The 141554-nt window shown below is 47.8% G+C and overlaps 4 protein-coding genes across 8 annotated transcripts in view; 1 reads left to right on the plus strand and 3 right to left on the minus strand.

Moving 5' to 3' along the window:
* Window positions 1–2215: 2215 nt before the first annotated feature.
* Window positions 2216–29532, minus strand: LOC117060375 (multidrug and toxin extrusion protein 2-like). The gene is made up of 17 exons (XM_033172591.1): window positions 29179–29532; window positions 23003–23104; window positions 22329–22397; window positions 20958–21106; window positions 19570–19612; window positions 18330–18374; window positions 17841–17938; window positions 16143–16240; window positions 15174–15287; window positions 13224–13291; window positions 11837–11945; window positions 11134–11209; window positions 9405–9474; window positions 7792–7924; window positions 5490–5584; window positions 3319–3400; window positions 2216–2556 (listed from the first exon to the last, which is right to left on the minus strand). The coding sequence occupies exons 1-17, from the start codon at window positions 29530–29532 to the stop codon at window positions 2324–2326; spliced, it is 1938 nt and encodes a 645-aa protein (XP_033028482.1). The 3' UTR covers window positions 2216–2323.
* Window positions 29533–35770: 6238 nt separating this feature from the next.
* On the plus strand, window positions 35771–58724 carry SLC47A1 (solute carrier family 47 member 1). Its single transcript, XM_033172334.1, has 17 exons — window positions 35771–36207; window positions 36699–36800; window positions 38233–38301; window positions 39698–39846; window positions 41806–41848; window positions 42293–42337; window positions 43615–43712; window positions 45336–45433; window positions 45941–46054; window positions 47965–48032; window positions 50895–51003; window positions 51773–51848; window positions 54350–54419; window positions 55622–55754; window positions 55981–56075; window positions 57048–57135; window positions 58211–58724. The coding sequence occupies exons 1-17, from the start codon at window positions 36046–36048 to the stop codon at window positions 58432–58434; spliced, it is 1743 nt and encodes a 580-aa protein (XP_033028225.1). The 5' UTR covers window positions 35771–36045; the 3' UTR covers window positions 58435–58724.
* Window positions 58725–61221: 2497 nt separating this feature from the next.
* Window positions 61222–87099, minus strand: LOC117059983 (aldehyde dehydrogenase family 3 member A2-like). 3 transcript variants are annotated; one of them, XM_033171974.1, is made up of 12 exons: window positions 87007–87099; window positions 82018–82195; window positions 80603–80834; window positions 79755–79840; window positions 77039–77247; window positions 72702–72819; window positions 71381–71522; window positions 69672–69838; window positions 67984–68083; window positions 66426–66661; window positions 63052–63163; window positions 61222–61380 (listed from the first exon to the last, which is right to left on the minus strand). In XM_033171974.1, the coding sequence occupies exons 2-11, from the start codon at window positions 82177–82179 to the stop codon at window positions 63083–63085; spliced, it is 1533 nt and encodes a 510-aa protein (XP_033027865.1). In that variant the 5' UTR covers window positions 82180–82195; window positions 87007–87099; the 3' UTR covers window positions 61222–61380; window positions 63052–63082. The 3 variants fall into 3 exon arrangements, with proteins under 3 accessions (XP_033027865.1, XP_033027864.1, XP_033027866.1); XM_033171973.1 differs by lacking the exon at window positions 87007–87099 and adding an exon at window positions 83012–83112; XM_033171975.1 differs by lacking the exons at window positions 63052–63163; window positions 87007–87099 and adding an exon at window positions 83012–83112.
* A 6394-nt stretch (window positions 87100–93493) lies between these two features.
* ULK2 (unc-51 like autophagy activating kinase 2) overlaps window positions 93494–141554 on the minus strand; it is a 63542-nt gene continuing 15481 nt past the window's right edge. For all 3 annotated transcript variants that reach the window (XM_033172455.1, XM_033172454.1, XM_033172456.1), the window contains 24 exons: window positions 131037–131069; window positions 128614–128650; window positions 127205–127378; window positions 126409–126482; window positions 123013–123114; window positions 122148–122206; window positions 121890–121972; window positions 118020–118070; window positions 116431–116519; window positions 114232–114400; window positions 112748–112808; window positions 107985–108122; window positions 107134–107279; window positions 105931–106011; window positions 103157–103449; window positions 102275–102483; window positions 100560–100669; window positions 99525–99677; window positions 98718–98926; window positions 97180–97358; window positions 96749–96867; window positions 96073–96230; window positions 94534–94669; window positions 93494–94368 (listed from right to left, as the gene is read on the minus strand). In XM_033172455.1, the coding sequence (XP_033028346.1) occupies window positions 94301–94368; window positions 94534–94669; window positions 96073–96230; window positions 96749–96867; window positions 97180–97358; window positions 98718–98926; window positions 99525–99677; window positions 100560–100669; window positions 102275–102483; window positions 103157–103449; window positions 105931–106011; window positions 107134–107279; window positions 107985–108122; window positions 112748–112808; window positions 114232–114400; window positions 116431–116519; window positions 118020–118070; window positions 121890–121972; window positions 122148–122206; window positions 123013–123114; window positions 126409–126482; window positions 127205–127378; window positions 128614–128650; window positions 131037–131069 (2931 nt within the window). In that variant the 3' untranslated portion in view covers window positions 93494–94300. The remainder of the gene's footprint in view (window positions 94369–94533; window positions 94670–96072; window positions 96231–96748; window positions 96868–97179; window positions 97359–98717; window positions 98927–99524; window positions 99678–100559; window positions 100670–102274; window positions 102484–103156; window positions 103450–105930; window positions 106012–107133; window positions 107280–107984; window positions 108123–112747; window positions 112809–114231; window positions 114401–116430; window positions 116520–118019; window positions 118071–121889; window positions 121973–122147; window positions 122207–123012; window positions 123115–126408; window positions 126483–127204; window positions 127379–128613; window positions 128651–131036; window positions 131070–141554) is intronic.

The raw sequence follows: 141554 nt of genomic DNA on the forward strand, positions 1-141554 counted from the left end.
TTTGCTAGGGTAAAGCAGGTGCGGGGCTAGAGGGAACGGTTATGCAGCCTAGAACTCCTTGTGGGTGGCTGGGAGCCAGAATAAAACTTTAAATTATTATTAACATAATATCCCTGGGATCTGCAACGCAATGTTGCAGCGCAGCCTCATCCCTAATGTGTTTCTGACCACTGACACCTCGATATGATTTAAGAGTTGTTGTTGTTTCCTTTGGGGCTTCAGGAGCAGACCCCAGCACCTCTCTGACTTGTGCATATACCTTTGTAAAACAAGAAAATCCTTAATAAAAATATTTTTTTTAATCAAATTGCCAAAAAGATAAACTGAGCAGTTAAATGGGGCTGAAGCGACACCTAGTGGCCGCAGGAATGGTTGCAGCTCTATCCAGTGACTTTTATCCCTTTCATTCAATCTCATTCATATTTATCCACCTGTCCTTTTATCTGGGTTTTACACCAGCTATTTCTGCGCTGTTATATTTCAAAACATTTCTGCTTTCCTATGACTTGGTGGTTCCGTGCTGGGGAAGGGCCTTAATTCAAAAGGGGAACCATGAGGACTGGAATCTTGTTTTTATTTCCAAGCTTAGGGTTGCAGCTCAGTGACAGAGCATGTTGGCTACGGCTGATGAGAGCTGAACAACACCTGAAGGTTCAAGGGCCCCCCCCCACAAACACACTTTATTTCTGCTGCATACTAATAGCAAACTCCCTTTGACTGCAGCCAAAAATGCTATCTATGCCAAAAGCAGGGAAGGTTTGGCCCCTACAGGTGTCGCTAAACTATAACTCCCACCAGCATCTATGGCCAGGGATGATGGGAGTTGTAGCTCGACAGCAACTGGAGGGCCAAAGGATCCAAAGGGAGCTGGATCCAAAGGATCCACTGGAGAGCCAGTGTGGTGTAGTGGTTAAGAGCGGTAGTCTCGTAATCTGGGGAACCGGGTTCGCGTCTCCGCTCCTCCACATGCAGCTGCTGGGTGACCTTGGGCTAGTCACACTTCTCTGAAGTCTCTCAGCCCCACTCACCTCACAGAGTGTTTGTTGTGGGGGAGGACGGGAAAGGAGAATGTTAGCCGCTTTGAGACTCCTTCGGGTAGTGAAAAGCGAGATATCAAAATCCAAGCTTGCACAGTTCCACGACAAGGATTTCCGGATTAATAGCCTTGTTCCCCCCCCCCCCCCGGCTTCATCAGTGGTATACGGTTCATATGATGTATATCAAGATTATGGATCTCACGACACAGTGGTCGCTTGCATCCACTATGTCATGAGATCCATAACCTTGATATACACCATATGTCCCGGACCTGGGCAAGCTCCCATTTGGATTCCTTTGACCTTATGAATACACAGAGGCATATGTGGATTAAAAACTAACTCATATGTGGGACTTTATGAACGAACTGGTTTATTGGGACTTCTATTTACGTTGTTGATCTTTGCACTGTTGTCGTTCTCTACGTGCTGATTATGTCTGAGAGAAACTTTTGATACTGTGAGAAATATATTGAAGAGTATTATTTACGTGCAGCCAGTTACGTTTTGTGTGTGTTTGCGAACTACAACTCCCAACAGCCTTGCTGCAGCGGAGGAGAGTTTTAGTTCAGCTCGGGCCGATGTTTCCCACACACCTGGGTCAGAACTTCTGGCAGTGTAATCAAAGAGGCACTAAACCTTGGCAATCTATTAAAATAACTCAGAAAAACTCGGTTTATTCATAAAAACCCTGAACCATACCAAAATGCAGAATTACTGGGGGGGAAAGGGCACAGAAAAGGTGCGTTTTCGGCTAGAGGTTGCCAGAGGAAACTTAACGAGCACCGAGCTCGCGACGCATAAAACCGGCAGGGTCCACATCTCAAGAAAATAAAACCTGTGGCATGAACGGAGTCCTTGATCTCGCTCCTCGGGGTCCAACAACCGCAGGCTGGTTATTGAAATATTTAAAAATGGGGTGTGGGGAGAGACTCGAAAAAGATTTGAGCTGCCTGGGGGAAAGTCTGGTCGAAAATAAACTTCCAGGAAAAGAAGAACTGAGTAACAGTGACCCATCGCTTGAACGTCCTCATAGCGGTATCCGATTATCCTTTTCTTGAGTTGGCCAAATCTTTCCAACAAAAGCAGAGCGACTCAGGGCAGCCCAGGAAATATCCCCCCATCCGTCATGCCAAGGGCGACTGGCTAAGTGGTTCTCTTTGAGCTGTGTGACACACACACACCCTGCTGAGCCCCAGGAGGGAAAGGGGTTCCTCCTGAACGGAAGAGAGAGTTCCCAGCCGTCTTCTGTCCTCAGTGGGGTCCGCCTGCCGCCCCTCGACGCCTTACCCGTTCTGTAACAGGAGGCGGATCAGGACGCCTGCGACCAAAACTGCGATGGCCAACGCCAGGGCCAGCCCCCGGTGCAAAAGGAGCTGCTTCCCGGACAAGACTTCCACGCGAGACGAAGTGAGCTCTTCCGGGGGAATCAGCTGGTCTTGCGGCGGGTGCTCGATCACGTGGTCCATGCCGCCGAGAGCGTCCCCGTTGGGGACCTCCGTTTCCATTGTGAGGTAGGCTGTGGGGTAGAAAACCTCACCGTTAGTTCATCTTAAAAAGCAGAGACATCGCCTTGCCGACAAAAGGTCCGTATAGTTAAAGCTATGTGATGTGTGGAAGTGAGAGCTGGACCGTAAAGAAGGCTGATCGCCGAAGAATTGGTGCTTTTGAATTCTGGTGCTGGAGGAGACTCTTGAGAGTCCCATGGACTGCAAGAAGATCAAACCTATCCATTCTGAAGGAAATCAGTGATCACTGGAAGGACAGATCCTGAAGTTGAGGCTCCAGTACTTTGGCCACCTCATGAGAAGAGAAGACTCCCTAGAAAAGACCCTGATGTTGGGAAAGATGTAGGGCACAAGGAGAAGGGGACGACAGAGGATGAGATGGTTGGACAGTGTTCTCGAAGTGACTGGCATGAGTTTTGCCAAACTGCGAGAGGCAGTGAAGGATAGGCGTGCCTGGCGTGCTCTGGTCCATGGGGTCACGAAGAGTCGGACACGACTGAACAACTGAAAAACAACAACCCTTGGAAACCTGCCACGTATAGAGCACTCACGGTGATCAAGCTGTCTTCCGAGGAACTGAGTTGGAAAAGCAACGCTTGGCAGGCTCAGTAATCCCTCCCAGCCCTATTCATCTCCCCCCCCTATATATATATATATATATATATATATATATATATATATATATATATATATATATATATATATATATATATATATATATATATATATCATACTCTCAACTCCATTCATTCCCACCCCCATTGAAAAATTACCTAAGGGCACTGGTTTATTAGCAGAAATGTCCTCGGAACTGCCGGTCTGTAGTCTCGCTGTCAGCCCTGCTCGGCTCTGAGCCTAGGAGATGAAAATTTGGGGGTGGGGGGGGGGAGATATCTCAGGGTTAACACCCAAAGCACACATTTCCCATGACGTCCCAATCAAGGCCCGCTAAGTCGCCCTTCGTCAGAGACCTGAATACTTTCACAACTGCACATCTCTCCGAAAAGTACTGGGTACCATCCAACTCTCATCTTACCTAGAGTAGACCCCTTGAAGTTAATAGGTGCGCCCAATTAGGGCCTTCTAACTTCAATACGTCTCCTCCGAGAGCTGTCTCCCATGCTAGTCCTGCTCAAAACAGTCCCGCTGGGAATAATGGGCACGGCTAGCTTAGGGGTCTCGATTTCCAACCTCTGAGCAAAGCTCAGGTCTGCCACAACCTGTTGCCTCTCAGCTGGAAGCCGGGAGCAGAATCCCGGGGCTCCTAACGTTTAATTTGGATCACCGGGTTTCTGGACCTCGCTGTTTTCGCAACGGCACTTTTCCCACCTCGACAACGCACCTTTGCCTTAAAACAACGAACTGAGGTGGGAAATTTCTGAAGCAAAGCAGAGCCCAAGAAACACTCACAAAAAAACCTTTTGCGTCTCTTTCAGGGATCTGAGGAAGGAACAGCTCTTCTTTTTAATATTTAGTTGGGAGCTGCTCAGAGTGGCTGGGGCAACCCAGTTAGATGGGCAGCATTTAAATAATAAAAATTACTATTCATGATGCTATTGTTATTACAGTCAAACCTCGGATCCCAAACGCCTCCGTTTTGGAACGTTTCGGCTCCCGAACGCCGAAAACCCGGAAGTAAACGCTCTGGTTTTCAGTTACAGGTAGGTAGCCGTGTTGGTCAGTCATAGTCAAAACAAAATAAAATAAAAAATTCCTTCCAGTAGCACCTTAGAGCAGTGTTTTTCAACCACTGTTCCGCGGCACACTAGTGTGCCGCGAGAAGTTGCCTGGTGTGCCATGGGAAAAATTGAAAAATTCAAGAGAATTACTTTGTATATAGTCAATATAGGCACAGAGTTAAATTTTTTAACATTTTCTAATGGTGGTGTGCCTCGTGATTTTTTTCATGAAACAAGTGTGCCTTTGCCCAAAAAAGGTTGAAAAACACTGCCTTAGAGACCAACTAAGTTTGTTCTTGCACACAAAAGCTCATACCAAGAACAAACTTAGTTGGTCTCTAAGGTGCTACTGGAAGGAATTTTTTTATTTTATTTTGTTTTGGCTCCGGTTTTCAAACGCTTTTCGGAATCCAAGCGTCCGACGCAGCTTCCGCTCGAGTGCAGGAAGCTCCTGCAACCAATCGGAAGCCACGCCTCGGTCGTCGGACGTTTCGGAAGCCGAATGTGCTTCCGGGAACGGATTACGTTCAACAACCTGGGTTTTGACCGCAGGATTATTCTGCTGCTCCGGACCAGTGCTGTCAAGTATCCCGTTTTCCCCGGGAATCTCCCTTATTTCAAGCAGTTTCCCGCTGCTATCCCTTATTTTTTAATATCCCTTTAATTTCCCGTTTTTTCAAAGGAAGCAGCTCCTCTCCCTCCCCCTGCTGGCCAGGGACTGGGAAGACCTCGCCTCCTTGCAGCCTCAAAGCAAGCGGGAGCCATTTCCCGCGCTTACAGGCGTCGTAGCCCACGGGCAGCGTTTCCAAAATACAGTAAGCCTACTGCGCGCGTTCACACCAGTGCCGCCCACTTGTGCTTCTGGCTCCGCCCACCACTGCCATGTGACTATCCCTGGGATAGGTGAGGCTGCTGGTCCCTTATTTTCAAATCCGAAACTTGACAGCTATGCTCCGGACGATAGGACTCGAAGCAACGGATTCAAGTTGCAAGAAAGGAGATTTTCACTAAACATCAGGAAGGACGATGAGATAGACGGGAACGGACAACGTCGGGAGCTGGCAGATGATCTCCTCTGGTTTTTAAGCAGAGGTTGGGTGGCCAGCTGTCAAGGATCCTTCCCCTGCGTTTCTTGCATTGTCCCTTGGGGGTCCCTTTCAAGGTCTACCGCTCTATGATTCCATGAGGCTGCCGCCTTCCTCCTTGGGGGTGCTGGAACCCACCCACTTACGGAAACCAAAGGAACCGGTGTTCTTGAGCCTCACCTCTTCCGAAGCCTTTGCCCAGTCCGCTCGCAGGACGAGGACCAAGAAAGAGGCGGCTTGGAGGGAGATACAGACAATCAGCCCCGTCCACAGGCCTGGAGGGAGAGAGAGAGAGAGAGAGAGAGAACAAGGGAAGATCCCTCACATGAACCATCCAGTAGAGTATTTATTTATTCCATGTACCCCAACAAAAGCAGAGCGGCAGATGAAGATGATGGACTTTGCAGAACGGGCGAAACTGACGGGGAGAACCCGGAACCGGAGAGACCAAGCGTTCCAAAAGGACGGGAACAAATTTACATTATGTTTGAAAGCCAACTGTAAGCAATGAACATCATTAGCAGGGCTACCTGAAGATTTGTAAGATGAAATCGCTACCTTTTCGGGTTGAGTGATTTAATAAATATTTCAGGTAACGATAAAAAAAAAGGATAGGAAACGAAGGGAAACGTAAAGAGGCAAAGTTTAATTCTGTAAACCAGGCATCCCCAACCTGCGGCCCTCCAGACGTTTTGGCCTACAACTCCCATGATCCCTAGCTAACAGGACCAGTGGTCAGGGATGATGGGAATTGTAGTCTCAAGGCATCTGGAGGGCCGAAGGTTGGGGATGCCTGTTGTAAACCATCCGACGGGAGGGAGGGAAGTCGGCAGGCTCAGTTGTGCCAAACAGATAAAATAAGAGCATCCGATGTTACATGATGTGATTATATGTAAAAACAATAAAAATCATTCAAAACTAAACCCGGTGCGCCCTGCCCCAGAGGCTTTTGAAACTACAACAAATGTTAAATCAGCAGTTCCCAAAGTGAGTGGTGCTCTGCCAGTCAGAGCAGTTACTATCAGTAGCAGATCCTTTACATGCGGTCATCATCTGCTTGATTTACTTCCATCTGGACGTCGCTACAGGACTTCATATACAAAATCAGCCAGGCACAAGAATAGTTTTTTTCCTTGTGCCATTAAATTGTTAAATTCGTAGTTGTATAGCTTAAGGGGAGGTAAAATATGGGTGGGGTTTCTTTACTTCTTTGTATTGTGAGAGGAACAGTGTCTGTATGTTTACATTGCAATGTAGCCGAAACAAATTCCAAGTATGTTGGAAAATGTACTTGGCCAATAATAAATTATTCCTTATTCCTTCCTTATAAGGCAGCAGCCTAATGAATGGGGGGGGGGGGACTTTGGCCCTCCAAACACTGCTGAGCCACAACTCCCATCATCAATGGCCATTAGCCATGCTCGCCAGGGATGATGGGAGTTGTAGTTCAGCAACATCTGGAGGAGCCACAGGTTCCCCCAACCTGGTCCGGCTAGATCTTGGAAACAGCCGAGCCAAGGGGCCTAGTGGCAGGTCCCAAACAAAGGCCTTGCTTTTTTCCATTCGTTGAAAGCATTTATATCCTAGAATCCTAGAGTTGGAAGAGACCACAAGGGCCATCCAGTCCAACCCCCTGCCAAGCAGGAAACCCCATCAAAGCATTCCTGACAGATGGCTGTCAAGCCTCCGCTTAAAGACCTCCAAAGAAGGAGACTCCACCACACTCCTTGGCAGCAAATTTCACTGTCGAACAGCTCTCACTGTCAGGAAGTTCTTCCTAATGTTTAGGTGGAATCTTCTTTCTTGTAGTTTGAATCCATTGCCCCGTGTCCGCTTCTCTGGAGCAGCAGAAAACAACCTTTCTCCCTCCTCTAGATGACATCCTTTGATATATTTGAACATGGCTATCATATCACCCCTTAACCTTCTCTTCTCCAGGCTAAACATACCCAGCTCCCTAAGCCGTTCCTCCTAAGGCATCGTTTCCAGGCCTTTGACCATTTTGGTTGCCCTCTTCTGGACACGTTCCAGCTTGTCAGTATCCTTCTTGAACTGTGGTGCCCAGAACTGGACACAGTACTCCAGGTGAGGTCTGACCAGAGCGGAATACAGTGGTACTATTACTTCCCTTGATCTAGATGCTATACTCCTCTTGATGCAGCCCAGAATTGCATTGGCTTTTTTAGCTGCTGCATCACACTGTTGACTCATGTCAAGTTGATGGTCTACCAAGACTCCTAGATCCTTTTCACATGTACTGCTCTTCGGTCGGTGAGTAAAGACACACACACATAGTCCCTGCCCTCAGGCTTAGAATAAAAAAAGGCACGACACAAAAGGAAAACAGGATGAGGAGGGAAGAGGTGAACAAGCACACACAATCCATGATGTCTCTTAGAAAAAAAATGACCAGCAGGTATTAAATTTCTTTTTTTTTTAAAGCAGACAACATCAGCTTGCTTTGGCCTGCTGAGATACGTACCCATGACTCCAAGCTTGTACCTAAACATAAGTGTGATGCCAATGGGAAGCCCGATGGTGTAGTAGCCGATGGCATTGGCGATGGCACCGATCTTCTGCTTTCCAGCTCCTCTCAGTATTCCGCCGCATGTGGCCTGGAGAGGGGATGAAAAGGAGAGCGGGCTAAAATTATACCAGTTCAGCAACAAAGTCAGCGTGGCAGAGCGTCAAGACCCCGGCCTACCTCAAAGGGTTGTTTTTTTTTCTTGAATAAATATTAAAGTTTGAAAAAATACAGAGATTAATATCCAACAACTTTTTATCAAAGATTAAAAAAAACTAATCCAAATAAAACACAAACCAAAATGAAGAAAAGAGAAGGAAAGAAAGAAAGAAAGAGAACTTCTGATTCTTCGTCTGTCAGCTATATATAGAAAATTATTTAATGCATCCACTCCAATATAACACCCAACGGTTCCACTTTCTCTAAACCAGTGTTCAGACCCAGATATCAACAGTTCATTTTCTTTTTCACATAGAGTCTATAAGGGGTTTCCAATCTTTCGTAAATATTGGAAAATATTTTTCTCTGATTAAACACGCCAACTTTGCCATCTCAGCTAAGCCCAATAATTTTAACAACCATTCCCCCATGGTAGGGAGGAATGATAAATCTTTCCATCTTAGTGCTTAGAAAAGTCTCACTGCTGCCTTAAAGGGCTGTTCTGAGTTTTTTTTAAAAAAAAAAAAATGGGGATGGGGTGGAGGAGACACTTTTGCTCCATGGAGAAGTAATTTCCAAAGGCGGCAAAAGAAAAATCTGGGCACGGTCAGCCAGCTATGAAGGAGGCTGCCTTACTGTGTCTCTGGATGATGCCCAGATCTGCCCTTCCTCCCAATCAACATGCACTGGGCAATAGTTTCTGCGTGTCAACAGTGCAACGGAGGCGTTCCAATAGATTCTGCTGCAGGAAGATTCACGCTCAGAGGACAGAGCTGCCTGTTGGCTCCCTGTATGAGTTCTCGCTTCTGCCCAAGAGGCAAGCTCAGAAGAGGCTTAAGAACGCGCCTCAAAGTCCCTCAAGCGGGGGAAACTCTAACGTAAATAAACCAGCAGATAGTAACATAAATTAAGACCCAGTCCTAGCCCCACTTAGCTGACACAGCAAATCCCACTGAATTCAGTAGGAATTACTTCTGAGTAGACAGGATTATGACTGCACTGTCAAAGTCACCGGAAAGGAAAGCTGCTTATATTAGGCAAGCTGAATCCATTTGCACAACTCCTCTCCATTTACATTCCATCCGAAAATTATTTGTGAGCTATTTTTGCTTGCTGGGGCTGGGGGGGTGGGGGGTGGCAATGTTGGGAGAATATCCACAGGGCAGGGAAAAAACTAGATCTCCAAACACTGGAAAGATTTATTTGGCAGCTGTCTTCAAAAATATGTTTATGAACATGAGGTCTAGAAGCTTGCTAAGTTTTAAATGTGAGGAAAGGAAAAGGAAGAACACAGAAGCTCTTCCTGTCCTTGGCACCACATTCTGTGCTTGTGCTGCCCCCTAGTGGAACTACGGGGTTTGCAGCCACACGGAGCCCTGGGTACCAATTCATGGTGTATGTATGGAACTCACCGCTATTGCATCCAGCAGATGGAAAGGGGCGAAAATCATCATCACTTTGGCAACCAGGGCGATGATCTCTCTGTCAGGGAGGAAAGACATGACTGAGAATGGGCAGAGAAAGAAGGTGGGCTTTTTTCCGGTAGAGTTTTTTTTTAAGCATTATTTCATTTTATAACGTATATAAAACAGAGATAACAATTATAACAACAGACAAAAATTAAAAGATGAAAAACGAAGCTACAAAATAGGCACGCAGGACGAATTGGGAAACAGCCATAGCTGTCAACTTTCCCTTTTTTTGGCGCTGGAATAGGCTCGCCTCTCTCACTCCTGCCCGACAGCAGCACGCATGAGGCTCCCAAGCTCGCTCTACCTGGCTGAGGTCGCTCCGCCGGACCAGCCCCGTCCGTGGGCCCGCCCTCCCGCCTCTATTTCACCACCTCCGCCCAGACGAGGGGCCGGCTCTGCCGGGCGGGAACGCCCACGGGCCCAGCCAGTGCGGCGGGCTGCGCCTCACGGGGGGGGGGCAGCGCATTGCTTGGCAGGCCTGCAAGGCGCATGGCCAGAGGGGAGCGAAACAAGCTGTTGAGCGGGGGGCATGTTTCTCGGGGCGCTGCCCCAAAGCACCCCATCCACTTTCTCACACAACCCGGGAATATACGGGTTTTTGAGTCATCCGGGAGAGCAGCGGGAAACGCGTTTAAAAACGGGGGAATCCCGGCCAATACGGGATACTTGACAGCTATGGTGGAATGCTCTCCCCAGGGAAGCTCGCCTGGCGCCTTCATTACACACCTTTAGGCGCCAGGCAAAAACGTTCCTCTTTAACTAGGCCTTTGCTTGATCTGTTCCACATCCTATACCCTTTTAAAATGTGGCTCTTTTCTTTGGGGGGGGGTGCTATTGGGTTGTTGTTTTTACTCTGATTCTATCTGTTGTGATCTTTTCTGTGAACCACCCTGAGACCTCCGGGTATTGGGCGGTATATAAACTCAAATAATAATAATAATAATAATAATAATAATAATAGTAATAATAATAATAATAATAATAATAGAAAACCAGGTTATCACCCAGCCCTAGCACTCAGTTTGGGCTGCATCTCTGTGCCAGGAGAGGATGCATGAGCCGGTCACATCCACTGGGGAGAGCAAAGATTACCCTCCTTCAGCAAAAACAGGAAGGCCGGAAGGAGGAAATCCTGCAGAGGCACACCAGGAAGGCCTCTCTCCAGTGGTGGGCATTCTGGCATCAGAGAAGCCGTTTTATGGTCGCTCGCCTTCTTCATCTTTGTCGATCACTTGTAGCTGAGTATAAGATTGTCTTCCATAAACACGGTCTTAACAGGGTGTCCGTAGGTGACTGTGGAGGCCAATTCTGGATCCACACATCCTTCCACAGTGGGGACATAGGTTTCCGGGCAGGAGTTGATCCGGGTGTGGATTTGCCAAGTGTGCCTTCCTCTTAGTGTGTTTCTCCCTTTTGTCCTGAGTTTGAGCATCTTCAAAGCCCATGACACCTTTGGTACAGGCTGTTCTCCAACTGGAGCGCTCGCAGGCCAGCGTTTCCCAGTTGTCGGTTCTTATACTTCATTCTTTTGAGAGTCTTTAAACCTCTTTTGTTGACCACCAGCATGACGTTTTCCGTTTTTAAGTTCTCTCGTGGACCGCTGAGCAGTCCGCCGATTTGCCCAGATCAATGCCTAAAGAATTTCCTGCTCCGGGTTCGAATGACCTACCTGTCGCTGGTAAAGACGTAGGCTACCACGTCCTTCACGGCTGCCAGGAGGCCAGCAAACACCATAGCAAACACACCTGGGACAGGAGAGAGAGAGAGGAGATCAGAAGCGTTGTCCAATGCGACAGTATTTAAAGAGCCCCTCTGGCAACGGGGGGGAGGATCCCTGCCCCAGAGGTAGCATGCCGGAGTGGGGGAACCTCAGGCCTGAATGTGGCCCTCCGTGGCTCTCTGTCCGGCCCCTGAGACACTCTCCAGGCCCCGCCTCCTCCCCAAGCCCCACCCAAGCCCTTTCCCAAGGTGGTTCCGCAGGACGGCAGGTAGGAATGGGTGCTTAGAAACCCCTTGCACCTGTTGTTTCACCCTCTCTCTCTCTATCTCTTTGTCTCTGGCCCTTCCCATCACTATCACACGGCCCCTAGAAGGTCGCTTGTGAGAATATGCAGCTTTCAGACAGAGGGGGGGGAAAGAGCTGTCAACCTTCCTTTTTTTTTGCATTGGGAAACAGCCATAGCTGTCAACTTTCCCTTTTTTGGGGTGCTGGAATAAGGGAATTTCCCGCAAAAAAAATGGAAAGTTGACAGCTATGGTTCTCTGCCCCTGAGCTTAGGGGACGCTGCCCCTTTAAGGATCAACCCTTCCTGGAAAAGAGAGCTCCGCCCACTACCAGAGTGACTGGGACAGCCTTAAAGAGACATACTCACCCGTGCAGAGGAGCCCCATGATGCAGGACAGTTTGGCTTGCTGGAGGTCACCGGCCCCCAGGGCGTTCCCCACTCTGACGCTGGAGGCAACGCTCATGCCTTGCGGAAGCTGGTGGGGGGACAGGAGAGGGGAGTAACCAAGGGGCAAAATACTCTGCAGTCCAAGGGAGCGAGGAGTGAAAGCAACAGCCCCTTTAAGGCTAAAAAAAAGGATTTGGAGAGTTTCTTTTTTTGAAGTTGTGTGTTGGGGGGGGGGGGGAGAAGATGGCCCCAACAGTGCAATTCTAGGGATGCTTACTCAAAAGTGTGTGGTGGTGCTTATTCAGTAACAAGCACATTTGTTTATTTTGTTTCATAAAATTTATATACCGCTTAATTGTAAAACGGAAAACAAAACCACATACCTACACGGCAAGGCAGTTTACAAAAATATTAAAGCAATGGAATTTTCAGCCCCCCGTTAAAAACAACTATTTAAAACCTTCAAAAATAATTAAAATCAACCAAAAAAAACCTTAAAAAGAAACCAGATTAAAACACATGTCAATATTTTACACGACTGGAGAAGCTACAGGGAACCAGGCAGAGGGCCTTCTCGGTGGTGGCACCCACCCTGTGGAATGCCCTCCCATCAGAGGTCAAAGAGATAAACAACTACCTGACATTTAGAAAATACCTGAAGGCAGCCCTGTTTAGGGAAGTTTTTAATCTGTGACATTTTAGTGTATTTTAGTATTTGTTGTAAGCCGCCCAGAGTGGCTGGGGAGACCCAGCCAGATGGGCGGGGTACAAATAATAAATTATTATTATTATTATTATTACCTAAAATAATGTTTGGAGGAGGCACCAAAACGTGTACGGTGAAATAACCTGTCTGGTGTCAATAGGCAGGGAGTTCCAAAGGGTAGGTGATGCCACACTAAAAGAGCAATCTCTCAAAAGTGTGAAATGAGTGTAGCTGTGCCAGTTCTACAGATCGAAGGGCGTTCCCACAAGTAAACTGGTGCCAAGCTGTTAAGGCTTTTATATACCAATAGTATTTGTTTTAATTTTTATCATGTATTTTGTGCTTTTTATATTATAATTTAATTAACAACAACAACTTGAATTTGGCCTAGCAATGAATCAGTGCAGATCTCAGATTAGGGTGATTCATGCCCCCCCAAAAAGGCCGCAAAATAGCGTCACAAAGTATAAAAGCCCAAGTTGCGCGTACCGCTAAGGTATAACAAATACCTGCAACGAGAATTCAAAATAAAAGGGCGTCACTGGAACGACAGCGGCAATTTTTATAAAAATGGGAGGCTCAAGTGAAGAGATAACAGCACGGCGAGTTCTAGCCGAAAATGGCTCACTCAGTACAGTACAAGGAAATTCAATTCCTCACCAGATATGCGACCGTAGCCAGTTCGTAGATGATGGACTGAGCACCCAATTCGACCACGCTGATCATGCCTTGGGGAGGACAGAAGAAGAAAAGGAGACAAGGAGGACTTGTGGAGAACTGAAAGCAGGTGACTCTGATGCCCAAAAGGAAGAGGCGAGAGATGCTGGTCTTTAGACTTACCGTATTTTTCGCTCCATAGGGCGCACCGGAACATAGGGCGCACCTCGTTTTTAGAGGAGGAAACAAGGGGGGGAAATATTTTCCTGGTTTTCCTCCTCTAAAAGCCCTGTTTTTTTGAGGATCAGCTCAAATTTGTGCAGCTCTTTTTGCAAAGGGAAAAGCCCTGTTTCTTTTACGATCAGCTCAAAGTTTTACAGCTTTTTTTGCAAAGGGAAAAGCCCTGGTTTTTTGAGGATCAGCTCAGATTTGTGCAGCTTTTTTGCAAAGGGGGAAAAGCAAAGAGGAAAAGCCCCGTTTTTATGGGGTTCAACTCACATTTCTACAGCTTCTTAAGGAAATGGAGCCGTTTCTACAGTTTCCAGACAGATAATCTAATCAGCCATTCACATGTCGCTGGGGAAACAAACAACCTCCCTCTGCAGCACATTCAACAATGGAGGCCTGGGCAAGGGGGCGGGGCTGAAAGGGAGCCGGGGACTCTTATCTCTCTCCCATCTCTTGCTGATCAGCTGCTGAGCGGGGTCCTTTCAACACCCCCTTTTCTCTTTGTAAAATAAAAGGCATGATCCTCTTTTGGCCCCTGGGCAATTCGGCTCCAGGGACCACTATTCGCGGCATAAGATGCACAGATATTTCCCCTTACTTTTTAGGAGGAAAAAAGTGCATCTTATGAAGCGAAAAATACGGTAATGGCAGACATGTGAATGGGTAGGAGGTGCTGGCCTGGTCCAATTGGACACATCTCACTCTCTGCACCAGCAAGAATGAATGAATGAAATCTTGATTTGCGTCAGTCATCGGCCATAGCAGTAAAACAACAATACGATATGAAAAGCATAGAAATAAAAAGTTAATTATATAAAATACATTTTAGGGTTTTGAATCAATAGTCAAATAGTGGATCCTATTCTGATTGCCCCTGCTAAAATCCTTGCAACCTTTGCTGTCACCCGCCCATCTTGATCCGCCAAGAGAAAGGACGCTGCGGCAGTGGCTGGGAGACCCGGAATGGACAGTAAAAGAGGGGTGATAATCTCATTCCTCAAGTCTCTATAAGGAGCGCAAGCCAGAAGGGCGTGCGCCACAGATTCGGTGCTGCCATCTCCACGGGGGCATAAGCGTTTTTCGTGTGGAATCTGTTGGAATCGTCCCTCGAGTCCAGCCGAGGGCAATACATTCAATCTTGCGAGAGTAAAAGCACGTCTATATTTTAGGATTGCTAGGTTATGCAGATAGGGTGCCAGACAGTCGAAACGGGAAGGTGGAAAACGGTCATGCCATGGGCAAAATTTCCTTATTGCGGCCAAGTTGTTCTGACGCTAGGTATCATTTAGGCGCTGACAAATTAGACTGTTTGCTTTACTAAAACCCAAAGTGAGTAGTAAGCTGTTGTGGTGATAAAACCACAAGAGTGAAGTTTCTGATAGACAATTTTAGACCAGGCGCACTCGCGACAATCTTGTAGCACTAGGGATATTAGACCAGGGGGATTTGAGTTTAGGCGAAGCCCACAGTTAAGTGTCCAGCGCCAGATCCGTAATTCTACCGAGGGGAGATTAGCCCCTATGCGCAATGATGCGTTTGGGGCACCGGCAAGGCTTGAGGGAACAGGCAGCCTAAATCTGCGCTGCTCTGCATTGCCGCCGTTGGTCGTGGCGAGAAAGGGGCACGACGGTTTGTTGGCGGGGTGGCTTGGAATGGTACGAAGCAGGGGAATGCAGGTGCGGGACAGGGAAGCAGACAGAGACACGGCCTTCTCGGAAGCCTCACCCGCCAGGAAGCTGCCGATCTCGAAGGTCCACCACTCGATGCAGATCATCAGCATGCTGGGGAGGGCCAGGCGGATAAAGGAGCCCCACTCCTGCAAGCAGTCGAGCGTCCAACCTGCAAGAACCAGCAGAAAGAGGCTTCCAAATTCCAGAAGCTTGGATTGGGTGCGCGTCACGTGACCCACCCTGAGCTATCGCTACAATGGGGCTCCCTTAAAAGGTTCCCCCCCACACCAAATTGCACAGGGCGTGGGGGTGCCAGGGGGGTTTCGCTCTCCCCTCTTTCCACGCCGCCTTCTCGAAGCCAAAAATTAAAAAAAAAAATCCCCCAGGTTTAACGCCTCACAGAGACCCCAGGGGTGGGTGTCACAGTTATAGTGATGGACTAGGGACCTCGGAGGCCACAGTTCAAAACCCCACTCGGCCCGACCGGGTGATCCTTGGGCTGGCTGCTGTTTCTTAGCCTAGCCTACCTCGCAGGGTTGTTGAGAGGAAATAAAACGGGGAATAAATAATAATAATAATTATTATTATTATTTATTTATTTATTTATTTATTTATTTATTTATACCCCGCCCATCTGGTTGGGTTTCCCCAGCCACTCTGGGCGGCTTCCAACAGAATATTAAAAATAGAATCAAACATTAAAAAACTTCCCTAAACAGGGCTGCCTTCAGATGTCTTCTAAAAGCCAAGTAGTTGTTTATTTCCTTGACATCTGATGGGAGGGTGTTCCACAGGGCGGGCGCCACCACCGAGAAGGCCCTCTGCCTGGTTCCCTGTAACTTGGCTTCTCGCAGCGAGGGAACTGCCAGAAGGCCCTCGGCGCTGGACCTCAGTGTCTGGGCAGAACGATGGGGGTGGAGACGCTCCTTCAGGTATACTGGGCCGAAGGCAGAATGGCACACGTCCCCTTGGAGGAATGGTGGTATATAAATTTTTAATAAAAGTCAATTAATAATAATAATACCTCCCCAGGTCTCCTTGTGTATCTTCTTCCACCACACATACAGGAAGAGGAGGATTGCCTGCAAATTCTGAGACAGCGTGTTGGCCCACGCAGAGCCCCTGTGAAACAGAAAGGAAAAATTGGAGCAAGTTAGGAAGAAGGAATAACTGAGGGAATGTCAGGTTCAGTTTTTCTTTAGGCTGGTGGCCCTATTAACACGTTGCCATGTAGTGGGTGGCGGGGCTGGCAGCGGATTTCTTTGCATCATGAGAACTAGAAACTTAGCTTTCATTTTTTTAAAAATGGGGAGGAGATGATAAATAATAATAATAATAGTAGTAATAATAATAGTAGTAATAATAATAATAATAATAATAATAATAATAATAATTTTATTTATACCCCACCCTCCCTGGCCAAAACCGGACTCAGAGCGGCTAACATCAAATATATAACATATTACCATAAAATCAAGCAATCAATTAAAATACACCCTAAAATCAAATCAGAATCAAAGTGAAATCCTATCAGATGGCAACCCGCAAATTAGGGATTGGGACCTTAAATGCACACAGATATATGTGCCCGGGCCGTAACCCAGCAGATAAAACACTCCCACTGCCCCCGGTTGCGTAGCACTGAAATAAGCCAGCGTGTCATAGAATTGTAGCGTGCGAAGGCACCCCAAAGGGCATCTAGTTCAACCCCGGCGTCCACACCAAAACGGCTCACAGACTGGGTATCAAAGAAGGAGGGTGCCAACAACCCTGTTGCAGTAGGGCGCGGGGTCACCACGAGCAAAATTTCCACGTGATCTTTTTTTAAAAAAATATTTTTTTTTATTTCTTTTGATACAAGCATCAACCACAAAAAAAAAACAATAACAATAACAACAATAATAACACAGTTTGACAATTCAAATTTAAATACACTGATATACCTCTGACTACACCTTTTTTTACAACACTGTTTCCCCACCTCTCTCGCCTCCCTCTACCTCCCACCACTGTCCGCCTTATCACTTAAATATTCATTCCAGATTTCTTCATGTTTATCCATTCTTAATTTTCGACGACATGCAATTCGTTCATATGTAGCTAATCTGTCCATATTATCAATCCAGTTGCTCAATTGAATCTTTTTACGGCTTTTCCAGTTCATCAAAACAAGTTTTTTTGCTTCTAATATAGCACGGTATATCCATTTATTTATTTTTGGACCCCCTGAAATCTCCCACGTTTCCGGAATATAATTTAGAATTAAATTCAGTTCCCCTAAAATAACAATTCCTTTTTATTACTCTTGCTATAAATATCCTCACCTCGCACCAAAATGATCTTATCATCGGGCAATTAATCAACATGTGTACTAAGTTCCCCTTTTTACTCCCACATCTCCAGCAGTTGTCTGCACTTGTTATTTTCTTCTGGTATAGTTTTGCTGGGGTCCAGTGGACTCTAAATATTATTTTCTGTTGAATAAGTCTTAAGTCTTAAATCCATAGAGGCTATTTCTGTTGATTTTATACTTGACTCCCATATATCATTTGTTATCTGTACCCCTAACTCTTCACTCCATTTTTGTCTATCATATTCTAGATCTTAGAAAATTCCCCCCAGGTCTACGCAGGAACAGGTTGGCCTTTTGGAAAACCGGGTTCCAAGCTGTCCAGGGATTTCTGTGTTAGCGACAAGACCGTAACCTGAACCCAGAACTTACACTACTCCCAGCCCAAAGGTGTAAAGGAAGACGGTGTTCATGATCACATTGAGGATATTGGCCACGACACCTGTGATCACCTGGGGCAGGAGGATAGCCTGGGATGGGGGGGAGAGAGAGAGAGAGAGAGAGAAACAGGGAAAATTAAGCACGCCTCCCCACCCAGTCAGCCCCTTCCCTCGCCCAGTTAAGGCTCCCAGTTTGCACCTCCCCACCTCCCTCAACCTCCAAACCCCAGGGGAATTGCCCTCAGCCATGGATCCCTTTGGGGGAAATGTTTGTAAAAGATCTGGAAAGTCTCCAGCATCTCTCTCTGCAGCAGTCTTTAACGGTTCAAAATGTGCTTGACTGTGTTAGGCTGCTAAGAGGAGCTGGAAAAGGGCCTCTGAGCAAACACGTTTCAAAGTGCCAAAGGAAATGTTTGCGCAACCCCCTTGGCACAGCAATGACCCCCCCAACCTCCCCCTAAGCAGGCGAACGGGTCCATACCTGGCTTTGCAAGTAGCGGGTTTGTAGCTGGTAGATGAAAGCTGCCTGGAAAGGGAGGGGGGAATAAACCACAGAACCGTTTCAGGTTAGATTTCTTTCGGCGGCAGCTTCCCTTGAGCAACTGGGCCCCGAAGAGTCCTTTGCCCTTGCCCCCAGATGATCCCCAGCATTCCCAGTTAATTCCCGGTTTGGACTGGGATGCCACAGAGCACGTATGTGGATTAGCAGGTGGTGAGAATGTTATAAAAATTAGGTTCAACCCCAGAAGGGAGTCCACGAACCCGGGGGAGAGCCTTAGTAGGGCTCCCCTCCTCTCAGGAGCACTTATGAATAAAATAGAGATGATACAGAATCTCCCAAAGCAAGGTGGTAGCCCTTTATTAGAAACTGCTGCAGCAGGGTGTCTTGCAAGCAAAAGACCCCGAACAAAGGCGCGCAAGCTCCTATACAGACTTTTGAAATTGCCCCCTTCCAGCTCAAGACCACCCCTCCATACATCAGAATTACATCAAAAATTGGGAGGGTCTGGAAGCAGTGATCTGAGCATCTTGGACCCTGCCCCCAAGTCTCCTCTTGCCCTCCAGCAAAAACCCATCAAGTGAAACAAAATATATTTTCATTTCCCTATATCCCAGCCAAGTTAATCACACCCTTTTGTCTGGCACTCAGGTATCAGGATGCCAGAGATTATCACTCAGGCAGAGGGCTGCTGAGTAGCTGGAGGGGCAAACCCCCCCCCCTTTGTTCCTGAGACAAAGAAATACTTGGTCAGTTGGGAGTCAAAATGGAGTGAGGCCTGTCTTCCTGTGCTGTTTTTCCAGACATGTGGCCTCATTTGTTTTGGTACCATTAATAACAATTATTATATATAAATAAAATACCTTAAAATTCTTACAACAAGATCATCAGAAGAGCTCAAGGGGGGGGGGCCCTCTCTCTCCTCCTGCCTCCTGTTCTCTCGGAGGCCAAACAGATGCCCCAATGGGAAGCCCGTAAGCAGGATCTGAACTCTTCCTCCTCTTGCAATTGCTGGCAGCGGAGCATAGCCATTGTGGCTAGTGGCCACTGACAGCATTGTCCTCCCTGCTCCCAAATAGCCACGTGACCTGCAAACCTCAAAATCCTGCCGTGCATTTCGACTTGGCTTTTGGAAGCTGTCCAGAATCTGGGGTGCCCCGGGGCGTGTAGAGAGCAGAGAGGAAAGAAGGGGAGGTTTTTTAAAAACAACAACAACACTTACTGGGAGCGCTGGAATAAATATCATCACGTAAACCTGAGTTAACCTGCAATGAAAGACATCAACAGAAACTTTATTCTTCTTCCCAGGCACAACGGATAGGAACTTAAAGGGCTGATTGGCTGCATCGGAAGCTCACAGGTATAGGATTCAACCCAACCCTGCAGGTGGTTAGCTAGAGGTAGACTGCTCCCAGATCTGGAGGCTCCAATTCACGCCATTATTCAAACCAGCTGCAAACTGGGGATCAGCACTTTTTAAGTTCCTAGTCCTTAAGGACGCAAATACCAAACTTGTGCAGAAGCGCCTGATTATTATTTTTTTTAAGATTCTGGGAAAGGTGAGTTTCTCAAATTGATGGGAGGCTGACCCCATCACTTCGCCCAGCTTCCTTCCAGATTCTGAGGACAGCTAGAAGAGGTTAAATCAAGCTCCTTAACAGTACAGGTGTGAGCATCCTTGCTCAAAAGTAGGTTGCTCTGAGTTCAAGAGGACTAGCGCCCTAGCAAGTGTTAAGGACTGCAGCCCTTGGGCCTTGCACAGCGGCACAGTTTTGCTTCAGAACCTGTGCTTAATAATAATAATAATAATAATAATAATTTATTACTTATACCCCGCCCATCTGGCTGGGTCTCCCCAGCCACTCTGGGTGGCTCCCAACAGAACATTAAAAACGCGATGAAACATCAAACGTTAAAACCTTCCCTAAACAGGTCTGCCTTCAGATGTCTTCTAAAAGTCAGATAGCTGTTTATTTCCTTGACATCTGATGGGAGGGCGTTCCACAGGGCGGGCGCCACCACCGAGAAGGCCCTCTGCTTGGTTCCCTGCAACCTCACTTCTCACAGGGAGGGAACTGCCAGAACCTCAGTGTCCGGGCCGAATGATGGGGGTGGAGACACTCCTTCAGGTATACTGGGCCATTTAGGGCTTGAAAGGTCAGCACCAACACTTTGAATTGTGCTCAGAAACGTACTGGGAGCCAATGTAGGTCTTTCAAGACCGGTGTTATATGGTCTCGGGGGCCGCTCCCAGTCACTGGTCTAGCTGCTGCATTCTGGATTAATTGAAGTTTCTGGGTCACCTTCAAATGTAGCCCCACGTAGAGTGCATTGCAGTAGTCCAAGCGGGAGATAACTAGGAGCCTCGGCAGAGGAGTTTTCCAGCTCTGCTCACCGCTCTGCGTAAAGGCTCCAAAACGTTAAGGACTAGGAGCTTGGAACCGATTTGGGAAACAGCATCAGGAGACGGGAAGAGGGGCCTGGTTTGAGGAAATGCTGCGAAGGATGGATCACAGCTCCCCTCCCCACCCTGAGATATTTGCTGTAAAGGTGTGTGTGCGTTTGCAGGCATGAAGAAAGAGCAACCATCTGCCTTGCACATGCCCTAACCTGGAGACTTCCGGGTCCTGCCTGCAGAGAAGCAGGATCTGCTCAGTGTTGATGAAGAAGGCCCAGCAGGGGAAGCAGAAGAGGAGCAGGATGAGGATCCCCCGTTGCAGGATGGTGCCCACACGCTTCACATTCTTGCTCCCGTACGTCTGATAAAAAAGAAGCAGGAAAGCGAAAATTAAATCGGCTGCAAAGCTTTGCCCAATTTTGGCTGTTATTCACTCAGGGGAAGGGGAGAAACTTGGGGATTAGGATGAAACCTTCCTGGCGTCCTTGATAAGAGGTGAAGTGGCCTCCTTGGGGACATATGTCACCCCCTCTGGGTGTGCCATGTGGCATAGTGGTTAGAGCCCTTGCTTTGCAAGCAGAAGTCCCCAGGTTCAATAATAATAATAATAATAATATTTTTTTATTTGTGCCCCACCCATCTGACTGGGTTGTCTCAGCCACTCTGGGTGGCTTCCGACAAAATATAAAAACACAGGAAGATATACACCCAATGTTTAAAACTTCCCTGTATAGAACCATAGAATCATAGAATCGAATCATAGAATCCTAGAGTTGGAAGAGACCACAAGGGCCATCCAGTCCAACCCCCTGCCAAGCAGGAAACGCCATCAAAGCATTCCTGACAGATGGCTGTCAAGCCTCCGCTTAAAGACCTCCAAAGAAGGAGACTCCACCACACTCCTTGGCAGCAAATTCCACTGCTGAACAGCTCTCACTGTCAGGAAGTTCTTCCTAATGTTTAGGTGGAATCTTCTTTCTTGTAGTTTGAATCCATTGCCCCGTGTCCGCTTCTCTGGAGCAGCAGAAAACAACCTTTCTCCCTCCTCTATATGACATCCTTTGATATATTGGAACATGGCTATCATATCACCCCTTAACCTTCTCTTCTCCAGGCTAAACATACCCAGCTCCCTAAGCCGTTCCTCATAAGGCATCGTTTCCAGGCCTTGGACCATTTTGGTTGCCCTCTTCTGGACACGTTCCAGCTTGTCAGTATCCTTCTTCAACTGTGGTGCCCAGAACTGGACACAGTATTCCAGGTGAGGTCTGACCAGAGCGGAATACAGTGGTACTATTACTTCCCTTGATCTAGATGCTATACTCCTATTGATGCAGCCCAGAATTGCATTGGCTTTTTTAGCTGCTGCATCACACTGTTGACTCATGTCAAGTTGATGGTCTACCAAGACTCCTAGATCCTTTTCCTGGCATCTCCAGGATTTTTTAAAGGACCAGCTAGCCAGGTGATGGGGGAAAGAGCCTGGGGAGCGGCTGCCAATCAGAGCAGGGAATACTGGGAGAGGTGGGCATAAGAAGTCAGACATGGCACTGAGGAGCTCCCTATGCAGTGTTCGGACATACCTGGGACATGAGAGTGTCACACACAGATGCCAATCCGGTGCCCACGGAAATGCCAATCACGTTGATGACCTGGGAGGCGGGAGTGACGAGAGAGAGAGAGAGAGAGAGAGAGAGAGAGAGAGAGAGGGAGGGAGAGAGGGAGGGTGTCAAGGTCAGTGGAAGAGCAACTGTTTGGCACGCAAAAAGTCCCAGGTTCGGACCCCAGCAGCATCTCCAGCTACAGCAGGGAACGTCCCCTGCCCCAAACTCTTGAGCTGCTGCCAATCAGTGCAGACAACACTAGATAGGCCATTGCCCCAGCTCAGTATATATGACAGCTTTCCTGCGTTCCTAACTAAATCAGCCCCCGTTATTCAGAACCACGAGGAGCTGCCACTTGACTCTTAAGGGAAAGATAATAGTTCCGTGTCCGGCATTTCTAGGTAGGGCTGAAACCTCAGCGAGCCGCTGCTGCCAGTCAGTGCAGGCAGTGCTGAGGCAGACGCACCCTTGTCCCGACTCGGTGGCAGCAGCAGCTTCCTACGTTCCTCGTGAAATCAGAACCATGAGGACCGGGATCTTGGCTCTGCTTCTAGCGAGAGGGGCTGCAGCTGGAGGGGGGAGCACTTGCGCCAGCTCTCAGGGAGCGGGGCAGCCCAGGGGTATGGCTGAGTGCGGGGCACGTCCTTACGTACCGATACAGCGAGGGTGACGGCATCCAGCTCGACTTTGCCCAGGTGGCCGCAGAAGATGGAGCTCACCACGCTGATCAGAAAGCCCAGAAGCTGCGCCACAAACTAAGGAGGAAGGGTAAGGGGTGAGCACATCCCATTGGCACGATCCCAAGCACACAATTAAACTGCAGAAATCACTCCTGAAGGAGGTGCTGACAGCAGTGGTGTAGCATGGGGTAGTTGCCCGGGGCACAAAATTCTTCTTTTTTTTTTAACATGATTTTTATTAAATTTTCTGTTTTACAATTTAAAATATTCATTTAAACAACCTTAAAATATCAGTCACTTCCCTTCTTCTCTTTCCGCGGTTCATTTCGCGTAACGTAAATCCCTGCGTATTCTCAGAGGCGCAAAATTTCAAAAGGCAAAAAAGAAGAAGTGGTAATAATGAATGAAAACATAGCTCGCCCTCCCCCTTGTTGCATAAATCTGTGCCACGGGACCCCCCCCCCCACACACACACACCTGTACCTGTAAATCCAATACTCTCGCTCAGAAAATCTCACAATGTTCACGTGAGATTAAGGAGTCAATTTGGGGGGTGGTTGGTTGCCAGGGTGTCCTCTGCAGGCTTTGGAAAGATTCCCACTCATGGGGCACCACGGTTGCCACTTGGTTAGATCACTGAGCTGTTGCCCCTTCGTCCCAGCCTATTGGCAGACAGCGCCAATGCTATTTGCCTTGCCCCGGGCACTGGCAACCCACGCTGCGCCACTGAGTGATAGCCACTAATTTAGACGGCTATAAAAGAGGCTTAGCCAAGTTCACGGAGGATAATTCCCTCTGTTGCCACTAGCCACGGTGGTCCTGCTCTGCTTCTGTGGTCGGAGGCACCACTGCTTCCAAATACAAGCCACAGGCTCTCGCACTCGCGTCCTGCTCGAGGGCTTCCTATTGGGGGACATCTGCTGGACATCATTATGAGAACGGGCCGTCTCCCCGCCTCCCGAATGCAAGGTCTCGGTACAGGGAACAACCCCGGCTGTTTTGTCACGCAGGAGCTAGCTTTCTACATGCAGGGAGCCTGCCATGTTCCTCAAAAAATGGTTCCAAAAATGTCAATTCCCCCCTCGCGGCTCGCAGAACCTCTCCCATGTGTCTTGGCCCTGCGGAGTTTGAACTGGCTTTGGTTCCAGGAACCGGGGCCCGATCCAAAGCGGTGTTTTCTTGTACTTGGGGAACAGCGCCAAGAGAAGCTGAACAGGTCCCAACAAGCACAGCTTACGTGAAGCTCAGCACTAGCCCAGGGCAGCAATCGTTCACCCTGACAAGGATCCGGGAGGGGAAGGAGAAAATAAGCATTTTGTTTCCTGCCCCTGCGATGGCGAGGAGAGGTTAATGACAGCAGCCCTCTAATTCTGGACGTGCCCTGACACAAATATGTGGATTTTTTGGAGGGTGGGGGAAGTAGAGAAGAGGCAATGTGCTGTTAGCTGAATGGCCCAATCCGGAACACGTCAATAGAGAGACCCAGCAGAGGACAAGAAAAACAATATTAAAAAGTCAGATCCTTGGCTCCTTTAGCCGAAGGATCAATGTTCCTGCTATTTCCAGAGTTCAGGCATTGTGTGCAGTTGCAAAACACTCCCCCCCCCCAATTTTAAGGGGGGGGGCTATAAGATGAGGGGGGAGAGGTAACCCAAAAACATCTCGGTGAAGACTGAATGTGCTTGGTGATCCTGGAATGCTGATAGACTGTTGGGAGAAGGGGAAAAGGGAGTGGAGCTCAGTGCTAGAGCATCTGTTTGAACTCAGTCCTGGGTTCAATCTCCGGCATCAACAGGTAGGACTGGGGAAAGACTCTGTGCCTAAAACCCTGGAGAGCTGCTACCCTGGAGAGCCGCTTTCCAGCACAGCGTGGACAGTACTGTGCTGGACGGACCAAAGGGTCGACTCAGCACAAGGCAGCTTTCTGTGGGGGGGGGCATAGGGGCTAGAATCTGGAAGAGCAGTACTTCACGCTGCAACATTTTAACGCAGCGCACATTTTTCCTGTTTCCCTCCCCCCCCCCCACAGCTAGGATTAAACCTGGGACCTTTTATGCAAAGCATGTGCTCAAGGAACAAGTCAGACAGGCAGACACACACACAAACCCTCAACCCCAGGGCATGAAAGTTTCAAGAGTTGCCATTATCTGGAAGCAAACAACTTCCGACTCAAAGTCAGATGTTTGCAAGATGGACAATGAACAAAAGGCTATTTGGGATTGAAGGAATTGATCTCTCTCCCCCTGCTCCAGAGGGACAGGACAGCTGATCCAAACATAAGATCACTCACACACACACAGCATGCAAAAGTCCCCAGGTTCTTTCATTCTTTCTTTTTAAGAGAAATGTTGTGATCTGCCGAGCAAATTCAAAATTTTGAAGTCTGCGTTTGTTGCATATCTTTTTAGCCGAGTTAATTTCATGCGGATATATTCGCCGTGCTGGACCACACGCAAACAAACAAATCTGAATCCACGGCCCAGAGCACTTTGCAAGGCTCCATTGCAAGATAACTAAAATTAGCAAGTTACAGGTGTTGGTCTGCCATAGTCAAAACAAAATAAAATAAAAAATTCCTTCCAGTAGCACCTTAGAGACCAACTAAGTTTGTTCTTGGTATGAGCTTTCGTGTGCATGCACACTTCTTCAGATACACTGAAGAACAAACTTAGTTGGTCTCTAAGGTGCTACTGGAAGGATTTTTTTTTATTTTTTTTTGTTTTTAAAATTAGCAAGGCTCCCAGGATCTGAGCAAGCTTCAGCTTCAGGGTCTTTTGCAAGCAGTTTTGGGGGGTAAGGAGAGAAGCACACAAGCCTTCCGGGATCTGAATAGACAGGCCAAACAAGCAGCTCCTTGCAAAACCTCAGCTCCTTGGCAAGCGATCCGAAGAAAAGCCGGTGGATAACTCAGTTCTAGGAGGTCCTCCTCCTTGTAAAAGTTGCAAGAGCTCTGCTGCTTTGCCAGCAGAGCCAAGGGGAGCAGAAATCAACCATCAGAACAGCCAACGCCAATATTAGATTAAGAAGCAACCGAGCAGAATAATAAAATATGGGAGTTTCAGTGTTTTTATTTTAGAAGAAAAGATAAGAAAAGGAAAAAGTGAGACATCACTGTGTGGCCCACCAAACATATTCTTAAAAGTGTTTTGGATTATTGTTGTTAGTTCTTTTTACTGATAACATTAGCATTTTAGCTCTTTTGTAAGCTGTTTTGGGGTGGGGTTTCCCAATCAAGCAGCGTATAAATTTCAGGAAGTAGTTCCTTGGGAAGAGGGATTTGATTGTTGAACCAATCTGGAATCGGAAGCTCCGTTAGGGAAACTGGGCTAACTCCTAATAATTCCCAGCCCCCTTAACAAACTACAGTTCCCAGGGTCCTTTGGGGGAAGCCATGACTGTTTAAAAGCTTAACATGAGTCAACCGTGTGATGCAGCAGCAAAAAAAGCTAATGCTATTCTTGCCTGCATCAACAGAAGAAGTCTAGTGTGCGGATCAAGGGAAGGAATAGCGCCATTCTATTCTGCCTTGGTCAGACCACACCTGGAATACTGTGTCCAGTTTTGGGCACCACAATTTAAGAAGGATGTTGAGAAGCTGGAAGGTGTACAGAGGAGGGCAACCAAGATGATCAAGGGTCTGGAAACCAAGCCTTATGAGGAGTGGTTGAAGGAGCTGGATATGTTTAGCCTGGAAAAGAGGAGAGTGAGAGGAGATGTGATTGTTGTTGTTCAGTCGTTCAGTCGTGTCCGACTCTTCGTGACCCCATGGACCAGAGCACGCCAGGCACGCCTATCCTTCACTGCCTCTCCCAGTTTGGCCAAACTCATGCCAGTCGCTTCGAGAACACTGTCCAACCATCTCATCCTCTGTCGTCCCCTTCTCCTTGTGCCCTCCATCTTTCCCAACATCAGGGTCTTTTCTAGGGAGTCTTCTCTTCTCATGAGGTGGCCAAAGTACTGGAGCCTCAACTTCAGGATCTGTCCTTCTAGTGAGCACTCAGGGCTGATTTCTTTAAGAATGGATAGGTTTGATCTTCTTGCAGTCCATGGGACTCTCAAGAGTCTCCTCCAGCACCATAATTCAAAAGCATCAATTCTTCGGCGATCAGCCTTCTTGATGGTCCAGCTCTCACTTCCGTACATTACTACTGGGAAAACCATAGCTTTAACTATACGGACCTTTGTCGGCAAGGTGATGCCTCTGCTTTTTAAGATGCTGTCTAGGTTTGTCATTGCTTTTCTCCCAAGAAGCAGGCATCTTCTAATTTCGTGACTGCTGTCACCATCTGCAGTGATCATGGAGCCCAAGAAAGTAAAATCTCTCACTGCCTCCATTTCTTCCCCTTCTATTTGCCAGGAGGTGATGGGACCAGTGGCCATGATCTTAGTTTTTTTGATGTTGAGCTTCAGACCATATTTTGCGCTCTCCTCTTTCACCCTCATTAAAAGGTTCTTTAGTTCCTCCTCACTTTCTGCCATCAAGGTTGTGTCATCAGCATATCTGGTTCTCTCTTTCTGGCCCTTCATGTTCTCCTCGGGTCACGCAGGAAGTATGGGGCGTGACCCGAGGAGAACATGAAGGGCCAGAAAGAGAGAACCAGAGGGCCACATCCAGACCCCAGGCCTGATGCCCCCCTGCCACTATTCTAGTCTAACCCTCCCCCCTCAATCCTGTGCAGGACCTATAATGCAGGATAAAACAATGTTTTCAGCTTTGCCTCATGGTTTTATCCGGGTGGGTCTTGTCTATATTGCATTGTTCTGGTGTGAGAGGGCCTTGCCCTGAAAGGCAGGCTAGAAAACCTCTAAAAGAAAAGCAAAAGCACTTCCGGTTCCATCATGTGCCAATTTCCATGCAAAAATAAAGGTTTTAAAAAACACCCATTCGCGTAAGGTTTCGTGCAAGAGGTCACAAGGCTGAGCCGGAAAATGAAATGTGTACTTTAGTTTTTAGCGGGTCGTAAAAAGGGCTGGGGTGGGGTCTCTGGGCCCCAATAAGCTCAGACTTTGACCCCCCCCCCACCTCCTTCCCTTATCAACTAGGGGTTAGTCCACCTTTGGGCAAGGACAAGATAGGGTGGGTCTCTTGAGACCACAGCTGTGAATGAGGAAGGGCTGCAGTTCGGGGTAGAGCACCTGCTTTGCATGCAGAAGGTCCCGGGTTCAACCCCCAGTGGCATCTCCTGGTAGGGAATGTCTCCTAGCCTGAGCTGCTGCCAGTCAGTGCAGACAACACTGGGTTAAATGGACCAATGAACTGACTCAGTTTAAGGCAGTTCAGCTGAAATCAGCCCTTCGTTCAGAACCATGAGGACTGGAACCTTGTTCTATTTTCAGAGGATGTAGTGTAGTTCTGCCTCTCAACTTCCTCCTTCCCCTCCTCTTCTTTCCTCTTCCCTTCCTCCTGCCTTTCCTCTATTCGCCTCTCATTTCATTATTTTCTTTTTCTCTGCCCTTCTCCCTCCGATCTTCTCATCCTTCATCCTTCTTTCATCCCGTCACGCCTCCCATTTCATCTCCTGCGGGTCGCATCCAATGCTAGCTCTACTCACTCAGAGTAGACCCATCAAAAATGAAGGGGCACGGCTAACTCATCCATTCTGATGGGGCAGCAAAACTTCTGGGTTAAGTTTGGTCGGAGACAACCCCATTATTTCGTTTTTCGTCTTTCAAATAAAAATTATACACTGCTTGATTGTGAGAGGGGGAAAACTCAGAGCAGCTTGCAAAAACAGCGGAACAGTGAGATTTATCAGTAAAAACAGTTAGAAACCATTATTTTTAAAACTAGAGTTGGCGGTAAACGGAACACTAGATTAAAACCCATTTCAGCTCTCCACATTTTTATTCCTCTCATTTCTCTCTCCTTCCCATCCCATTTTATTCTTCCTATCTTGTAATTCTCCCCAGATCTCTCCCTGGTCTCTCTTTCATTTCTCAGTCTCTCCGCCTCATTCATTCATTCATTCATTCATCCTGACGATCATTTCTCCTGGTGCTTCTCTCCCTCTGCCTGCCCATTCCTCCCGCACAACAACCCTGCGAGGCGGGCCGAGGGCGCTCTAACCACTGCACCACCGCTGCCCTCCCGCCGCGAGAGAGATCGCGGTCCCCTTCTCCTTCGGGTTCCCCTTCCCCTCCTTCCTCACCACCGGGCCGCCGATCTGGACCAGCTCGCGGGCCTCTCGCCAGGCGCCGGCGGGGACGAGGCGGCGGAGGCTCCGGCCGCAGCGCCCGCAGCAAGAGGGCGAGGGCGGCGGCGGCGGCGGAGGGCGGCCGGCGGAGCCTTCGGGCTCGTCCTCCTCCGCGCCTCGGTTCTCCTCCAGCCTCCGCATCGTCCTCTTCCCCGGCGGGGCGAGGGAGCAGCAGCAGCAGCAGCAGCAGCAACTCCGAGCGGCAGCGCCAACGGCCGCGCCGTCCAGCCCAGCCGAAGCATCGCTCCCCGGCGGCGGCCACGTGCAGCGCAGGCGGGCGGGCGCGCGGCGGGGAATCCCCTTCCCCATTGGGCGGAGCCGGCGGTGACGCGCGCGCCACGGGAGGGAAGGAGGGGAAACTCCCCCCGATCGCCTCCCCCCCCCCACGACCCCCAAGTCGGATGTGCGGGCGGGGTGGGGTGTGGTCTCTATCCGTCTTTTGATGATTAATTTCATTTTTGTTGTTGTTGTTTGTTTGTTTGTTTATTAATTAATTAATTACCCAGCCCTTCACCCACCCAGGGCAGGTCACAACCATTAAAACTAAATATTAAATAAACGATTAGTAAATAGAAAATTCTGATTAAAATTGATTTACTATATTATTAGAGTTACAGGTGGGTAGCCGTGTTGGTCTGCCATAGTCAAAACAAAATATAAAATAAAAAAAATCCTTCCAGTAGCACCTTAGAGACCAACTAAGTTTGTTCTTGGTATGAGCTTTCGTGTGCATGCACACTTCTTCAGATGTGTATTATATTCATAGCTGTCAACTTTCCCCCTTTTTAAAGGGAAATTCCCTTATTCTGAATAGGATTCCTCACAAGAAAAGGGAAAAGTTGACAGCTATGATTATATTATTAGAATTAATTACCTGCCCTTCACCCTAAGGCCCCAGGGCACACCGCAACAATTAAAATACGATATTTAAAAAATGATTATCAAAGGAATGAATGAAGTTTATTATAACTGGTTTTACTTTTATTATTATCAATAATATTAATTTACTGCTATTCACTATAAAGTCCCTGGGCACAATCAAAAATGCAATATTAAATATTGATTATTAAATGTATGAATAGAAACTATTATTAAATTAAATTAAATTTGTTATTCGTATTCATAATCCCTGTCCTTTCCTCCAAGGAGTTTGAGGCAGGATGAGTTACCCCACCGCCATTTTTTTAAACCTTCACAACAACCCTGTGAGGTAGGTTGAAGCTCAGAGAAAGGTGAGTGTTTCAATGTATGACTGGCCCAGGGGGGTCTGAACCCTGTCTAAGGTCAATACTTCCGCCCTTATGTCAAAATTGACTTCCATCTTTATATTTTTCTTATTACTGCTGAGCATAGTCCACACGCAGCAGTTTACATGCAAAGTGATGCAATGCAGAACCGCGAAAGCTGAACAGGTTATAAGGCAGTGATACAAAAGTGATTCTGGATTTTTATTTCAGAAACCTCATGGATTTACTCCAAAGGACATTCCACTCATTTGCATGAGGCCGACTCCCTAGTAAGCACCATCAGAGTCTCAGTCTGGAGCCAACCCTCTCTAGTCTATTTCATTGGATCACATCACATCACTGAATAATTTCTGGGTAAGAATCAGGCAAACTTCCTATGGAAACATTACTAAAAGGCTGGGAGTCAGATATCGGGACTAAAATCCAGGTTCAATAAATTGCGGGATGCTCGTCCATTAAAATCCATACCCAGTTCAATCCCTGATTGTTCAACCCAGTTCAATTTCTTCTGAAGTCATTTTGAGCTCTGTCGATTTCAATAGGTTTGACTCATTTAAAAGCAGCTCTTGATATGCTATATTGCACCCTAAAACAGTGTTTTTCAACCACTAGTGTGCCGCAAGATGTTGCCTGGTGTGCCGTGGGAAAAATTGTGTTTATTTGATTCCTATTCAAGAGAATTACTTTATTTATAGTCAATATAGGCACAGAGTTAAATTTTTTAACATTTTCTAATGGTGGTGTGCCTCGTGATTTTTTTCATGAAACAAGTGTGCCTTTGCCCAAAAAGGTTGAAAAACACTGCCCTAAAATATTGGCAGTGTAAACTCTCCCTCCCCCCCCCTCTCTCTCTCTTAAAGCAGACAAACAGTAATAGCTGCCTCTCTCTGTCCTCTCTTAAGACCTCTCCCCGTCAAACAACGCAAGACAACGGAAGGCAGATGCAATATGTCTGCGAAAACCTGCCCTGGAAAGGTCAGGGTTGTACGACTGGGGGATTTTTTTCTTTTCTTTTATCAATTTGCCGGTTGCAAATCTCTTGCAAATATTTGCCCTCATTATTCTGCAGCCGATTCATTAAAGAACGCAGATTCTTCCTCCTCTTTCCCCTGTTGAGACGGCTCCTCGCTCTTTGCTTTGCTGCTAACTTCAGTCCACAAAAACCACAGATAGGTTTTGGGAATCTTTAGAGCCAAAATATCAATTTCCAGACTTTATTTTCTCAGTTCTTGTTTAATATTAACTGATCGTTTGCTTACTTATATAGAGGATTTGTGGCTTGCTCCTTCAGCCAAGAAGGCTCCCGGAGTGCCTTGAAATCAATGAAAGCAAAGACAGTCCCCACAGGCTTATAATAATCATTGACAACAAAAATGGCACACAAGGAAAAGGGTACAGGGAGGGCAGAGGGGAAAAAAGCAAACCCAGGGATCAATTCTTAAGTAGTAGTTCTCATAATGTCCAGCCCAGACAGTTCAGGGTTGCCAGAGGCTTCTAATGGAGTTGATCTTTTTGACAAGAGTTCATGGAACAGATCCTGCTTCCCAGTTCTTCCACTGAGGCAGCCTGCTGGAAATAGGTCCATACAACGCACACTTTTTTTGTACAACAACCTGATGAGGCAGGACATGGTAGAGGGTTATAAGAATTGATGCAGAGCCCTTGCTGGATCAGGCCAAAGGCCCATCTAGTCCAGCATCCATTGAGATCCAGTATGGTATAGCAGTTACAGGGGTCAGCAAACTTTTTCAGCAGGGGGCCGGTCCACTGTCTCTCAGACCTTGTGGGGGGCTGGACTATATTTTGAAGGGGGGGGGGGAATGAACGAATTCCTATGGCCCACAAATAACCCAGAGATGCATTTAAAATAAAAGCACACATTCTACTCATGTAAAAACACACCGATTCCTGGACTGTCCGTGGGCCGGATTGAGAAGGCGATTGGGCTGGATCCGGCCCCCGAGCCTTAGTTTGCCTACCCATGAGTTAGAGCTTTGGACTGGGGCCTGGGAAACCAGGGGTCGAATCCCAACTCGGCCATTAAGCTGAGTGGGCTACTGCCTCTCAGCCTAACCTACCTCACAGGGTTGTTGTGAGGATTAAACCACCTTGAGCTCCTTGGAGGAAAAAGATGGGATGTAAACGCAGTAACTAAATAAAGGACCCAGATTCACACAAGTTCCAACGAAACAGCTCCAAGGAGCCAGCATGCTGCCTCCAGATACAGTTGAACTTCAACTCCCTTCAGCCCCAGCCAGGAGGGCCAATGGTCAAGCAGGGATGGGAGTTGTAGTACAACAACACCCAGAAGGCGTCCTGTTGGCGACCTCCAACTAAATCCTGGTGCCCTCTAGATGGTTTGAACTACAAATCCCATCCTCGTCCCTGACCATGCTGGTCCCTGGCCCTGGTGGGAGTTATAGTCCAACCCATCAGGAGGGCGCCAGGTCAGTAAAGGACGAATCGAATCGCCAGTCGCAGGAGGCATGAAACGGAGGATGCGCATTTTATAAATGACAAAAATGAGCCGGTCTTTGAGGCATCCACGGATGGCCGGCTAGCGCAGAGATTTTAAAAATAATTAACTGAGCGGGGGCGTTTGAAGCCGATTTATGAGGAGGGAATGCAAACCACCTCAAGGCTTTGGTATGGCAATTCCTACAGGCCTTGGAATCTGGATTCCCTTGCAAGACTTCAGATTGCGCACCGAACGGGGAGGCAAGGGGGGCTCTCGGGTGTCAAAATGCGGCCTTTGCCCTCCCTTAATCCAGTGAACTTGGCCATTCATTAACACATCCAGGTCAAAGAGCACATTAATGTGGATTGGCCCTTGCCGGCGTTTACACAGACGGCTTATGGACCAGCTCCAGTATCACGTCTTGGGTGTTAGCGTGCGAAAGGTCTCCGGTAGAAGACCCTTCTGGATCAGGCCCATGGCCCATGTGGTCGAGCATCCTGATCTCACAGAAGCCGACTAGACGCCCATGGGAAACCAGGAAATGGGATCTGAGGGAGCAAGTCCTCTCCTCTCCTGTGGTTTGCAGGAACTGGTATCCAGGTGCATTTCTGCCTCTGACTGTTGAGGGGGAGCACAGCCACCGGGGCTGGTAGTTGTCGAAATCCTTTTCCCCTGCGAATTTCTCTAATCCACTTTGAAAGCGATTCAAGTTGGTGGCTATCAGTGCTTCCAGTGGAAGCGAGTTCCATAGTTTAACTATGAGCTGCGTAAGATCTGCCCCGGATCTTATAACAAGAGTCAGGTTATTAAGAATAATAGTTTTATTATTTATACCCCGTCTGTCTGGCTTGGTTGCCCAGCATCTCCAGATAGGACTGGGGGGGAATTGTCTATCTAAAACCTTAGAGTAGTTGTTCCCAATGAACTAAGTACTGCAAGACCTTCTGTTTTTTTCCAAAGCCAAGCCATGGACTCCCTACTTTTGAAGATGCTGATACCATGAGGACTGGCGCCTTGCTATTACTTCTAAGGGGAAAGTTGGAACCAAGCAGCAGTGCACATGAGAAGTTCTCCTGCATCTCCAAACAGGGCTGGGAAAGGCTCCCTGCCTGGAAATACTGGAGAGCTGCTGCCAGTCCGTGTAGACAATACTGAGCCAGATGGAGCAATGGGTCTGGCTCAATCTAAGTCCATTTCCTCTGCTTGTCGCGCATGCGTATTAGATTAGGTAATGTACATGCGTACTAAACTAAAACGAGGTAATGAAATATGATTGCTTAATTTGAAATCCTTTGTCTGAAATGTTATAAATACCCCTGCCCAGACCTTTGGGCGGGGTTGCAGGCTTGGGAAAATGATTCGACTGTAACCTTTAATTGCTTTGCAATAAAGAAAACAAAATGGACTCCAAGCTCCTCTCAAGTCTCTGAGTTTTATTGGCGTAGCTCAGAAGATAGGCCTTTTCGGCCAATGCTGTCACAAAGCATTCCCAAGCCGACCAGCTCTTCTTGGTGGACCGCTGACTATTTTGACTCCTACAATGGCTTCTGGACTCCAACTCCCATCACATCTGACCTTTGATCTTCCTGGCTGGGGCTGATGGGAGTTGGAGTCCAGCAAGATCACAAGGGCCGCTCCTTCCCCATCTTTACATATTGAAAAAGTGAGCTCTTTCCCCCCCCCCTCCATACGTAGCTAAAACGGAGTCACATCCAGTGCCGGATTTCCATGCAGGCTGAGCAGGCCGCAGCCCAGGGCCTCCTAATCTAGGGAGGCCTTGGCCTCTTGCAAAAAAAACACAAACACACACACAAAAATTAAAAAACAGGCAGATTTTATGACCTAGGCCAAGTTGCTTTGTAACAGTAAAGAAGAGAATGTGGTTTTGTTTCTTGTGATCAGATGCTGCTAAGTTTGGGCCTCCCAAGGTCTCCCAGTCCAGGGCCTCCAGTTGCTTCAATCTGGGCCTGGTCACCTCCGTAGAAGGGTGCTGTCAGCAAGCCTGAGAGACCCACAAGGCACCCAGGAGTAGGAGAAAAATGGGTGTCAGGAGTGTTGGAGGATCCTAAGAGGGGAAGAACCCCAGAGCTGGCAGATGAACAAATTGAGCATCCTCTGTGGTCACAGAATCCGGTTTTGTGTGGGGAGGCTAAATGGAACGGAGCATCGGAAGAGAGGGCATGGCTGGCTGGCTGGCTGGCCCACTGAACAGAAGCATACCATGCTGCAATTTTTTGTTGCTGACCCTCTGTATGAGTCTCTCTCACAAACACACACAGTCTGCCTACACACACGCACACAGTGGATTGCATCCAACCATGTTTTACTTGGGAGTAGACCCACCGAAATCAATGGACCCGAGTTAGTCGTGTCCATTATTTCCAGCTGCACCTACTCCTCCGCAAACCTTGTTCCCAAGAGCTAAGCAGCTGTAATCGAACTCTGTTTGACAGCTCCCGTCTTAGGTCTGCTATCTATATATAAAAAAGCAAATATCTATATATTTGCTCCCAACCTTGTTAAATACCGAGAACGGCTCAGAGTCCTCATCTCCTCTTGGCTGGAGGTCCTCCTTGCCTCCTCCCCACCTGCCCGGCTTCTGACATTTCACTAAGCCTTGTCCCGATTCTTCTCAGCCATGAGGGCTAGCCACTTGCTCCGAATTAGGCTCCGAGTTCCAGCACTCGAGGGCAGTGCCGTCAGGGAGCCTGACTCGGCATTCAAGTCTTATATATATATGTATCCTGTTTCACTGGCTCTCCCTTGCGTGGAGGAAAACTTCTCAAATGTCTTGGTCTTGTGACGGTTACTTTGGACATGTCCCAGGTCCTTTGGAGCCAGCCTCCCGCAGATCTCTGCTCATGGCAGACCGCCCCAAACAGCCTACCCCTCCTTCATCTTTTATTGGCTCCGGAGAGACTTTAATCATCACCCTTTAGCCCAAAATCGTAGGGGCATGAGGACAAGGAGGTCGGAGTATCCGACTTCTGAGTGAAGTCCGTTCTGCAACTGTTAGACAAGTGCCCTCTTGGATCAGACAAATCAGGCATAATCACGGTCTGGTTTTTTAAATTTTATTTAAGGAACCCACCCGGGAGAGAGGGTCCCTTTCTGCTTATGGATCTCGGAGCATCGTCCATCCCTAAGAAGACATCCCTTGAGGATTCAGCCTCTGAGCCACAGGCTTCCGCCCCAAGTTGCTGCAGGGAATTATGCCGAATTATTCCTTCCAACTTCTGGCAAGAAGCAAAGAAAATTTTGGTGTTGGCAGGGCCGCTGGTAAGACCACCCAAACCTGTGGTTAATAGGCCAGTTCTCTGTGCTGGCAAGACGGCTTCCTTTCCCACTCTGAAGTTGGTATCTGCCAGCTTTTGTCTCCGCTCTGTTCAACCTGGGATAGCTCAGTCAGTAGAGCGTGAGACTCTTAATCTCGGGGTTGTGGGTTCAAGCCGCTCATGGTCCACGGTTAAATTGCCTGAGAGCTAAGTTGATGGAGACGAACTCTGCTGCATAGCTCCCATCTAAAGTCTGATTTCAAGACCTTAGATCTGAGCTATCTAGCTGCTCTGGTTTCCAAATGTAGGCCTGTTTGGCTGCCAAGCTGGAGGTGCCCATATTAAAAGGTGGTCAGCGGGATTTTAATTGCCGTTAAATTTACAACAATGTCATTCCATTTTCCACAATCCGCACCATAAATTCTTCCCAGCACAATATGACAGTTTCTAGGATTATATGTCTTCAAATTTCCTTTAATTGTTTTCCCCCAACAGACACTCATCCAGTTACTCGTATTTATGATCCATGTCGTCAGCACAATATTCTGTGGCCACCTTGGCAAGGTTGAGCTGGCTTCTGTCACCCTTGCCATTGCGGTGAGTGATTTTAAATTGTGTGTGTGTGTGTGTGTGTGTGTGTGTGTGTGTGTGTGTGTGTGTTTTAAAATGTCCCTGGACCTCTGCAGAGTTTCCTTGTTGCATCTCTGAATGAGTCAACGTCCAATCAGGATGTGTGCCCAGAACAGTGACTCATTCAGAGCCAGACAAGGGAGCAGAAGACTCCTTCCAGAGAGGGTCATTGTTGGCCTTTCACACACTTTGGCTGGATTAGTAAAGCATGCCTTGAATTTGGGAAAGGGCTGTAGCTCAATAGTAGAGCACCTGCTCTGCATGCAGAAGGACTGGGTTGAATCTCCAGCGTCTCCTGGAGAGCTGCTGTGAGTCAGTGTTGACAGTATTGAGCTCGATGGACATTAATCGATGGTCTGACTCAGTATAAGGCAGTTTCCTATGCTCCTGTTTAAATCATCCATTAGTTTGCTTTAGAACCATGAGGACTGGGATTCTGTCTTATTCTTATAGGATGAGTTCTAGCTCAGTGGTTGAATGTATGGTTGGAGTGCAGAAGGTTCCAGATTCAGAGCCCAGGTGTGTCTGGGAAACGCCCCCTGCCTGAAGCCCTGCAGAGCTGCTGCCGGTCAGTGTAGACAAACAAACCAGGCCAATGGTCTGATTCAGCATAGGGCAGATTCCCATGTTCCTATTTTATTTGGAGTTTTTTGGTTTATAAAACAGGTGGCTCAGCTCTAAGAAGCATGAGAAACCCCGAAAATAGTTTTGGCAGCCAAAAAGTTTAAGGGGTGGAGTGTCTTCCCTGTGAGGAAAGGCTGCAAGATTTGGCACTTATCAGTTTAGAGAAAAGGCGAGTGAAAGGAGGAACAGGGTAGAAGTTTGTAGAATTATTCACGGCATAGAGAAAAGTCTTTCTCCAGGCTCTCTCATAACTCTGGAAATTGTGCACACCCAATGAAGCTGAATGTTGGAAGATTCAGGAGAGATGAAAGGAAGGACTTTGTCGCGCAGCCCACAGTTAAACTACGGAACTCCCTGCCACAGGAGGCAGTGATGGCCACCCACTTGGATGGCTTTAAAAGAAGATTAGACAAATTAATGGAGGAAGAGAGGGCTATGGGCGGCAGTGATGCTTCTGAATTCCAGTGGCTGGGAACCACAGGAGGGGAGAGTTGCTCTTGTGCTCGGATCCTGCTCGCAGGTTTCCCACAGGCATCTTGGTGGCCCCTGTGAGAACAGGATGCTGGACTAGATGGGCCATTGGTCTGATCCAGCTGGCCCTCCTTATGTCCTTAATAGTCAATAGTAGGCTTGATGAACAAATAATTCATCCTGCTATAAGGCAGACAGCCTCCTAGACTCCAGCCCATAAGGTTGTGCCATTCTTTCCAGCATTCAACATTATATCCCCTTGATTTGTCTGTCTGTTAATTTCTCCCTCTCTGGTGGTCCCTAGGTTATAAATGTAACAGGCATCTCTGTTGGATTTGGGTTGTCTTCAGCTTGCGATACGTTAATATCACAGGTGAGTAATGGCTGGCTGGCTGGCGCTGTGTGTTCGAATTCTGGTGTATGAAACGTAGTCTGAGACAAGGCCAGCGTCAATGCGTGTCTCGCTTGAACATTTTGCTAGTCTGGTTGCTGGGAGGGAATCAGTTCTGGGTAAGACCAGCAGGGAAAGGAAGCTCTGAAGATGGGACTAGTTTCAGTTTTGTGTATAGTTTAGTAGCCGCAAACGGCTAAGTAATGTTTGTTCCTTATAATCCAGTCTCTGTAGATGATTTGTAACCTTGCAAAATGCTACAAGAACCTGTCACCCTTCAGATGTTGCTGGACTACAACTCCCATAATTCCCCTGACCATTGGCCTTGCTGGGACTCTAATCAATGCATGAAGGGGTTAAGACCATAGAGTAAGCTGTCCTCCTAGGCTTAACTAGGTCACTCCCCTTCACCTTAGGAGGAACTAGGTAATCAAGTCTTTGTTCCCTCCCCAGTCTAGCTCAGAAGCTCAGCAGGTGAAGAGGCTAAGCTGGAGCAACAGCTTAGCTGCATAGCTCTCACAAGCAGCCATTCCTGAGTTTCTATACCAATAATTTAGGAACTTTCAGCACTGTAACAAAGCCAAGTTTTACTGCCTGTGCATTTCCCCGCCCCCCCAAATGCTGTATGGAAAAAGCACATGAATTTGACCTTTGGAGGATTTGTAAGTAAAACATTTCAAAGTTACCAAACCTGTGGTCTTTTTCTATGCTAGGGGAAAATTTGGAAATCACAAGGGCATATTTTAAAGGTCGAACAGCCTATATTTCAATGTTTTAATTTACTGCATGTCTTGTGATGTTGTGCTGGGGTTCTCTCACCAAAGAGTACTCGCCCCAAAACTGGATCTTGGCATCTAGGGAATTATCCTTGGTACCTCGACTTATGAGCAACTTGACTTCCGTATTTTTCGACTTCCAAATGACCTCCGGAAGCGAAAAAATGGCCGCCGCTTCCGAAATTTTCGACTTACAAAGGGAAAGCGGCGGCACGATACCTCGACTTACGAAGTTTTGAATGCGGTTTTTTCGACATACAATTTTTTCCCCCATTCCGAGATGGCGACTTCGACTTACAAAGATTTCGACTTACGAGCGCGCCTTCGGAACGGATTAGTTTCGTAAGTCGAGGTACCACTGTATATCTATTCCCCCCCCCCCCCCCGGTGCACCAACACTGATGCGAGTCAGAATCTAGTAATATCTGGAGGGCCACAGGCTCCCCTCCTCTCCTCGCCTAGAGAAACAATGCCTTCTCTTCCTAGAACATTCCAGAGCAGTGAAATATTGTGAATAAAACTCCCGCTGTGAGTTACCTTTGTGTGCAAAGGCTGGAGAGTTTCAATGATGCTTTTTTTCCTTTTCACGCCCCGCTCCCCAGACGTATGGAGGGAAGAATATGAAGAGGGTGGGCACCATCCTGCAACGGGGGATCCTCATTCTGCTCCTCTGCTGCTTCCCCTGCTGGGCCGTCTTTGTCAACACAGAGCAGCTCCTCTTACTCATCCGACAGGACCCAGATGTTTCCAGGTGGGGAGAAAGAAAAGGGAAATCCTCCTGGAAGCGTGTCTCCACCCAGCAGTTTATTGGACTTGAGCAGGGGTCCCCAAACTAAGGCCTGGGGCCCCCGGATGCGGCCCAATCACCTTCTAAATCCGTCCTGCGGACGGTCCGGGAATCAGCGTGTTTTTACATGAGTAGAATGTGTCCTTTTATTTAAAATGCATCTCTGGGTTATTTGTGGGGCATAGGAATTCGTTCATTATTATTTTTTCCCAAAATACAGTCCGGCCCCCCACAAGGTCTCATCAAAATGCCACCCCATATTTCCATTTCCAAAGGTGGCTAGTGCCCACTGGGGCTGGTTGGGTGGAAGACAGGGAGCCGGACAGCAGGTGGCGCCAAAACCAATGATAAGATGAGACAGAAAGGCAGAGCCAACTAAGTCTTGCTCTCTTTTGAGTTATACAAGGGCGAAACTGAGGCCATATTTGGACCATACGTTCAAAACACCATGATGCTACTTTAAATGGTGGTGGTTGTTGTTAAATTTATTGTTAATCTATCTTGCTACGGGGAACTCAAAGTGACTTACAGAAATGAACAAGCACATCCACAAGTTGAAACCAGGAAGAAAAATAAATACATTAGAACATGCCACCCACTCTGAAAGGCCCTAGATCATCAGGGTTTCCCAAACATGGGCCTCCATCTGCTTTTTTTTTTTGGACTACAGCTCCCATCATCCCTAGCTAGCAGGACCAGTGGTCAGGGATGATGGGAATTGTAGTCCAAAATCAACCGGAGACCCAGGTTTGGGGAAACTCTACCCTAGATCATTAAAAGGCAAAGGTCTGGTTAAAAAAAGAATGTTTTTGACTGGTGTTTGAAGCTATATAGCGATGGTGCCAGGTGAGCTTTCTCCCAAAGGATTATGGGAGCTGTAGTGCATTAAGGATGCTGAAAGTTACTAGGGAGACTCCATTTCCCCCTCACAGAGCTACAATTCCCTGAATTCCCTGGGAAGAAGGATTGATCGTTTAAGGCGCCCTGGGAACTGCAGTTCCGAGGAGGAAACCGGGGTCTCCTAGCAACTCCCAGCACCCGTCAGAAACTACAGCTCCCAGGATTCTTTGGGGGGAAGGCCTGGTTCTTTAAAGTGGTGTCGTAGGGCTTTAAACGGGCCCTGAGATTGCAACCTCTGCCTCCCTTGCTTAACACAAGGGATTGCGGGACACCTACATTTGGAGAGGCAGGGCAGAAAGTTTCGGAATAGGATTCAACCACTTCAGCCCTCCTGGGGCACAAAAAGTTGGGGCTAGAGTGCCCTTTTCTGCAGTCACGGTGGCCTTGAAGCAAGGGATTCTGGGGTAGCTGCATGCATGCAATCGTTTTCTTGCTTTTCTTGACAAGGCTACACACACAAAACACATAACCGGCTGTATCAAAACAATACTCTTCAATATATTTCTCTCTGTGTCAAAAGTTCCTCTTGTCGTGGAACTGTGCAAGCTCTTGTTTGGATTACTTGGACCATACGAATACACAGAGACCTATGCGGATAAGTTCATATTTGGGACTTTGTGAACGATATCGTTTATTGGGACTTCTATTTACTTTGCTACTCTGTTACTTTGTCGATCTTTACATGTAGATTATGTCTGAGAGGAACATTTGATACAGAGAGAGAAATATATTGAAGAGAAATATTTTGATACAGCCGGTTACGTGTTCTGTGTGTGTTTGTGAATGTCTCTACGTAACATAGGTCTGGTGTTGATTTCCTTGACAAGGCTTCTCAGGGAAAATGCACCTCTCAGCAATGCCAGAAAACGAATGCATTGGCAGGGCATGGGGTGGGGTAGCTTCTGCGCCGCTGTTACGATGGGATGCCCTCCCAGAGATGGTAATGGGAACAAATATCAGCTGCAGGATAAACTGCTAATTTTGGGGTTTGGTTTGTTTCCTCGTTTGTTTCCATTGCTCCAGGCTCACACAGGTTTACGTCATGATCTTCATCCCAGCGCTTCCCGTAAGTCTCCTATCGCATCCTGCTTTCTTTCGTTTTTCTCAGTGGGGTCTTTTAAGTGGAACGGATGGCAGTTCAGTGCTGGGAATACCTGCTTTGCTCGCAGAAGGTCCCCCGGGTTCAGTCCTCTCCAGGTAGGTTTGGAAGTGGCCCCTGCCTGAAACCCTGGAGGGTCACTTCCAGGATCTCTTGTGCCTCTAGATAGCCTCGAGGCAGGTTGTGACCCAACTGGTCAAACTTTCCGCAGCCTCTGCTTCTACGAGGCAGCGCAGGTGCTACATTGGTTGGACTGCCACCTGTCGAAAGGCCCATTTGTTTTCCAAAAAGGGGCAACTCTGAGAAAAGGAGGTATAAAGAAGTAGACACGTCACTGGGGGAAGAGCATTAATTTGCTCACATGCCCCTGCTTCGGATCGCAGGTTGTATTCATGCCTCCTTGTTCCACAGGCGACGTTTATTTACCAGATCCAGATGAGGTACCTGCAGAATCAGGTAAGATTCTCTTTCTCTTGCTGGGGAAATAGAGGCAGGAAAGGCAGCTGAGCATGCAGAAGGTCCCAGTTTCAATCCCTAGCATCTCCAGTGAGGCCTGGGAATATCTCCGCCCCGACTGAAGCCTTTGAGGAGCCACTGCTGCCGGTCAGTGCAGACAATACCGAGCAGGATGGGCCGACTCAGTTTAAGCCGGTTCTTAAAATCAGCCCTTAATTCAGAACCGAGTGGGTCCAATGGTCAAGTTGGCGGTTTCTGCACATGCTGCAGAGGGAAGTGAGGGGCAGGTGGGGCTCGTTCACCTGGGAAGGGAGCCCATCTAGGAGAAGGAAAACTCTGATCCCAAACCTCCGCTGCCTTGTAGCCGGATATCTTCAGAAGAAGGCTCAGGAGTAAACACTCCGCATATCCAGGGTGCGGTCTCCTGGACCCTCACAAGTGTCCCTGATTTCCAGGGACAGTCCTGCATTTACAGAAGCCATCATGGTTTCTGCTTTGATCCCAGACTGTCCTGCTTTTCCTTAGGACATCCCTATTTATGCTACCCGAGTTAGGAGGAGAGCAGAGAGAATTGTAGCAGATCCTTTACATCCCGGTCATCATCTGCTTGATTTACTTCCATCTGGACGTCGCTACAGGACTTCATATACAAAATCGGCCAGGCACAAGAATAGTTTTTTCCCCCTTGTGCCATTAAATTGTTAAATTCGTAGTTGTATAGCTGAAGGGGAGGTAAATTATGGGTGGGGTTTCTTCGCTTCTTTGTATTGTGAGAGGAACAGTGTCTGTATGATTACATTGCAATGTAGCCGAAACAAATTCCAAGTATGTTGGAAAATGTACTTGGCCAATAATAAATTGTTCCTATTCCTAATAATAAATTATTCCTATTTTCATCAGAGAAATGTTGGAAGGGGTGGTCCCTGAGATAGTAGGATGGCACCTAGTCTGCCTCCTTCCAGCAACTCCTGCAGCTAAGCTGGTGCCAAACTTCTTGCTTTCCTTTGGACCACATCAGCGAGGCCGAGAAGGGGGGAGGGGTCTTGTCATCTGGGCAGCCCAACACCCCCAGACACACTGCCCAGTCTTGCTTGCCGGGGAGGCCACTTCGATGCTTTGACTTCACCCCTGAAGGCACACTCCATTGCCAACAATATCAGCAACCACTCAGAACCGTGAGGACTGACTGGAATCTTGTTTTAATTTTAGGGAAAGGTCGGTAGCTCAGTGACAGAGCACCGGGTTCATCTCATTGCTAAAATAATATCTTGTTTCAGAGGATCATCTGGCCTGAGGTTCTGTGCGGCATTGCTGGAAACATCATCAATCTGATTGCAAATTACGTCTTCCTCTACCAGCTTCACATGGGGGTTAGGTAAATGAGCAACGGGGGGCAGGACCAACCTGCCTTTTGAACGCACCGCCTACACAGCTTTTTCTTTCTTTCGTCGGTGGAACGCTAGGAATGTGTTGCAAAATCCCTTGTTTGTATATATCGAGTCAAGGGTTTTGGGTGGGGACATTCTTGGACGATCAAGGTCTCTGCAGGGTTGTTGTTTTAACAGCAAGCCCAGATCTACAACCAGAAAGAACCTCTCTTTAAAAGACAGTTTGGGGAGGACGGCAGCCTTACTTGCTCCTTAACTGCCTCCATCACGTCTGTGGAAGGAACGTCATTCCTCCTTGTCCCCGTTTCCTGCGTTTAACCACATTTTTAAATGCATTTCCCCTTCAATTTTCCTGGTTAGCTTTTTAAAAAAATTGAAGGAGATATACCGTATTTTTCCATGTATAAGGCGAGGGGTTTTTTTGCTTAAAAAAAATTCAGTAAAAAATTTGCAGATCATCTTATACCCAGGCGGTGGAAAGAAACACGACTCACCAGTAGTGTTGAAAGCTGCAGGGCGGTCTCCAAAAAACCTACACAACAATTTTCGGCAATCTGCTCCAAAAAAGTTCAACAAAGTTGTTCAGTTTGGTGTTTAAAATACTGATTTCTTAAGGGTTCTCAAAAAAAGAGGGGTTGCCTTATACATTGGGGCACGGAAAAATATGGCAATTGTTTCACTTTCAATACACCCATTGTGATCTTCGGTCCTTTAATGAAGGGTGTGCTGCTTTTGTTCATTCCCTCAGTTATTGCGATCTTAGGGAATGGACCCGAACAGTCCGATGGGGTTGGCACTTTCTGCCTGCAGAAAGAAAGGGGGGGTGAGCTCCCAAGGCCTGATTATGGGGGTTGCCACCAACCTTTGTAGGCATGTGGGGACATTTATTTGGATGTCTGTGTGAACGCTGTGGAAGGCATTCTCCTTTATTAAGAGAGCCAGTGTGGCGTAGTGGTTAAAAGCAGCAGACTCGTAATCTGGTGAACTGGGTTTGCGTCTCCACTCTTCCACATGCAGCTGCTGGGTGACCTTGGGCTAGTAGTCACACTTCTCTGAAGTCTCTCAGCCCTACTTACCTCACAGAGTGTTTGTTGTGGGGGAGGAAGAAGGGAAAGGAGAATGTTAGCCGCTTTGAGACTCCTTCGGGTAGTGATAAAGCGGGATATCCAAACTCTTCTTCTTCTTACTTCTCTTCCCTCCTTCCCCAGATCAACATACACACACACACATATGCCACCGAAAGAGAGGATTTGGGTCTAACTCAAATCCGGCTGAATTCACCTGAGCCTTGGAAAGCACCACAGAGCAGAAAGATGGAAAGAGCGTCTCTCTCTCAACTTCCTCCCTCAGCTCTACTCATTTTTCAAGCGAGGGGGGAAAGTCACCCCCTTTCCCTACTTCATGGCCAAGGGAGAAGTGGGCAGGCGGGCTCAGAGGGTTTGTGGGTGCCAGGGAAGGACCCCTGTCCTAGTATCATGGGAGAAAAATCGGTCTCTAGCGCCCCCCCCCCCCACTTCATACGTTGCCAACCATTTTACAAAGCTCTACCACGTAACGTTTCCAACGTGGCCCCCGCTCATTTGTTAATCCCCTCCCTTTCCTCATTCCAGGGGGTCTGCCTGGGCCAACACCATCGCACAGTATTCGCAAGCTGTTGCTCTCTTCCTGTACATCAAATGGAAAAAGCTCCACGCTGAAACCTGGGGAGGTAACCTGCTTGTTTTCCAATGCCCCCGTCGCTTCCGAGTTTCCTTTCCCAGTTACATGTTGGAAGTGCGACCGCAGGGATCATTCATTTTGTAACTCAAGGGTTAATTCTGTTAAAGGCAGCTAGCCCAGAGGGAGGATGGGGGGGATGTGTTGCTTAGCAACCATGCGAGGGGCATGATCCTCCCTGAGGTAACACACGCTCTGATTGGAGGTGTAGCTTTGAGGGTGTTTTCTCCCCTCTGTTTGGTTGAATGTCTCTCTGCTGTATACAAGACCCGCTTTAAAAAGACAAAACCTCTATGTTCGGTTCTCTTCAAATTTATATGCTGCTTTTGTCCAGTTCCCTCAGTGAAGCGTTATCAGGACTTTTCTCTTGGGACTCTGTAATTTAAGTGACTTTACCAGCTTTACGTACATAACAAACGTTGCCTCATCAGAAAATAGAATTGAAATCTGCCCTGTTTTTTTCCCCCTCCCTTTGTTCCCTGCTCTCTCCAAATCCTAGGATGGTCCACCGAGTGCCTCCAGGAATGGGACGTGTTTATGGCCTTAGCTGTTCCCAGCATGCTCATGACCTGCATTGAATGGTGGACCTTCGAAATCGGAAGTTTTATGATAGGTCAGTGGGAGGGGAGGTGTCATGGGCAGTGGGTGGGGCCAGAAGACCAAGCCAATCGCATTGGAGAGTGGCAATGACAATACAATGCCCATATCCAACAATCTGGTGGCATAATTGCACAGGCACCAATTGCAGCTCAGGAACTGAGGCAGAGACAACAACTAGTGCCCTGTTAACTTTTTATTCACACACTGTATTTATCTGAGGCTCGAAATGTGAAACCTGGCTAACGTTTTATATAATGAATTTTGCCATGCAAATAGTAAATAATACATACCACCTCCTGACAGAAAAAGTAATACATGCAGTGGAATCTCGGTTTCCGAGTGTCTTGGAAGCCGAACGTTTCGGTTTTCGAACGCCGAAAACCCGGAAGTAATTCCTCCCGTTTTTGAAAGCGCCTCAGAAGTCGAATAGTCTTCGAGAACAGATTACGTTCGACAACTGAGGTTCTACTGTACCAGGTACAGATTCTGAAAAATAAAAAATGACACCAACCTTACAACTAATCACCAACCTTTGCAACTAATCACCAAACTTAAAACCATGGAGAAACCTGGTCTGAACCAAGACATTGGATTCTTATCTCATTATACATGACAAAGCTATCATTAGCCATCTCACCCCTTGCCTTTCCCTGCAAGACTAATTGCAGCCATTAAGAGTCGTCAACAGGTTTTCCACACCTATCAGCTGATCACCCATTCCCACCACCCTTCTGAGTCATACCCCTCCCCACTCCCTCACTATATTTAAGGATCTGGTGACTTCTGTTTCAGTGTATCTGAAGAAGTGTGCATGCACACGGAAAGCTCATACCAAGAACAAACTCAGTTGGTCTCAAAGGTGCTACTGGAAAGAATTTTCTATTTTGTTTCGACTATGGCAGACCAACACGGCTACCCACCTGTAACTGGAACCAACCTTACAAACATTTAAAGCTATGGAACTACAGTGGACCCTCGAGTTACGTACCGCTCTGGATACATAACCTTAGGGTTGCGAACACGGCAAACCCAGAAGTGTGTACTTCCGGGTTTCGCCCCGCGCACATGCGGAGAAGCGCTCTATTGCGCCGTGCGCAGAAGCGGCGTCTCCAGTTACGGACTTTTCAGATTAAGTACGGACCCCTGGAACGAATTTAATTCGTATCTGGAGGGTCCACTGTATCAGATTGACAAATACTGTACTTTTCTGTGTATAAGACTAGGTTTTTCCCTTGAGAAATCATGCTAAAAAATGGCGGTTGTCTTATACATGGGTAGTGAATAGGGTGGACGTTTGATTGGTTGATGCTGCGGCCGTTTGTGGCTATTGTGTGTGTTATTGGTTGCCGCGTCAATGGGTGGTGTTGATTGGCTGATGCTGCAGCAATGGGGCGGGCGATCGGCAGCTTCTGCCGATGAAGGGACAGACGGGAGGCGGATTTAGTGATTTTTGGGAAATCTCCCCCCCAAAAAGCTCAACAACCCTGGGGAACCCTCCACAAAATAGCTCAACAATTCTGTGCCATCTCCCCCCATTTTCTGAAACTTGAGTCCCCAGAAATAGAGGGCATCTTATACATGGGAGCGTCTTATAGATGGAAAAGTACAGTAAATATCACCTCACATATCTAACAGCCTGTATACAGCATTAAACTACTTCCAAACAATAGGAGAACAAGAAAATAAAATTACTTTTTTACTTTTTAAACTTCCTGCTCCCTGGTTATAATGGTGTTTGTCTCAGTAACAGCTCACATTCTTGTGGATACTCCTGAGAGCTGGAGAGAGATGCCTTAAGGGCGGCAATGTTTTGAATGTCTGAATGCTTTGAATGTGTACATGTCTGAAGCCCAGCAGCACAGCCCTCTGCCAATGATTCCCATGTCCTGCCTCCCCTCCTCCCTCAATTGCCCCCCAACCCAGGTCTCCTCGGTGTCCTAGAGCTGTCGTGCCAATCCATCATTTACGAAGTGGCCACAATCGCCTACATGGTAAGACCTCCTCCTGTGCTGCATCACGTACAAATTATCATAGTGGGGTGGGTAGGTGGGGCAAGTCTGGACGATGCCCTGGGGTCGCTGTGATCCTGTACCCCAGTGCAGGTTAGGTCTGAGCAGAAGAGGACACTGAACTGGTCAGGCGAGTTTATTTGTAAGATAGTGGCCAGCAAAAGAGTGGGGCTGTGTTGCCATAGAGACAACTTGCAGGATCCTTTCCCCATGTCACCTGGCTAGAGATTAGGGCCCTGCAGGACTTGATCTCCTTCCGCAGGGCCTGTAAGACAGAGCTATTCCGCCTGGCCTTCCATTTGAATTAGCCTGATCCTCTATTCCCTTTTAGGGAATAGGGCTTGCTGATCAGAAGGTCGGCAGTTCGAATCCCGGGGTGAGCTCCCGTTGCTCGGTCCCTGCTCCTGCCCACCTAGCAGTTTGAAAGCACGTCAAAGTGCAAGTAGATAAATAGGTACCACTCCGGCGGGAAGGTAAACAGTGTTTCCGTGCGCTGCTCTGGTTCGCCAGAAGCGGCTTAGTCATAATGGCCACATGACCCAGAAGCTGTACGCCGGCTCCCTCAGCCAGTAACGTGAGATGAGCATCGCAACCCCAGAGTCGGACACGACTGGACCTAATGGTCAGGGGTCGCTTTACCTTTGTTGTTGTTGTTCAGTCGTTCAGTCGTGTCCGACTCTTCGTGACCCCATGGACCAGAGTACGCCAGGCACCCCTATCCTTCACTGCCTCTCGCAATTTGGCCAAACTCATGTTAGTAGCCTCAAGAACACTGTCCAACCATCTCATCCTCTGTCATCCCCTTCTCCTTGTGCCCTCCATCTTTCCCAACATCAGGGTCTTTTCTAGGGAGTCTTCTCTTCTCATGAGGTGGCCAAAGTATTGGAGCCTTAGCTTCAGGATCTGTCCTTCCAGTGAGCACTCTGGCCTGATTTCCTTCAGAATGGATAGGTTTGATCTTCTTGCAGTCCATGGGACTCTCAAGAGTCTCCTCCAGCACCATAATTCAAACGCATCAATTCTTCGGCGATCAGCCTTCTTTATGGTCCAGCTCTCACTTCCATACATTACTAATAATAATAATAATAATAATAATAATAATAATAATAATAATTTTATTTATACCCCGCCCTTCCCAGCCAGAAAACCGGGCTACTACTGGGAAAACCATAGCTTTAACTATACGGACCTTTGTCGGCAAGGTGATGTCTTTGCTTTTTAAGATGCTGTCTAGGTTTGTCATTGCTTTTCTCCCAAGAAGCAGGCGTCTTCTAATTTCGTGACTGCTGTCACCATCTGCAGTGATCATGGAGCCCAAGAAAGTGAAATCTCTCACTGCCTCCATTTCTTCCCCTTCTATTTGCCAGGAGGTGATGGGACCAGTGGCCATGATCTTAGTTTTTTTGATGTTGAGCTTCAGACCATATTTTGCACTCTCTTCTTTCACCCTCATTAAAAGGTTCTTTAATTCTTCCTCACTTTCTGCCATCAAGGTTGTGTCATCAGCATATCTGAGGTTGTTGATATTTTTTCCGGCAATCTTAATTCCGGCTCGGGATTCATCCAGTCCAGCCTTTCGCATGATGAATTCTGCATATAAGTTAAATAAGCAGGGAGACAATATACAGCCTTGTCGTACTCCTTTCCCAATTTTGAACCAATCAGTTGTTCCATATCCAGTTCTAACTGTAGCTTCTTGTCCCACATAGAGATTTCTCAGGAGACAAATGAGGTGATCCGGCACTCCCATTTCTTTAAGAACTTACCTATTCCCTTTCCTTTCCTATGAAGAAACCCTTTCTGGGACCCCACATTTAAATTCTTCCCTGGTCTCCTTGCTGGCCCTAGTAGGACCAACTTGGCCAGTTAGCCCTGGTGATCATTTGATGTCTACTGACTGGGGGTTCCCCCCCAAAAAAAATGACCCCTGAATTTTTGAATTTTATTGGTATTGATGCTGCATTTTATGTTGTATTTAATGCTGTTTTAAAGTCGCATTTTAAACAATGTTTTATATTGCTGTTAGCAGCCCTGAGCCAGGTTTTTAAAACAGGAAGGGCAGGGTATAAATAAAATTATTATTATTATTATTATTATTATTATTATTATTATTATTATTAGATACCTACCATACTGTAGTCATCCTGGGAGGGAGAACAATAGGTTCAGTATACTTTTTTGTTGCAACAAACTTTGGGGAACGATGGATGTCGTTTTATTGCAATGACTTTGTATTGTTTTAATAGCTTTTATATATGTATATAGTTTTAATTCTATCGGTGTTTAATTGCTTTTTAATGACACCCCCCTTTGTTTTTAGTGGTTCTTGCTTCTACCTGTAAGCTGCCTTGAGGGGTATAAATAGATATATAATTAGAATAATAATGATGATGGGCCGAGTGGGACTGTGGTGTGTTTGAGAGTTTTGGCTGATGGTGGAAAGAGGAGAGACAGAGGCTTGTCTTGCCCTGTGCTGGACCCAGAGCTATAACAAGGTTTGCTGGGGTGCTGGTTCTGTGAGCCCCTGCATCCGATGCCCAGATTATCTAGACGTGTAAACAAAACCAGATATCCTGAAGTCTCCACCGACCTTCATTCTCTTGCTGCTCGGAGATCAGGGTTGTGCGGTATATCATATATTTTTAATATATGGGTGGGGAGAAAGTTGCAGAAACTGTCCATTGCATACGTAACCCATGGGTATGTTTTGAAGAATGCCAGCTCGAGATTTTTTGGTGTGTGTGTGGTTTCTCAAAGGCGAGATGCTTTCAGTGAACATACACACACAATGTGTGATCCCGAAAGCTTTAGTTAAGGTGTCAAAAGCAACACTGTCCTTTCCAGATTCCATTTGGGATCAGTGCATCTGTTAGTGTCCTGGTGGGGAACGCCTTAGGGGCTGGGAATTTCGAGGAAGCCCGGAAATCCTTTGTGGTCTCCATTTTGTGCACAGGTACGTGGAATTTCGCAGAAAGCTCTTCTCGTTTCATAGAATTGCAGAGTTGGAAGGGACCCCGGGAGCGGTCATCTAGTCCACCCCCCCCACAAGTGTGGATTTCATGCTCTTTATTCAGCTCATAGTAGCGAGGAACAGAAGTTCCCCCAAAACGTCTGCTTTATATACATTATTTACACAATGGGCCCCACGTGATTGGCTAGCTCCGGGATACTCCTGTATGCCAATCAGGTTGTGGATTCACTTCCACCTGGAGCTGGATTGGGTGGCTCCTGCGGACCAATCAGACTGCTGCATTCTGGATCCTATTGTTCTAGGACCAATCAGACTGCTGCATTTTGGATCCTATTCAACACAGTACAACAGGATCACAGTTATTTCATCTTATACCATGTCCTCCCCCTTGGCAGCCATTTTGTGACTGGCTCCCACATCGCTTTCTCAGCATTCAAAATGGCCCCCCAAAGAGTTGCCAACCCCTGTTTTAACCCTTCCTGGGACAAAGAAGGCAAAAAGCCATAACTTCTCCCCTCAGGGCATTGCAGGACAGCTGGGCGCCAACCATGGAGGTTAAACATTAACCCTTTATGAGAGCCACAGTTACAGTGATCGCCACCTTTCTTCCATTTGCACTCTCTGGCTTGTGTCTGATGCTAGTCCTACCTAGAGTAGACCCATTTAAAATAGTGGGTGTGACGAACTTGGGGGTCTGTTAATTTCAGTGGGAAAAAACTTAAACTTATAAACTCTCTTTTATCTCCTCCAGTGTTTTTTTTCCTGGTGATGGGCACCCTGACGGCATCTACAAAGGACGTCCTAGCTTATATATTTACCAGCGATGAGTAAGTCACAAACCATGTTTTTTTAGGCTGACAATAATACTTAGCATCAATATGGTGCTAAGTCCACACCTTACATTTAAAACTGCTACGAAGCCACTGTAAACAGTCATGGCTTCCCCCAAAGAATGCTGGGAACTGTAGTTTGTTGAGGGTGGTTAGGAGACCCCTTATTCCCTTCACGGACCTACAATTCCCCAGGTTCCTTGGGAAGAGGGATTGAATAATAAACCACTCTGGGAATTATAGCCCTATGAGCAGGGGCGTAGCAAGGGGGGCGAGGGGGGTGGTCCGCCCCGGGTTCCATAATGGAGGGGGTTACAAATTATCAAGGAAAATATTTTTTTGAATTTTTTTTCCCGGATTTTTTTTTTAATGCCTGCTCCAAAGGTCTTATCTTACTATACTAGGGATTATATAGCTATATATGAAATTTCATGCATATCAGTTAATATCTTGTCCCTCCTCCACCAAAATAGCTGTTCACTTGGCTGTTTTCCTATGTCATGAAGGCTGAGATTTCAGTTCAGAGAACACTTACTGTTCCCAACCCTAACCCTGTGGAAAGCCATCTAATTAGACTTTAATTTGATTTTGAGATGTTTTTAGGAGGTAATTTAATTATTGTTTGATTTTATACCAATGTTATGTACCTGATGTTAGCCACCCTGAGCCCGACTTTGGCCGGGGAGGGCGGGATATAAATAAAAGTTTTTTATTATTATTACTTGTTGTTATTCCTTTTTAAGAAAATATGAAATAATGTAAAACATTTTTTTGCGGGGGGGGGGGGGTTGGAATCAATGGGGGGGTTGACAAGAAATTTTCCGCACCGGGTACCACCTGACCTTCCCATGCCTGGGGGGGAGCAATTCCCCCCCCGGGTACCAATTTACCTTGCAACGCCCCTGCCTATGAGGGGAATAGGGGTTTCCTAACAACTCTCAACCTACTGTCAAAAACCAAGGCCTCATCCGCAATATATATTTAAAGCAGTCTCATGCCACCTTCAATAGTCATCGTTTTGGTATGCATACGCGCCTCGCCTGGTCTGGTGGCGGAGGCGTCTTCTGAGCGATGCCAGTTTCTCTTCTGTGAAACGGGTATATTTGCGGTGACTGCAACAGTGCTGTGAGATTTCCAAAGGTGTTCCTGGCTCAAAAATGGTTAGGAACCCATGAAACAAGAGATAAAAAATCCAAGGGCATGTGGCCCTTGGAAGGGGATGCGGCCCTCGAGGTGGAAGAGGTTCCTCCCCCCCCCCCCCCGGACATCCCAACGACCCTGTGAAGAAAGGCCTCTGTTGTTTACCTCATCCTGCTGAGGGAGTGTGTGCTTGTCTGGGATAAGCTGAGGGGTTCAGGAGTGGGAAACTGGGACTCCATTAAATCTGAGATTCCCCTGTTTATACTATTAGCCGTAAAGAACTTCACAGCTAAAATGCAGATTTGCGTGTGCAGAGAGGCGTGAAATTCTGTGATTTGTTGTCATGCAGGAAGAACTCGGGGAACAAGCTGCACCTTTATTATTAAAAGGAGGAATTTCTTTGAGTTGACAAATTGGCTTTTGAACAAAAATAAAGCGAGGCAAATGATTCTGGGAGCTCAGTTGGGGCAGAATGCAGAGTCTGAGGCATTTAGGAGGCAGAGGGGCAGTTCTCGTCTGGTATCTTGGGCACATGGAACAGCCTCCTAGAAAGGCAGGTTGTTCCTTGGAATTAAATGGCACCCTTTCATTAGAATCATTGGATTGTAGAGTTGGAAGAGATCCCAAGGGTCATTTAGTCCAGCCCTTGCAACCAGGGGCGTAGCAAGGGGGGGGCGAGGGGGCGGTCTGCCCCGGTTTCCATAATGGAGGGGGTGACAAATTTTCAAGGAACAATTTTTTTTGAATTATTTTTTTTTAAAAATGCCTGCTCCGGAGGTCTTATCTTACTATACTAGGGATTATATAGCTATATATGAAATTTCATGCATATCGGTTAATATCTTGACCCTCCTCCACCAAAATAGCTGTTCACTTGGCTGTTTTCCTATGTCATGAAGGCTGAAATTTCAGTTCATAGAACACTTACTGTTCCCAACCCTTAACCCTGTGGAAAGCCATCTAATTAGACTTTAATTTGATTTTGAGATGTTTTTAGGAGGTAATTTAATTATTGTTTGATTTTATACCAATGTTATGTATCTGATGTTAGCCACCCTGAGCCCGACTTCGGCCGGGGAGGGCGGGATATAAATAAAAGTTTTTATTATTATTATTACTTGTTATTATTCCTTTGTAAGAAAATATGAAATAACGTAAAACAATTTTTGCGGGGGGGGGTCAATGGGGGGGGTTTGACAAGAAATTTTCCGCACCGGGTACCACCAATTTACCTTGCTACGCCCCTGCTTGCAACGCAGGAACCTTTTGTCCAATGTGGGACTCGAACCCGCGACCCTGAGATTAAGAGTTTTACTCACTGAGGTATCCCTTTTTGTTTTCTGTCTCCCTGAAAATAGGGAGGTAGTTGAACTCGTAGCAAAGGTCATTCCCGTCTACGTCGCTTTCCACCTCTTCGAAGCCCTTTGCGTGAGTATATCCACTTCAGGGTGGGGTTGGGGGGTCTCTCATCTTGTTTAATCCAGTCCCAACTAAAGAAGAATGGATACTAAAACTTATGGAATACGCAGAAATGGCGAGACTTACCAGGAAAAATAAGAAATCAAGATAACGAACTTTTTATAAACGAATGGAAATGGTTTATTGAATATTTACAAACAAATTGTAAACAGATAAGAGCATTGGCAGGGTTATTGTAATAGCCTGTGGTTTCATAAGAGTATATATTTAAAGTAGATGAATAAATGAACAAATTAATTTGGATATGCAGAAAATATTAAAAATAAATTTAAGGGGAAGGAAGTCAAGTTTTTAAACGTTAAAATGACAGTAATTTTTTTTTTAATGAATCAGGGCTTGGTTCTGGGAAGTCACTACTAATAAGAGAGCAGGAGAAAAGAGTTTTAAAGCTCTCTGCCTTGCTTTTTGAGGGGCCAAGGGCTTCTTGGCACACTGGCTCCAGAAGGATAGAGGTGCGCTCACAGGGTCAGTTTTTGTTATACGCTTTTTGTTGAATTTTGTATTTGGTTAAAGGGAACAATGGCTATAGATGGTAGAATAAAAGGAGAATTCCCCAGATGCCTAGATCCGGGTTTAGGGCAAGTACCGATACTCTTTGGTGAGAAAACCCCAGCATAGATTTAAAACCACAAAGCATGCAGCAAAGTGTGGAAATATAGGCTTCCAAAGTCCCCCACTTCCATTCGCATAGAAAGAGACCAGATGGTCGGTAATGCTTTAAAATGCTTTACTTACAAACTTTTCCAAAGTCAGATTCATGTGCTTTTCCGTACAGCAGCCAAGAAAACACAGGCAGTATAGTTTCAAAATGTTACACTGCTCAAAATGTTCCACACTTTGTATGTGGAAACACAAAGATGGCTTGCTAAAGCCATGCGGTCTAAACTTGGAGCAGCCAGCTTAGACCTCCTTACTGGTCAGGTGGAAGGGAAAGACCAAAGAGTTTGGTAACCTGTCCTCCCAAGGGGAGGGTGTTGTGACCTAGCTAAGCCTGACTGGACAGCTTACTCTATGGTCTTAACCCCCTCCATGCATTTAGAGTTTCTATGAGGCTGGATATACCCACCTTTTTGTGCATACGGGCTGCCCCCAGAAGGTAACCCCTGTGTGAGATGCAACGTTATTGTAACCTCTTCTTCCCCTCTCTGCAGTGTACCACCAGCGGGGTCCTGCGTGGCACCGGGAAACAGAAGCTTGGCGCCATCTTCAATGCCGTCGGGTACTACGCTGTGGGGTTGCCGGTGGCCATCGTGCTGGTTTTCGTGGCCAAAATGGGACTCATAGGTACCGCCTTAATACCAAGTTGGCTCATTGGTCCGTCTAGCTCAGCACTGCCCACACTGATTGGCTGCGGGTTTCTGGTGCTTCAGGATGGAGTTCCTATTCTTCTACCTGGAGATGCCAGCAGGGATCGAACCTGGGACCTTCTGCATGCAGGCCAGACGCTCTGCCCCTGACCTATATCCCCTGTTGACCCTTCTGTGTGGTCTCTCTCCATCTTCTCCCTCAGGCCTCTGGCTGGGCATGTTGATATGCGCCCTTATCCCTTGCATAGGCTCTATAACCTACATTTGCCGGATGAACTGGAAACAGGCGGCTGAGGAGGTAGGGAGATTTGCTTAAAGGGTGGGGCTTTTTCTTTGGGGGCCGCATTCCCTGTGTTGGGGGCCATGTGTTGGCAGCGAGCGGAGCCACAGGCAAAAGTGTTCCGGATTAACTGATCTGGAGCAAAGACCACTCTACTTCCGTTTTCCCTGTAATAATTTCCCAGCTGGATCGGGGCAAAGGGAGCCCATCTAGCCCAGACAGAAGCCCACAAGCAGGGCCAAAGCTCTCCCCACTCATGACCCCATGTTGGGCGAATGTTTCCTGCACTGCAGGGGGTTGGACTAGATGACCCTCGGATCCCCTCCCAACTCTACAATTCTCCCAATTCCCTGGTGGAGAACGTGGCCACATTGGCTCATAGCTGCCGGTGGACACCTCTGTGAATTTGTCAGATTCTCTTTTAAAGCCACTCAGATCAGAACCAACAGGTGTGCCCAGGTGAAAAAGGAACAAATGCGAAGGAAGAACGGGGCAGCTTTGGGAGGCGTTGGGGGCCGCATAAAATGATGTTGGGGGCCACATGAGGCCCACCTGGACAGCAGGAGCTATGTTGGAGTAGGAAACAATAAGATGGCCAAGGAGAGTTTTATTTTCTATTGTTTCTTTTTCATGTTTTTATCTTGTGAGTCACTCCAGTGTAAAACTGGAATAGTATTGCAAGCGCCGAACATAGAAGCTGCCTTACCTTGATTCAGCCGCTGGGTCCATCCAGCTCAGCATTATGGACACTGGCTGGCAGCCGCTCTCCGGAGTTTGGGGCAGGGGGTCTCCCACACACACCCCAGCCCTTACCTGGAGATGCTGCCGGGGACTGAACCTGGGACATTCTGCATGCCAAGCAGGGGCTCCAGGCACTGAGCAGCAGCCCTTCTCCCTGCGGAGAGGTCCTAGAAACCTTAAAAAAAAACCACCCCAAACCCTGGCCGCACAAAGTGCATCCTTAACGAACTGTCCGAATCTGCCCTCCAGGCTCAGCACCGTGCAGGATTGACCCAGAGGCTGCCCCCGGAGGGTTTGAACTCGGCTCCCGTCCCAACCAAGATGGCTCCTTCTTCCGGTATGGAACACGGGTTTGTTTTTTTTGCTTGTTTGATCCTCAAAGGAGGTCCGGTGTCTGTCGCCATCAGAAGTGTGACTGCTTTTCGGGGAACTGGCGGCCCTCCTTCGAAGCCCCAGGGTAGCGTTGTAATGCCCATTAACACCACCTCCGCAGATGCAAAGGGGGGGGGGCTATTCCGTTGGGCTGCTGACTTAGTTGGTTTAAAAAAAACAGACTAGGGAATGTCATGTCCCCCTGCCCCCACAAACCTGTTTTAGCCACCCGTTGCTCTGTAGCACAAAGGATCAGTGCCAGGGCCGGATTTAGGTTTGATGAGGCCCTAAGCTACTGAAGGGAATGGGGTCCTTTATTTGTCCAGCTGTCCTTTGTCAACAACAAATTGCTGCTGTTTTTTGTGTCCAATATATGCCATATGGTTATTTATGGACCTAATGGGTATCTAAAGCCATTTGCACATGTTGCCTTGCAACCAACCCACACAGAATGTTTTCAGGAGCAGGCTAGCAGGCAGGGCCCAATAATAATAATAATAATAATAATAATAATAATAATAATAATAATAATAAATTTACATCATAGGAGCCTACACAACACAGAACACTGTTGCTGTATGTAGGTTTTATTTTATTTGTTTTTAATCTTGTATTTTGGAAACGTACATCCAGTTTTTTTTCCTTTAAATTTTTTTGGGGGCCCCCAAGAGAGTGGGGCCCTAAGCTATAGCTTGTTTAGCTTATACGTAAATCCGGCACTGGACTCTATGCGTCTGGTTGTTTTGTGCAACGTGGGGTTCGAACCCTGAGATTGAAGAGTCTCATCATGCTCTAGCCACCGAGGCGCAATGCTTCAGGAACCATACACAGAAATGGTTTCTTAAGGCAAATCGTGGCTGGAACCTTGTACGCCGCCATGAAGAAAAGGTAGGATATTTGACCGCATGCTGCCCTCCTCGACAGCGAGCGAATTCCAAGGGGGAGTGAGGGCAGAGTAAGGGAAATGGATGCCAGAGGCCTATCTCGGAAAGCCCCACAGCCAAGCCGACGGTCTCTCTCTCCCTCTCCGCCTGCTGCAGGCCAGACAGACGCTCAGAACGGAGCCGTCCTCCTTAGCTTCTCCAAGACCGACGGGCCAACTTACCAGCTCCAGCTGCAGGATGAGACCGTGACAGGCCTCTCCACTGTGGGGAAAGTCCTGACTACAAGGCAGCTGATCATCCAGAGGGGACTGGCCGTTGCAGCTGCTGTCACCATCCTGGCCATCGGCGTCACGATTCGGTTCTTCACCGTTAAAGATTAGGGATGCATTCAAACACACACACACACACCATTTTGGTTGGTCCAGGAAGGAGACAGGGGGTCCTGTTTGACTTAGAAGCAAGAAACTGGACCCCAGAATAGCTGGGCGCAGGGCTGTGTTTTGATGTCATCAGTGAGTGCAGGCCGGACTTGAACCCAGGACTTGGTGGCGCAAGAAACCCAGCTCCGGCTCAGAGGGGGATAGCCACACTGCTGCCTGTCACTGTGCTACACTCCCATCATCCCTTGCAGTTGGGGGCCATGTTGGCTGGGGCTGATGGGAGCTGGAGTCCACAGCTAGGCTCCGCGGCACCCGGGGCGGCAAAGGAAACGCCCCGGTGGTGGGGCGTCGTGACGTCACATTGTGACGTCACAATGCCCCACCCCTGGGGCGTTTCCGGGAGTGCCGCCGCCGCTTCTGCAGCCCCCTTTTAAGCCGAAGAGCCCGCTTTTAAGCTCTGCGGCTCAAAAGGAGGCTGTGGAAGCGGCGGTCCGACGCTGCTGCTCCCGGGGCAACTGAGCGAGCGGCAGCGCGTGGGGGTGACAAGTGCCGGCCCCTCCTGCCATTCCCCATGCTGCCAGTCACCCCGGGAGCAGCAGCGCTGCACGGACGGGGTGCTCCCTCGGCCGTGCGCTGTTGCTCCTGGGGTGACGGAGGGAGCGGCAGCGCTTGGGAATGGCGGGAGGGGCTGCCGCTTGTCACCCCCATGCGCCGCCGCTTGCTCCGTCGCCCCGGGAGCAACAGCGCACGGCCGAGGGAGCACCCCGTCCGTGCAGCGCTGCTGCTCCCAGGGTGACCGGCGTTGCGTGGGGAGTGGTGGGAGGGGCCGCCGCTTGTCACCCCCACCCGCCGCTTGTTACGTCTGCCACTCGGGGCGTACCGCCCCCACCGCACCCCCCCTAGCGACGCCCCTGCACCTCGCTGCCTACCTCTGGCAGGACAGAAACCATGGTGTGGAGAGGAAGGGCTGCCTCTCGCTATGTTCTGCTCAAGAGTTGACCCAAACTGAAATGAATGGGCCTCTGTCAGCTGTGCCCATTAATGTCAATGGGTCTACTCTGAGTAGGATGCAACCATGAAACGAGAACATCGATAAGGCGCTCAAGGCCCAAAGTCAAATCAGGAAAAACTCTTTACATTCGTGCAATCATTAAAAAGCTTCAACCCACTCTCGAGTTTAATCATGTTATTATATTTGCAGCTTGCGTAAGTTACAAGGATACACCCACATTTCTTAAACATACAGAGATATATATATATATCCATCTTCCCATATAAAATATTTTGATAATAATTCTAAACTCACGTCAGTTCTTTCATTCTCTGCATCTAAAATACTTTATGTAAGAAGTGTTTGTTTTGAAGGGCGGAAAATGAAAGGAAGACAAGTGCTTGGAAAAGGTCAGTTGGAAACAAATCTGTAGGTCACTCTGGTAGAATTTAATCCACCTGCCAGCATAGAAATGGGATGAGTCAGTTGCAGTGAATCAGACCAGCCTCCACTTGTGCCTTCCAGAGGGTTGGGACTACAAGTCCCATCGGACTCAGCCAACCTGATGGATTTTGTAGTCCAAAAACATATTGGAAGATGCCAGGTTGTGGGGAGGCCGTATTAAAACGCCCATCTCAGAAACCTCTCTTTTAAAAAACGAAACACTTTCTCTTCTCCTCCCTCTTTGCAGTGAACCCTGGGAACTGTAGCTCTGGGAGAAGAACTTGGAATCTCCTAACAAGTCCCAGCACCCTTATCCAACTACAGCTCCCATAATTTGGGGAGGGGGGAGGGGGAGCCATGACTGTTGAAAATGGCATCATAGTGCTTTAAATGTGAGGCGCAGATGGGGTTGACATCTGGAAGGCCACAGGTTCCCCACCTCTGAAATCAGGGGCCTGAAATCAGTCACACAAACACACCCTAAGCCGGCTTTGCTGGGCTCGTGTCGCTTTGCAAGCCAAATCAGACTGGGCAGCTGGCCTGCAGCCCGTCTGGATTTTGCAGGACTCCCAGCTCCAGATCAGCCCCAGGCAGCCTGGTCAGAGATGCTGGGAGTTGGGAGCCCTGCATCGTCCAGAGGTTCTCCACCTCCACCATATAAAAGAAGGTATCTGGCACAGAGTCAGGTGTGAAACCAACCTGCACCCTTTCATTTTGCAACGGGACGACTGCCGATAAGCTTCTGGCAGGCAATACCCTAACCCTCTCTGTAATCCTAAGCAGGAGCAGAAATTCGTGGCTGTTTCTGCGTGGACAACTCTGGTGCAGAAGCGGTTTAAGGGTCCAAATTTTCACAAGGAAATTTCCCCTCCTGAAGGGGAGTGAATGTGGATGAGGACTAGCATCATTATATGGCCAAGTAGGGCTTTTGGAATATACACCCCGTGTCCCTTTATTATTGAATTTGTTTAATTATTTAATTTGGGACCAGCACCCCATTTATCGAAGGCTTTCATTTGTTTATTTCCGGTACAATTACACTCCCCCCCAAAAAGGCACAACCCCATTCTGATTTCAGCCTCCTTTTGGAGCTTTTCACGTTTCTCGTTTCTGATTATTGATTATCAAAGAGGCGAGACGGGGACTGATGTACCAGCCCATCTGGCACACAGCAAGGCCACTTCTTTCTTTTTAAAAACCCTCAGACATTTTTTTGTGTGTGGAGAGCCCTTCAAGAACAGCAGCGAGAATATTGACAGCTTTTCAGTTTCGCTGCCTTAAACCCCTCTTTTACAGCGGGAGGCCGTGGGCGCAGGCTGTCGCTCAGGTCCTCCTCTCGAGGAAGGGTCACGTGACTTTTTAGTGTGTTTAATGATTAAAGAGAAATGGCAAAATTCCTTACAGAAGTGTGCTTTAGCAACCAGCCCCCTTAACCCGGTGAGAACAGCTTGTATAACACGACTTGTTCCGTCAATGGTGTCAAGCGAACCCTGGACTCAGAAAAACGCGACCTGGAAGAAAGAGAGAGAATTGAATGCCATTAGCTCTTTGAATCTACGATCTGTTTTCCTTCATTTGTGTGGTTATTTATATATATATATATATATATATATATATATATATATATATTAGAAATTTGCAGCTATGCATAGAAGAATGCCCAATGCATCTGTCAGCAAATGGTCTTTTTCGCAAGCGATCGCGATGGACACATGTCAAATATAGCGAGCGGCCACCGCAAATGGAGCAAGCGTTTCAAAGGGTTGGGCTAGATGACTCTTCGGGTCCCTTCCAACTCTTATGATTCTAAACTTGTCAGCGGATCATTGCAAGCCACACGCAAATACACAAGCATCTCATTGACCCCAAGATGAATACCAGAAGAGGTAACTTGGATCTTTTGTTACCCACAAAAACGATGAGAGATGTTGCGTCCGAGGCACTGCTACATCAGGGATGGGGAGCCTGAGGAAGACCTTTCTGCCAGTAAGACCCATTTGACAGTGGAACAGACTCCAACAAGAGATGGCAGGCTCTCCTTCCTCCGTTGGAGGTTTTCAAGCAAAGATTGGGTAGCCATCTGCCATGTGTTTATAGCTGAGATTCCTGCATTGCAGGCGGCTGGACTAGATGCCGACTCTACAAGTCTATGATTCTGTGTTGCTGGACCCCCAGCGCCTCCAGCAAGTAGCATGGCCACAGGCTGCGTGAGAAGAGCCTGCAGGTTCAGGCCAGTGGCCCATCCAGTCCACTTCTCCCCACGGCCAACCAGATGCCCATTACAGGGAACCTGCAAGCAGGATCTGAGCACAAGGAGGAGGAGGAGTTTGGATTTGATATCCCGCTTTATCACTACCCAAAGGAGTCTCAAAGCGGCTCACATTCTCCTTTCCCTTCTTCCTCTCCCACAACAAACACTCTGTGAGGTGAGTGGGGCTGAGAGACTTCAGAGAAGTGTGACTAGCCCAAGGTCACCCAGCAGCTGCATGTGGAGGAGAGGAGACGTGAACCCGGTTCACCAGATTACAAGTCTACCGCTCTTAACCACTACACCACACTGGCAAGAGTGCCATTCCCTTCTACACTTCCCAACAGCCGGTATTCAGAAGCATCACTGCCTCCAACTGTGGAGGCAGAGCCACTGATAGCATTTGGAGCCTCTTTTAAATCCACGTGGGTGGCCGACACCACTCTTGTGGGAGGGAGTTCCACAGCTCAACTATGCGCTGCCTGAAGAAACAATTCCTTCCGTCTGTCCTGAATCTTCCAACCTCTGAAGATGCCCACAAGTTCTCGTGTTACAGGGAGGGAAAAACCTCTCTCTGTCCGATTTCTCCGTGCCACGCATAATTGTATATTAGTCTATCCCGTCACCTCTGACTTGCCTTTTCTCCGAATTGAAAAGCCCCAAAGGCTACCACTTTCCCCCAGTAGATGAGTCATTTTGATCCCCTTGATAAATTTTGCTGGAATGATGGGTTTTGTACACCCACCGTGCCTGGAAGACCACCGGGGTTCCTCACCCCTGAACAAAACTCTTTCCCCGATGGCGCTCAGTTACAGAAAGCCACAACTGAGCGCATGCCATTTTTTAATCATGCGCGTCCCCCCCCCATCTGTGCAAGCCACGTGCAGGGGCCACACAGGATACGGGCCAGAATAGCAAGAAAGGAGGGTCCTACCTCCCCTGAATGGCGCCGAATATGGGTCTCATCATTTCCCACTGAGGCTCCACATTCTCTGTGTGGCCACTGCAGCCAGCAAGGTCTTAATCCCTAGCCCAACCCGGCCGTTCTGGGGAGAACCAGAAGAAAATGAGAGATATATTGGGTAAGGGGGCAACCCCTGCTTTTGTCACACTTAACATGCATTGGGCTCATGGGCCGAGTACCAGGCCTTGGGGGACCTGTATAGAGGCTGCAGCTGCTGTTGGGCTTCAATTCCCAGCAGGCTGCAGTGGAATTATGGGAGTTGGAGTCCAGCATTGTCTGGAGAGCCAAAAGGTTCCCTCTAGGCATTGATTTCAGAGAAGAGAATCTGGTTTAAGGCAGCAGCGGAAGAGCAGAATTTAGAGAATGAGATGGGGCCTCCCAGTGCCTATCTATTTTCATTTTTTTATTTCTGCGTGTCTATAACCTGCTCTTCACTGAATATTTCCAATCCCAAAGCGGTGAGCAATGAGATGAAATAATGATTTTTTTAAAAAGTACAGAAGTAAATGAGAACGGTGTAACAAAAATGACAGAATCTGTAAAGATAACAAAGAAATGAACTGCACCGTCCTAAGCAAGCACACCGAAAGTGCAGAGAGGACAATTAACACCTCCCCCAATTTAACCAAATTACTAGGTAAAGAGAACAGGGCAGTCAAACACCCCAAACAGCCCGTTCCCACTCCATCTCATTCTGGGGGCAGCCCACTCACTCCTTCTCTGCCCCCCGCACAACTATTTAGGTAATTTATATATTCACTTTCACTTACGTACCTAAACCACTGAACTACAGTAGCCTCTGAGCGGTTTACAAAGATGGGTGTGTGAGCACGCATTCTGTCTTAAGTTAAGTATACCACCTTTTGCACAAGCTGCAGGGCGATTTACAACAGGAGTAAAATAAGGCTGAAAACCCCCCATAAAGGAACAGTCCTTGAAACGGTGAACCAACCACAGCTGGCCTTCAGCCAACTCCAGCCCCGCCTGCCTTCTTACAACCAATCAGAACTACTGGTTCTAGCCCCGCCTACCGTTTTGCTCTGGCTCCTCCCACCGTTGGTCTCCCTGCTTTCCACCCTACTGGGCACCGGTCACCACTCTCTCCAACAACAGGTGACTGCCCAGGCTGCGCCCCACTTCAGGGGGAAAGCCCGCCCCCTCTTGTGTGTTGAGATTCCTGAACTGCAGGGGGGATGGACTAGATGATCCCTGGGGTCCCTTCCAGGTCTGCAATTCTATGATTCGAAGGAACTGGGCCCTGTTGCCCAACTGCCTTGACTGTTCTGATGTTCCTTCTAAAGTTCAGCCAAAATCGGCCCTCCTTTAACCCAACCTCATTAGTTCTGCCCTCCAGGGCAGCCGAGAACTGGGCCTTTTCCCTTTTCCGTGACGTGACAGCCCTTCCGACATCCCACCTCCTTTCAGCAGAATCCCAGCAAGGACGGACAACTTAGCTCCAAGTTAAGCCCCGCTGGGAAGGCTGAAAGGACAGAGCCAGCAGTAAATCACACGAAAAAATCCCATGATCTGCACAGGGGAGTCAGGCCTAATGAGCACAGCAACTCATCTCTGGTATGTCTTGCCCCATGAAGCTGTTGTGGAGACTGAAGGTCCGTACCTTCTCACAGCTGCCTAAGTCCCCTCCTCTCCAGGGTTTTTCCTACGCGATCTGAGAGTACGCCTGCGTTGACGCTAATTCCTTCTCTGCCCTTTTCATGCCTCTCCTGGTTCTGGGAGACCAAGGGGGGAGAGCAGCTTCTTGCAGCAGGTGTGATGGCCTGGGAGTCAGACTCAGATGCTGAACCTGAGGGATCCCAGCCTGCACAGGATTCCCCGCCTCCAGAACCAGCTGAGCCAGGACAAGGGCTTGAGCCTGAAGGGATCCCCACCTGTGCTGGATCCCCAGGTGCAGGCACCAGCAGAGTCTGCTCTGGCTCCTGATGGGAGGGAGGACCCATTGCCTGCAGGTGCTCCACTCCCAGCCTCATCAGAGGAAGCTGAGGCAGCCCCTGGGTCCAGTAACCCACCAGCCTCTCCTGAGCTGCAGAGGCTCAGGGCAGAGAGGCAAAGAGAGCTAAATGCTTACAGGAGGAGTGCTCGCCTCCAAGCCCGGAGGAGAGGCGAGTCTCCAGAGGATCGGGGCCGCCCTAAGCATAGGGCCAGATAAAAGCCAGCCAGACCCAGCCCAAGTTGCGGGAGCAACTTAGCTGCGAACGTATGCTTGACCTGCAACCTCGTGCCTGCACCTGCCTTGGACCTTGACCTGCTCCCTGCCTCGCTCCCTGCCGGACTGACCTCCTTTGGACCCCTAGACCCAGGACTGGACTTGGACCTCGCTTCACGGGCAAACCCCTGGAGCCAGCACAGCAGAAAGGGAAGACCCCTGTCTTCCCTTCCTGCTGCAATAAGCTGCTCTCTCCCCTTGGTCTCCTGTGCCCCTCTTCATTCATCTCGGCCTCCTGCTCCAGCTTCCACCTCTCATTCTGGACTGCTCTCTGTGTGACAGCCTCTTCCTTCTCACTAAGCCCCGTTAGCCCTTCAGCTTCCGACTTCTCTTCCCGGTCTTCTCCCTCTGACCACTCATGTCACACACACCCCACTCCCCGGGCTCTGAGCCTTCTTCCTTTGGGGGTTTCTCTGCTGGTGCTTCCCACCATTCCTCTGCTGCCTACCAGCTCCATCTGGTACGCAGGATGAGACCCTACCTGTCCTCAGACTGTCTCGCCAAAGTGGTGCATGCTCTAGTTATCTCCCACTTGGACTACTGCAATGCGCTCTACGTGGGGCTACCTTTGAAGGTGACCCGGAAACTGCAACTAATCCAGAATGCGGCAGCTAGACTGGTGACTGGGAGCGGCCGCCGAGACCACATAACACCGATCTTGAAAGACCTACATTGGCTCCCAGTACGTTTCCGAGCACAATTCAAAGTGTTGGTGCTGACCTTTCAAGCCCTAAACGGCCTCGGCCCAGTATACCTGAAGGAGCGTCTCCACCCCCATCGTTCAGCCTGGACACTGAGGTCCAGCTCCGAGGTTGGCCTTCTGGCGGTTCCCTCCCTGCGAGAAGTGAGGTTACAGGGAACCAGGCAGAGGGCCTTCTCGGTGGTGGCGCCTGCCCTGTGAAACGCCCTCCCATCAGATGTCAAGGAAATAAACAACTACCGGTACCTGAGTTTTAGAAGACATCTGAAAGCAACCCTGTATAGGGAAGTTTTTAATGTTTGATGTTTTATCAGGATTTTAATATTCTGTTGGGAGTGGCTGGGGAGACCCAGCCAGATGGGCGGGGTATAAATGATGAATTATTTTTATTAGTCCAGCCAGTTCATGCCAATGGCTCACCTTGATCACGACGGCCACCAGGATGCCCAGGATTGCAAGGATGGCCAGCCCAATCTTGCGTTTGTTAAACTTCTGCAGGACAAAGAACTTGGCCCAGTCTACCTTCTTGCGGCTGTTGGGCGGGTAGCGGAGGCTGTTGACAGCTTCCATCTTGAGGGCCCGGACAAGGCAGGAGCGTTGGTGGGAGAAGGTCTCAAAGCTGTACCGGCCGTGGTAGGCCCCCATCCCGCTGTTACCTGGAGGGTGGGGAACAATGGCAAGCAGGGGTTGAGCATGGGGGAAAGAGCTGGTACACTTCCTTTGACCTTGCAGGAGCAAAACAAAAACCCATCAAGTGGGAGAGGGAAGCTGGGTAAATTGATCTGCCAACCCCCAAGTCACTAGCCCTCAAAGCAATTAGCCTACAGAGCTGTTAAAAAAGAAAGTAACTAGTCCTCAGCCAATGATGTATAGCGCTGCCGAAAAAAGTCGCAAGTCCTCAAGCTGCCAAGAAAAAGAAAACCACAAACCATCAAACAATATATAGCTCTGCAAGAAAAGAATCCAACTGTCAGACTGAGAGTTAAAGTATATTCCTTCATTTCAATGAGACTACTCTGATTAAGACATTGCCAGATACAACCCATTATAATTTAGTAATAATTATGGTTATGATAAACTGCTATTAAATAAAACTGGTATAAATAACGTTATGATAAATTAGCGTAAATAAAAACAACATTTGGTTATATTAAGCTAAGTGTGTAATAAATTATAAACAAGCATAATTTATATAGCACTGTATGTTCAAATTGTGTTAATACGTTCATTTGTTGAAACGGATTTCAGAGCAGCGCGCAATGTGGGTAAACTAAAGGGACCCCTGACCGTTAGGTCCAGTCGCGGACGACTCTGGGGTTGCGGTGCTCATCTTGCTTTACTGGCCGAGGGAGCCGGTGTACAGCTTCTGGGTTATGTGGCCAGCATGACTAAGCCGCTTCTGGCGAACCAGAGCAGCGCACAAAAACGCCGTTTACCTTCCCGCTGGAGCAGTACCTATTTATCTACTTGCACTCTGACGTGCTTTCAAACTCCTAGGTTAGCAGGAGCAGGGACCGAACAACGGGAGCTCACCCCGTCATTGCGGGGATTCGAACCGCCGACCTTCTGATTGGCAAGCCCTGGGCTCAGTGGTTTAGAGCGCAATGTGGGTACAATGCTGTAAAATCCTGATGTTGGCCAACTTGAGGAAGGACCATGGATAAAAATCACAAAGCATACAGAGGGAAATCACGTGAATCTAAAACGCCTGGGCAAAGCAGGATCAAGGGGGTGCCAGTCTTTAGGGAGGGTACTCCTAGTTCACAACAGCCCTGTAAGGTAGGCTGCCATAAGTAACCTCAGAAGAAGAGAGGGGGCCAAGGCAGAGCAGCTTGCCCCAAGGCATGAGGCTGAAGGCAAAACTCCTCCTGATTAGGAACGTCTGCCAAGGAAGACCCCATCCAATCCCATGTCCTCCCCTGCCATCTTGGCACACACACACACACACACCCATGTCCCTGAGGGGCGACTGACTCACCAACGCCTCCAAACGGGAAGCCTGGGAGAGTGAAATGCATCAAAACATCGTTGGCCGTCACTCCACCGCTGGAAGTCTCTGCAATCATCCTTTTGATTATCTGGGAGGGAGGGATAAAAGAAGGAAATGAGACCGCAAGCTCTAACCAGCTCAACCTGTAACAGATCCATCAACTTGCTCTTTGGCTGATTAACTGGCAGGATGGAATAAATAACACCTCAATATTTTGGGGAGGCAGGTTTGGTTCCGCTGTGCTACCGGAATGGGTTGATGACCGAGACCCTGAACGGAATTGGGGCCAAGTTCCTGGTGTGCAGAGTCCTACACAGCTCGAAATCGGGATGCCCTGATCAATGGATCACTGCGGTCCGGGAACTGTCCCCGATGCAGTGCAAGGTGGTGGAAAGGCTCTCCGGGTGCTACAGGGAGCCCCAGTCCCCCCTTGCCAGCAGCTCCTCCTCTGGTAGCGAAAAGAGCGGCGAGACGTCCAGCGAGGAGGGGCAGAGTTCACAGGGGAAAGGGAGTAGAGGCTCTGGGGGTGCAAGAGAGACCCAACACTCCCCGAGTCCCGAGGGCGATACAGGGGGAACGCAATTTCCGTCGCCCCAAAGACGCCGCGGGGTGAAAAGAAAGGATGGAAGGCAGGGTTTTCGTATACCGAAACTCTCTTGTTGGGGGTCAGAACCGGAAGGGGCCATTCCCGGATTCTGACACCGCTTGATACAGACATGAACTTTTTAGCTCTGCACTGTACATAGTTTGTGCAATAAAATCGTTAAAGGAAACAGCGGAGTCCTGGCTGCTTACTCATGAGCAACTAACCGAGAACCTTACAACTGCAGATATGATCTTACCAGGAAGTCTGTTCCATACAAGGTTAGAATTCTGGAGCTCCCTCCCATTAAAAATCAGAAAGCAGCCTCTTGGTCCCTGTTAGAGACTTTTCATCTTCCAACCGAGTCTTCTAATTGACATCTTTATATGGCATCTGCACTAGATTTGAAGTTTTGTGTGTGTGTGTGTGTTTGTGTGTGTGTGTGTACACATGCAATTGCTCAAACTGTTATATACCGGTATGTATTTTGCTTCTACTGCATTGTGAAAATCGCTTCCAGAGGCATCCTAGGAAGTTATTCATGAACAAAATAAAGTGTAAGAAATTGTGGATTTGATGCTGTTCGTGAACTGCTTCCCACAAACCGTCTCAATGCAACATCACCACGAAAACAATTTAAAACGATCCCACAAACATTTCCGTATGCGAAAAGTTTCAAGTCCAGTGCCGAGACAGACTGGGATAAAGGAGGAATAGTAATAACCGTGGCTTTTAAAACGCCAAATTCATGCTCTCAGTGGCTACCAGCCGGAATGGCTACTCTCTCCACTGCTGGGGGCAATCTGCCTCCAAGTACTGGTTGCTGGAAACCACAAGAGGGTAGAGTTGTTCATGCGTTCGGATCCTGCTTGCAGGCTTCCCGCTGGGGCATCAGGCTAGCCACTGTGAGAACAGGAAGCCGGACTAGAGGTTCCAAACTCTTCTGGTTATCTTAATAACAACGACCGATGGACTGAAACCCAAACGGTTTGCAACCAGCACTGAGGCCAGAACGAAGTGGTTTGTGGTCCCGAGAGACTTGACCCGAGGAGCTCTGTCACCCGAGTGCGAAACCCGACCTCTGAACTCTTACCTTCTTGTTGTCGGCGAAGACGTAAAGGGCCAGGGGCTTCTCCCGCTCGTTGATGAACTGGATGGCGTCGTCCAGGCCCTTCACGGTGACGATGGGCAGGATGGGGCCGAAGATCTCCTCCTGCATGACCTTGGATTCCCGGTTGACGTCCGTGAGAATCGTTGGTGCTGGGAGAAGAGAGAGGAATCCAGGGCGGGAGGGGAAAGGGCAGGGTAACCTGTTCAGACGTGGAGGTCGGCAGAAAGGGACAGTGTGGTGTAGTGGTTGGAGTGTTGGATCTAGACCTGGGAGGCTAGGGTTCGAATCCCCACTCAGCCAGGAAGCTCACGTGGTGACCTTGGGCCAGTCATTGCTTCTGAGCCTAACCTACCTCGCAGGGTTGTTGTGGGGATTAAATGAAGTGATGCAATCCCTGCAAGACTAATTGCAGCCGTTAAGAGTCCTCAACAGGTTTTCCACACCTATCAGCTGATCACCCATTCCCACCACCTTTCTGAGTCATACCCCTCCCCACTCCCTCACTATATTTAAGGGTCTGGTGACTTCTGTTTCAGTGTATCTGAAGAAGTGTGCATGCACATGAAAGCTCATACCAAGAACAAACTCAGCTGGTCTCTAAGGTGCTACTGGAAAGAATTTTCTATTTAGTTTCAAATAAAATAATGATGATGATGATAATAATAATATCACCCCAACATTTCTGCATGGCAATATTCAGCCTGAGGATCCTACATGGCAAGGGCGTGGTACCCAAGTGGCTGAGTGAGCCTGATGCCACAGGAGTCGTCTTATAAGGGAGCCTCTTCAGTATCAACTCTGGCCAGGTGGGGGCGCCACCTTGCTGCCCATTTGTTGCTCAAGTTCCGCCCCCCCCCCTCTGATGCCGAGGTTCTGAACAGCACACCTGTTCTGAAGGGCCCACAAGGGTTGTCTAGTTCAACCCCCTGCAAGGCAGGAATCTTTTGCCCAAGGCAGGCGGGGCTTGAACCCACGGCCCTGAGATTAAGAGTCTCATGCTCTGCTGACTCAGACAACACCTATGTCTTAAAAGGAGGGGGGAGGCTTCCTTCCAGTGTGAGAAATGAAATTTGGGGTGGAAAGCTGTTTGCAATTGTTGCACATATTTCTATTAAAAATTAGGTTGTTAAAAATATATATGCACTTTTAAAGTTGGCTAAAAGGACTGACTGATCCATTAAACACAGGACATTGCCTTATATACACGGTCAGACTGCTGCTCTATCTAGCTCAGTATTTCCTACACTGACTGGCAGCAGCTCTCCAGGGTTCCAGACACTGGGGGTGGGGGGCATTCCCAGCCCATGCTAAGATGCTGGGGGTTGAACCTTCTGCATGCAAAAGCAGACGCTCTTACCACTCGGCCACAGTTCTTGAAAACAAAGCAAGATTCTGGTCCTCATGGTCTGATTTATAGAGGAATGTAGGAAGCTGCCTTTTGGGGAGTCAGAGCAGGGGATTGAACCCTCAGCCTTCTGCAGGTCCTTCCCCTTTTGCAGCATTGCTGTAAACACCCTGTTTTTAAGCACATGTTCCAAAGGCACAACAACACGCTCTTTATCCACCCACCCACCTGATTCATTCTTCCTCCTCCTCCACACAGAGGAGTTATGCAGATTGCGTCTTTCCTTGCGTCCGAAAAACACCGCGCCTGAGATTCAGAACAAAACTCAGATCCCTCCCGGCCTTACCTATAAAGCACGTTGATTCATCCATTTCCCCGCCGTAAGCAATCTTCTGCCCTTCCAGGAGGCCCGCGAGTCTCTTGAAATGCCGTTTGTTCACAATCCTCTCGTAGTCCGGGGATTTCTTCACGTCCTCGCCGTAAAAGTCCTGCCAGGGGAGGGTCAACGAGGCCACGTTGGCTCAGGGTGGCCGGGAGGGCTAGCCTCCTGGTTTTTTAAAACTTGTTTTCATTTTATTGACTTGTTAACAAGCAAACAAACAGAAAAGGGTGGACGCAAGGAAAAAAAGAGACTCAAAAACTTTAAACCCCAAAGCGTCACAGCCTTGGGGTTCCCAACGCCCTGGTATTACCGTTCCAGGTCGTTGGCTTAGAAATGTGATGGAACAATACAGTCGTACCCTGGATCCCGGACGCCTTGGTACTCGGACATTTTGGCTCCTGAATGCCGCAAACCCAGAACTGAGTGTTCTGGTCTGCGAATGTTCTTTGTTTTTGTTTTTTTATTAAAAATTTATAGGATTTTCCAATTACAAGCACAAATCAGTACATGGTTAAACTTTTCATACTCCGCCCCTCTCCCACCGTGGGGAGCAAAATATTCAAACCCCTCTCTCACAGGAGCACATAACCTTATTCCACGTTTAACCTCATATTATACTAGAATCATTGCTTAAACCCAACCCCTTTCCTGGGCCAGGTATTCATACATTCAACAAAATCATCTTTTACACTGACTTCCCCAAATCTCCCTCCTGTTGACTTCAAAATAATATGTAATTTCCAGTTTTCCACACATCTTCCAAACCTAAATTAAACCACATTTCTTTCCTCCTTAACACCTTTATAAACTTGTATATTCTGTATTTTATTACTAACATTTTCTTTTCTTCCTCCACTTCATTGTACTTCTGCACCTTCCTAATTCCTTAACCAAATTTTTCCCCTTCCCTCCTTTCGGCCTCAAAAATTTGGCTGATTTTTATTACTTAACATTTTCATTGTCCAGTATCCATATCCATTTGTCCAAACCATTTATAACTAAAATACTTTATAATAAGTCCAGTCTCTTTAACCTACTCCAACCCTTTCAAAAAACCCAACCCACAAGTTCTTTGGAACCCGAATGTCCGACAGGGCTTCCGATTGGCTGCAGGAACTTCCTCCTGCAGCGAATCAGAAGCCTCGCTTTGGTTTCCGAACATTTTGGAAGTCGAACGGACTTCCGGAACGGATTCCGTTCGACTTCCAAGCTACGACTGTAAAGCCATGTATCCTCGATGGCACGAGGTGCCTGTGAACACAACTGCCCGATTCTAACACCTCACCTTCAGCGTCTTCTTAATAGTCTCGACTATTTGGTTTTCGATGGACGGGTCGCACAGAATGTAGTCGGGGGCGATGCAGGTCTGTCCGCAATTCATGTATTTCCCCCACGTGATCCGCCTGCCGGGGAAAAGGAGGAAAGAGAGACCTGAGATCTAACGCCATGGACTGGTGTCTTCGGAGAGGTAAACCTTTTCAAAGGGCGGTGGGGAGGGGGATTTTGCTACTAAGCCCGGTCTGGGCTACAGTACCAAGACATTGCAGCGTTGAAAGAGAATAAATTGCCAATGTGCAGCCTTTCTAAGACATCTAATCATTGCTGGGCCATACCATTGTCACGGGTGGGACACTTGGACCATGTTTTTTGGGGTCACACATGTGTAACAATGTAAATATACATAAAAATTAACAATCAAAATTTAAACTATGTTCTTAATAAGATACTGAACATTTTACTAATTTTTTATTATTTTTATGGATATTTTTGACAATTTTATTAAATGTTAAAGTATTGTCACGGGTGGGACAAAAAAAGGACATGGAGCTTGAGATAAGTTAGATTTATGGAAAAACTCTGTGAGTTGGGAGGTGAATCAATGATAAACTCAGCATATCTGTTTAAATCAATGTTTATTGGTTACAACTATGCAATCAGAAATTAAGTTTAAGAAATTTAACAATACAAAATTGAGGAAAAAATGCTGTCACGGGTGGGACAGTCATCAGAAAACTTTTAACTCGCACACTTCTGTGAAGACTACGTGGGTGGACTTTTGAAAAGAAGGTCCATAAACTAAACTTCTTTTGTCTTTGGCTTAAAAAAAAATGGTTAGACTGCACGTTTGGAATCTTCCTCACCAAAGTCCAGCGCTCATCTAGCATTCTTATCAGCCCCATTTTTCATGGAATGGCCCTGCTGTTTCGAAGACTGCATCCTTTGGGGTTCCCCAGGGCCTCACCCACCCACAACGGCACGCTAGCCAGGCCTGATGCACAACTGCAACACCAAAACTTATATCATCAGGGATGGGGGAACCCCAGGTTGAGAGGCCAACTGTGGGCCTCTGGACTTCCCCGTCCGTTCCTCCTAACTCTCCCAGGGCCAAACATCCCTTGCTGGAACCTCCATGAGTGTTTCTGCTTGGACGGAGTGTAACCTCGAATTTGGATCACGCCTTCTGCTCCCTTGGATGCAGAGAGAAAGCGTGCAGCCAAATGCACAGAAGTACAAAATTCTCCCTCCTGCGCTGCCCACTTCTGGCATGCGCCGGGGCCCAAAAAAACCTCCCCCTGCCCGAAAGTGGGCTCAGATTTCCAGAACGCATCAGCTGTTATTTTCTTTGAAAAGGGGAGGAAGAGGGAGAATTTGAACTTTGGCTCCCCTGCTCCCGATTGCTCAACGCAAGCCAATGATGCAAAATACATCCAAGCGGGTTAGATTAGAAGCAAACAAACGCTCAGGGAAAGAGGCAGCCTATGTCATAACGCTGTTAACACCCATCATTGTAACGTAACCGCACTTGGAATTTTCTCCTGAGCTGGATTCAAGGCTTAGAACGAAGGGCAATTTCTCAGATCCAGCAAGCAAACAGAAGAGGGCTGTTTCACCACTCATAGGGCGAAAGGCCAGGAGCCCAACAGCAGGTGGCGCCAGAGCCCACGAAAGAGCAGAGCCCGCTGTTTCTAGTTTTGGCACCTCCTCCCTGCTGAGGTCTACAAGGGGCGAAGGAGGAGGAAGGAGCTGATAGGCACAGCCCCCCAGGGGCTGGTTGGAAGCAAGGAGGCAGGCAGGAAGGAAGGAAAGCCAACGGAGGGCAGGCTGTGATTGGTGGGCCAGTCTCCAGTGGGGATCTCTCACATCATTCCCTTGCTTGGGAGGCTTCCGGCTAAAATCAACTGAGGCCCCAAATATCTGAAAGGCCAGCTCATTCCCTACAGGCCCTCTTGGGTGCAGAGATGAGCAGAGAAGGCTCTCTAGAATAATAAGAGTTGCAGAGTTGGAAGGGACCCCCCAGAGTCATCTAGTCCAACCCCCAGGAATGCAGGAATCTCAACTAGATCATACATGACAGATGGCCATCTGACATCTCCATAAAAACCTCCAAGGAAGGGGAATCCACAACTCCCCGAGGGAGACCGTTCCACTGTCGAACAGCCCTTGCGGTCAGAAAGTTCTTCCAGATGTTTTAGTCGCAACCTCCTTTCTTGTAACTGGATCCATTGGTCCAAATCCTACCTTCCACAGCGGGACAAAACAACCTTGACCTACCTTCCGTGTGACAGACAACCCTTGCGATCAAAGCTTTCCAAACACATTAGTGTGTTGGCTACAGTGTCCGGGCGTGCCATGCAAAAGTTCCCCGCGTTCCTCCCGGGGCTGGAAACGGATTAAACTCCGGTTCGCTGGTAAAACTGAATTACAGTGTGGCGAAATGATGTGAGTCTATAAAGTGTGTCAAAACGTGAAGTCTGGGAAGCTCTGCTTTAGATATCGGAAGATGGCTATCTTATCTCCTCTCATCTTAAGGCGGCTAAACATAGCCAACTCCCTCTTAAGGCTTGGATGCCCTTGATCACATTGGAGGCCCTACTCTGCACATGTTCCACCTTGTCAATATCCTTCTTAAAATGCGGTGCCCTAGATTTGGACACAGGACTCCAGGTGTGGTCGGACCAAGGCAGAATATAGCGGTAACATTTACTTCCCTAGATGTGGACACTAGACTTCTGTTGACGCAGCCTGGAGTAGCATTAGCCTTTTTCGCTGCTCATGTTCAGCTTGTGGTCCACTAAGACCCCTAGATCTTGGTAGTTCCTCCACCCACAGGGGCTTGAGGGGTGGTGGCTCAGCGGGAGAGGGACTTCTTTGCAGCAGCCCCTAAGCTGTGGAACCCCCTTTCCACAGATGTATACCTGGCACCTTCATTATACAACTTTCAGAAAATGCTGAAATCTGCTTTTTTGACGCCTGGGGGGCCCCTGATTTTAGGACCCACCTTATATCTTATGGTTGCAAACTGTTTTACATGGTGTGTGTTTTTTTCATTAAAAAAAAAGTTTAATGCCTTGTGGGATCTCTTTGGGAGAAGAAAAGGCTCAGGAGTAAACCCTACACAAATCCAGAGTGGAGTCCCTGAGACAGTTGGATGGTGCTGCCAAGCTGGTGCCAAACATCTTGCTCCGCTTTCCTTAGGACCACATCAGCGAGGGCAAGGGGGGGGCCTTGTCACCTGGGCAGTCCAAGACCTCCCTACCCACTGCCAGGCTTGCACCCCAGAGAGGTCACTTCATTGCTTGCCTGCGAGTGTGCCAATTGGAGAACAGCCTTGACCAAAGGTGTCGTGGGCTTTGAAGACACTTGAACTCAGGACGCAAGGGAGAAACGCGCTAAGAGGAAGGCACGCTTGGCAAATCCACGCCGGGATCAACTCCCGCCCGGAAACCTAACATCCCCACAGTGGAAGGACATGTGGATCCAGAACTGGCCTCCACAGTCACTTACGGACTCATTGCTAAAAATGTGTTTATGGAAGACAATCTGACTCGGCTACGAGGGATTGCCAAAGAAGAAGACGACGACTAACGCAGTGCTTTTTGCCAACAAAGGTCCATATAGTTAAAGCTATGGTTTTCCCAGTAGTAATGTATGGAAGTGAGAGCTGGACCACAAAGAAGGCTGATCGCCGAAGAATTGATGCTTTTGAATTATGGTGCTGGAGGAGACGCTTGAGAGTCCCATGGACTGAAAGAAGATCAAACCTATCCATTCTTAAAGAAATCAGCCCTGAGTGCTCACTGGAAGGACAGATCCTGAAGCTGAGGCTCCAATACTTTGGCCACCTCACGAGAAGAGAAGACTCCCTAGAAAAGACCCTGATGTTGGGAAAGATGGAGGGCACAAGGAGAAGGGGACGACAGAGGACGAGATGGTTGGACAATGTTCTCGAAGCGACTGGCATGAGTTTGGCCAAACTGCAGGAGGCAGTAGAAGATAGGCGTGCCTGGCGTGCTCTGGTCCATGGGGTCACGAAGAGTCGGACATGACTGAACGAATGAACGAATGAACAACAACAACAAAAACAACAACAACAACAACAACAACAACAACGCAGTGCTTTGACTTCACCCCCGGAGTCACACACCATTGTCTCTCGAGGCAGACGGATGCCAACAGCATTTTAATGCCGCAACCTGCCCCGGGACGTTGGGGTGATGGCTGGGTAACAAACAAATTTGAAACAATAAAGTATAATAATGTAAGTGGGCTGCAAATGGACCCTGAGCTGCAGAACCATGGCAGCCCTGGCTCGAGCGCAGAGCGACCCGTTGCAGAGCTCACCTGCACGCCATGTCGATATCGCAGTTTTTGTCGATGTAACAAGGGCTCTTCCCTCCCAGCTCGAGGGTGACAGGCGTCAGGTGCTTGGAGGCAGCCTCCATGACGATTTTCCCCACTGTGCTGTTGCCTGTGTAGAGGATGTGGTCGAACCGCTGCTTCAGAAGCTCTGTGGTCTCCGGAACCCCTCCGTTGATAACCGGGAACAGCTCCTGGCGGGGAACACAGGACAGAAGCGTGGCTTAGAACCGGCTCGTCTCCCATAAGAGCGAGGGGAGCGGGTGGGGAAATAAAGTTCCAGTCTTTCCAATATTTTCGTGAGAAATCTCCAGGAGATGTTATCGAAAGCTTTCTCAGCGACAATAAATACATAAGCTGCCATTTTTCCTGGGAACATATCTAGATATTCAATAGAGTCAACCACTAATCTTACATTATCACATATCTTCTTTCCTGGTAAGAAGCCTGCTTGATCTTGGTTAATATAATCATTCATGTCGCTTTTAACTGGAATTTAGGAACAGTGCCAGGTTTTTTGGGGGGGGGGGGTGGTGTCTGATTTCGTTTGCGCTGAAAGGCAATACACGATTTGCACTTCAGAAACAGAAGCGCAAGATGCCAGATTTTGCAATGAGCACACCCCGGGGCAAAGTGTGCAGAAAAATGCATATGAATAACATGCAAAATACTTGGGTCAGATTTGGGAAAGCTGGTTTGCAAAAACGTGGGTATTAGGACAATTTGCATACCAAAATGTGCACAGGAGGTAGAATTTAGAGTCAAATTCTAATGAATCTTCATGCACATTTAGAACAAACAAACTCTTGGAGAAATTTGGCCCTTGTGGTCTCTTCCAACTCTATGATTCTATGAAATGTGGAGAACTGAATATGCAATTTTTCTCGTTTGCTGATACTTCGTTGAAATCCATCTAAAAGCACTACATGTGCTAATTAATTTGGTAGTTAATTTCCATTTCACACTGTGAAATTTCGACACTCCAGCATGTTGGAAACTGCTTTTGGAGCTCAGTACGGTAGACACACAAAAAAAGACAAAATTAAATACGGGACTGTTGGATTTTGAAGCCTGACCTCAGCATAAGACACATCCAGATCGGCTAGTCAAACCAGATTGTCAAACCGGTTGCAGCTTTTTAGCAACCGACGCCAAAGCGCACCTGCCTTCGGCTTCACAGTCCTAAGTACCCGTTTAAAGACAGGGCTGGGAAACGGTTTCTCAGCCCGAGGGTCTCATTCCCTCCCAGGCAACAATCCAGGGACCGCATGCCAAAAGAGGTGGGGGCAGGAAAAGGAGGGAAAGTAGGGAAACAGCAGCGATCCTCCTCCTCTTTGGTTCAGGGGGCTGTGTTGCAACTGTGCAGAAGGTCAGAGGTTTCGACACAGCAAGAGGCTTTATTGCAGCACAGGGGCACATGCAGGCCAGCCAGGGCCGGAACGAGGGGGCCAAGCATGACTTCGGGAAGATCCCGGGGGCCAGACAGAGAGGCCTGTGGGCCAGATTTGGCCCCTGTGTCCTAGGCTCCCCCACCCCTGGTTTAAAACAACAGCTGTTTACAAAGCCTGTCAAGCAGAGCGTTTGGGGGCTCATTAAGCTCGACGCTATTCCCTCTACGGTTGTTATCCAAACTGCCGTTTCACTATTTAATTGTTTCTTCCTGGTTTTATGTTGCTAATACTGCCATCTTATGTACTGCTTTGCTATCAGACAGAGCAGATGGTTTTACACATGACAGTGGGTGTGGAGAGGCTGCTTTTAGAAGTTTTTAATCCCCCCCTTTTCTTCTTCTTCTTCTGATGATAAAAAAGGTTGTTTCCAAAATGGGTTTTCAGAGGTTTTAATAGGATTCTGCTATTGGCATGTCTGCCGCCTTTGGGAGGAAGAACGGGGAAATTTGTTTAATAAATATATTGCACAGTGTTGTGTTTTGGGGTCAACTCACTGAGTTCCTTTTTCCAGAGAGAGGAGGGGAAGGCAGGACATATAAGTTAATAAAATAATAACAATAAGTAAATAAAACAGAAGTATGCTTTTGGGGGGAAGAGTATGTAATAATTATAAGATTATAATTATAATCTTATTATACTATATACTATAATTATATATTATATATATTATATAATATAATTATATATTATAATTATAATTATAATCTTATTATACTATTTGCTGGACTTCAGTGCTCTCAGGGCCAATTTAAACTGTGCTGGAGAAGAGGTGGGAATGTCTCGACCCGGCACCCTCCAAATATTGCCAAACTACAACTCCCACCAGGCACGGCAGCAATGGCGACTGGGAGTTGTAGTATGGCAAAATATCTGGAGGATGTGGAGCGTTATGGCAGCGTCGCTTTTCCTCTGGCGAAGAATTTGCAATGGTCAACATGGAGAATTTAAGTTACAGGTGGGTAGCCGTGTTGGTCTGCCATAGTCAAAACAAAATCGAAAATTCTTTCTAGTAGCACCTTAGAGACCAACTGAGTTTGTTCCTGGTATGAGCTTTCGTGAGAAGTGTGCATGCACACGAAAGCTCATACCAGGAACAAACTCAGTTGGTCTCTAAGGTGCTACTAGAAAGAATTTTCGATTTTGTTTTGGAGAATTTAAGGCCTTAACAAAACAAAGCACTGTTCCACCTGAAGAGAAATCAAGCGCTTCTGGATCACAAATCTGACGCCAAGCCAGGAGATTGGGCCTACCTTGTCCAGGTACTGAGGGAGGATTTCTTCGAAGAGCTTGGCCGTGTGTTCGCTGACCTCGGACGGCTTAAGCACAACAGCGTTCCCTGGAAGATTCGAGGAAGGGGATATTTGTTCCAAAGTGCAGGAAGTGGAGAAGGGGGAGCGGTTGGCTGCTATTCTCAATGGCTGTGTTATACCCCAAAGATCAGAGGCCCCTGAATACCAGTTGCTGGGGAACACAAGGAGGACAGAGGGCCTGCTGAGCTCAGGATGGGAAGCTGCCTTATACCGAGCTATACCACTGGCCTATCTAGCCCAGTAATGTCGACACTGGCCGGCAGCAGCTCTCAGACACAGGACAATTCCCAGCTGCAACTGGTGATGCCGGAGATTGAACCTGGGACCTTCTGCATGCCAGACAGGAGCTCTGCCGCTGCCCTATGTCCCTACCTAAGCAAGGAGGCCAGGACAAGGCAGTTCGTTGGTGCGATGTAGAGGCCAGGCTCTTGAGAAAAGGGGACCCCCACCCGGGTTTTCAGGACAAGCAGTTTCGTGGGCTGCAAACAACTAGGCTTGCACGACCCCAGCTCAGGCAGAACCACAGGAGTCGGGAGAGAGAACGACGGCTGCAATCGTAAACCCACCAACCTGTGGGTCGGCCCCACTGAACTGAGTGAGTCTTTATCCCTGCAAAGGCTTCTCTTCCCTCCCTCTTGGACTGAGCTTTCCCCAGCGCTGTGGTTTTCGTGCCTCCAAACAGCTCTATGTCCTCATGAGGACTAGAAACATTCCCCCTACTCCCATGACTGGGCTTTAAAAGGTTCTCTACCCCCTGCGCCACACCGACGGAAGAACCGCCCACTTACCTGCGGCGATGGCCCCAATGAGCGGCTGCATGATGAGGATGAAAGGGTAATTCCATGCCCCAATGACCAGGACCACGCCCAGCGGCTCATGATGGATGTAGGTCTCATCAGTCATCGTCATAATCGTCTTGTCCACGTACTGAGGGGCAGCCCATTCAGGGAGTTTGTCCACCATCAGAGAAATCTCCCCCAGAGCGCCCATAATCTCGTAGCTAAAAGTGTTGAGTTCGTTCTGTCCGGGAGTCAAGAGGAGGTAGCATGTATTAAGAACGATCGGGGACCACAATAATCTCGTGAATTTCATCGTATTAATAATAATTATAAGAATAGCAAACCAGCAACCTAGCCACGTATTGTTCTATTTCTTAAATCTATACCCTAAAGCCTTCCTCCCAGGGCAACATTAATATTAGTATTATTTATGATATTATTTGCTTATTATTATTTTTACTAGCCAGTAGCCAAGCCCAAAGAAGAAAGGGGAGGATCAATAACATGGGATGGGGGACGCCTGGCTTCACAGCAGTGCATGTGAAAAGGGTCTAGGGGTTTTAGTGGACCACAAGCTGAACATGAGTCCACTGTGTGATGCAGCAGCAAAAAAGGCTAATGCTATTCCTGACTGCATCAACTGAAGTCTAGTGTCCAGACCAAGGGAAGGAATGGTACCGCTCTCTTCTGCCTTGGTCAGACCCCACCAGGAATACTGTGTCCAGTTCTGGGCGCCACAATTTAAGAAGGATGTTGACAAACTGGAAGGTGTGCAGAGGAGGGTGACTAAGGAGATTGAGGGTCTGGAAACCAAGCCTTATGGGGGAGTTGGGGATGTTTAGCCTGAAAAAGAGGAGACTGGGAGGAGATACGATACTCATCTCCCTGCATCCCCAAATATTATAGTACTTTGGGAACAGATGAAGTTTCCAATTTGTCTTCAAGGGCAGCTCCACGTGGGGAGCCTTGCAGCAGCCCGATCTTGAGGTTGTTCTTGATTTAATTGATTACCTGCCGTTCACCCTAACGATAACTTCCGGACTGGATTGCTGCTGCCCTCAAAGAGAACTTGGAAAAATCAACTGGTCCAAAATTATGATGATTATTTTAATTTATTCTCTGCCCTGTACTCCAAGGTGCTAGGGCAGGTTAGCAACACCTTGGAACACAGAACAGTTTAAAAACTTACAATAAAAAAGTACCATCATAGAAAATATGGGGGGGGGGGTGTCCCCAAACATTTCCCACCTGGGCCCTGTTGCCAGAGGGCCCTGGCCTCAGATTTCCCCCCACCCCACATACAATTCAGTAGAATTGGAAGGGACCTCCAGAGGCCATCCAGCCCAACCCCCTGCAATGCAGGAATCACAGCTCCAGAATCCCTAACGGGCACTATAGGAAGACACAGCCAGCGTGAAACAGACCTTGTGGAGGTCGGCCATGAGGGCTGCCGCGATTTCCTTCTCCTTCTCCTTGATCATCTTCTTGAGGGCCAACAGCTGCTGGATTCTGAATTCCAAGGGCCGCGTCTTCCTTGTGTTGAAAGCTGCCCTGGCCCGATCCACGGCTAGCTTGATTTTCTCCATGGCTCCTGTGAGGCACCTGCAGGGGAGACAGAAAGGTTTGGATCTGAGGAGGTCCCTCGGAAGCTCAACTTGACACACACTTTGGAGAGCCTAAGCGGAGTGTGAAAGTGAAAAGGGAGGGCTCTCCATTGTCACATCCCACAACTCCTTCCAGAGCCAAGCCTTGCTCCCTAGGCTTAGGAGGCACATGTGGTTTCTGCTCACACCCACTCCTTAATAAAATGAATCCAGGCGGGGCACGCCCTCCCCCTCCGGTCACATGCTGGCCCAGACTGGTTTCCCAGCAAACCTGTGGGTTTAGAATGTCAGAAGGAACCAGAAACATTTCACCAGGCACAAGTCAGCAGGAGGGCTTATTCACTGCATTCATCTCCCATCTTTTTCTCCCAAGGAGTCCGTGATTCACACCCCCTCCTGAGTTAATCCCCACAGCGACCCTGTGTGAGGCAGGCGAAGAGGCTGCGACTGACTCCAAGGTCCCCCAGATGAGCTTCCTGACTGCGTGGAGGATTCGAACCCTGATCTCCCAGGTCCTAGTCGGGCACTCTAACCACTACACCACACTGCCTTCCTGGAGTCTTCCTCCTCCTCCTATGGGGCAGCTCTCATTTGGCAAACATAAAAGGGGGAAACCAAACGGTCACTTGGAGGAGGATCTGAAATATTCCCCTTGAAGCTTGAATTTTGTTTTATTCTGGATTGTTTGGCTGGGTGCTTTAATGTGTTTTAAACGAGGGAAAGCTGTCCCTGGTGAATTGCTGCCTGCTCTACAGCTGCTTAAACGCACATCCACTGCAAGCCCCCCCCCAAAAAAAACACGCATCTCCCTTACCCCCCTCCCGTGTCCGTCTGGACGAGGCTCCCCAGAGTTGACATCTTTCCCAACCCTTCCAGGCGCGGACTTCCGCCTTCCGGTCATGCGGCCGAGCTCCACCCACTTCCGGTCCCGGACAAGCCCCTCCCCCAGCACGTGCGTCTGTTGATTTTCAATATTGAATTTCCACCCCTCCGCAAAAAAAAGCCTCACGGAAACAGCCCCCGCCCCCGCAGCTCATACAGTACATTTAAAATAATTGCAAAACCCACAAAAGCTTAATCAACTGGCATTTATCAATTAGTGCCGTATTTACTAATTAGTAATGTCGAATTATTATTATTATTATTATTATTATTATTATTATTATTATTATTATTATTATTATTAGAAAGCTACAGTTTATTAAAAGCACGGTGAAATTGCGTGCAACCCAAACCTAGTCACGTTTGCTCATAAGTAAATCTCCCCCGCGTGATCCATGGAGTTTACGCCCAAATAAGCGCGTGCAAGATGAATCCTAAAAACGTATTTACTTGGGAGTAAGCCCCATTGGCCAGAGGGGGATTTACTTCCCAGTAAAGCGACATAGGATCGGGTTGAACTGCATCTCGCTCCTCAGGAGGCAAATCACACCCACCCCGCAAAAAAGCCAGCGCAAACCTAGCTATGTCTACTCGGGTGTAAATCCCCTTTAATTAAACGGGGGGCGGGGAGGATAACTCCCAGGTAAGTGGGGTTACGATTGCAGTCAAATATACCTCCCCTGGGTAGATGAAAGTTAAAAGTTGTCACCTTCTCTCCTCCCACTTTGCTCCTGGGCTTCTAACAGCAACCAGGCAGATATCCACCAGGTTAAGCTTTCCCACTTATTCCATGTCAGGCACAGTTTCACCCAATTTTGAGGGCTGTTAAAAGTAGGTGAACAGAGATGGGAATAGAGGGCGTCAGTTTTAAGAGGGGACAGCCCAGAGGGAACCCTGAACAACACCACCTCCCCCCAAAAAGAGAATATAAAAAACAGGGAAATGTATAGGGTTCAAATGCATATATCTTTATGCACCTTTTGCCTGCAAAATCCACCAGGGTTGCTTTTTCTCCTGCGGAAATGGTGGTGTGGGGAGAAGCCACACCTGTTGAACTGCGGCCTGTGCTGTGTGTGTTCAGGGCAGTTTTTACTCGCACAATACACAGGCTTAGAGAGAAGCACCTTCTGGCCTTTGCTTCACCAATGCGTAAAAATTAAGTCACGTTCTCACAGGGAAAAGCACGTCTGCGTTTTCAGGGCTAGGTGTCTGCTTCCGCAGCAAGAACTGAGTTTTCCCTGCACAAACGCATTCTTAATGCAGAATAACAATCTGAATCAGCGGATAATAATCTAAGTAAACAGGTTTGACTCCTGACAATACAGTTTCACACCCTTTTTGTACATCTCTTCGCGTGTAAGCAAGTTACCCCTGTATATGCCTCTATGCGCCACACCCACCAAATTAAAAATAAAATCACCCCAACTAATGGGTGACCAATGTGGCAAATATCCATGGTCAAAGGTAACAAACAGCTAGATAATATGGTTGGCAGGTTGGGAACGCCAAGAAGAGTATCGGCCGTCCGATTAGGCTAGCTAACCTTTGCTCGCATTATTTCCCGGATAACACAGCCTGGAATGGCGTCTGCTTTGTCTGCTGCAACTTTACACTGCTGCGCTGGTGCCAATTTTGGTATCCAGCAAGGAAAAACAACAACATCACAGCTACAGATAATTACGCGCTCCTTTCTACCAAACTTTGCAATATATATTCCCTATCTTTAACACTTTTAATTTCACGTATTAATGGAAGTTCTCAAAGGGCCTTCTGTGTAGGTTTGTGGCTCAGTTTATCCATTGCTTTCCTTCTGGGGTTGGAGCCAGCCTTCTGCGGGAGACCAGCCTGTCTGGGGAAGCCATTGTTGGCATATTTAAGCTGAGCAACTGCACAACAAAAGGCTGAGGAGACTGTAAAGCAAAACTAGGAGTGGTTTTAATAAAAGGAAAAATAACAGAAAGAACATCACAGAAACATGACCCATCCAGTGACCCACCACCTAGGGTACTGAGGGAGGTACGCAGACCTCCTTATATACCGTACCCGATTGCTGACACACCCCGAATCAAGACAAACTCAACATCACCTGCTGCACTGTCCCACAGCTGAAAAACTAGGTCAGTTAATTTTCTTCTTTCTTTTAAAGAGATACACATTTCTGTGGAACAGTAATGAACCTTAAACTGTACATTCAACAGCCATGTGGGCCCCGATCCTTCACAAATCATTCACCAGCTGCACTGCTGCTTTATTGGGGTGGGGGGTGGGTGGGCAGCAGCCTGACAGACCCACACTTTTACTCTTCCAAGTGCTTCGGGATTTGTGGCAATTTTCAGTACCCCAGGACAATATTCTTAACTTATTTTTTTTAAAGCCATTTTACGAAATGCAAACATCCATGTAGCTTCACGGATAAAATTGTGAAAAGCAGCAGGGAAGAGAAACAGCAAAAGATAAAGCGTCACCCGCCCTCTACCCTGGTCCACAGAAAGCAACCAAAATACTATGCTCAAAAGGTGCTGTTGGCTGCAGGGATATACGAGCATCTCAGGTAAGTGAGCCAAGCCACACAGGAGGAAGGCAAACCATTGTACCTCAAGAAAGTTACTAGCCATTTTGCTGCTGGGAGTAGAGCAACGAAACAAAACCCATACCTTGCTCAGATGACCTGATTGATTCCCCATTTAAAGGGGCAAAGTGTAGCAGATGGACTTTGCAAGCCTAGGGTTGCCTACTACTCAGAAGTAAATCTTGTCTAGTTATGTGGGGCTTACCATGGCCGCAGCCAGGATTTTTGTTGGGGGAGCAGAACCTCCGTTTGCTATGTATTTTTATTTATTTTTATTTATCTAGAGGGGGCCATCTGCCCCTCCCTGCCCCCCTGGCTACACAGCCTTCTTCCCCCCCCCCCAAAAGGTCCACTTAATAGCACACTCCTGGGCCTGTTTACTCAGGAGTAACTCTCAGTGGGTACGATGGGGCTCAATCCCAAATAAGTGCAGGAGCACATTTCCATCGAAGGCAGTGGGGTGCTTGCTTCTGAGAAAGGATAGATAGGGGGCATGCACGGAAACCATTCCAGCTCAGTACTGCCTGCACTGACTGGCAGCAGCTCTCCAGGATTTCAGAGAAGGGGGCATCCCAAGCTGGAGACGCCAGGGATTGAACCCGGGCAGGGCAGATGCTCAGCCACTGCGTTGCAGCCCTCCCTCTACAAATAAAACAAGATTCCAGTCCTCATGGTTGAATTAAACAGGAACACGGGAAGCTGCCTTAAACTGAGTCGGATCATTGGTCCCTCTAGCTCCGTACTGCCCACACTGACTGGCAGCAGCTGCCCCGGGTTTCAGGCAGGGGCACATGCCCAGCCTGACCCGGTTGAACCCGGGACCTTTTGCATGCAAAGCAGGTGCTCTGCTGAGCTTTGACCCATTCCCCAAAGTTGCCCGACTCGCGCCTCCCATCAGAACCAGCCAGCATGCCCAACAGGAAGGGACAACAGGAGTTGTGACCCAGCCATTTCTGGAAGGCCCAACCTTGGCATAAGAAACATCCTTGTTTCTTCACATAGCAACTCTCTCTCTCTCTTTCTTGGCTCTGAGCTTTGGCCTTCTAAACGAAAAACAAAGTCAACAGAAACCTCTTCCAACCCAAGGTTCCTCTCTCGGATCCGCCCTCCCTTTATATTTTGATTCCCCCCCCCCCAACAAAACAAAACAAAACCCGAAACCCGGCTTTGCTAAGTGGAACCAGCCAGGCAACCACTGCGAGAAAAATAAATCTGTCGATTACCCCTTAAATCACACTTCCGCGCCCTTGCAAAACTACCCACAAACCGCAACACTTTCCTTGCTTTATCCAGGCTTCGTAAAACAAACAAACCGAAAACCTTAATTTTAACATTTTGCAGAGAGAGATGAAGGTTACCTGTCACAAAGCAGCTGCCTTTAAGGGCTTGGGCTGGGCTCTGTACCAGTCTGTAGAAAACAGACCTAGGTTCCTCCCCCCCTGACACCAGCCTTGGAAGAAAAGCCTCAGCCCTCCCACGGCAGGAAATTTGGATGCGAGCCCAGGACTGACATCTGTACCGTATTCTCATTAAAACAGCATGCATGGGGGAAAAAAGAAAAACAGAACGAGGGCAACTCGTTTTTCTCCCCGCGGTGCCAAATGATTTGAGCCTCCTCTACTGTTTTGACGGGGGAAATGGGTACAGTGGTTTGTATGTTAGGTGAGGAAGAGAGGTGTGTCCCCCCCTATTGTCATTATGCTAATTCTGGCATTCAGAAGCAGCACATTCCTGCCTGCCACCTGCTTTGGGGGTTCCTGGCTGCCATGTTCCTCCTAAAGTTAAGGGGGCAGCCAAATCCCCACTCCTCAACAGAGGTGACATGATAGGAGTTTATAAAATTATGTCCAGTCTTGGAGGAATCTGGATCAAGTTTCTTCTTGTTGTTGTTCAGTCGTGTCCGACTCTTCGTGACCCCATGGACCAGAGCACGCCAGGCACGCCTATCCTTCACTGCCTCCCACAGTTTGGCCAAACTCATGCCAGTCGCTTCGAGAACACTGTCCAACCATCTCATCCTCTGTCGTCCCCTTCTCCTTGTGCCCTCCATCTTTCCCAACATCAGGGTCTTTTCCAGGGAGTCTTCTCTTCTCATGAGGTGGCCAAAGTACTGGAGCCTCAACTTCAGGATCTGTCCTTCTAGTGAGCACTCAGGGCTGATTTCTTTGAGAATGGAGAGGTTTGATCTTCTTGCAGTCCATGGGACTCTCAAGAGTCTCCTCCAGCACCATAATTTCTTCTTACTCTCTGGTAACACTAGAACACGTGGGACCCAAGGAAGCTGAATGTTGGGAGATTCAAGGCAGAGAAAAGTAAGTCAATTCTCCACACAGTTGAACTGTGGAACTCACTGCCACAAGGCGCAGCGATGTCCACCAACCTCAGATGGCTTTAAGAGAGAATTAGACCGATTGGTGGAGGATAAAGACCTATCTTTCAACGGATACTAATCATGACGGGTATGTTCTTCCTCCAGAAACAGACACATCGATGCTTCTGAATACGGGTTGTTGGAAAACAACAGGAGGGAGAGGGCTCTTCTGCTCAGGTCCCCCAGGTCAAAGGTTCGGCACTCTAACCACTACACCAGACCGGTCCCATTATCCATTTCCCACTTGGTCTGTGCTGGAGTGTTCCCCCCTCTGCAATGACATACTGTAAAGGCCACAGCCTGAGCTAGGAAGCTTTTTACTGAGTCAGACCACTGCTCCATCTAGGCCAGTATTGCCTACACTGGCTGGCAGCAGCAGCAGCAGCTCTCCAGGGTTTCGCACATGGAGTCTTTTCCCTGGAGATGCTGGGGATCGAACCTGGGACCTTCTGCATGCCAAGCAGATGCTCTGCCACTGAGCTACAGTCCTTTAGTACTGTTTAATGTACAAATATCGGTAAGATTGAAGCAGACTTGGCCTGATTCCTTTAAAGTGTCGCTTGCTCAGTCGGAGTAAAAGGAACTCAAACCCACATGCCCCGGCTGGCACCTCGAAATAAGGTTTTAGGGTACTCCATATTATTCGTACTCATGGCTGTGAATCTGCCCCCTCCCTTCTGACAAAGCTGTTTCATATTGTTTGTTACTGTAAGAACGAGTGTTGAATAAGGGACTGGAAGCCACCTTAATTCCCATGTGGCCCTTCAGACTCCTTTGCCTGGCCCTCGGTGCTTTCCCTAGGCTGCGGTTAAGCCCTGCTCCACACCAGCTCCCATACCAGCGGGGCTTTTGCCTGGTGGGAAGGAGTCCTTCTCCCATGGGTGGTGCCTCTGGCCAAACTTGAGCTGCAACTTATCTCTGCACTTTGGAGCCAAGAATTCCTACCTGGGCAGCAAAGTTACCCAATGCTCTTCTGCTCTCACCCGATCAAAGGAGGGTGAGCAGAGTTGAAAGGACTTTGCCGCAATGAAATTCCTTTGCCACTTATATTTGATCCGGCTTAAGGTACAGAGGGATTTCGGTAAGGCAAACCAACTCTCCCAGTCAGGTCCAGCAAATATTGAGAAATGCTCCCCCAACCTTGGGCTGGAAGTGCCTTTCAAGGCTTTGGGATTCATCAATTGCCAGAACCTTTCGCACAAGGGTGTGATTTCAAAACCAGATCGAGCTGCCAGTTTCCCTTTGCTCCGTTTGCGGTCAACTCCTCCTTTCTGCCCTTCAGCCACCCGTTTATAGTTTCCAGCCAAATAATCCCACGGACAGGATTGCCAACTGTGCTGGGTATTAAGGTAGTGCTTTATCAAGCTCAAGATCAGATCTCCTAAATGGGCAATCTTCCAGGGGCAAGATTATAGATCATCGTTCCCTGAAATCGACAATCGTGCACGCATAGGGACATTGGAAGCTGTCCTTTATCAGTGACCTACATACAGCTCGTCCTCTAAAAACACAAGCTTCTAGTCCTCATGGTTGGGAACGAAGGGGTGATTTAGTTAGAAACACAGAAAGCTGTCTTAACACGGAGTCAGTTCATTGTTCCATCTAGCAAAGAGTGTCAGCTACACTGATCAGCAGTGGCTCTCCAGGGGTCAGGTAAGCACTGCCTGGAGATGCAGCTGGGATCAAATCTGGCACCTTCTGCATGCACAGCGTCAGAGAAAGTACGCCTCCGAACAATGCTGGAATCTGCAAGTGTGTTGCGACTGCGCTTGAGATAAATGGACCACTGCCCTGATTCAGCAGGGAAATTCTTGGGTTCTGCTGTCTCAAGAGGCGGCATTGGCACATAAAAGGCTCCGCATCTCTGCACATGCGCCACCAAACCCTCGAGATGGCAGGCATCAATTTTGCTTGCCCAGCTATAAGAGGAAACAAGGGAGCAAAAGGATGGCAGCTTGCCGGCGCCACCTTGTGGAGCGCCAGAGGGCCCATTTCCATTAACACTCAGTGCACCGAGAAACAACAGGCACATTGCAAGGGCCCCACCTCGCTGGAGAGGTGTACTGGTGCAACTCTGCATGCTTCTATGCACGCAGCTGCCCGGCACCAATGCAGGATGGCAGGGTTCATTCATATCACAAGGGAGATGCAGCGTCAGGGCAGTATTTTTTGTACGAAGTCAGGCCCAGGCTACTTAACTCCAAATATCCCACCACTGTCTGCCTTAAGTATTATCGGGTCTCATGCAGGTAAGTCTTCTCATCACCTTGATTCATAGAACTGGAAGGGACCCCCAGGGGCCATCTACTCCAACCACCCCCAATGCTGGAATCTCAACTGAAGCATCCAAGACGGATGGTTCGCTGTAATCTGACCTACTGCTCTTCCTGCAACGTAAGAGTGGCACACCTTGTGCTATTATCTTCCCTTTGTTGCATCTTGTTTTCTCCCCTGATCCTTTTAAAACTGGAGAAGTCAAGAAATGAACCTGGGACCCCTCTGCAATTAAAGCAATTGTTCTATAACTGAGCTACCCCCACCCACCAAAATAATAATAATAATACCGCCCTGCCTCAACTCAAAATCTTGGGAGGTGGGGAAGCAACCTGCCCTGGTAAGGATTGCACTCCCCTGGTAGGAGCAAGATTGCAGCTTGGGGGTGGTTCCAGGAGTCAACAGCAGATGGCCTGGCCACTGCACTCCCATGCTCTGCCAATTTGCAGGCTGGATTATTGCAGTGCACTCTATGCAGGGCTGCTGCAGCAGCCAGTCTGCTTGCTGGAGTTGCCTTCAGATCTCAAGTAATTCATTTTTAAACAGCGACGTTGTTTGCCAGTTCTTAAAGCATTAAAAGACCCAGGCCTCAAATACCCAAAAGACTGCTTCCTTCCCTACATGGACCCTTCTGGGTGTTAGCATTGACCAGAGGGGGGGTTCCCTGGGAGAGGGTGCTCCTTGTGGCGCGTCCTGCATTGGTGTAAGTGCTGGCTTCCGACAGCCGAGATGCACCTTCTCAGGACCCTCACCTTAATTTTGTGTTTTTTTAATAGTGTGTTTTAGTGTTGCAAACTGCTCTGGGACTTTAAGGCAAAGGGCCAGTAAATCATCATCATCAGTAACTGAGCACCTTCTGCTCCATAAGCAATAGTTCTGACTGACCACTCACCCGTCCACAATGGGATTCAAATCTGCAGGCGTATTCCTGGAAGTGCAGTTTCCTGGAATCTCCGGCGCCTTTGCTCCTTCCTCCGACAGGGAAGAGCTACGGCCTAGTGGCAAAGCGAATTACTTCGCATGCAGAAGGTCCCAGGTTCAATCCTGGGCATCGCCAGGTAGGTCGGGGAAGAGATGCACTGCCTGAAACCCTAGAGCGCTGCTGCCAGCCAGTGTAAGCAATATCAAGCTAGTTGGTCTGATTCTGTACAAAGCACCATCCTATGGGTGGTATTCAGCTAAGTTTTACTAAAGAGGAGACCCACTGGAATCAATGGGCCTAACTCTGTCCTGTTATTTACTGGATGTATACCCTGCACTTTCCTCCAAGAAGCCCAGGGCAGCAAACACATCTGAACTAATATGACTGCAATACCAACCCTTGTTAACTGGATGGAATAATGGTTTTAACGGTTATTGCTTTTAGAATGTTTTAATTGTTTTCACTTTGCTTTTAAATTGTTTCTCTGTTCACCTCCCTGGGAAGGGAGAATGTGAATTCAATAAATAATTATGGTAGTAACTTCTAAGAAAACAAAATAAATAAATAAATTCCTTCCAGTAGCACCTTAGAGACCAACTAAGTTTGTTCTTGGTATGAGCTTTCGTGTGCATGCACACTTCTTCATACCAAGAACAAACTTAGTTGGTCTCTAAGGTGCTACTGGAAGGATTTTTTTTTTTTTGACTATGACAGACCAACACGGCTACCTACCTGTAACTGGTTCTAAGAAAACAACCTTCTAAAAAAACAATAATTTGTTCTCAAACTACTAATTTCAGGGTTGCCAGGGACAGAACTTCAGCCATGAAATGGGCCTGGCTAAACGGCACATATTCTAAGTTTCTCAATTCCAGTGGGTCTACTCTTGAGTAAAACTTGACCACCACCCTATGTTCTTGACAGCACTGCACTGGGTTCATTATGCTGGTGACTGCAAAATCTTAAAAGTGTCAAGCTGTACCGTAAAAACACTTCTGAGTATCAGTTTATTTTTTTTTCTTGTTTTTAACCTTAATATACATTTATACAGCCCATAATAAAAATTATGCAACAGGATTTTGTTTTTTGTTTTTCAGTTATTACGCTACGGGGAGTCAAGAATAAATGCATGCAGTTACAAAGAAGAGGTAGTAGAAACACAGTATTAAAGACCTAAAAATACAAATGTCGTATAAATTAAAAAGAAAAAAAAAACTTTCAAATTAATTGCTGGAATTTCTCATACAGATAAATAAGGTAAACAGTACATTACGTTGTCAAAGCAAAGAAAATAAAAACATGGGTGGGCGGGGAAAGGAGGCCCACCCATACACACACACACATACGCGGTCATCAGTTCATGGAAACAGATGCGTGTCTGAATGTCAACGACCTCCCTGCAGAGAAGGCCGGGCTAGTACAAAAAAAAAAAAAGGTTCCAAATGATTTTGTTCTGAAGAATGGGGTGTGTTCAAGTGTCCAAGTGACAATAATTTTCTTATTTTTTTTTTTTTTTAAACAACAAGCCAACTCTCAAAATGAAGAGGGGTCATTTCCAGAGAAACTAAGTTGCCTAGACAACGAATTCACAAAAGCCACCTGAAGGCATGTCTGAAGGGGGGGGGGGAGAGAGAAGCAGCCGTAGGAAGTGTCCACTCAGAAACCACCCTAATTTTTTAATGCTCTTCTGCTACTGTAAGGGGAGGAAAGTCCACGCCACAACAACATGCAGAGTCCTTACACTGCGTGTGTCCGAGAACCCTTTATGCAGTTTTAAAGGAACAGACTGAAACTGCAGCATGTCTCTTCTGATATGAAATGGGGGGGGGGGGGGAGGGAAACAGGATTAAGGGGATACCTACTGATAAATACAGGCAGTAACACACAAGTTCCACATGCTACAACAGAACTAAGCAACCAAACTTGTATAAATGGGGGGGGGAGTGGGGGACAACAGCAAGCCAGCGGGGGCTTCGCAACGCCACCAAAATGCTGAGTTGTGGCCAAGTTACTCAAGTATTAGACAAACGGGTATATAAAAAAGGGAAAAGTCCTCCTGAAGACAGGTATGTACAGCTTTGCCTGAAAGTCTCCTAAGACGCTACATTTGAAATTTTGTAAAGCGTTTTTTCTTTTCTTTTCTGGATGATTTCGGGATGGGCGGTGGTTCCCCCCCCCCCCTCAAAAAGCATACAGTGAAATTGAATGGTTTCCTCTAACCTGCTCCAGTAAGAGTTTGTTTTTGTGCCTTTTCTGCTTAAAAAAAAAAAAAGTCCACCCCCCCCCCCAAGAAGAGTATAGTTTTTCTTTTTTTTTTAGTAAATTAGTGCAATATAAAGTGTTTTGGGCCAGGATATTCAGGAAGAAGACAAAACCATCAAGCTTTTATATCCACGATAACTGCTCCAACTGGTTTCAGGGATTCCAAATGGATCTCCCTCAAAGTAAAATAAAAAAGAAAACCCCACCCTCGCCCAGGTCCATCATTTCTCCTCGTCTTTTTCCAAAAGGTGCTGTTTCTTCTTATGCCTGATGGGCTTGAAGATGTGCTATTTACAAGACGTGAGCTCAGGTCCAAATCTAGCAACAGCCTTCAAAAGCTCCACAAGACACAGGTTTGCAGTTAACACTGTTCTCAGCTCCCTCCCAGAGCCTTGTTCCAAAAAGAAAACTCTTCCAGCCCTGCTGCTCCCTGAGCAGGAAGAGCCTGCGATTCTGGACCTTGCCCAAAGACGGAAGTTCCATTCTTTGCTCCATCCTTTCGTAAGAAATCATAATAATACGCCAATTTGCCGTCCCCGACCGAGGCTTTGTGGAAAGGTTCTGCTGGAAATGGAAAGACGAGCCTTTTGAACCTGGGCTGCTCAGTGAAAGATGGGGTAGGGTGCGCAAGATTTAAGTCATAAGGCAAGTCTCCTCCGAGATAGTTCAGGGTTTCTTCCCCTCTGCGAATCAACCACGTTTCTCTTTTCTCTTTGGTAGAAAACCCACAGAAATGCAAAAACCTGCCCTCCTGTTGCGACAGGGGCAAAGGTGGCGATTTGGCTGTAGCGGAACATCTGCCAAGTGGTCCCAGGCGACTCGCCTACTGTTCGTAAACAGCCACTGCGCTGCAGCAAAGGGCCGAGAGCCTGCGTTCAATACTCGCTTTATCTGAAAACAAAGGAGAACGTGTTAAAAAGAGGCGGGCACAGGTGAACCTGCAAGAAGCAGGGGATTCCTTGGGTTGCTGAGGCTCAGAGCAACATGGCTTGCTCCAGATTCTCGGAAAGGAGCCACAAAGCGAGGGGGACGCCCCGCACCGCCAAACCGACTTACATTTGTTAATGTTTTCTATATCAACCGGGTCTTGTATGATCTTTGCCAGGCCTTCCAGCAACAGGGCTGCTTTGTGGTATCGGTAGGCAATGTCTTCTGTCTGCTGAAACATCTCGTCCAGGGCGGCCGCCTGTACCTGAGACGGGTTGAAGAGACTGATCAAGCCCAGGGGCTAAGAAAAGGGGGGCACTCAAAGCAGCGACCTCCCCCCACCGCAGAGACTGCAGGAAGGGGCCTGGTTTCGTTACTTCTTCATGGCCGTTTACTGAAAGCCATCTGTCGAGTAGTAAAGGACATGACTGAGGACCTGCGTTCTAATCCCACTCCTGTCAAGGGCAATTTGGCGCCCCTTTCCCAATCTCTCAGCATAGCCGATCTCACAGTAGCTGCTGAGATGATACAATTGTGTGTGGGGGGAGCACACACTTGACATCATTGGTAGAAAGTAAGAACATTAGAAATGTTAACCCCTAAGGGAAAAAAAACTGGGTGAGGGGGAAAGAGCTTTTCATATTTCCCTCAATCTTTTTAAATGGATGAACTGGAACACTGGGAAAACTTGTGTGAATTTTTATTTTGCAATGAGCGAACGCTCTTCCTCTTTGTTTGAAGCTCCTGCATCTTTTGGAAACCCCGGAACCTTTCTATTTTGCCCAAGACCACCAGGGAGTCTCTCCCTGAGCCTCCAACCATGTTACCCAGGGTACCATTACTAGAAAAGCTCCCCTGTCTCCCACAACTGGGAATGTGTGCGACACCCCGGGGAATTAAAACTAATGGCTGTTTAAGTCTGACGAAACATTAGCCAGACAACACGCAGAAATGGCACCTTGGGTTAACCTCCGAGACATACAAAGAAGGCATTAATGAATGGAAAAAAGAAAGCCCAGTTTAATTAGTCCCGAGAGTGGCACCTGATTTGTTTGCGTGCCTCTTTCAATGGAAATGCACGGGCCCCTCACTGCTTTTATGTTCCCCAGAAAGGCAAAGCCGAGGAGGGAGCCCACATGTGGCTTTTGAGCATAACTGTGGCAAGATTCTCAGTGAGTGCCAGAAGCTCACTTACTGTATTCAGAATCCCGTTTCCCATGATAGTTGGTGACCTCTCTCTCTATATCCCACATCCACTGAGAGATTTGCTTGTGGATAAGGAGGCTGAGCTCTGGAGCTCTGAGGGGCAGAGACAGACAGGACCCCCCCCAAAAAAAACCCTTTTCTCCTGGATGTCCTCCTTATCTTTTACCCACAAGGGGATCAGATACAGGGTCGAAATGCAGCCCTCCAAGACACTCTTTATCTGGACCTGCCCTTTTGCCCCAGCCCTGCTTTGCATCCTCCTCCAGTGCTTTTGCAAGGCTGGAAAGTGCCTGCTCATGCCTCTCACTGGCCTGGGTGGAGGACAGAAGGGCGTGAGAGAGACAGCAAATGCAGAAACCAGTCTCCTGGACAAAAGTGACACGTGTTCGCTGCTCCACCCACTTTTGCCTCTGGCTCCGCCCACCGCTGCTGCATAGCCTTCTCCCCACCCACCCCCTTTACCATTTCCACAGCACAGCTGTAGATGAGCTTCTCGGCCGTGACGCTGTTGATTTCGTCGACGAACCTCTGCTTGTCCGAAAAGAACTGGTTCAGCTTTCCCGTCAGCTTCTTGCACATGGCGATGCAGAACTTGTACCTCTCGTTCAGGTTTTTTACCACTGCAGGGAAGAAAGCAGCTGTGAAATAGGGAGGGGGGGCACTGGCCTGCTCCTGTCACAGCCGGAGCAGCAGGGAGGGCGTTTGCTGCCACCTTGGCCTTGCTGATGCCCTACAGACCTTGACAAGCTCCTGGGCCTGTTCACTGGGTCTGGGAAGCTTCCACTGCCACCTCTGGATCCTAGGAGGTTGCCTTCTACCAGGCCAGACCACTGGTCCATTGAGCTCAGAACTGCCCGCTCTGACTGGCACCGTCTCTCCAGAGTTTCAGGCAAGGATGCTTTCCTAGCCGTACCTGGAGATGCCACTGGGGATGGAACCTGGGACTTTCTGCATGAAAAGCAGCAGATACTCAACCTGTGAAAGTCCCAGGTTCTGTCCCTTGCACTATCTCCAGGCAGGGCTGGGAATGTCCTCCCACCTGGGACCCTGGAGTGTCTGCTGCCAGTTGAGTGCAGACCCCACTGAGCTAGATGGACCAAGGGTCTGGGCTCCGTGCCCTGGGGGTAGCCCCACACACCTTGCTTCACTGCGGTGGAGAGATTCAGCTTCGCCGACTTGATCTGCGCTTTGGCTAGGTGCAAGGAGGACGCCAGCAACTGGGCAGCTTTCATGTACAGGACCAGCTGCTCAACTTGCCTGGAGAAGAGAGAAATGGGTGCCTTTTGTTAGGAGAGGAGCTGCCACTTTCCCAATCCCTTTGGAGAGGGGGTGTCCACAGCAAGGAAGAGAGAAAAGCAGCTCAGGCATTGGCCCACTGCCACAAGTGGGGCATAAAGAGATAGCCTTGCGCAGCTCAGCCTCAGAAGGACTACCCTCCCCCCCAAAAAAACCCACATTGCTCATTGGCAACACGGAATTGCCTTCTTGATGGTATAAAGGCTTGGGCACAGTGGCGCTGGGTAGCTCAACAAAGACCAGCCTCCCGGGGTCTGGTGGGTGGGTACCTACCCCCAGTCTTTGCTCAGCTGGCTGATCTGATCCACCACCACGCTCTCCTGGATCTGATAGACAGACACCGCCGAGGAGCAGAGCTCGGGGTTCCCGCTTCGGACAGCGGTCAGGTCCAGGACACACTCCGTGAAGGCCAGCATCAGGTTGAGGTGGCGCAGGGTGTCTGTGTGCTCCCTCTGCCAGGAGGGAAGAAGCAGAGAGAGCCCTGCTTAGCATTAAGGAGTTAGCAGGCCACCGCCGCCAAACAGCCCCTTCCCTAGAGTGACACCCACAGCTATATGGAATTCTCCCCCTGGGAAGATCTGGCAAGCTCCCTCTCTCTTTCCAAAGTTTTACTTTATAAGAATATTTTGATAAGATTTATGATGCAATAGGATGATTAAGATAATTGTGTTATGTTTAATTGAAGTTAAATTCCTTTTTTTTAGAGAAAAGCTGTTAAGAAAGTAAAATATGGATTTAAAACCGAAGGTGAAAAGGCAGGGGAAGTCAAATGTCAAGATTTGGAAATAGAATTTTTTTTGTTAGGTATATAAATAAGAAGAATCCTGGCAATATATGTATTTGTATTTGTTTTGTATTTGTAGGTGTGGGTCTGGGTGTGTGTTGTATTATGAAAATGCTAATAAATTCTTCATAAAAAAAACAACAACAAAGTTTTAAGGTGGGTGCTGAAAATCTTCCCGCCCCCAGCAAAAAAAATCTTTTTTAGAAGGCATTTAATGGCAAGGGTTGTAAGATTTAGATCTCGTCTGACAATAGTTAAATATTGGGAAGAAGTGTTACAAAACACACACACACACACACACACACACACACAGAGGCATGGGGAATCTACAGCCCTCCATCCCTGGCCACTGGTCATGCTGGCTGGGGCTGATGGGAGGTGTAGTCCAACAAAGTCTGGAGGGCCACAGGCTCCCCCTGCCCTTGCCTTTAGGGGTCATTACTGTTAAAATTCATTTATGCTTTTGAAGGAGATTATATCTGTCAATATTCGGAAAAGCAACTCTGTCAAGATGCAAGAAGTGCCCACTACCTGCACTTTCAATGCATTTTTGTTCCAATGGGCTTCTCCAGCTGGATGAAAGGGGACTCTGCCAGGAGCACCTACTTTGTATTCCCCCCCTCTCATGTGTGTGTGTGTGTGTGTGTGTGTGTTTCAAATATTTCTTCCCCTCTCCATTTCTTTATTGTACATCACACTGAGACACTTGCATAGGTGATCAATAAAAGAACAACGTAAAATATGCAGAGAAAAAAATGGGTTTTCCTGTGTGTGTGTGAGAGAGAGAATGGAAATATTGGGGGGTTGGAATTTAAATAGATGCAATACCTACTACCTTATAAAACCTAAACTGCTTTAACAATGTATGTTCAATTTATTTAGCAGGGATGGGCCATCTGTGGTCCTCCAGCTGTAGCTACAGCCCATCTCCAGTCATCCCTGACAGCTGGCCCTGCAACATCTGGAGAAGACCCAGCCCCAATACATAGTAACATATACTCACTCTTAAGTTGCCACTGTTCCTTACCTCCATCAAAGTCTCTTCCGGCAGTTCTGGGGCCTCAAAGGTGATAAACCCCTCTAAGCTTGGAGGTGAAGTGCCATAAGGCATGTACTTCAGGCACGGAGCCGCCTCTGCTCCGGGGGGAGAGGATCCCATGTAAACGCCAGGAGGGGAGCCCATGAGGACCCGGCCACTGGTAGAACACAGAGACCCCCCAGAGCTGTTGGAGCCGACTTGAAAAGTTGAGGAGGGGAGAAAGAAACACACACGGGTGAAAATCAGCTGCAAAACAACTAGGAGGTGCTGTGGTCCCTGCCAAAGCTCAGCATTATTCAGGGAACAGCAAACTATAAAACAGAATTACAGACATGTAGCGGCAACAATTATCTCTCCACCCAACCACAAGTGTACTTTTTCTCAAAAGTCCTGGAGCAAATAAATGTTTAAGTAAGGATGCTTGGGGGTCTTCCTGTGATTCAGTCAAGGGAGGAGTACTGAAAGGGCTGAGGCACTTCTGCAGACAGACAGAAGGCTCCCCTATCTTTTGAGAGGGTTTTTGCCCTGGAATACTAAAAAAAAAAAAAACCACCACACTGTGTACGGACTTGGGCAGGAGAAGTGAGGGAGTAGGGTCGCCAGAAAAGGCTCAACAACTTTGGCAAAACAACAACCACTTTTTTGTCTGGATTTTCACCTTTTGAAATATGGCAACCTTATTTTGGGGTAACAGTCCGAGATCCCCAACCGACTTCTCCTTACCTCCCACCTCCCTCCCTTGCTGCACAATCTGGCCCCAGCAACAGGGCAACAGGCAACGTCCATGCCACTCACCAGATGTTGTCCGAGCTCTGAGGACCATGTGGGTGCAGGTTGGAGGGGTGGCGCTGTTCGGAGGGGAGCCCACGGTAAACATCACGGCTCTCGAGCTCATGCCGGCTCCCATGGAGGGAGGAACTGCTGTGATGCCACAAGCCCCCGGTGGAGCTGGGAGGAGGAAGAGACGGCACGTTAGTCCTCAGGAGGACATGCCCCACGCACAATGTACAAGTACAGCTGGAGCCAAACACGGCCACTGGGAAGGGCGGGGGACTAGATGCCTCCCTGAGTTCCCTGCCACCTCCCTGGTTATCTCCCATTACAGATCCCTCCTCGAAACCCACTTTCTCTGTGAGGTCTTTGGCTTAACCCAGGTAAGGCCAATGACCATCTGGTCGGGATGTGGAGAGAGGAACAACTTTAATCTGGATCTGGGCAGCCCTACTAAAATTGGATGAAAATTTGATTTTCACTCGGGGGGGGGGGGGGAGATCGTTTGCAAGTGCAAGGGCCGGCGGATAATCCATGCCTTCATGTTATTTATGTTTTTGAATCTGCCTGGCTATCAGTCACGCAGTGGCTATGAAGTTTGGGGACAATTTGAATATGAAGCTTTTGTGGGCTGGAGTCCACTTGGGAGGATTTGTGGCACTCTCTTCAGCTGGCAGGATGTGTGTGTGTGTAAATACATATATCATATGTACATGATATGAAAAATGACCACACAAATGTTTAAAATGTGAGCACCTATAATAAAAAACACACGATGAAAACAGCCCCATTAAAATGGGAGTGATGGGGAGAGTGATCAAGGGAATGACCAGGTAAACAGGTGCGCCTTCAGAAGCCAGCAGAATGCCAGCACAGGTGGGGGTCTCTTGCATTTCAGGAGGGAGTGAATGTATGCATACCTATATGTACACTCAATATATACACTCACAGGCTTTTTATTCTCTCTCTCTCATGCATGCAGCTACTGAACAGGCATTCTTCCCCCATTTCTCCCTCGCCTTCCAACCTACCAAGAGCTCCAGCCACCAGCTGCCTTACCTGTATCCATCGGCCGCTCAGTGTTGAGGCTGTCTGTGCTGCCCTGACAGAGCTGGCCTCCGAGAGCTGCTTTTGCTTGCTGATCCGACAGCTTGCCGGTGCTCACGGACCTAAGCAGAAAGAGAGCACAATGTGCTTGGGAAATGGCAAAACCCAGCGGGGTGGTGGAGACGTGGCAAAGCCTGGGCTGGGGAAGGGTGTGTGTGACTTGCTTCTCCTGGCTTTAGTGTGCGGCTGGCCTCAGACTGCGGGACGAGTTAAGTATCCTCAATGTATGCCAGGCCTGCATGAGCTGTGATCCACCGTGCCAAATGCAGTTTTGCTAGACACAGGTCGTGGCTTGACCCACTCTTCCCCAGTCCTGGCCCCATTTTGGCCATAATAGGGAGGAGCCCGTTGCAGATTGCCTTCACTTTGTGCAGGTCTGATGTAAACTAAAACAGAGGGTGGGGTGTGCTGGCTTCAGGAAGCCACTCCCCATGATGCTGTGGTTAAGTCAGATAGTGTGTACATCCAGCCTGGGGGGTGGGGAGGGGGCAAGCAAAGCACAGCTGTTTAAAGATCCACTTTGGGGGGAGACAAGACCTAGTAGAACTAGGGGTAAAGAAAGAAAACCAACTGTACAACAGATCAAAATGAGGCTTGGGGTCGTTTGTAATTTACACCCATCTTCATCTGGTACGAGTTTGCAGGCAGGGAGAAACAAACATGGATTTGCAAGTCCAAAATGCAAAACAAGGGGGAACTTTGGAGTGCTGGAGGTTGAGAAGCCGCACCAGGAAATGAGGCTTATATTTACACACATTGACACACCAGATCCCCATGCTGTGGTCTAAACCACACACTGCAGAGATCGTGTTCTGCTGGGACCTTTTCCTGGGCAAGCCCAATGAAACAACCAGGTGCTTCCGTTCCATTTCCACAGTGGCTTCTGCGGGAGGAAGAGAGCTGCACTGAAAGCTTAACCCTAGTGCTCTGGGGTGGCAGAAGTTCAGCGCTTTGCTAAGGCCTCCCTTATAGAATCAGCAGAACCAGAACTGCTTTGTCAGCCAAGGAAATAGGACCCAGTTTGCATCTTTTGTATATGCCAAAAACAGGCGAGAGGAGAGCAAGAACAGGTGAAAGGGGCCTGCTGCGTTCCTCGGTAAAGGTAAGATGTGAAATGGGTTGTTTTTTTCTTCTGCTCCACAGCTCTGCCTCTACAGTGATCCTTGGCATGGGTTTTGGGGCATGAAGGAACTTGAGGAGCCCCCCCCCCTTTTTCTGCAGGCAATGGATTTTTTTTTTAATTAAAAAACTTATTTTCTTGGAAACCCACGCTGTTGTATAAAAATAGCACAAGGAGGTACATGTGATTAACCCCCCCCCCCCCAGTCATTTCAATAGAAACAATTTTAAAATGTCAAACGCTTAAATAAAAGCTGGTTGGGCAGACAATCTTCAGTTTGAAAAGGCCTGCCTGGATAAGGCAGGGTTTTTTTTTTTACCCATCTAAAACGGAGCGGGGACAGCTCCTGGCAAGCCTCTTCTACCAGCAAGGATTTCAGGGCCTGCCACAGTGAACGCTTGACCTGTGGAAAAGGCCAGCCAAAGGTTTGGGGCAAGTGGGACCACCAAAAGTGGCCCCTCAGAACACCTCAGTGGGGGACACAGGTTATGGCACTCTGGGGCCACGTTGTTTAGGGCACAGTGTTTGGGGAGGCTGCGGCTGCTACCTGCCAAACAGAGTCTTGCCGCGCTGCTGCTGCTGTTCCACTGCCTGCCTGTCGCTTCCCTGCGTCGAATGGAAGTGGGGGAACGTTCTCGCCTCGCCCACATCCTTTGCCTGCTGCAGTAGTGGGGCGTCCGATGGTCCCTGGCGGCTGACCAGGCCCACCAAGTTGGAGGAGGCTTGAGTTTTTGGGATCTTGAAAGGAGCGGTTGTCTAGAAGAGCAAATAAAACAACATAGAAGTGAGTCTCACAGGGTTTCGTTCCCACCTGGCTTTATCATTTTGAGGCAGCTGAGGCTTCAGAAGACCAGGAGCAGCCTCCCTCTCTTCCTGGAGTCCCCCCCCCTCACCCCCACATGCCATTCAAGTCTCTGGTTTCAAGTCAGGGATAGGGGAAATGGCAGCCCATCAGATGTTAATTCCAACTGCCAGTGGTAATGACTGCTAGTTGACAGCAGCGGGATTTCCGTTTCCTCAACTACCACCGTTCCTCCCTGCCCCAAAATCTGCTCTGGAGAGTCCCTCAGAACCCTGGAGCTGGTTTTGAGGTTCCTGGAGAGGAGGTTCCATTGTTCAAATCAAAGCCCCTTGCGCCAGCAGAGCTGCATTGCACACAGCCCTTGGGAGTCCAACAATGAGTTGGCTATGACTTAAAAAACAGATGAGTCAACAACAGATGTCAATTTAAGCGCAGTTAAGCAATGGCACCAGGGTATCTCGTGCAAGCAGATGCTTGGGGGTGGGTGGGTGGGTGAGATAAACTAATTCCCTGGAGACAACACATGATCCTTAACTTGCTCCCAATTTCTCTAAGAGGGAGCCAGCATTTTGACGCTGGTCCAGAGCCTACGAATCTTGTCCCTGTGGAAGAGGTCCCAACGCCCACCTTTGTGGGAGAGCCAATGATTGTCGGCAGGGGAGTTTTGAAGAGCCAGTCTGAGCTCCGGGGCGACGATCCTGCGTGCTTCGTGGGTGACGTCCCCAGGCTGACTGGCCGGGCTGGCTGCGGAGAGTGGCTGTAGCTGTAGCCCGCGTAGGATGGGCAGATAGGGTCCGAGTGCTGCTTCCGGAGCTTCTGCTTGTTCTGGTAAATGTCCGTCAGGGTTGCCGGGCTGCTCTGAAGACGGGCACCCGCCATCAGGAAGGACTGTGGAGACTGGGACTGCGGTGCCGGGGAGCCTGGGGGGAAGAGGAAGAAGTGGGAAATGGCCATCTGGGTGGGATTCAAAGCTCCCAGCAGAGTCCTCCCTCTGAAGAGATGAAGGCAAGAGGAAATACGTCTTCACCCAGCCCTGGATGCATGATCAAGCCAGAGGCCCGTCTACACCAGCATCCTGTCCTCACGGCAGCCAAGCAAATGCCCCAGTGGGAAGCCCACAAGCAAGGCAGAAACTTTCTCCCCACTTGTGATCCTCAGCAACTGACATTCAGACAAAGGTAACCATTTTTTGGGGGGACGGGACGACGACATGGCTCAGTCAAAGAGCACATTTGCTTTCCACACAGAAAGCCCCAGACTAAGGGGTCAACCAGGTTTGCCACCCACACAGCTACAATTCCCAGCACCCTTAAAAAAACAAACTTCCCTGAAAGGATCCTGGGAACTGTGTGGTCTACATGTATGGTTTGAATGTGATCTTGCATGGCGTTCAACTGGGCATTACTCAGAATAGACCCACTGAAATAAATGAACAGGACTGAGTTAGGTCCATTAACTTCAACAGGTTTACTTTGAGTAAAACACTGTGCCAGTATATTGTACCCCTGAAAATTGCTCGCCCTCAGAACCCTCCCACGAGGCAGGCTGTCCCCACTATTCTAAAGAGGTAAAGTTGAGCCCACTGTCTCCAATTTAAAGCACATTTACACCACTTTAACTGCTATGGGTTCCCTCCTCACAAAGTGTACAATTGCCAGCACCTTTAACAAACTGCAGCTTCCAAGATCTTTTGGGAGAAGCCATGTGCTTCCAACGAATGGAGCAGCTGTCATTTTGGGTGGTATTCAACTACCCACTGAAATTAACGAGCATGACTAAGCTACACCCACTGATTTCAAGGGGTCAACTCTGAGCAGAACTTAGCTGAATGCCACCCTTTGCTTTCTTCAATGATAGATACCGCGTTCTTTGTTGTACCCAAATTCCAAAATTTCTTTAAAAAGTCATGGCTCCCAACCAGATTCACCACTGTCTATCAACCCAAAGGCCTTATGCGCATGCGGGGAGCGGGGGAGATCCATTTGGGTTGAGTGGATGGAAAGCTTTTCCTTTGTCATCAGAAGTCACAAAGGACTGAAAGCCTGGGAAAGGGGGTGGGGAGGAGGAAGCTTACAATCCAGCGCTTTCATAATCCACGAGAGAGAGGGAGAGACAGAGAGAGAGAGGGAGCAGAGCCTACAGTAGAACATCAAAGCTGGGGGGGAACTGAGGACGCAGGGAAGGTCGGCTGGGGTCACAGTGCTGGCTGCTTGTCCTCCATCTTGGGAGGGAGCCGTACTTGAACAGTGCTACACACACACACACACACACACACACACACACACACCACACAAAAGCCAAGCGCTTGGCAGGGAACCGCTCTGCACGTGTGCGATTGTGCCCGCCTGTCCGTCCGCACAAAGAGAGCCACGGAAGCTGACCCAACAAAGACCTGCGTGCAGGACCGTCCACAAAGCTAACAGAGGCTGCCTCCTTCTTTCCTTTAAAAAGGCACCCCCCCGCCCCCAAATCTGTGCCTGTAAATCGGGAGAGGATTGAAACCAACCCTGCTGTTCTTAATGGGTTAACCTTCAGCTTGTTGGCTCTGCAGCAGAACTTTCAACATAAAGCTCCAGGGCAGAGTTTTCCTGCTGCCCAAGACACCAGGTGAGCCCCAGGGGGTGCTGGGGCTTGCTTCTCGGAGGGCTGGTCTGGTCTTGCTTTAACCAAGACCGGGGGCTGATTCACACATGTGCACGCCACATTTTGTCTTCTTCCACTGTTCAGCTTCAGAAGGCAAGTAAGGAGGAACCCCCTACCTGGCTGCTCTGGCCCCCACTAATGAAATAAAATAAATAACCCATGTGAGAGAGCATGCAGATGTGAGCGCCCCCCCATGGCAGCATCAAATGGTACAGTCCAGGGAAGCATCACCAAGAGCTGCTTCAGTCCCCAAGAGGCCTTGGTGGAGAGAGACAACCTCTTCTCCCATCTGTAAAATGGGAACGTGAGAGACCAGCCAAATGGGGTTACTAGGAAGAGAAGCAAAAAAACACCTTACAAGGGAAATTCTATTAAATTGCACTATCAGGCTCATGCCCAAAGACTCCTTGATCTATGAAGTTTGTATAAACAGAACGCAGTGCTCCCAAATCTACTGAGAAGAGCTCATCTCTACCAGTCTTTTAAGCAACTGCTTTGCGCCCAAGAGCTTCTTGGGTAAGTTGCCCAGAAACCTTTGTAACTTAGGGTTCTTGAAACGGGGCTAACAGCTGCCCAGGATGTATGTGTCCGGGCGGCAGGCCAAAGGCTGTGCCTTAAGACTGGGGGGTTGCGTTCCGGCTCTTTGTGATGATTTTAGGCTGCTGTAAGGTGCTTGGGAGATTGTTCTTTGAAATATGGAGCAGCGTATATAAATGAGATAAAATAAGCGAGTGAACCGGGGATGATATGCTGCTCACCTGAGGAGTTCCGGCTCCGGGAGTCGTGCCCTTGCAGCTGCCCACAACAGCAGTGCCCAAGTTGCTCAGGGATAGTGCCAACTATTGGAGAAGGGAAGGGCACGCACCATTAATATTTTCCGGAAAAAGAAAACAAGGCAGCGTTTGATCAAACAAATACACCACAGGTGCCCCTGATCAGCAGCTGCTCCTTTAAAAACACCTTGTTGCGATTTATAAACAGGATCTCCGAGGCACAGCTTTCTGAACAGTAGCTTCAGCCTCGACTTTTCTGTTCCCCTTCCCTCTGACCCCAATGCTTACGGTCCTCACTGCCTCCCCCCCCACCCCAAAAATCACATGAGCTGCAACTTCCAGAATGATGCTTCATGCATCGAGTCTCAGGTCCATGAAAGCTGGCAGCAAACTTAATTTTACTAGTTGGAGACTAGTAGTGAATTGTTTTCACTACAATCCCATTGCTCTGTTTCACACTCTCCAGCCTAGAGCTAAAGTGAAAGGGTGCTGGTGAGGAGGAAGAGGTTGTCACTGCAGACTTCAATTGTCTTTACTCCAGCTTGCATCTGCATCTGAACTATTTAACTGTGTATATGTATGGAAATATTTCTAAATGTTTGCATTGGGCTGTACCCACGGTTACTCCTACTCGGAGCAGACCCAATGAAATTCATTAATGCTGTTACATTTAAGTTTACTTGTAGCAAAACTTCAACAACCCAGTTTTTAATATATGAAACTAATTGTTTTATAGATGGAACTGTCTTTTGTTTTCACGCAGTTCTTATTTCGTAATTGCAACTGGTCTTATTTCTCTTACAACCAGATAGTTATATCCTTGTAACCTGCCCATGGAGTTTATAGGGAAGGCCAGGCAAGACCTCCAACCAACAAATCCATTTGTGTTGTGCAATCCCAAAGCTAGCACAAAACTGGCTGCATCCTGTACCCCAGGGTGGAGCTGGGGTTTCATCCCTGGCATAGCGCCTGTGGGGGCCTGAGGCATTTCAAACTTGCCCCGATTATTACAGAGATTATAGACCCTCCCCCCCTCAAGCAGAGGTGAGCTATTTGCTGAGCACAAGATCTGGCTATCAAGTGCACACAAAAGCCCTCCCCGAGAGTCGTAAAGGCAGAATGCCTTTAAGCAAGCACCTCTTTTTGTGCTAAACTGCACCTTTCAAGTGTCTCTGCTGATGCCCTTACCGAGCGGTGATGGGGAGTACGGACGGGAAGATCCCGTGGACAGCCTGCGCCCAACGCCCTGCGCGGAATCAGCTGGCACTGGGGAACAGGAGCCGGTCTTCAGGAAGCCCATGGGGCTGGTGTTCGACCGCCTCACCACAGCGGATCTGGAAACAAAACCCAAAAGGAGACTTGTGTCCAGTTTCAGGGAGAGATCCGTTTGTAAGATGTGCACCTCTTTACTCTGGGTCTTTTGACACCCTAGGACAGCCTTTGCCAACCTGGTGATGAGCAAGTAAGACAACAACAGCAGCAGCCGCCAGCCTGTCACTAACCTTATCTAACAGAGATACATTCCCAACCCGATGCCAGAATGCTCAGATTTTGTTTGAACAATAGAAACAGTGACTTCCCATCCCTTCTTTCAAACATTAAACAACTTCAAACATATTTGACTATTTAGATATTGTTTCTGAACAGTTTCATCAACAGTTAGGATGTTTTTTCCTGTGACATAGCCTCCAATTGCTCCCACCAAATATCCTGCTGGGTCTTGTAGAGTTCCAATGTGCCCATCAAGTTTGGTAAACGCACCGTATGTTTAAAGCATATTTAGAGCACATGGAATCCACCGAGAACTGCAGTGTATCCCGCACAGACAGACAACCCCCAGCACCCTTAACAAACTACAGTTCCCAGGGTTGGGGCGGGGTTGTGTCATTGTGTGTGCTTTAAATGTACAATGGCCTTATAGTCATATAAGCCAATTCACACAAAGAAACAACATAAGTTGTTTTTTTTATTACCGGCAAGACATCTACCTTTGGTGAGGGCAGGGAAAGCAAATATGAAAAAATAAAGAGTTATCTTACCTTGGTGACCCATGGGGGTTTGACACAGGGCTGGCAGCAGAGGTCAGGTTCTGCTCGATGCGCTGGTAATTGCGTAGCTGAGTGGGAACTGGGATGGGTGCCGTCTCGCTGCGGGGGGAGACCGACGGCTGGCATTGCCTGAAGGCGGGAGGGAAGGAGAGGGGGAAAGAAGGGTGGCAGATGAGCCGCTTTTCAATCTGCACCATTGTCCAGTTAACGTGGGTCTTTGGGGGAGAGGCAAATGAACAAGGGCCTGGGTTTCCCGGCAGGGTCTACATGTGCACCAAAAAGTTGTGGTTTGCGGACAGCGGCAAACAAGCCTCTGCTAATGAGCTGGAGTGCAAACCAGCAGGGACTGGAGACTTGACTGGAAAAATCAATCATTTAACTCGGAGGAAAGCAGGTCAGCTGCACACTGGGCCCCTCCCCTCCTTCCTGCAGGCAGGCAGGCAGGCATGCGGGCAGAGGGGCTGGAGGACGCTCGCTCTCCACCCACTTCCAATGTTTCAAAACAAAGTCATTCTAGGAAAATCCACTGTGGGGAGAGAACAGGAAGTTCAGGAGCAAGGATGGCTGGCCTGTGTTGCGTTCTGTTTGTTCAAGGCTCAAAAAGGCAGGCGATACAGGGAGCGCTTTGGAGCAAGAAAACAGCTTATGTAACTAGTCAATAAACTAGCCAAAGATTATCACCTAAGCACGTTGTTGTGTGGGTGCATGCGTGGTTCATGCACTCCTGCTGCAAACTTCTCAGCCAGAGTTGATGCTGGCCTCTTGAGAACAGCTCAGCTAAACACAGGTCAAGATTTTCTTGGGAATGAGCCACACAGTGGCAGCTGCTGCCCACGCTCTGAAGTGGATGCCTGAAGTTCACTAGCTTAGATTTGTGCCAAAATGTTTTGGGGAAAGGCAGACGTGGGGGAAGACCTACAGGTGCAAACTGTGCAGCTCACGCTGGGGCGAACTGCACTGGATCAGGCCAAAGGGGGTCCAGCACTCTGTTCTCACAGTGGCCAAACAGAAGCCCCCAGTCAGCAGCCCACAAACAGGACCACTGAGTGAAACAGTAACTCTCTCCACACTTGTGATTCCTGGGAACTGGTATTCAGAAGCATAACGGATGAAGAACATAGCGATTGTGATTACTAGCCATTGGTAGTCTTCTCCTCCCCTTTTAAAGCCATCCAAGTCGATAGCCATCACAACCTCTTGTGGGAGCAAACGCCATAGTTTAATTATGCACTGTTTGAAGAAATCCTTCATTTAGTCCATCCTTGCAGCCTTAGTTCTTCAAACTATGGGAGACAGTTAACCCAAACTATCTGTTCAGACATGTTAAGATAACTAAATCTATTTTCTGGGAGGAAGAGTCCATAGTTTCGAAATGTTTGGTGAATAATCCGTCATTTGCGGTCTCCTACATTTTTGCATTTTATCTCATAATATTTATTAGTCTTATAATTGTGGTAGTGGATGGGTTGTTAGAGGAGGGGTAGTACCGCAGGTGAGGGACACGTCATCCTCCTTCTGGGGTCGTCTGTGCATCTTTAGTCCCCACCCTAAACTCAGCTCTCACCTGTGGCTCCTGGAAGTTGTCAGCATGTGACTGCAGCCACATGCCAGGAACAGCTTTGACTGGCCGACTAAACCTTTTTGTGGTGGGGAAACCAGAAACTGTACACAGTATTCAAAGTGTGGCATCACCAGAGATTTGCAGGAAGTCTTTGGGATGTTGGCAGTTTCATTTCCAACCTTTTCCCTCACAATCCCTAACGTGGGCTTGACACCAAGAGCAGAGTCCATACTAAACGTGTCCCCAAACTCTCCTCCACCGAAGGGACAGCAGGCATTCAGGCAGATTTCAGCTAAGCCCCTCAGCTTCAACTTGAAAACTTTGCAATTGACTTGGCTGCTTTTTGCCTCCGCCCCCTCAAGAATCCCAGGGGGGTTTTGCCTCCTCATATGACATTTTTTAATTTCCTTAGTCTTTTCCAAATTACACAGGTGAGCTTTGCACCATCACAATGCTTGTTAGATGCTTATGAAAGGGCAATGGGTGGATCCGGATGCAGCAAAATCCACAGGGGCCCCATCTTAACTTTTTCATGGCTTTTATGTTTTTATCGCTAGAAACATCTTTGATTTTTAATGACATAGCGGTATACAAACATTTTTATAAATCAACCAATAGAGGCTGATTTATCCAATCCAGGGAGGAGCGACAAACTTTGCTCCTTCCTCAACACACAACTGCTTCCCCAGTGAACAAAAGCTTGCTCCTGCAGGAAGCTGGAAACTGGATGGCAGGCTGCGGAAAAGAGTTTTGCTCAGATGTTTAAGCACCACCACTACCACAAAGCCCTGGAGAGCCCACTTCAGCTTCATCCTTGTTGCCATGGCAATATAATTTCCCATCTCTCTGGAGCCTAGCTCCTCTCTCACACCTTGCCGAAATGGAGAGGGCTGAAATCACTGCAGCTTGATGCTGCTCAGTGACTTAAAGGAAGAACAAAGCTGCTAATGAGGAGCTTTTCCCACAAGGAGGCTCTGCAGCACGCGGGCCAATGGAAGTTGGGCTTGGCCCCTCCGGAGACTGCCACAGGGGCTCTAGCACACAGAAGGATGCACAGGGACAAGCAATGACTGACACACAAACACGCGTGAGACAATCGCTCCAGGACACTCTCAGCACCTCCAAACATTAGAGCAGATGGCCAAGCCCAGCATCCACAGCGTCACCCAGCCGTGAAGGCAACTCTCAACTGAACTTGCCTGCAGGACAAGGAGTTTTCCCACAACTGCAGCTCTCCTATCTGTAAAATGGGCACAATAGTACCTCACTTCATAAACAGTCAAAATGCAATGTAATTTGCAAGTGGCAGAGTTTGATCTCTCCTGCCAACCCACCCCCACCCCGTGCCCCATTAAAAAAGGAGCTGCCAACAGAGCAGGAAATTTGCATTAGGGCCCATGGTGTAGCTGACGTGGCACCACCCAGATGATGCTGGACTTCAATTTCCACCATCAGTGGCCATGTTTACAAAGACTGATGGAAGTCATAGTCCAACAAAATCTGGAGGGAGCCATGTTGGCTATCCCTGGCATAAAGGCTCTAACGTTTTGCCCCCCCCCCCAGCTCTGATCCTCCAAAACTGCTGTTAACCAGAGTAAGAAAACATTCAGGACCTTTTTTTTGGGGGGGGGGGTGGCCTGTCAATCTTGCCCCCCTGCAACCAACAGCAACTTGAAAGCATTTGGCCACAGTTTTCCCCAACCCAAATCTCCCCCATAATCCAGCAGTGTTTTTTTCAGGAAGAGGGGAAGCATGTGAAGTTTCCGCTGTGGAACCCCCACTCACCTTTGCAAATCGACCTTAAATTTAAACAAGTATAAGAGGAGAAAGCGAGAGCCACCTTAACAGTTCTGTTGAGACACCGGCTCATCTTTCCCCTGAAATGTTTCCATTCCAGCTGGCAGTCATAAAAACGCAGTAACTTAAGATCTAGTGCCTGGGTTTGCCATTTCCCTCTTCCCATCTCACCTCCTTTTTGTGCCATGTCTTTTAGAGTACAGGACTGTGTCTCATTATTGATCATTTTTTAGTTGCTGAGGGAGTCCTTTTTGGCTGAAGAGCAGGGTAAAAACGCTTCAGGAAAAAATGAAATCTGCTCAATAATCAGAGTTTAGAAAATTCTTACCAATTAGAAAGCAGACAAAGTTCTCTCAGGGCTTCCCCTGCAGCACAGATAAGCATCTTTTGCCTGAATCTAGATAGAAGTCTGGCCGGGGCTACTCTGCACTGTGCAATTTCAGAAGCTGCATTGAGCACAACATCAGCACTTTTCTGGCAGAGACAGTGCTTTTATTTTTTAAGGACTTTAAAACGGTTTGTTTGGGGGAGCTTTTCAGGGATTTGCTGCTGCTGTACTGATTGTACGAATGTTACGCCTTGTATGAAGTAAGCGCCTGTGAAAGTGGCAAAATCAAAGAGTGGCTTTGGGGTTGATGCCTAAGCGTAGCGGCCAATTGCACAACCGACGCTAGACAGTCTCCCGTGGCACAAGAGGGAAGAAGAAAGCAAGCAAGAAGAGAGCCACAAGCTCCGGCTTTGATTCCGTTCTTGCATTGGCAAAGCTTTGCTCCCAACTGAAGGATTAATTTGCTGGGGTACAAAGTCAGCAATGTTTCTGAGTACCAGTTGGAAAGAGCACTCGTGTGCTTGAATCCTGCTTGCGGGCTTCCCACAGAAGCATCTGCTTGACCACTGTGAGAACAGGATGCTGGACTAGATGGGCCACTGGCCTGATCCAGCAGAGCTCTCCTTATGTTCTTATATATTTCAAGTTTACAAGACTACAGCTCTCAGCCTTCTTCAGCAGGCCACTTTTGTAGCACATCCTGTGACACGGCGAAGGCAACAGGTTTGTTCAGGGTAGGGATATTACTGGTTCTTGTTTTAACAGCACAGGGGCTTGTGAATTGGTCTTCAGCTGCAGTGCGGAGATCCACCGCTGGGTCACTGACAAACCTTAAGATAAGAGTGTGCATGTGCAACCACAGTATTGTCCTCAACCAATTAAAGAGCCAATTATTAAATGCGCCCCATAAATGCATACGGTTTTGCTGGCTGGAGCTGATGGGAACTGTAGTCCAAAACATGCAGAGGGCATCAGGTTGTTAGGAAGCCGATCTAGCGACTTTTCATTCCTCCTACACTCCAGCAATGAATGCCAAAGCAACAGAGCTGAACGACCAGCACCACCTACCCTCCGCACATCAGGAATTCACTTGAGGCCCGACGGCCGACTGCTGCCAGAGGCATGTCGTCTGTATAGCAAAGAGAAGACACCAGGAAACAGGCATTAGGGCCCAGGGAATGGCAGAGATACAGCGAGAGAAAAAGAGAAACTCAGCAGTATTTTAATTTGAAGCTGTGCTAAGCGACATTGTGTAGGGAGACAATGCGGCTCTGTTGAGCACAACACAACACAGCATATTCACATGCACAGCATATTCCTGAATAACCCAATGGGAAGCTGGCCATTATTATTATTATTATTATTATTATTATTATTATTTCAATTTATTATCTGCCCTGCACCATCATGTCCCAAGGTGGGTTACAGCAATTTAAAATTCAACACTGCAAACAGTTAAAAAAAATTACAATCACAGGAACAGGGTGGTCCCTGAAAAGGCAAATCTCTGGCCTCAAGAGGCCCGGGGAAAGAGGTGTTTCTTCAGCCTGTGGCAGAAGTGAAGTGCAACCTGCTTCAGCATAAAAGCTGAATCACAAGGGCAACGCGTCAATATGGCCTCTGTAAAAGTTGCAGTTTCGCAGCAAAGTTAGGTTACAGCTGGCAGGGAATAGATGAAACAGTGGCTGGGACACCATCAAGGCTGTTATGTGCAGGCGACTCCCTGTTTACGTGGGGGTTCTGTTCCAAGCCCCTGCGCACCTACGTGAAGTCGCGTAAAATGGGGAACACTCTACTCAACCAAGCCCCACTCTCTCTCTGGCTTGCGGGAGCTGGAGGGACGGTGGGCTTCAGTTGAGCAGGTGCTTCCCATTTCCAGGTACCAGGCACCGTGCGTGTTGTGTGCAAACAGAATGTGCATAAATGTGCCGTTGCTTATACACAATGGCAACACTCCCTGAGTTAAGTGGGATGGATTTTTCATTTCCAGCCGGGAAAGGGAAGTGTAAGGGGCTGCTCTTAAAAAGCTCACCCCTGCCCTGAGCACAGGCCGACCTCTGTGAGCCACCATTCTGGTGGGCAGACCGGTGAAGTTATAATATGAGACAGCAAGTAGATCCTGCATTGGCACCCCTGGAAAGGGACCCTGCTAGCGAGGAAAGGAATTCAACGTGGAATTATTCCATGCTTTTATTCCTCTGGAGTTTTGATTTCATTAACCTATACAATCATGAGATTGAAAGGAATCAAGGTGGGGGGAACACAATGTATAGCTTTTCAAACCCTTCCCCCACCCCCCAATTTTTTTGCTCCTGCCACAAATTTGCCCTGGGAATACTCCAGTCTCATGAAGCCCTTGCTCATTTGCAAGGCACTGGAAGGAAGGCCTGCTGAAGTTAAGGAAAGTGCTCTGAATGGGGATGGGGAGAAAGCGAAACAGGAAACATACTCAACGACGACACTGGAATAAAAAATTAGCAACACACATTTCTCTTTAAATATTAAAAATGGCAGGAACAAACGGCCAAGGGCCAACAAATCCAGAGCCTTACACGACTGGTCGGAGATGTTGTGTGGGACCAGAACGAAGTCGTCTGTGTCGCAAGAGGAGTTCTTGCTACTGGTGCTGGTGGAGTCTTTAGACACCTGAAGGTAATTTGGAGGCCCCAAGGGAGGAGAAGAAAGGTTGTCTTCCTGGATATGCTGCATGTCTGGGAGGGACTGAAGGGAGGAAAGAGGAGTCATCATTGGGGAAGAGGCTTGCACAAGGAGAAGGGCTGTGCATGAGCCGTTATCCTTCTGCTGCCCCATGTAGGCCCAACTTGAATTATATAAAAATGCAAAAACTTGCATTGACTGGAGAGAGGACAAAAGGCCGTTGGAATGTATGGAGACACATGCGAGGGTGTGACTACCACCCGTTGTGAGCTACCTTCAGAATTGTTCAGTCAAAAGGAGGCATAGAAACTTCTAAAACTGGTGATCCTATAGATCCTTGAGGTATTTGGGGGAGTTACTGTGAGTAGTCCCCCTGCCCCCATGTCTCAGATACACAACTTGCATCCAGCAGTAATATGGTAGGGCCAATTTTGTGGAACCCACTTCCAGTTGATATCAGATAGGCTGTTATCTCCAAACCTCTGGCGCTTTCCTAAGACTTATTATTCCAGAAGGCTTTTTACCTGAATTCTGTTTTCATTCATTTTTAGTCTTATTGTATTGGGTCTCCCACACACTGCCTGGAGACTGATGCGATTAAGTGCTGTGTAAGTTGTTGAAATAAATGATTAACAGGTAATAAAACAAAGGTGGGGGATCAAATGTGGCCCTCAGGACTCTCCCCATTCTACACCTGCTCCCCAGCCCTCTTCACACCTTCTTTGAATGCTTTGCCTAGCTGGGATGTGTCCTTGAATGCCTCTTGCTTGTTTAGATGGAGAATATATTTTAAAGAAAAATCTCAAATTGGTATAAATGTGGGTATAGAAACTAGCCTACTGTACAAAGGTCAAATTTACATCCATTGCTCCGCCCACTTTTGACTCCGGCCTAGAGATGGGAAGGCCTGGAAAACCCCCAGAAAAATTAGAAAAAAACCAGGTTTGAAAAAAAATCAGCTTTGGGGAAAAACAGGGGGGAAACGCCCCCCCCCATTTTTTCCAGGCCTTCCCATCTCTACTCTAGCCCCACCCACTACTGGCATGTGGTCCTCAGAAGGTTGCCCAGAGGGGAATGTGGCCCTCAGGCTGCTAAAAGCTTCCCAACCTCTGCTCTAAAATCAATTTCTCTCATCACCACCCAAAAGTTGGCCCAGTACAGAAGATGCCACTGTTCTCTATTTTGCACAGAAGTCCCCCAAGCAAACACGAAAAAATCCACCAAAACTCCAGAAAATACACAGTTGTGGAAGGAAAGAGCCTGCAGAAAATGTGCTCCCGACTGTCTGCTAACTGTCCTGCAAGGAGGCACCTCGCTCACCCTAGAGAAGATGGCTGCTGGGTCAACCGGGATCAGGGGAAAGCAGAAATAATAAATGTCACTGGAGCGGAAGAGAGGAGTCATTGAGGAAGGCCCTTCAAGTGGAACCGCAGCCCAGACTGATAATTAAAAATTAACTCTCTGTATGTTTAAGAAGTCAAACAGCATTTAGGGAGCTGCTGCGCTTGATGGCGGAAGGGGAAATGTAACAACAAGAACCCATAATGCACCAGTCTCTGTCTTGAAACAGCTTGATTAAGTTTACTTGGCCTTGTTGATTCCGCCAGCCCTAGGCCATGCCCACCACTGACTGACCAAGAGTCAGCTCCTCAGTTGTGATCTTTGAAGATTTGCTAACCACTTCCTTGCATACTTTCAAGTTTCATCTCAGTAGGGGCTGGAAACATTTGTGGGACACCTTTTAACACTTGGAGATAGTTTCTCAACAATGACAAAAGGTCTCTCTGTCTTCCCCCTAGCCAGTTTTGTGCACATCCTTACTCTTCAGCAGGCAACCTGAGGGCGACTCTGGGCAAACTGAGGCTGCCTAGACCCTTGGCTGCGCTTCTCTCCTGCCCCATCGTGATGCTGCTCTTGATGGCCGCAGCATCTCACAAGGGCGATCAACCCTTCTTTCTTTCCCTTCCTTCCTTCCTTCCTTCCTTCCTTCCTGGCTTTTTAAAAGGAGAAGCTGAGACTGAAGGTGCACCCAGAATGGATTTCTGCTCCCCAGGTACAAAGACTGTTGCCTCCCAAATCAGAACACAACTTACTGGGGGAGAAGCAAACCGGCAGGAGGGGGAACTGCCGCAGGAGCTGCCAGAGACGGAGCCCGTGTACGTCGGCACTGGCACAGGGCAAGCTGTGGAAAGGAGAACAACGTAAGGAAAGTGCAGGTTCTGAGGAGTTTCAGTGTTTCTTTTGGGGGGGGGGGGGCATATGAAGAGAAACTACCTAGATCCCTCTTGGTATCCCCCTCCCAGCATGAAAATTGCCATGCTGCAGACAAAAGCTTCCGGCAACATTTAAAGTCACTAATACATAGAAAGAGGACCCCCCCCTCCACTACACTGCAATCGAAAAGCCCAAGTCTCTCAGACTTGGAGGGGGTAGAAAGTCTAAAGGAGCAGGAACCTTGCAAAGGAACAGAGTTTGATGCATGAGGTAGGTACATGAAGGACCAGGTGCACAGCCTGGGAGTCATTTTGGACTTGCAGCTGTCCATGGAGGCCCAGGTCAATTCTGTGTCGAGGGCAGCTGTCTACCAGCTCCATCTGGTACCCAGGCTGAGACCCTATCTGCCCGCGGACTGTCTCGCCAGAGTGGTGCATGCTCTGGTTATCTCCCGCTTGGACTACTGCAATGCGCTCTACGTGGGGCTACCTTTGAAGGTGACCCGGAAACTACAACTAATCCAGAATGCGGCAGCTAGACGGGTGACTGGGGGCAGCCGCCGAGACCACATAACACCGGTCTTGAAAGACCTACATTGGCTCCCAGTACGTTTCCGAGCACAATTCAAAGTGTTGGTGCTGACCTTTAAAGCCCTAAATAGCCTCAGTCCAGTATACCTGAAGGAGCATCTCCACCCCCATCGTTCTGCCCGGACACTGAGGTCCAACTCCAAGGGCCTTCTGGTGGTTCCCTCTCTGCGAGAAGCGAAGTTACAGGGAACCAGGCGGGGGGCCTTCTTGGTGGTGGCGCCCGCCCTGTGGAAAACCCTCCCACCAGATGTCAAAGGAAAAAACTATCAGACTTTTAGGAGACATCTGAAGGCAGCCCTGTTTGGGGAAGCTTTTAATATCTGAAGGACTACTGTATTTTAATATTTTGTCGGAAGCCCCCAGAGTGGCTGGGGAAAGCCAGATTTTTTTTGGGGGGGGGGATAAATAAAAAAATATATTATTATTATTATTATTACTACTACTACTACTATAAAAAGTACTAGGGATAATAGCATCATTGATACACAAGAACCAGTGGTGGTGCTCCATAAATCTGTTAAAGGGTAGGAAACTATAAGAAGGAAGCAGCTGGAGGGAATGACTTCATGGTTTCAGTTGTCTCTATACTAATGCAGAGCATGGGAAACAAGCAAGACAAATTTGAGCTCTTAATACAGGATGGCAAATATGACCTAACAGGCATTACTGAAACCTATTGGGATGAGGGGTATGAACTATTAAAAAGGAATACCCCCATCCCCACAAACACATTTAAAAAGGTAGTTGAGATTCCTGCATTGCTGGGGATTGGACTAGATGACCCTCAGTAACCTTTTCCAACTCTACAATTCTATGATTCTTTAAGTATGGGGGGTGGGGGTTGAGCAAAGATAAGGCAGAAGGGGATTCTGACTTACACTTTCTGACCGTTGAAACCTGGTCGAGGAAAGGGTGGCTGAAGAAGGCTTCTGCAAGAGAGGGGAAAAATTGGCTGCATGACACATTAGCCTCTAATCCAGAAGGGGGCTGCAGAGCTGCAGGGTGAGGGATCACAACTTTCTCTCTCTCTCCACACACACACACACACACACACACACACCAGCTTCTCCATCCAGGGCTCAAAAAGAGCTCATGAAAGATTAAAGCTTTCCCAGTGTATGTGTTGCTAGTACACTTGGAAAAGAAATACCGGTACAGTCCATCACTTTAAAGATGCAGCTCGCCAGAGGGATCGAAGGCAGGTACTTAAGAGCCCATTTCCTCACAGACACAGGCTTGGCTCTCAGTTTTTGAAGCGTTGCTAGTGTTAATTGAAACACACCCTTTACAGATCAGGGAGAAGGGGTGCGGTTGGGTTTCAGTATTTGGCAGTGGCAGCAAAAGGGGGGGGGGATGTAAAATTTTCATTTTTAAAATAACAACATGTACAGTACTGTAATTGGCAGAGCCCAGTGTGCCCTGATGGGGGTGCAAAGTTGCCCTCTCCCCAGCCATTTATTTACTGCATTTATATCTTTCCTTCCAAGGAGCTCAAGGTGGAGTAACATGGTTCCCCCCTCCCCTCATTTAATCCCCACAACAACAATGGGAGGTAGGTTAGGCTGAGAGGCAGGCACTGACCCCTAAGGTCACCCAGTGAGCTTCATGGCCAAGTGGGGATTTGAACCCTGGTCCAACACTCTTAACAGCTACACTACACAGGTTGCTCATTTGGTGTACAACACCTTGTTGCAAAGCAAAAGTAACTGCACCCTCAGGCTAAAACCGGTGAGCTTACAACAACAGCTTTGTTTTTGTACTCAGCTACACATTGCTCAGAGCAGTGGTAGGGATGATTAACAGAGCTTGGACCCAAGTGTCCCTGTTCAAGGCTCAGAGCAAACAGCAGTGAACCCAGGAGAACACGTTATCAAACTCAGCCACCTCCCTCCCCAGAGCCATTTTAAGCGGAGAAGGAACAGGTCTAGCACTGCAGGTCCAACAGGCTTTGACATCCTGAGTCAGAACAGGGTGTTCTGCAGCTCAGGAAGGAAGAGTCCATACACCCCGGATAAGCGGCTTTGCTGTCCTGGAGTTAGCACATGCTGTCCTGCGAAAGGCTTCGGGGCAGCTGCTTGAGGGGGGCTCCAGCCGCCTCCCAAGTTACTGATTTCCTAAATTGGACTTCCCTGTGGTGTGGGGACTAACAGAAGAGCAATGGAAGTGGGTTTTGAGAGCCCTTGTGGTGGCCAAGAGACTCACGCTGCAAAACACACACCATCTATCACCCAGTGGTTGGGAAATCTCACTAATCTCAATTTCATTGGGACACCTACGTTGGACCTGCTCATATTAAAGCAGGATTGTTGGCTACAATGCCGTGCTTCTTTCAAGCCTCATTTCAACAGAGGGAGATGACCCTGCAAGCACCAGGGACTTCCTCTCTACTGGCAACCCCCTGACCTAGCCTACCTGGCAAGTCTGTTGTGAAGATAAAAAGGGTTACAGTTACAGTAGCAGTAGCAGCAGCAGTGAGCTCCTTGAGTGGGGTGGGCTCTCCTTCACTGGTGGTATTTTTTTTATTTTAAAAAAGGTTAATTGTTTGGCATGCTGCAGTTCAGCCTTCTCTGACATGGTGCCATGTTCTTAGACGCTTAAGTCCCCAAAGCAAGAGGAAAGCAAAGTTATGTCCCCGACAGGTAAGAAATGCGAACACAAACATTGCATTTTCCTCTCCCCACCCCCCACACCACAAACAGCTGCCAAGCATCAGCTGGTCAGCGACTGTTCAAAGCCTGAGCTGGCAGAAAGAGGATTTCGTCAGAAACCTTCCAGACAACAATCACGAAGGCCAAGTCAACGCAGAACACTATAAATAGTCCAGCAAGCTATTTTCAGAGTCGTTCCTCTATGGCTGTTCATTCTTTTCTTTTAACACACTGACTGCCGTTTACAGGTTGTATGAAAACTTGTTCGTGCTTTTAAAGCTCGGCTTTTCATTTTTGTGCTTCCAGCGTAATCCTCATACCTCCAAGAAACCCAGGATTATGTAAGCAGATCATTGCTATTTACCACCTAACATCCCTAACCGGAAGTGCCACAGGAACAGCTGAGCAGAAAGCAAAGAGGAGGAGGAGGAGGAGGAGGAGGAGGAGGAGGAGAACTGCCCACTCTGCAGTATCTTGCTTCCCGTCACCTGCCCCTTCTCATCACATTGCTGCATGTTCAAAACAGATGAAATGAAAATGAAAAGCCAACCTAGAGTCGAACTGCATTTAAATAAATGGATTTAAGAACCCCACGATACCAGAAATTAGGTATCCATCTTATTAGGTGATTTACTTATTTATAATTGTATTCATATCCCACCTTGTTTTCCACCAAGGAGCTTAAGCTGGCATACATGATTACTCCTTTCCACATTTTCTCCTTACAACGGCCCAGTGAGGTAGGTTAAGCTGAGTGAGCTCCATGGCAGAGTGGGGACTAGAACCCCAATCTCCCAGGTTTTAGTCAAACACTCTAACCCACACCTTTATCCTTGTGCAACCACCCTGTAGGGTTGGTTACACAGAAGGTGGGAGGATGATTGGGCTTGATCCCTGCGTCGGCTCAATGATGGCACGCAGGCCAGCCAGGGATCCTGGGCCGGCTCAACCCCTCTCCTCCCGCAGAACACCTTGTTTTCAGAGCTTTCTGCTGTCTGGTTTTTGGGGTGTCCACTGACCAAATTTGGTGAGTCAACTAGAGGCCAACCCAGCTGCCCGTCTCTGCTCAACTGTCAGCACGTGCCTCTGGGAACCTGCATGTAAGTGCAATGCACACATGACCCTAGAACAAGCTTGTTAAAGAAGAGGCATCTTTTACATGGGTCTAATACACCCCACCCTGGGATATGTACAGGATCTGGGAATTCACAAAGCTGAATTGAATGCTGAAGCACCAGATCTATTGAAGTGGAGTGGCAAAGGTAAATTCAAGGATACACTCAACAATGTGGTACTGTATATACAGTTAAGGACACAAATCCCTGAATTCACCACCAGAGAGAGGGAGAGGGAGAGCTATGCTAAAAAGAGTGGAGGAAAAGAGGTGAGAGCCTGGAGCGTGCCAATTTTGGCACAGGACTCTGGAAAACAGAAAGGGGGTGAAAATTTCACCTATCCAGTGCTCAGAGGAGCTTTTACGGCTGCAAAAAGGAGGCTGGGTCGGGAATTCTATGCCTTAGAATTTGTGTGTGATTTCCAGAACTGTAGGACTCTGTCTTGCAGCTGCTCTGAGTTAGGCTCACAGCTGGGCAACACAATTCCTTACCTTGAAGCTTTCTGACCTGATGATCCTTGTGAAGAGGATGGCATGTGACGAGTCCAGCTGAGAGAAAGTGTTTCTCTGTGGCCAAGGTTTGCCCCTTTCTAAGGGTATTCTCTCATATAAGAGAACCTGTTAGGGGAAGGGCTTTCTCCACTTTTCTAGAAGTGGGAGTGGGCAGGACTTACTCTGTACCAATCAGTTTCATTTCAGGAGTGGTTTCCACCAACACCAATCTGTTAAAACTCTCAGGATTGGGGTCTGAACACATCAGAAGAAGTGTTCTGTGTAATTCAAAAGCTAGCAGATCCAGTGTGTTGAACAAGTTCTGTAAAAGGCACCGCTTAACTTTCTACGATGGACAAACACACCAAACCAAGACTGCAGCTCAAGCCTATTAAAACTACCAAACTGATAATCTTCATGCCCACTGTTTCACACAAGAAAGCAAAATAATTACTTGGGCAGGGGAAGTAAGGAGTCATAAAATGTTTACTCACCAAAGTCCATTCTATCTTTCTGGTTTCTCTGAAGCAAACCCAACAGCAGGTCAGCCAAGGAAGCTGATGTTTCCCTGGGAACACTGAATACAGAAGAGAACAAAGTGGGAGATTTGTATTTTCACTATATATAAATCATAGAGTCCTACTGAACAAAACACACTGACGATCTGTTACCCTTCAACAGAGGTAAAGGTATTCAAATTCTTAAGATTCTAGCAGGTATCAAAAACCCTCCACAAAAGTAGACATACATACCTAGGGATCAGATTCCTGTTCTTTTCATAAAACATTCTTAGGTCTTGAGGACTGTTAGCCTGTGAAATGGAGAATAAGTGTGATTTGCCAAGTTGTATTTACCCAAAACCCCTATGTCTTTAACATACACCTGCATGAAGTTTGGCCAAACTGCGAGAGGCAGTGAAGGATAGGCGTGCCTGGCGTGCTCTGGTCCATGGGGTCACGAAGAGTCGGACACGACTGAACAACAAGAAGCATGAAAACAAAGGACACCAAGGGAGCCTGGCTGCTGCTGGATCAGGCCAAAGGCCTACAAAGCCCAGAATTCTGTTCTCACAGTGGCCAAACTGATGCCCTCGCAAGCACAGAACATCTACGGGAAAATGTGTATATTTAAAAATGAAGAGCAGATACCTACTGGGGGAGCATGGGTGAGGAACCTCAACCTATGGGTTCAATGAGGTCCGCTAGGCTGGCTAATTTGGCTGGCCCAGCTGTTTTTTACTGGCCAGGCCCAGCTGACACTTGGTCAGACATCATTTATTTATCCAATTTCTATACTACCCTTCATCTGAGGATCACACGGCTGTTTACAATATAGAAATACAAAAATACATAACCTAGTAACAAACAAAAGCAATACCCAAAAAGGCCACAGATTATTTAATTAGCCAAAGGCCTGGGAAAAGAGACATGTTTTCACCTGGCGACTAAAGGTATGTAACTAAGGGGTCAGGTGAGCCTTCCTGGAGAGTGTTTCACAAGCAGGGAGCCCCACACTCAACCCTTAGGACATGATATGGAGGGGAGGAAAGCATCCCTCAAACTGTTCCATTCTCTGCCCATTGTGTGGACCAGCAGGCACAGTTTGAGCTGCCCATACCTGAAAAGGAGGCTTTCCAACCAGACACTGATAGATCACTGTTCCGATACTCCAGAGGTCGGCCTTCGCGTCATAGTGCTGCGACATGATCACTTCAGGAGCCTAAAAGATGCAAAGAGTGTGATCACGGGGAGGAGGAGGAGTTACGCTAGCATCAGACAATGACATTACCGAGGAATTAGGTTTAGTCATTGTTTGAAGACTATCTCTACCTCCAGGTCTGGTCCTGACCGGAAAGATGCTGGAATCAAGGGTGACCCACATGACTTTAAGGTGCTGCTGTGCAATACCGGGGCAATGACCCACAAGACCACTGCTGGCCATGATCGTGGATGGATGAATTAACCTGTCATGTGTGACAGAGACTTGGTTGGACGAGGCAGATGGGCCTGTTCTTGCCACTGCTTGTCCACCAGGTTTCTCTTACGCACAGCAGCACATGTCATTTGGGTGGGGAGAGAGGGTTGCAGTGATATTTAGGAAGTCATTAGCCAGCACCAGGTGTCCTATTGGGAAGACCCAGTTTTCTGAGTGCATGTTCTGGAAGTTGGGCAATATGGACAGTACACGATTCCTTTTGGTGTACCGACCTCCCCGCTAGGAGACACCTAGTTTGGTTGTCTTAGGAGATTTTAACATCCATGCTGTCCCTGAGTAAGTTTGGCCCAATTCATAGTCGCGGACATGCCTTAGACCTGATGTTCACCTCTAGTGATGTGGGGGATCTGACACTAAGTAAAAGTGAAACAAAAGAAGTGCCATGGTCAGATCACTTTCTGGTGCAACTGGACTTCTCCCCGACCCTTCCCCTCTGCAGGGAGGTGGGGCCCATTCGGATGGTCAACCCCCGCCACTTAATGGATCTAAATGGTTTCCAGAGAGTGGTAGGGGATGTTGATGGCCTTTCAGCTGATTCCCTGGTGGCCCCGCTGGAATGCAGAGTTAACCACAGCTATTGACCGTCTGGCTACGAAGCGCCCTCTCCGATTGTATGGAGCCTCGATGGCCCTGTGGTTTTCCCCAGAGCTGAGGGCGATGAAACAATCGCTGAGACGGCTAGAGTGCCGGTGGATAAAAACGTATTCCAAATTGGACCAAACACGGGTTAGAGCTCAACGTTGAGCCTACCAAGTGGCAATAGCGACGGCGTAGAAGACTTTCTTCACTGCCTCTATTGCACCTGCAGAAAACAGCAGGAGACTCTTTCAGGTGGTCCACAATCTAACAGAACCACCTTCACCATCAGGGTCTGGTGAGGACCCCAAGATCTCCTGCAATGATTTTGCAAAGTTTTTTTTAATGTCTATATGAAGCTGCTGGGAGAGATCATCAGGGGGGTTGGAGTGGGCATTCACCAGTATGCAGATGATACCCAGCTCTACCTCTCCTTCAAATCAGAACCAGTGAAGGTCCTGTGTGAATGTCTGGAGGCGGTTGGAGGATGGATGGCGGCTAACAGATTGAGGTTGAATCCTGACAAGACAGAAGTACTGTTTTTGGGAGGACAGGTGACAGGCAAGTGGGGGGACTCCCTGGTCCTGAATGGGGTAACTGTGCCCCTGAAGGACCAGGTGCGCTGCCTGGGAGTCATTTTGGACTCACAGCTGTCCATGGAGGTGCAGGTCAGTTCTGTGTCCAGGGCAGCTGTGAGCTGCTCAGAGTGGCTGGGGAAACCCATCTAGATGGGTGGGGTATAAATAATAAAATTATTATTGTTGTTGTTGTTTATGGAGAGCCTGGGAAAAGAGCTGGCCTAATGACATTGCAGATAACTTCTTGTGGGACAAGTGGAATGAATGGGTGACCACGCAGGTGCTTGGGGTATGAATTGCATCCCTTTAATCTGATTTCAGTTTAATCCCACAGCAGAGGCATCTGAAGTTGCCATGTTTTACAACAGAGGATACACTCTGGAGAGGTAATTCACACAACCTCTCCCTGCTTCCTTTGCCCTGCTCCTAAACAGAATTGTTCCCAGGACAAATGAACCACTTCCAATCATTCTTCAACCCACCACTGTGCACACAACCATAGATCTGCAAAATTATGTCTGAGAGGCAAGCTGTGAATTGTGGTCAAGCTGCTCAGACAATCCACTCATCCTGAATGTCAGGCATGTGTGTACGTGTGTGTTCAACACGAAGCAGGCATGTGGTTGTATGAACAGGCCCCCCAGAGGTACCCTAAGCAAAGAAAGCGATAGGGAGTTTCACACAGGGTGAGGCACCATGAGAGAGGTGTCTAAGGGCTGCCTTCACACCAGCTTCTTTTTGCAGGATCACAGTTGACTTTGTTTGCATTAGAACCTGAGTGGGGCCTCTGATAAGAGTTCCTCTTCTGGGCCAGCTAAACCAGGGTGGGGGAGCACATTCCTCTTTCAAGACCAAGTTTCCCCTGAGATAACAGACTCTGTGCCAAACATCGAATCTGCGGACTGGGAGAATGCCAGCATCCTGCTTGGAACAGATTTTTCACTATCATGGCTGTTCTACTGCTGCCTTTGCAATCCTCTGGTAAGTGTTATTTCCTGCTCCAAATACACCAATTTTCAAGTCCAATTTTTACTTGGAGGAGGGAAACAAATTAATCCCCTTTGCCCAAAGTCTTTCTCCCGCCATGCTATGTCGTGTCAGAGGGATGCCAGCCCCAAAATATATTTGGGGGGTGTCCCCTGAGATGAGTAGGGAGGTTATTCTTTTCCTTTCCTTCCTCCTGAAGGCCCCCAGATGTTGTGACTCCAGCTCTTCTCATCCTCAGCCAGCTTAGCCAACCATGAAGGTTGAAGGATGCAGCACTAAGGGGACATTAGACAATTCCTTGTTGAGACAAGTCTCAATTCCTTGTCTGCAGTATGGGGATAACAGCACTGACGTACAAGAGTGTTTACTGATAATGCTTTTACTGATAATACAGAATGCTTTGGAGGCTGGTCAGAAAGCTAGATTATTGATATTCTACTCTGATTTTAATGGTGCACTTTGGTGAACAAATTAAATAAAGACAGTAATACACAAATCTGAGTAGTATTACTGAAAATTCTCAGTTTAAGGCCCCACCTTTACCAAATATTTAAAGAATCCTGGGAACTGTAGTTAAGGACACTAGGAGTTGTTAGGAGACCCCTTTTCCTTTCACAAAGCTGCAACTCCCAGAAAAGTTTAAAAGTCAATGCCCCTTCCCAGGGAACCAGGAGGAATTGTAGCTGTGGAAGTAGAACAGGGGTTTCCTAACAACTCTCATCACCCTTTTTAAAAAAAACTACGGTTTCCAGAATTCTTTTTTTTGGGGGGGGGGGGAGCATGACTGTTTAAAATGGCATGATACTGCTTTAAATGTATAGTGTGGATGGATCTAAAGCCTGACGACAGCAGTGAAAATTAATGAGCTGTTACTCACCATATACATAGGGGAACCGCAAAGGGTGGCAGCCATCATGTTGCTCTGGAGATAACGAGCAAACCCAAAGTCAGCTGTTTAAAAGAAAGCATACATCTCTTTAACTACCCTTTGGTGGGTTTTTTGGGGGAGTGGGAAGGTAGGTTTTATCATAGACCCACTTGCTGCCCTTTTATGTTACAAAATAGCCCAAATATGAAGGCTTCCAAAGCAAGGGCCCCTTTTCCCGTCTCCCCCAGTCGCAACGCAAGCGGCTTTGGGATCAGCAGAAACAGTTCTCAGTCAGCAGCTGAATACATAAATGACTGATCCAAGAGCAATGAACGAAAGCACACGCCGTCTGCTTTGTTCCAAGTCACCACTGTAAAAAGAAACACACCTGTGGAATGTGGGGGTGGTCCATTCATTAGAGCCAGGGTTTCTCAAACCTGAGTCTCCAGCTGTTTTTGGACTACAACTCCCATCATCCCTAGCTAGCAGGGATGCATTAGACTGAGGGGTAAAGCCAGACTGGTCAAGAAACAAGCACTTGAGAGGGTGCTACAGCCAATCACAGCTCTCCAATGAGCATCTCAATAACAAATGCATAGGTTGGTCTTTTATGTTGCTGGGGGACCACTCAGAACAATCAAGACTTGGGTGGCGGGGAGAGAGGGGCACAGTGGTCCAGTTGAGCACTCACCATGCTCATCTACCCGTCTGTGCAAATGTAGAAGAGAGAAAGGCACTCAAATGAGCAGCAATGTCTCACAGTGGTTTCCTACCCTGCTGAGGCAGCGCACCGGGGCCGACTTACCGATCTTGATGCGTATGCCGCTGATGTTTGATTTCCTGCGGTTGGCGTACGACAGCAGGATGTTTTGTGGCTTGAGGTCCCTGTGAATTATCCCTTTGCTGTGGAGGATACGCATGGCAGCAGCAATCTGCTGCAGGAATATGCGGATGGTGTCTTCGCTGAGCGTTCCTTTTGCTGAGGAAAGAAAAGTACTTTTAGAGTCTTGGAAACTTCCTAGCATGAACAGAGCTCTTTGGTAAGCACTAAGCATGCCCCGAAGCTGCCCCACTGAATCCAAAGAGGGCTTTAAAAATACTTTGCTCCAGCAGATACAAAATTCACTGGGAGATGGATGCAGTCAGTGTTGGGCACTTAAGGGTTCTGTTACTTTCTTTCAATGTGATACTTTTAAGAGTGTGCTTAAACCTCTCCCAGTGGAATCAACAGGATTTAAAGCAGTGTTTTTCAACCTTTTTTGGGCAAAGGCACACTTGTTTCATGAAAAAAATCACGAGGCACACCACCATTAGAAAATGTTAAAAAAATTAACTCTGTGCCTATATTGACTATATATAAAGTAATTCTCTTGAATAGGAATCAAATAAACACAAAGAAAGTATTTTATAATTACTTTTCAATTTTTCCCACGGCACACCAGGCAACATCTCGCGGCACACTAGTGTGCCGCGGAACAGTGGTTGAAAAACACTGATTTAAAGGACACTCATGCTTTGGCTCCTATGTACCACTTGTATACAAAAGGCAGTTCCCATCTTTCCATCGCACTTGAGTGTGACCAACAGAAAAATATGCTAAGACAGGGCCAAGAGAGAGAGAGAACACAGGGGAAAAAAACACATTCGTCTTTGAAGGATGAAAAAACACCCTGTTTCCCCTGCAACAGCTGTGAGGCAGGGATCAATTCCCAAAATTAAGCATTTCTGAATCACCATGCAGTCTGTCAGCTTATTATGCTGGTCACATGTAAACGAAGCATCTCTCCTCCACCTTATAGTCAATGGAAGAGGAATCTCTTCCCCTGGCATCCAGCACCTCTTCTCACAAAGCCTTATCATCTTCCTCCAAAGATTTCAGGAAATGGTTGGCACAAGATCCCAGGAAATCTAAACAAAGGCCTGCTATCTTGCAGACTCAATTCTACAACAGAGCACAATGTCTTGCAGCATGCTGACCCTCCCCGGTGCAAATGTGTATGGAGAAAGCATGACTGACAGGAAGTGGGCGCCAATTTTAGCTTGTACTAGTTTACTGGCAGCTTTGAAAACAAAAGGGTATTAAAATACGCAGCCAGAAAACGAATTCCCTCCAGCCAGTCATAAACTTTGCAGGAAAAGGGACAGCCACGGGGCAGCGTCACAGCACTCCAAGACTTCTGAGCCATGAATTAAGAACCACAAGCAATCCATTACCTTGTAAGTAATCTGCCAGGTCTCCGCCGTTGCAATACTGCCCAAGAGAGAAAGGAAACGGGTTAGTATCAGATCTGCGGGTGTCTGCACTTCTCAGCCTGCTTGTGCACAAGGCCCACAATAGACCTAACATACCATGGCACAATCAACTGTATCCGGAGCTTCCCTCAGGCTTGGGTGATCCTTTCCATTCCTTTCCTGCACATAGATATGCCTGCCACAAATAAATTTTCTGAGCTAACTACATTTGGACTGGCAATTTTCACTAAACCGTGGCTAGGCCACACCACCAGAGTTTCCAGCCCTTGTATTATTATTATTATTATTATTATTATTATTATTATTATTATTATTATTACTACTACTACTACTACTACTACTACTACTACTACAACCTGTATTTGGAATTGACCATAATTTGTGAAAAACACTAATGTAGATACAACTCAGCATCTTGGCTCCATCTAAAAAGTAAAGGGAGGGGGACATTTCCAAACAAGACAGCAGAGGGTCATAAGAGTCTCTTCATTCATGATTAGGAGATCAGAAACTGCTCCATTTGTAGGAAGCCTAAGTGTTTAATTATCTTAAGAATTTGTGTGTGTATATTCAAATACATTTCCTATTATTCATATTTAACTACAGTAATTTTTGAGAGTTAACAGACATTTTGGTTAAGAATCACAGGTATTGTGAACAAAGCTGCTATATAAATTATGGAACTCACTAAATCTTAAGTCTATTTTAAGTGCATCTGAAATTAATAACCCAGGTTGTATTACTTATTTCATAAAATGTATATATCACTTGATATTTTGTGTTTGTGTGTGTACACACACACACACACACACACACAACCCCCAAAGTGGTTAATAGCAGTTCTCCAAGAGGTTCAGCAAGGCAATGTGAAGTTATATTAGTTGTTTCTCTGGGTAAAGGAAAGAATGCTCTCAAGCCACAGATGAACAAATACAAATGAGAGACAGAACTTTTTATTAATTTTTTAAGAGAAAGAGAGCCTGCTGCTACTCGATGCAAAGGAGAAAGCACTGGAAATATGTAAACCGTTTTCTGCCAAAAGTTTAGGGAAGCCATAGGGTTTAGAAGAAGAGACTAAAATGCTTGGCAGAACACACTGCTCTCAGCTGCAAACTTCCAGGTCTGGAAAAACCCTGTGGTGTCTTTATGCTTTGGGAATTTGGAAGCTTATGGCAGCCACTGGTGAACGTATTCTTTTTAGCAATATTGCAGGTCTGCCTGAAGTTCTGCCATTAACCACCCACACCCACAGCTCAACAGGACATCATCAGTGACAAACAGCTCCTACTACCAGCATCTCCAAGCACTGAACTTGGAAATTCTCATATATGTTGGCTTCAAAAAAGAAACCATAATACTGAGTATCTGGTGTTCTTTCCGGTACGGCAAAACCTCTTACATCTTACGGCTGAACCTCCATCACTTCCCCCCCCCCAACTCTCCATTTTTTTTCTTCCTTTCTTTAAACTTTGACACAGCTGACGTGGGCTGAGGGAAGAAGACACACTATCTTTAGTAAATGTATTTTAACAACTATAGCACCATGAGCACAGATGGAACCTCTTAACTCAGACCTGGTCTGCACATCACTGTAAACCATAGTTAAAATAAAATAGAAAATTCTTTCCAGTAGCACCTTAGAGACCAACTGAGTCTGTTCTTGGTATGAGCTTTCGTGTGCATGCACACTTCTTCAGATACCATGCATGCACACGAAAGCTCATACCAAGAACAAACTCAGTTGGTCTCTAAGGTGCTACTGGAAAGAATTTTCTATTTTGTTTCGACTATGGCAGACCAGCACGGCTACCCACCTGTAACCATAGTTAAAATATAATACATGGTTTAACATGAACAGGCAGTGAGGTGGTGCATGCAGCTGAAATTGGAGGTGCTTCACTCCTCCTCCTTACATGCTGCACCAGGAAGGAAACAAGCCATAGTCTGGCTTGCTGTTGCATTCAAAACAGTACATGTTGTCTGTTTCTCCTAAACAACCCATGAGTGGTAAGCCAAGAAGAAACCAAGGGAGACACACATAACAAGAAGCAGAATGATAGCTCGTCTTCCCTCCTCTCACTGGTGTGCCAGGAGAAGAGCAGCTCACTGCAGCATGCTAGTCGAATAATGCTTGTTCTTGTGTAGACCACAGTTTATTTTAACCATATTTTCATGTGACACGCGAACTAGATTATTATGTGCAATATAAACATAGGTCATTCTAACTGCAGACTTTGGGTGGTTGGGATGGGAAGTAGCACACATTCTCTTGACTTTACAGCTAAACAAGGCAGGCCGCAGTTCGTTTGTATGGCATTTCAATATAAAAAGAACAAAATCTACGAAAATCCAGCAAAGGAGAAATTAGAAAATTCAATACACACCTCCATTACCAGAAAGACAGAATTGGGCATCTCCTGAAAGAGAAACAGAGAAAATTCTTATTTAATAATAAGAACAAAGAACTAAAGAGGCAGACCATTGGCCCATTTATTCAGTATTGTCTAACTGGCAGTGGTCTCTCCAGGGTTTCAGGCTGGGAGTCTTATCCCAGCCCTACCTGAGGATTCTGGGTTTTGGATCTAGGTCCTTCCACATGCAAAGCAACTGCTCTGCCACTTAGTTGTGGCCCTTCCGCAAAGGAAGCAGAAGATGACATTATTCAAAAACAAATTCTTCATTTAAAAAATAGATTTTTATTAATTTTAACAATTTTAAGCACTTTACACAGCTGTTAAATTCCCCCCCCTCTCACTGGGGGGAGCAAATTTCCACTCCCCTCTCTCACAGGGAAAAGCATTAAACATTTCAAATTTAACATATTTAACATACAAACATTGCTTAGGTCTGGCCCATTTCCATAGGCCAAACATTCATCCTTTCCTTAATTTCATTATCAATTGACTTCCTCAAGTCCCCCCCCATTGAATTAATTGTCTATCCTCTTTACAGTTTTCCAAATTCATATTCAAATCTATTTTACACACCTATTTTATATTTTTCCTTATCCTTTTACACGAAATCATATACTATCAAACTTAACTCCTTATATTCTTTACAAAACCTTGGCTCCTAGGTACTTCTGAAACTTTCCTAAAACCTTATCAATTTTCCCCATTCAAAAACAAATTCTAACCTGATGTCTCCATAAGCACTAGCAAGGACACACACACACACACACAAGTGCTCAACTCAAGACTTCAGATCAAACCATAGTTAAGAAAGCTTAGGCTTAAACTTTGGCACAACATATGAACTGCCAAAACCAGATGTTTTGGACTATGACTCCCATCACCCATGACCACTGTCCATTTTGGTTGGGGTTGATGTGAGTTGTAGTACAGAAGGTCCAGAGGGTAAGGGGCAGGCCGATTAATACTTTCTTGCTTAACTGCTGGGCAAATCCTTCCTAGTTTCCATGGCTGTTGCTCTCACATTTTTATGGCTATGATATGAGCTGTCTCTTTTAAAGGTGATGTATGCAAGAGTATGAGTATTTGTGTGTGGAAACAGAGTCAGAGACAGAGAGATATCCAGAAAGAGAGAGATTCCTTAGTGGAGAAGAAGCTGCTGTATGTGGGCAGGAGACACAACATGGAGGCAGTGGGACCCTGCCCATGTGTTCCTGGTGCTTAATTCACATACTAAGTGGCACAAGGTGAGAGTTGCTGGAGTCCCACTAATCTGCAAAGCCCAAGGCAGCATTATTTTTATTTTTTACAGGCTAACAGCCTGGTACTTTACACATGAACATAAAAAATACCATAAAATTTGCCAACCGCTTATGCATGACAGCTGATCTTGTTGTTAATGAAGGAAACATTAGCCTCTCTCTAGGAATCAATCAATTTCCTTTGTGTTTTTTCTAGGAATGCTTTTTCTCTCTCTTACCACTAGCATAAAGGATAATTATTTGAAATACTTCCAGAGAGCCTGACTGTGATGAGCAAAGTGAAGCAGAGAGACTGGAGTGAACCATAAAAAACACAATTTTGTTTTCAGATGTTAGGCCTGGAGCTTTGGCATCCTGAGCGTTCAGAACCAGAAGAGATAGTCACTGTTCAGGTCTTTTTGAGGAAGGCTGCTTGCTTCCACCAGCAAAGGAAGCCACAACTGATCCCACCTCTTAGAAACCTCAGGGTTAGCAAAGGCACCTTCTGTTGAGGCTGCCAAGACTCAGGAGTTCCAAGTCGCACAGCCCAAACATTCAATTCAAGCTCCCCACATGCTCTGGGAAGCTGGCCGCCAAAGCAAGCTCTGGGCACAGAACACCCTTGCGGCCCAGGAGAAATCTGATACAGCAACAGAGCTGAGATACCTCCCTACTGGCTTGACCTCTCCTGACTCATCTGGAATCCAGACTGTGGGGAGTGGACCGCTCCAAGGACAAAAATCCAACTGTAAATTTGGCTCACAACCTCCTGGGGACCAGCAGCAACCTTTCTCTCTGTCCCAAACAAACAGCAAAAACAGAATTTGGCAGCTGGGACCCACATAGGGCTGCAAACAAGAGCCTCTGTGGACACATAGCATGTACAGCAGTGGATTCAAATCCAGCGCTCAGATCCTGTCACAGCCATGAACTGGTAGGGTGACCTTCGCAGGGCTGGCACTACTTCTGTCAAACTCAAGCTTCTCATTAGTAAGGAAAGAGCAGCAGGTACAACCTCAGCATTCCCAGGGAAGTTGCTATGCTAGCTCTCAGCCTAGGTCAGGATTTGCCAATCCGTAGGCACAGTGACACCTTTGAGGTCTCACCTGGTGCCTCTGACATCTCTTGAGTCCACCCACCCACTGCTCCCTTGCTCATGAACTAGTGAAGTTGGCTGCTTTTTTGTCCCTTGAAAATTACATAGACACTCTTTCCCAATTCCTCTTTCACCTCTATGTGCTTTTAGAGACTCAGACTCATTCTACTGGATCTGACTTTTACTGAAATTCCTTGGAAAAGCAAAGTGTTGTGTACACACACACTTTCTATCTTTCTCTCTCTCTTTTTGGGGGGGTGGCGGCGCTGGAGTGGGGAAGAGGAAGGAGCTTATCTGGGGAAGCGGAGGGCCCAAACAGGGCACTCACTCAAAAATCCAAATGCGCCCATGGACCTAAATAAAAAAGATTGGTGACCCCGGCCCACTCTGGCAGCACCACTACCTGATCCTTTCTTCAAGATGCCAAGGGTTGAACTCTGGACCTTCTGAAGGCAAGCTGGGATTGACATTTTTAATTCAACCCTCTACCTCCATCAGGGCAGGAATCTCGCTTATTTTGCTGCTATGGATCTTTTAGTGGGAAGGGAGGGATAAGAATGGCCCATACACAGTATAAATAAGTACATACACAATATACACACATTTGAAGGCGCAGTAGACAGACATGTTATTAGCTGAAAATAAACCATTTATTCTCAAAAACAGAAAGAAAAGCACAAAGGCCCTGATAACTGTGCATAATCTAAATGACAAGGCTTTAAAATAAAGAGGAGAAACAGCTTACATAAGTGCTCTGGATGATTCTAGTTATAGCTGAGCCTGTAAGTGAATGCAAAACCCTGGAGTCTATTTCTAACGAGCTCCCTGGCTCCTATATTAAAGCCAGATGCATTTCTGCAGATGCCTCAAAGCGGGCAGCACACATCCAATGGTGCAGTCAAGGTGGCCACTGCTACAATGTCACCTCTGTCAGTCTAACATGGTGGGCATCCTATGCCCCACTAACAGCAACATCAGGACGTAACATTAGGTGTGGGGAAGCAACATCCACTCATCAAGGGGCACCTGGAATTGACACTGTTGCCCACCATTCGCAACTGTGTCCACCAACACTTGGTGCTACCAGTGCATGGAACACACCAACCAATATGCAGCAATGACTGCAATGACGTCACTTAACCCATTCCATATTCTCTACCCCAGGCTTGTCAACCGGGGAAGGTAGCCCATCCATGAGAAGGAAAACTGATCCTAAACCTCCTCTGCCTTGTGGGATATCTATGGGAGAAGAAAAGGCTAAGGAGTAAACCATACAAAAATCTGGGGTGGAGTCCCCAAGACGCCATATGTCCGCCTCCTTCTGGAAACTGGCAGCCAAGCAGGTGTCCAACGTATTGCTCCACTTTCCTTTGGACCACATCAGCGAGGCCAAGAGGTGGGTCCTGTCGTCTGGGCAGCCCAGGACTTCAATACACACTGCCTGGGCTTGTGCCTCGGGGAAGTCACTTCAGCGCTGCTAAGGCAGAGATTTGACTTCACCACCTGAGGCGCACTCCATTGTCTCCTCAGACAGACATACACAACCCTCCTCGCACACAATGAACATGCATGTACTGAGTCCACATCTTCCCCTCCACCCCAACCCAGCTCAAGCTACAGCCCAGCAGTTAGGAGTCCAGCAAGCAAAGCACCCCGGGCAGCCCAAACACAGCCAGATCAACTAAGGGAAATAAACTAGGAAAAGGATTGGCCCTTCAATCCAAACAATGTGGTAACACTACAGCCCAGCAGTTAGGAGGGCCATGCGGACAATCAGAGACAAAGTTGCCGCCACCACCACCAGAAGTGGTACTGGTTCTTCCACACAGAGTGAGCTTATAACGCTAAATGTGACATTTCTGTATTGCATTGTTTGGGGGGGGGGCAGCAGCAAGCACTTTTGGGAGTGAACCATTTGGCTAAGGAAGACTATGATTGTGGACTCACTTGAGCGCTCACCTGTGCGAGGTGGAAATGCAGCAGCTGTGGCAAAGGAGAGGGCGACTGCATTCTTGTCCTTCTTGTGGGATTCACAGGGGCTTCTGACAAGCCGTTGCGAAAACAGGATGTTGGACTAGATGGGCCCTTGGCCTGATCCAGCAGCCAGGCTCTTTTGTGTTCTTAAAAGCCCACTTTTCTGGCACCCTGGCTGACCCAGCAACATTCTTTGTTTACTAGCAACTTTTCACCGGCAAGATGTTCTATTTCAAGGAACTGTGCATTGCAGGGGGATGGACTAGATAACCATTGGGTTCCCTTTCCAACCCAACAATTCTATGCTTATGAATAGAACATTAAAACCTGAAACCCATCAAATATTGCAATCTATGAACCTGGACGTTACTATTAAGGCAACAAGCGTGCTAAAAAAAGAGGACAGACTTCAGACAGTGCTAAAAAAGCTTAGAGGGGCCCCAACAAAAAAGGGGGGGGGTACTGATGGAACAGCAAGGACGTTGAGAAGAGGTAAAGTAATGTAATGTAATGTAATGGGGTTGCTATGGTCTCCCAAGGGCCTAGACCAGGCCTGACCACTCTCCTCCCTTCCTTCCGATGGCTAGGAAGAATTCCCAGCTCAAATGGAAAACACAGGCGTCACAGAAAGTGGTCCCAGCCATGACCCCTGGCACAGACTGCAAGGAGACAGGGCTGGGAAAAGACATCCCTGAGATTGTGTCATGATTTAGCCAAGCAGGGCAAGTGGCACTTGGGACTAATAATAGCCACATTTATAGAATGGTCTTACTCAAACTACATCCCAGGATGCCTTGCATCTTACGCAGATGCCATTCTTTTTCCTGTCCCGCAGTTCATTTGGGTCAATTGTCAATATCTGTTGGGTTATTTTCCTGGCAAATTTTGGGATTGCGGTTCTGTGCCTCCTCAATACAGCCAGTCTGATTGCCACCAGCGGTTACCAAGGGGAGCGTTTCCCCCCTCAAATACACACAATTTTGCTGTTACTCCAGGGTGCTGTGACTGTGTGAACGACGGCAAGCCACTGCTCCTCTCCATGGGAAGACAGCCAAGGGAAGTAACAGATCAGGGGAAAGGAGCCTGTCTGCTGGCTATCACAGCTGAACCAGACAAAGCTTTCACTGAACAGCACCAATGGTAGAGGCCCAAAGGCACCAGAGAGGGAGCCAAATTTTCTGTCCTCGCATGGCCTCCAAGGAGCAACAGATAAATCTTTCCCTGTCGCTTCACAACCATCCTCGGGTAGTGCCGCACCCAGTTTACATTACTCTGTTTTCCTGGAAAGAAAAGAGGAGCCATCAAAGAACTGGCTGGAGAGAAGAGGGGTTGGGCGAGTCCTTCAACCAGCCTCTTTGAAGCGATGGAGCAGTGTTGTTCCAGGATTCAAGCTGTTTACTTCGCAAAACTTCCTGGGAAGAAAGAGAAATTTCTAGGAAAGCAGATAATCCTCGGGGACTAGAAGGCTGGCTCACACGAATGAGGATAGAGGCAGAAATCAGTAGATAATGGAATGACAGGGTCCCCCCTGGTCACTCTGCTTGGTTGCTTGCTTGGAACAGATGCATCCTGTCCAAACTGCCCTTGGCCCAAACATCTTCCCAGCAGTAAACTCATGGGACTTTTATCAGGAGACCAATCCATTAAATCTGAGAGGCAGATCCATTCACTCATACCAGTAATTAATATTTAGGACAAGAGGTTCACTTTTCTTTTTAACGGCACCCTCTCATCACCTCTTTTCTTCTTTCTGAATAAACTCATTCACAGCCGCCTTGCTAACAGTTTTCAGGAGAGTTGTTCAGGATTACCCAGAGCAGAATGCTGAACTGCACACAGCTTCACCAAAACACAATGGGCAAGGCTGCAGGTGTGCTTTGCCAGTACAGGAAGATGCTCCCTTCTGTGTCAGGACTGCACAGATTGGCAACAAACAAGGAGGAATTCGCAGCTCTATCTGGGCGTGATGGATATTGAACCTGGGATCTTCTGCATGCACAGCATGGGCTCCTCCACTGAACAATGGCGGTCACCTGCAACCGAGAAGTTGCAGTATTTTCTTCCTGTAAAAGCCACGTGCCTCGGTTCCCACCAGGAGTGAACACAAGCAGAGCCCATAACTAGATCTCAAATGGTATGCTTCAGCCTTCAAACGTATAAATAAGGCCTCTGGAACACACGCAAAGTGCCTTTCCCTCGCAGCCATACAAACCAGGAGCAACAATGACACCTTTTAACTTTTTTTGTTCTATTGAAAATCACCTGGTGAGGACTTGGCTCTAAGAGGCAGGGTGCAATTTAACTAGATTAACTCAAGTCCTTTGGGCAGAGGTCGTCAGCTGCATAAATCTGGTTTTGGACACCTCCTTCAGATTTACTGATGTTAATGTTCTATTGAACTGTGTGCTGGTCCATTGGAACCTGACAAAGGGACAATATAAGTGGCTTCTAGGGGCACTTATGGTGGCTTAACACCCAATGCTTCAATACTGGAAAGAGGCTACTGCCCCCAACGACACAAGGCTTGACTCAGCTGGCAGTATATAAGATAAAGATGTTCCTCTAAACACAAGAAAGCCAGGAAGTTGTCTGTTATATAGACTCTATATATAGATCTAGTTACAGGTAGGTAGCCGTGTTGATCTGCTCTAGTCAAAACAATTTTTTAAAAAAATCCTTCCAGTAGCACCTTAGAGACCAACGAAGTTTGTTCTTGGTATGAGCTTTCGTGTGCATGCACACTTCTTAGATGAAGTGTGCATGCACACGAAAGCTCATACCAAGAACAAACTAAGTTGGTCTCTAAGGTGCTATTGGAAGGAATTTTTCTATATATAGATCTATTTGCTTGGATGTCTGAGCACCGGTTTCGTCTGCACCATCAGACGTCTCTCACAATCCCCTTTATTTATATGTATAGAACACATTGTCTTGATTTATTATGGTTAAGTTTCTATTGTTTGTCTTTGTTTTTGTTCCTTTTTGAAAAGTTCAATAAGAAACTCTTACTCAGAACAGACGTAGGTAAGGCTCAGCCTTCTTCCTTGCCATGACCACCCAGACATCCAGGAAGCAAAGAGTTATAAGCTGGGCTTCATCACATTTCCCAGAGCTGCAGCTACTACCTCCATGCATGGCTTGGTACCTTGCTGTGAGTGTTGAGATTCTGTCATTCCCAGCCTTAACTCATCTCTGCAACTAACATGCCCTGGTGCAGCAGAGCTGAGGCAAGGTGTGCACTTTGTTTTTTGCATGTTCTCCAATGATCGTGAATGAAACCAAGGCCGTGGCCACACTGTTCCTTCAGCAAAAGAGAAGCGGCACAGAATGCAGTACTGGGAGTGGAATCCAGCTTTCTTCCTGCCTTAGTTACTAATAAGACCAAGTTTATAAGCCTTATGACTCCACAGACATGCTTGAAAGTAAATGCGAGTCATGCCTGCTGCTATCTCAAAAATGAGAGTGTGTTTGTGTGTATGTGAACAAGATATCTGGTGGCTGAAGCTTCAGTGCCCTACATAGCTCCATTACCCTGCACCAGCCTTCATCCACCTGGTGCCCTCCAGATATTTAGGACTAGAACTCCCATCAGCCCCAGCTGCCATGCACTGTTGGGTGTTAAGAACTTAAGAGGAACCTGATGGATCAGACCAGTGGCCCATCTAGGCCAACATCCTCTTCTCCCCTCTTGCAGTTTCCACCAACTGGGATTAAGAAGTATTGCTGCCTCCAACTGTGGAGGCACAGCATAGTTGCTATGGCTAGTAAACAATAGGGATGGATGATATATCAATATATCATCCAAAACCCAGTTTGAAGTCCATATCATGATACTGGTTTCATCATATTCGACCCGGCAATATATTGCGAATCATGATGTGTGTGTGTGTTATGCAAAAATCACAATGTGGGGGGGGGGGGGAAACAGTGAAGCCAGTCAATGCTTCTCTTGGTTCCTGCAGCCTGTTAACTCTGTTGGCTCAGTTCTCTCCTGCCTCATGCAGGGGGCAGTTAATCACAAGAGCAGGCGCTGCCAAAAATCACGATGCAGGGAAAAACCATGAAGCCAGCCAATGCCTCTACATAGCTCCATCCTTATTTCAGACATTGTGATGTGTTTGGCTGGTGATATATCACAATGTCGAAAACCAGATATTGCCCAGCCCGTCATTGATAGCCTTATCCTCTATGGATTTGTTCAATCCTCTTAAGTCATCCAAAGTGGTGGCCCTCCTGTGGAAGCAAGTTCTGCATAGTCTCACTATGCTCTGCATGAAGAAGTACTTTCTTTTATCTGTCCTGAATCGTCCAACACTGAACTTCACTGGATGCCCAATTGTTCTAGTGTTATGAGAGAGGGAGAAGAAAAAATTCTCTAGCCACTTTCTCCTTGCTATGCATAATTTGATAAAACATCTGGAGGGCACTAGGTAGAAGGCGGCTTGCCCCACATCCTTTAAGTGGCAAACCTAGGGTATGTCTTGCAAAACAAAAAGTGTGCTGTTACAATGAGGGGAAATGATGCACACAGTCGTTGAATTTAACTACAGGGAAGATCTAAACCAAAGGACCATCCCAGAATACATAAGCTCAGCTGACAGTATTAGTTACTTCCCACTTTCTGTTCCTCACAGGTGGCATTTCTATGAACTCCTGAGGGTGCAGCGCCTTCTTTGTTTACCATTATTTATACAGCACTGTTCACACACAAAAAACCTCTACATCCAACAGGATGCTCCGCCTTGACAAAAAAAGCCATAAACCACACTGTTCTCAAAAGGAGAAACATCTCAGGCACTTCTGGTCTGCTTCACCAGGGATAAAAAGCGATGCACATCGTCAGTTTTTCCTACCAAGCTGGCTGCCAGCCACAGACAGTTTCAAGACTCCTAACTGCCCGCCAAAAAACGACTGCGGCTGTGGCTGCTCCAGCTGACGTGCCAACATGATTGACATGCAGGACCAAGGCATAAATTCCTGCCAGTTATGGGAACACTCCCTCAAAACATGCGTTGCCATGGCATATCCCTGCATGGAACACGGACTCGCAGGGGGACAGCAGAGGCTGCGTATTCAACTGGGATTGAATGCGACCGCAGCTCAGCGGGTAGAACACATGGCATTGCATGTAGAAGCTGCCAGTCAGCCTCCAATTAGAAAGAGCACGAGGGAACAAGCAATGGGGAATAATCCCTCTGCTAGAAAAACACGCAAACACACAGAGCTGCTGCCAGTCAGAGTAGATAGTACTGGGGATGAATGAATAGTCTAACCTAGCATATGGCAACTCCCAATGTGAGGATATATAATTGTAGTGATGGATGGGATACCAAGGGTCATCTAGACCAAACCCCTGCAAAGCATAGACAATAGGTCAGTCAAATAATGGATACTTCCATGGGATATCCGCCGAGCCTGCAGACATCTCCAAGTGGCAAAGGTTACCGTCTAAGACTACCTATGTAATTAAGGACAGCTGGAACTGTTGATCGAGTGGCAAAGATAAGGGACTGTAGGTTTCCGGTCCATCTTGGGGCCTTCCAATATTACAGCCTGAGGGAACCATTTATGGTACATAGAACGCTTCCCTAGAATCTACCCTGTTCGTTACAAGGGGATGTGAGGTAAATTTAGGGCACACATCATTCATTATGCTGGGTGAGAAGGTTAAGTTGGCCTGGTTGGTTGTCCTAAAGTAAATGAAACAAAATAGAAAATTCTTTCCAGTAGCACCTTAGAGACCAACTGAGTTTGTTCTTGGTATGAGCTTTCGTGAGTAAATGAGTACAAGAAAAAGACTGACCACAACTAGGAAAGATTTCCTCCCTCCCACCCAGTATTTTTATTTAGACACATTTTGCCCAATGGAGAACTTTCTTGAGCTATTTGTAAAAATTAGTACACTAATAAACCTGCCTGATGAGTATACACTGGATGTATCTTCATTCTGCAGACCCCTCCCTGCTAATGATTCCAAGGGAGCCTGGCTCAGAGCTTGAGCACACACTCTACAGGCAGAAGATCTCAGCACCTCTCTATTTACAAAGATGTTTGAGGTGGGCAAAGGCCTTCGGCGGAGTCTCTCTTTGAAGAAGCAGACAATACTGGGGTTGGATGGACTTGCTCAGGCCTCCCACAGAAAAAGCCTTGCCTTGTGTCCCACCACCACCACTGGCCAAA

Source organism: Lacerta agilis, chromosome 15 (assembly GCF_009819535.1).
Source record: "Lacerta agilis isolate rLacAgi1 chromosome 15, rLacAgi1.pri, whole genome shotgun sequence".
Classification (NCBI taxonomy): Eukaryota; Metazoa; Chordata; class Lepidosauria; order Squamata; family Lacertidae; genus Lacerta; species Lacerta agilis.

Excerpts from the sequence above, each read along its gene's own strand:
- LOC117060375 (XM_033172591.1), bottom strand. The coding sequence starts at position 29,532 with ATGGGGAAGGGGATTCCCCGCCGCGCGCCCGCCCGCCTGCGCTGCACG. Across the intron at positions 15,288-16,142 it reads ACACAAGGAGACCTGGGGAG|GTTGGACGCTCGACTGCTTG; the intron begins GTATTATTATTA and ends TGGTTCTTGCAG. Across the intron at positions 3,401-5,489 it reads GGGCAAAGGCTTCGGAAGAG|GCTCAGAGCCGAGCAGGGCT; the intron begins GTGAGGCTCAAG and ends TTCATCTCCTAG.
- SLC47A1 (XM_033172334.1), top strand. The coding sequence starts at position 36,046 with ATGGATCTCGGAGCATCGTCCATCCCTAAGAAGACATCCCTTGAGGAT. Across the intron at positions 41,849-42,292 it reads TCTTCATCCCAGCGCTTCCC|GCGACGTTTATTTACCAGAT; the intron begins GTAAGTCTCCTA and ends CTTGTTCCACAG. Across the intron at positions 45,434-45,940 it reads CCACGCTGAAACCTGGGGAG|GATGGTCCACCGAGTGCCTC; the intron begins GTAACCTGCTTG and ends TCCAAATCCTAG.
- LOC117059983 (XM_033171973.1), bottom strand. The coding sequence starts at position 83,055 with ATGTCAACTCTGGGGAGCCTCGTCCAGACGGACACGGGAGGGGG. Across the intron at positions 77,248-79,754 it reads TCCCTCAGTACCTGGACAAG|GAGCTGTTCCCGGTTATCAA; the intron begins GTAGGCCCAATC and ends GTTCCCCGCCAG. Across the intron at positions 69,839-71,380 it reads TGAATCAACGTGCTTTATAG|CACCAACGATTCTCACGGAC; the intron begins GTAAGGCCGGGA and ends CTCTTCTCCCAG.